Source organism: Adiantum capillus-veneris, chromosome 1 (genome assembly GCF_014529385.1).
Source record: "Adiantum capillus-veneris isolate H3 chromosome 1, ASM1452938v2, whole genome shotgun sequence".
Classification (NCBI taxonomy): Eukaryota; Viridiplantae; Streptophyta; class Polypodiopsida; order Polypodiales; family Pteridaceae; genus Adiantum; species Adiantum capillus-veneris.
The window spans coordinates 163,112,995-163,257,173 of NC_140931.1; the positions used below are offsets into that span (position 1 = coordinate 163,112,995).

Here is a 144,179-nt window from a genome sequence, read left to right on the forward strand (position 1 = left end):
TCAGTTATTTTGAAATATGTGAGTCGATCAACTGGTTCTTGATGTTGAGGATACAGCGCTGGAAAGAATCTTGGCAGCTCAGTTTCTCTTGCTGGAAGAGCATACAAGAGAACTAGAGAATCAGACACAAATTCCAGGAAATTGAGAACAACCTGGTTCTCCTACTACATCATCTTTCTAGTGATTCTCACTAGCTGGAACAGGGTTCGGAGAGCAGTTTCCTGTGCTCCTATTGACATTCGCGTTTGAGGTCCTCTACTAGTGGCTGTCTGGTCTTCAAGGATGGCTTTGACTCTCTGATCCAAAACACCTATGGCAGCTTGTATTTGTACCATAACTTCCTTGAGTTGTACCCTAACATCCTTCATGCAGCGGTAAGTTGGTTTGTTACCCAGCAGAAGTTCCAGTTCTAGAGCCAAGGACCGACAATCTGCAGTAGACTGCCTTTGCCAGTGCAGGTTTGCCACTTTCTCATCAGCATTGAGTATCCATTCCGGAACTCGTTCCAACAACTGGACTATACTCGGATGCGCAGGTAGTCTACAAGCTTCTTTATCATGGAAAGCAGTTGATTTCCAATGTTCTACCATTTGCCTGGCTCCCACATATAGTCTTTGAAATCTTTCCAAGTCAGTCTAGAGAGCATCATCTTCCAGATATTGTCTGGTGATGGAAGCATGTTGATGTCTCAGTTGCTTATTCAGAGTAATGAGCTGCAGTGAATGCTGATGATCACTGGTCCCTCATCCTGAACTTTCATTTTCCCTTTAGCCTCTCTGCTGTGATGGGACTGATCAGTTGGTTGATTCCCAGTGTTACTGGGCTGCTGCTCTTCAGTCTGCTGATTACCCGACTGGTGCTCTTTATCCTATCCTTCCTGTTGGCCCTCATTCTGATCTGGATGGTCTAGCTGACTGGCCTCCTTCATCTGGCCCTATCCCGCTAGTACCCGGTAGTGGAGGTGGAGATGGTGGTGGGGCATCATCGTCATCCTTCGTATGCCCAGTTTCTTGATCATCCTCCTCCTGATCAGCTTCATCTTCTTGATCTTCTTCATCCTCATCCGGGGAAGTCTGTTGCTCAATATAATCCATTATAGCCTGGTTCATCAGAGCATTATTGAACTCACCCACCTTGTCCTGCAAATCGCTCTGCATACTTTCCATCAAGGACTTTAAATTTTCTAAGTCAAAAACAACATTGCCTGAGGGGTTTAAAATTTCAGACAAGCTATTGTAGATGTATCTGTGAGTCAGCTAACGCTTCAAAGCTGTATGGTGCAATAGTAGCTTTCTAAATTCTGCCCGCTTCATCCTGAGCATTCTTTCAGCTCGCTCGGCAGCTCTCAATGCTTCATTCCTTTGACTTTTCATAATCATAATTTCAGACTCAACCTTAGCCAACTTTTTGTTCAACAACTCCTGAGTCCTTTCTGATTGAGCTTCCAGTACCCTGTGTTGTATGTTCTGCATTTCCTGGGCTTTCTGGAGTGTTTCAATCTGATGCTGTGCTTCTGCCAAGTCAGCTTTAAGCTTTTTGACTTCGTCTTCTGATCCAGCAGCCTCCACCAATTGTCCCATACAACTGACAATGGTATTCCAAGAAGACTGTATCAGTACTGAACATCTGTCTTTGACCGTGGTTGGATCAGAATCAACAGGTTCATATATTGCCACTGGAGCCACGTAGGGTAAAGTTGCATAATCAGCTTTGCTGAGCAAAAGATGCCCTCTTAATTTCTGAGTTTGCATTTGCTACAACTTATCCTGTTTTACCAGTTGTAGAGGATTTTTAGTAATGGCAAGGACTCCACCAGACAAGGTTGAGAACGCTGGACCTTTCCCTTTGTCCAGTTGACTCTTGTCTTTGTCCCCTGACTGGTATGGTATCTTTTTCACAGTGACTCGCTTGACATGATCTTTCCCAGATACAGTAGCAACTGTATTTTTGACAACTGGCTGATCAGGCACAATCTTCTGAGTAGATCGCTACTCAGTTTTACTCATCTCAGCTTTCTCAGTGCTTACTGCCTTAACCTGGCTTTCTATTTGCTTCAAAAATTCACTACTTTTTGTCAGTGTGATTCTTGGCTTCTTTGAATTGCCAGCTTCTTCTGCAGTGACTTTCCTTTTCAGGTCAGTGGAAATCGTTTGACTGTCTGTTTCCTCGTCGTCTAAGGACAGTTCAATTTTCTTTAGTTCAGAAATGGGCTGCTCACTCCAAGCCTGCTTTACCTGCTCATTAACATCTGCAGCAGTAGCCCAATACAGGAATTGCCAGACATACCATGCCTTGAAAACAGTTTGAGATTTCAGCTTGGCAGTCTGTTGGAGTACATTATGCGAAAGTATTTGACAAAGGTTGATATGGACTTGTGGATTCAGTATCTTGGCCAACAGCATAGCAAACAATTTTTCTGACACATATGTTGGGTCGTTCTTAAGGCTTACTGCTTCGGCTACAAACCTGTAAGCAGCTGAGGCTTCCAGTCCTGCTACTGGAACTCCTTGAGCACGTGCCTTGCGCTTCTTTCTAGCCGTTTCATCCTCCCTCAGAGCGATATTGATTTGCTGCGCAGTTGCCACAGACGGTTTGGGCTCATTAGGCATCCGAAATGCAAATGCAATGGCTTCTGGTGTTACTGATACCTTCCTGCTATTTACCATAGCACTGCTAGTTTCAACATCAAAGGAGTCAAGAACTTGCTTGATGATATCTAAATCAAAGGCAATCCTTGTAGCTTGCAACACAACTCGCAGATCCCAGAGTTGTAGCAGAGTCATTGCGTGATCTGTAAATACATATCGTTGGATTTTACTGTATGGAAGAACGGGAAGGCTTGCCTTTGCCTCAGCAACTATAGCCTGGGTCTCTTCAAGAGTTTCCTGCATCTTTTCTGAGCGTTTCCTTCTACCCATACACTGTGAGGTCGATGACGATGAAACAAGCGAAGGAGAAGATGAATTACTTGTGTCGAAGCCATTTGCTGGTGTCGCTGGTAAGATTGTCTGACAGTTAGCGGTCGAAGTTTGCGGCTGTAGTGAAGAAACCTCGGAGCTTGGCGATGGCGAATGGTTGACAGGAGGAAAGTGTCGCGCAGGAGATTTATGAGGAAAAATGCTAACTCTCCTGACTGTTATACGTGTTCGTGCCATAAAAGCTCCACCACTCACCGCTCCTAGACTTGTGTGCGCCGTTGCTGTCATGGAAAACATGCATTGGACAAGACTGCGACCCATCCTTGTAATAATTACCACTGGCATACCACTTGACCGTTGGCCACTTAAAAATTGGAAAGTGTGTCCATACTGGTTCTGAACTGATTCCCACTCTGGCTGGACCATACTGGTATTGGTTCTTAGGTCAGCCTGATCTGGTTCTTCTGGTACTGGTTCTGAAGTTGGAACTGGTTGCACATGGAAAAGACCAAAAAATTCTGATTCCAGTATCTCTTGATCAATAACCTCCAGTTCCTTAGTACCTTGTTCCAACCCAGTTTCTCTGGTCTCTGAATAATAAAGTTTGATCTTTGCTCCATTATATACTCCCAGCAACATCAGTCCAGATAAATCTTTCAATCTGACTGTGCCATTGGAGAAGACCTAATCGACCTCAAAAGGTCCTGCCCAGGCAATCTTCAAATTCGGCTTCTTTGGACCCAATCTAGACTGATAGAGAAGCACTAAGTCTCCTTTCTGGGATTCTCGAACTTTAATTCGGCGATCATGCCAGTGCTTCCTTCTTTGTTGAACAATCTCCTGTTCCAATATAGCTCTTTGCCTAAGTTCATCTAACTGCATCAGTTTATCCAGCCTTTTCTTAAGATTATGGTTGAAGTCTAATCCATACTTCACAGCCATTCTCAGACTGGGGATGACAAACTCCATAGGAACCACAACTTCAGTACCATACACCATTCTGAATGGTGTCATTCCAGTAGTTACCTTATAAGCTGTCCTATAAGCCCATAGAGCAGTCTGAAGCTTCAAATCCCATTGGTTTGGTTTCTTTTGCACCACCTTAGTGAGAATAGTCTTTATTGTCTTGTTGCTACTTTCAGCCTGTCCATTGCATCAAGGATAGTAAGGAGTAGATTTCCAATGCTTGGCTGAAAGCATATCCAATAGGATTTCCATAGTATCATTGATAAAATGTGTGCCTTGATCAGTCACAATCTCTACTGGACATCCATATCGGCAGATAATATTCTCAAACAGAAACCTTGCAGTTGACTTGGCTGTGTTGTCAGGAAGAGCCTTAGCTTCAACCCACTTGGTAACATAACAAGTAGCCATCACAATGTACTTGTTCTTCCTGGGAGTCACTTTCTTAAAAGGTCCCATAAAATCCAATCCCCATTTCATGAATACCCCTAATGGTTGTATTGGCATTAATGGAGTCATATCTGCAGCTTGGGAGCTTGACAAGAGATAAATTCAAGTCAAGTGGAAAAACAGATAACAATCTAATCTGCAGGAGTAATATCAACACCGAGATTTGTTAAGAGACAAATTTTACATAATCAGTAAACATGGACTCAAGTCAAGCCAAGACTTCAAGTACAACAAAGCAAGCCAGTAGCAGTAGCAACACATGCACAACTGTAATGGACCAATTTTACAGCTCTATGGCTATAATAGAGATAAGGTTTTGTATACAGATTCGGAAGGCCATAGATACTTGATGAGCAGTAAAAGCAACACAAGAGCCACGATCCTATTGATCAGAGTGAAGCCAGATTCAAAGAACTCCCAGATGTTCGTCGACTTCAATGGATCTAGGTATTGCAAGCTCAAAGACGAGGTGCAGATAGAAGTGCAAAAGATGGATCCAAGTGGTTATCTAGAAATCTACACAAGCCAACAAAACATACAGTTGGTGCATATGCAATTAGGATCATTGTACATGGACTACAGTGGTCAGATCTATAATCGAGAACCGAAATTGCAAGATCCAACATAACCAATAGGAGCCAGTCTAATTGGAGAACCAAGCCAAAGAAGATACAAAGGTCAAGATGGAGCAATGTACAACTTGATGCTTAGTGTTCTGAAAGAAGATGTAGACAACTTGGTCAGCATAGAAGCAGAAACTTCTCAACTAGAGCTTGACATGACAGAACCAAATGAAATACCACCAGTCATGGCATACTCCTAAGATTGTGGATGAAAAAGTGGACATTTTTCTGAAGATTGTCCAAGAAATCCAGCCAACAAGGACATATCAACTACAAGCAAGGCACACAACAAATTGGAAATGTAAATCTTAATGTGAGTGCATTTAACTTATCACTTTTAATGCAATCAGATGATTTTGCATTACCATTAGAAGCACCAGTAAAAGCACTGCAAGTTCAAAATCATCATAAAGATGCACAAGCACCTGAAAAGCTTAAAATTGATTCTTTGAACAACAAGTTCTTGCATGAATTTAGTAAAGGTGTCGAGATATCACCAAAGGTTGAAAAGACTGTTAATTTTGCAAATGATTTTGCATCCACTGACACAAGTACAAGTGTGTAATCATTCACAAGTGTAAGGGACACATCAAACAGAATGATGTTAGCTTTATATTGTATACATAATTCATATGCACACTATATAGACCAAAAAGGATCAACCAGTGTTTGAATGGTCCACATACCAGCTCATAGAGGTACGTCCAGTGATAGATCAGAAAGGATGGTTCATTTCAGAGGAAAGAATCTATTATAACCCATCCTCTCTAGAGCTGAAGGATATTACACGAGTGAACCTAGAAATCTGTTCAGAGCCAAACTCTCCTCCATCAAAAATTAAGCTTCGATGTTGTGACCAAACGAACATATACTTTGCCAAAACAGTCAGATATAGACGAGAGTCTAACATCTATGAGCCACAAAAGCTTATATCATAGGAGACCCATGGGATAGACAATATCAGGGCAAAGATAATGATGTCTATAGCTTAACTTGGGGAATAAGTCATGTTTCAAGGAGATACATAGGAAACTATGCAAAAGGTTTACATATGCCAAACATCAACAATGCTACCCAAAGTGTGCCTTCATAAAGGTGAGACTAAACCAGAGCCAAACAATTTTAAATTCTCATAATGAAGCAGGCTATAGTGATCACCCTAGGAAGGTGGGAGCTGGAAATTCATCAAGCTCAGCTCCAGAAAATGCTACACCAGTTAGAAGCCCAAGAGCTTCTAGCCAGCAGACCCCTTCAAAGCAAAAACCATTGAAAGATCATATGGTTGCGAAACGTTTCCCACTGACCCAGATCCCATCAAAATCTGCAAAAAAATTATTCTATGAAGATCATCAGGGACAAAAGTTTCAGTTGATCTCCACATGTCAAAGCCAAAAGCTGACAAAAACAATTGCGTGAGACCAAGCTCGCATATGCATGTGGAGATGAAAATGGCAATGATTCTCAGCAGGTTCATGACCTTGTACAAGCCCCTACGGATGCTAATCCTGAAGTCAACGACTATCTGAAGATGATGCAAAGCCTCAAGATGCCAGAACAGGTGTCAAAAAAGTCAAAATCAATAAAAGCTAAAGTCCAAAAGGCTACACAAAGGTCACCACCAAAATCTCCTCCGAAGAGACAGATTTTTCTAGAAAGTACAATGAATCTTCTAAGATCAAAAGTTACTCAAATGCAAGCACACAATGCTCAATAGTTGCAAGAAAAAGGTACAGTATTACAACAAAACGAGCCAACATTAACGAAAGTATGTCATAAAGACAAAGCCAATGTAGAAAAAGTTCAACCAAAGGACACTGCCACAACAAAAGCAGTCAATTCAGACACGAATCCTGAGATGATCAAGTGCAACATTGTTGGTGAACACGAAGAAAAACTCTCAAGCAAAGTAACGCTAGATTTTCAACTAGACAAGAACCTCATGTCTAGATTTTCAACTAGACAAGAACCTCATGTCTTTTCGCACTTGGAAAAGATGTGGGCAGCCACAATTGGAAGATGCTCCTGAATTTGTAATCATATCTAGAGACAAATGAGCAGAATGATGGGGAATCATCTCCACCACCATTGAAGTAAGTTCACAGATCATCATAGCTCAATTTCATGTGATCACGGTAAAGGACATGCCAGACGACATCATAATGGGAATGCCAATGGCCCAAAAGGTCCAAGAGATACAGAGTTCAATGAAGATGCAATCTTCAGAGACAACAAAGAATGAAGACCAAGACTGGTCACCCACGAATGACAGCACAAAGTCCTCAAGCACAGTTAGAATGGAGACTGGTATCAAAGCAGATCTTATCGAAGATGATTCATCTCCATTGAACAGAACTTTAGAAGAGCTTAAAGAAAATCGAGCAATAGCAAGTGCAGATCAAACAGAGCAAAGAGCAACCACGATAGCTATTGAGAAAAGAATGCCACCAAAGCCAGAAGTTAAGAGAAGACGGTTGTATACAACCAAGAAGCAACAGGAAGTCTAAAGATCAATCACTCATTGCCAGTCGGATCAGCCGATGCAAGTCATATTGAAAAACAAAGTCTCAAGTCACCTTCCATAGAGACACAATTAGATCAAGATGAGACCATGGCAAAATCTTGACAAAAATCTTCTATTAACCAACAACAAGGATAGCTGTAGTTCTCAACAGTACAAAAGGAGTAAGTGTCAAATATAATGCTCTACTGGATAACGAAGCAAAGTGCAATATGGTTTCAGACAACATCCAAAGCATTCTAGAGATTACTAAGACAAGCCAGGTAATAGAGAAATCATGGGTAACGCTACAAGTCAAAAAGAAATGGTTGCTACCCTTAGTATCCAACAACATGAAGAGCAAGTAAAATTTCAGGTAAAGCCTTCAAAGGAAATGCTTGCAGATGTCATCCTTGGACATCAGTGGTTAGATCAACACAAGGCCTATAAAGAAGATAAAATGCTAATACTCTCTTTTCCAAGAGGTAGCAAGAAACAATTACAGATGCCGTTAATGCTAGATTCAAAGTTGCAAAAGTCACAAAAATCAAAGACAAATCTTGTAGACAAAGGTAAAGCTAAAGTGGACCTCCCACGGATTAGCACAAAAGGTGTGACAGCATATGCCTCTACATCAAAGAACCCTCATGGATCAGCTTCTTCAAGCAAGAAAAGCTTTCAAAACTTCGAGTCACTTGCTGACCCCCAACTAAAAACTCTAAGGAGACACTGAGAAAAGCAAAGATATATCAACCAAAGTACTCAAGAAAGCAAAGGAAAGTCAAACAAGTGTTTGTTTTGAGCAGTTTAGTTAGAGTCAATGATCTAGTTTGGATTAAGGACAAGAAATCAACACATGAAGACAAACACATGGGATAGATAGCATCACAATGGAGCTTAAAAGAACAGGAGTACTATGGAGGTAACAGACAGATATGGGTACCAAAACCATAGGTTAGGGCATATGAAGTAACATCAAGTCCCTCCCAAGAAAGAAGGCCCGCAAGGTATCAACCTCGGCAATATCCTAGGATACCTAAGAAGCAGGTATACAACAAAACAACATCGAAAGATGATAAAGTCAACCACAACTCTCAAAAGGATACAGAACAAAGACATATCTCAAATATGTTCCTCTTGGACAAGGATTCTACAACGGATATACAAAGATTTTTCTACTAGTCAACCACAAGCCAACTTCAACTACACTACACCTGCATGAAGATCTCAAGATCTCAACAAGACTTATAGTTAAGCAAAGTCAACAAAGGAGTTACAAAGGTTCTCAAGAGATTTGGATTTCTAAGTCTTCCAATGCTCCGAGTCAAAAGCCAGACGCCCACAGCCAATAGAGACCTACAACAACATCAAAGACTCATATCAACAGGCCCAATTAGAGAATCAAACGGATAATGGAGTCTTCACAGTCAAAGAAGGACAATTCAACCAACACGAATGCAGATTCGAAAAAGATAAAACAGGTATGGCAAAAGAAACCTTCAATGCCAACTTGGTCCTTCACTAATCCTCTTTTTGAGGATTCAAGCTTACTTTTACCTGAAGAAATGTTTGTAGTAAGCACAAGAATGTAAAAAGTCAAGTTGCCAGGGTGCAAAAAACACTCTTTGGCATAGTCAGAGTCTAGGCTGTTGAGCCATAAAATGAGTAAAGCATTAGACCCAAAGCTTCAAGTCATATTAAACTTTGTGCTAAGAGTCGTAGTTATTAGGCTTACGCTCAAGCTGGAAGAGTTGAGCATATCTAAATTTCTTGTCGCTCATGCTGAATGAGATGAGCATAAGAGTCAAAGTCTATTAACCTACAATTGCTGGAGTGTCGTAGAGTCCAACACTCACGCACAATGCACAATAAGATGACATCACATATCCTCGTCAACAAAAACCATTCTTAAAGGGGTGCCAGCTTGGAAAGCCATGACATATGCTTTTATAGCTACACCATCGTTTTGAAGAACCCCTCAAAATCCTTCTTGCACAGCATATTGTTTTCCATGCATTTTTGTGTATGCATAAATAGGATGTCCCACTATTGGACATATGCATTAGACACTCTTTTTTGCTTCCACCTATGCACCTTGAGTGGACTACAACAGGCAAACCAATGTTCCATCATGCTACCCTCTCAATTTGTTGCCTTTTTAATTCCATATCTATTAGCAAATAATCCCTTCAGTACTTTATTAATATTTCCCATGCTAATAAGTACTCCAATAATGCGCGTATCCCAAAGGTACTTTTTGCCCACTGGGTTTTTTCCCTTTGGTCATCCAGGTATTAGACCCTAATTTAGAACCTCATCATTCTACTTCCCTTGTACATACTTTTCATCAATAAACATCAGCCTCATCGTTATGCTATTACAATGGACAAATGCAACATCATCACTCACAATCGACATATTTTGACCAATGAAGATGCTGTAGCAAATTGAACCTCATCAACAAATTCAACGACAAATGAAGACAATCAGCCCATCAACACACAATCAAAAACCTTCCACAACCTCCACGGACACTTTTCAACAGTGCTCGAGGACGAGCACTAAAATCGGAAGGGGGGAATGTTAACTGAGGCGACGTAAGTTAACAAGAGCAGCTAAAGATCAAAGTTATTAATGCACATCGAAGATGAATATGAAGAAGCAGTGAAGATTGGAGTTACACACTTATCACATTTTTCCAAAATGGCCATGTATTGTAATTTCCTGATTTATTTAGCCATTGTGATAATTGTAACGTGCTACAGGCTCAATAAGAGTTCCAAGATGTGAAGCATAGGTCGGTTAGTGTGCCTAGGTTGCACATACAATAAGTGTGGAGCCTTAAAGGTCTTGGGTGCCATTATACATTTTAGGCTTGGGCTAAGGTATAAAAGCCAACTTTGTAAAGATTTTATTAAGTTTTTGGATAATGAAATACACAACGTGAGCTAACGATGCTCACTTATCTCCTTCTCGCGCTTCCTACTCCCTCCCCGGTTGTCACATTGCAATCGTGTTTGTTGCATTGCAACCGCATGTAAGAGCTCTACGCATTGACGTAAACACATCATAGTATTTTGTAGCTTTTGGCGTCATCGACCCGCGGCCTAATTTCATCATAAGTAGGAATTTACACTTCAAAATAAAAAACTAAGCATAGGCAGGGTATTGGGGCAGCATTGCTAAGCATTTAGATGTATTGGTCGAAAACGACTAGGTCAAAAATCCACTACTGTTAATAATCGCGATCTTGGCACTTGACCTAAATTGGGGTTTGAGACCATAAGCATGTGTGCTTAGGTCTTATAAACTTGTCATAGAAGTTTTGTTACGTTTGGATGTCATTTGATGCTGTAACGGATGTGATTTGTTTGTCGATGAGCGATTGGCTTTTGGTGATTTCAGTCACTTGAGTGTAGCTTGAGTTAGATGCGAGTTGTTAGTTGTTTTCTGAGAGACTGACAACCTCTTGTTTCCTCTATGCACTAGTCGAGTCAACTTTGTCCCATGGATTGACAATTTAATAGTGGTTCTCGCTAAAACTGCAATAAGATAGGATAGTGAGGTTAGACACGCGTCCCATAGTAGGCCTTCCTACGTGCACAACCTTCAGAGCCTCGGTGCCGTAGAGAAGCCGGTCGAGTTTACCTTGGTCACATGCCTTAGTCGTGCGCACAGAAATCTATGCCTGTCTTCTTTTTGTTGCACATAGGACGTCGCTATTTGTGGATCTGTGGGGCAGAAGCAGTGCGTTGCATGCACATGCAACCCGCTTTTTTTCTTTCCCAAAAATAGCTCAAATACCAATGAAAGGGCAGTGGTAAAGAAGTGTGCTAGTCTCCACTAACTGTGCTATCTTATAGCCTCCCCCTAGCTTACACACTGTCCGGCCGTACTGATGGCCTTGCCTGTAGGATCCATGTCCTTACATCGAGACAGAGCATTAACCTCGCATTGGAGTGCATCGGTACACTCCAGAAGAAAACAATATGGGAAAGGGAAAAACCCTTCATTCATGCACCCTTTATGGGTCAAGTGAGTAAGGGGTTTCTCCCACCTAGCTTACTAAAAAATGGTCACATTAAACCATGATCACTATGATAGCAACATAAGCAATGATAAGTATCTAGGATCACTTCAAAATTGCCCTATGAGGTAATAACAAGGTATAATCTCAAGGTGGACCCCTCAAGTACATATAGTTACCAGCAAGATTTAGTATAAGCACAAACATTCATAGTAATCTGTGACAATTATATCCTTAATCGATAAGGAATCATTGTGAACAACATCAACCTCCTATATTTATCAGCTTTAATATAACATGAGCCAAAATCACCCATGGCGGGAGAATAACTATCCCAAGGCAATTACCCATAAGATAACACAACCATCAGCTACAACAATAGCTTAAGAATAAGTATTAGAGTAGCTAGATGCATCAATCACTATCTGATAAAGCTAATCAAGTGTGTATGTGCGTGTGTGTAGTTGGATGAAGCAACCCAAGTCCAATGCAGTAACCAAGTGTGTGTGTGTGTGTGTGTGAGTGAGAGAGAGAGAGAGAGAGAGAGAGAGAGATTTGCTACAACTCTATAAAATCATAAGAAGGAAAAAAAATTCTTGACTTAAAGTTCATTAGGTCATAAATATGCCCAAACTTGTAATGTATTACTGGCTACTTTTTGGCCTGCCCCAAAGAGGTAAGGCCTTAGTAATGGTTTCCCTTTTTGCTAATGAAAAATAAGAAGTTTATTTTTTTTAAACATAATGAAAATAAGAAGCTATTTTTTAAAAACATAATTTTTTATTGGTTGGAAGAGGTAAAAGATACTCATTGCAAAGACCGGAACAAATATATTTAGATGCACTGAATGATGGAAATGAGCCTCGTGAGTCATCTATATCTTATACATTATATAATAAGATGAACATTGAAAAGGGTAACTATCCAAGTGGCTGTCAGCATGTATACCTACCCCTTTCGTTTCTCTTCCTCTACCAATGGTGCATGTGTGCTTCAATTTTGCTTCCTTTGTGAAAGTGGCCTGCCAACTGTGCTTGCGTGAGCTACAAGGTGAGATCGATGCCAATGGCGGGGCTACCTTGAGCTATGGGAGACAAACAAGCTGGTGGTGAGCACTGCCTTGAATGCAGGATGCCAAGCTGTGCCTTGAACTGCAGGCAACCAACGAGGGTGTTGGACGGGGTGCTGCCTTGGACACAGACTGACGGATAAAAAGTGACGTTGCCTCGAATTGTGGGCAGCAAACAAGGGCATGATGAAGGATTGAGCATTCGAAGGAGGGATCGCTGTGAGGACGAGTAGGTTCAAGGTAAGAGGGCCAAGGGCGGACATTGTAGAAACAGGCAGAGCTGTGAAGATGGGTGGTTGAATGTTATGGGGAGGGAAGGGCCAAGGCTGTAGAGGGAAAGTTCAAGAGAGGGGACGTTCAATGGGAGATGTGTATGACCGTGATCATCGTACTATTGAATGTCCAGTTGCCTCTCTATAGGGTGTGATACAAGCACAGCACTCGATTCTTCTCTATAGCAATGAACGAGAGCCCACTTGGAATGTGGACATGGTTTCTACCCCTCGTATGTGGTTATAGGAGAGGAGAGTGCCCCGTCTTGCTTGCGACAAATTAGAGTGTTGTACACCCACAGAACAGTGATCCAAGGCGGTCAGCAAAAGAGTCAAGATGTGGATGGAAGCAATCAGACCTGTTGTGAGGTGCAGTATGGCCTTGCTATTTGTCATGAGCCTATTTTGCTTTACTGTATATAAGTGTCGATGCAGTCGGCTAGCCCAAGAAAAGTGGGCACTCGCAAAGCGGCCCTGCAACTCAAGGGCTCCGTGCAGGCACCCGCCGCAGACACACACACACACACACACACACATAGAGAGAGAGAGAGAGAGAGAGAGAGAGGACTTATTGCTCATGGCTACTGTCTCACTCCTCTACACCTACACTTGCTGTCGCAACATCAATGTCCTCAATTGCCCTGCTCTCCCACGTCTCCACCCCAGCCTTGCTGCTCTCTCCCCCAGATCCAAAACCCCGCTAAAGCTCCTGTCAACTCTTCGGCTTTAGAAAATGCATGTCGACTGCAACAATCACATGCCCCACCCACTTGGCTCTCCTGTCATTGGTGCCTGAGGTGCCCTCTCCACTACTGCTTCACTCTAGTGATTCCCCTCCCAAATTGTCCGAGCTGTTGGAGCAAGGCTACGCCACTCTTGCATATACACTGAGCTCCACATTTTTAGTCCTTTTTCAGTATTTCAACAGAAATTCTTGGCACTCTTTGATATCGCCTCTTGGAATGTGACAAGGGGAAGTAGATAGCTATAATGCGAGAGAGAGAGAGAGAGAGAGAGAGAGAGAGAGAGAGAGAGAGAGAGAGAGAGAGAGAGAGAGAGAGAGAGAGAGAGAGAGAGAGAGAGAGATTTCCACTAAAGAGAAGAAAAGTACCTCGACATCATAGCCTACAGAGAGGTAGAGTTCAGAGAATGCACCAAGCAAAATTCTCACAATATCCAATCTCTTGCAACCATATTCAATGATATTCCCAAGCTTGATTTTCAATGATCTTTGGAAGATTTCAATTAATCACAACCCAGTAGGTCATGCAGGGCATGGCAACCCTTTGTTCGGCATGGCTACAACGTGCTAGTGAACCAAGCCGCGGCGTCAAAGGTGCAACGAAGAGCTTGTTGCCAGCCCGCAGTCAAGGACCATCCAGAAGGGATGGGCACATGGAGCAGACAAAGAGTGAGAGATGTGAACACAAACCTGCACAGTGATGGCAAAGGGGGGGACGACATTATGGCATACGGCCTCTGTTTAGTTTTCCTTTTGAATTCAAAGATTCTGTGAAAATCTAAGGCACAAATGAATTGTTGTGAAACCATGACAATGGGTTTCTTTTGTCGATTTGGGTGCTAATGTTGAAATCAAAGAATTCGTGATGAGATTGCATATCAAGATTGCTGCAAAGACATGTAGCCAAGCTTGGTGATGCTCTAGTCAATTTAGCAACTTGGCAGTGCTCTACCAATTGAGTAGGCATGGTGATCCCTGCACGCTAAGGATTGTGTGCAGCTGTGAGTAGGCATGATGATCTCTCCTCGCCAAGAACCATGCTCGACAAGGTGCATGCTAAGGATTGTGTGCAGCTGTGAGTAGGCATGATGATCTCTCCTCGCCAAGAACCATGCTCGACAAGGTGCAAGAATCATCCTTAGTGACAAAAGAGGGCAACTCTACATCTCCTAGTGAGATTCTTTCATGTAATCTCTGCGTGCCTAGGTAGCCTAGCAATGTTCCTCTCTTCTGTTGTTATGCAATATCGTAGCAACTAACTCAATGAGACTCTCCAACCCCTACTGAGACTCTCTTGCATGCAATCTCTACCTACATAGAAGCTCTCCTCTCTTCTACTGTTTTGCAATACCCTAGTGACCACATGTGTGTGTAAAGTTCTCGAAGTCAACCTCACTACGAGAACTTTACACATGTGGTCGTTGTTGTGTGATCCAAGGTGAGTCTTTGCACGGGCCATGGCGAGCTTTCCTCTGCGCGTGCAATTGCCTAGTGGTTCCCTGTTGCCCTTAGTAATAACCTCACTTTATCAAAGGAATCTCGACAATGTGAAGCGAGCATTGCAGGCCACGTCCGTCCTATTGCAAACCGAGAAGCATGGCCTCAAAGTGCTCTGCCATGGCGGCAGCCACAAGACCTGAGGGGGCAAAGGCAATTTGCACGCGAATGGCTTCATAGTGCTTTGCCATGGTGGCAGCTGCAAGACCCAAGGGGACGAAGGCGGTTTGCGCAGGAATGGGCGCTTGCCACAACCACTCTTTTTGGAAAGGGAAAATGCGGGGAATTTGTTTAGATTCTAGCTAAACTTTTGAAGTGGAGCCATTACGTAGAATTAGGTAGAATAGTAGGTGGGCCAAACGTTTTTTAAGATGCTTTGTTAATGGGAATCACTAATAGATTTTCTTTGAAGATAACATTTGAAGGGAATTTAAAAAGAGAATACAAGCTCAAGCACGTGATCAAGCAATCTTCATTTACCCGTGGGCCTAGTGGCGAGTTGAGGGGTGATGTAGGAAGAAAGGGACAGGCGGCACGGAGAAGCACGAAGGCATGTCAAGTTGTGGTGCGCATGCGCTAGTTGAGGTAAGAGGATTCAAGGGGGGCTTTTTTTTACTTGAAGGGATTTCCATGCCAACAATGAGGTCAAGAGGTTGGGATGGTTAGTGCAAGCATCATGAGATTCTATAGTACTTCCTCAGTTCGATTTACAACCTTCATGGAAGGTTAGTAGGGGTATTTTTCTTTGTGGTCCACTCTAACAAGATTCAGGATTGAACCCCCAAAGAATCCATGTAATGGAAATCTGGACCAGAGCGAGTAGAGAAAGGTTGAAACATGAATCAAGTAACCTAGCAAGCTCCATACCCTCATAGTAGTATCCGAACAATCATAAGAAACATAGTGAAGTAAACCAGACCCATGAGTTTATTTTGTCAAAAACATTACTACATTAGATTTCAGATCTATGATCAATCTTTGAAGAGAACGCATTAGCAATTAGTAATAAGTGCACAACTATTTTTTTTTAGCAATTTTAGGTCCACTCAATGCTGCCTTCTCAAACTATCTCGGTATGAAAATCTAAACAACAGTAGTGAAAGCCAATAAAGAAGTATTTTCTGTAAAAATATATATAAAGCACATTAGAAATAACCTCCAATAGGTACACTAATCACAACTCCCCTTGTAAATAAACCTTGTTTAGAGAGGTTCAAATCTAGGATAGAAAACAAAGGATTGATTGTACAGAGAGAAAAAGAGACCACATCAAAAGTCTATATCAATAGTTTTATTCCAAATAACTCACAAATCCAAGAAAGAACAAACCATGCTCAAAATCAAGAAGTAAAGCAAAGGTTCGAAAATTCAGTATAGAAAAAAAACAACCAAAAATAGGCCAGAAAATGACCCTATAAGTAAAGCCAGAAGGAGCATGAAGGTGCACTGAGAATGGCCAATGTATTTATAATCATATGAAAGGTGAAAAAAAATAAATTTTATCAAAAGTTAATGGATGATAAGCCCAAAGAAGAGACCTAAATTGTCAAAGAATCTAATACTTACTTTTAGATTAAGCGAAATTTAACTATGAACGAAGAAGTTTTCCTTGAGAGAAAGATAGAGAGGAGACTATAGGTTGTGCCGGGGTGATTTTTTTACACAATCACATTAAAGATATCATAATCATGCACATGATTCAAAGAGAATACCCAATTAAGATTGAAAATTGAATGAGACTGATTTTCTTGGAGCTGGTCCCCCCTCCAAAAGAACTTGCACATGATTCAAAGAGAATACCCAGTTAAGATTGACAACTGAATGAGGATGGATTCTCTTGGAGCTAGTCCCCCCTCCAAAAGGACTTGTATTATAATCCTCTCAATAGAGAGCTCTGTTACAATACTTGTTTGTGCTCTTGCAGATATATTTTTTGAATTGATAAGATGGTGTTTTTAAGATTCCATGGTATAAAACTCTTTCCCAAACCCATCACCCCCTCCCCCCCCCCCACCGTGGGGAGAAAGGAACTGCAAAGAAAGAGGAAGGTGACGGTGAAAATAAGTATTTTTCAAGCAAGAGCATTGATACTTCATATATGCTTGGTCATGCAAGAGCATTGATACTTCATATATGCTTGGTCATGCGCAAGCTCTTATCATAGCTTAGTAATAGAATAATAGAGATGGAGAATAAGAAACTTTCATAGACTTGAATTTGCATCCATAGCCAAGAGCTTGATCATAGAGTCCGTCTCTAGAGCTCCCATGAGAGAGGGAGAGAGAGAGAGCTTGCTTTGCCAACTTGGGCACTTGAGAGAGTGTGTGAGAGGAGAAAGAGAGTCAAACTTCCAACGAGCCCTAGCGGCCTCTCACTGTCTCTTAGTGTCTTTGTATCATGTGATGTTCATTTGTGTCGTCGGGCGCCAGGGAATACTCATCGGACTCATATTCTTGGAACACGAGGTCGAGGGGAGGAGCCGAAATTCCTCCCTGCTTTATGTATAGTATAGACTATATAAAGAGGTTATGGAGCTCTCATGCTTCATTCATTCACCTTTCATTGTCCTTGCTTCTCTTTGAAGTTTCGATGCCATGACCAACCCCTTGTGTAGGCTACCACCTCATCACCTTAGCCTCCACCTCATGACCTCTATAGCTACATTATTTTATAGCTACCTCCACTAAGTCCTTCCCATCACTCATTTGTGGCTTCGAACCACCATCCCTCTAGCCCAGGTTACCACTATGCGGTCCTTTTGGGATACCAGTGGTAATGCATCGACGAGTTGTGATAGAGAGATAGCCATAGGTGAATCATTTGCTTGAGCAATAAGGTGGCTACACACACACATCCTGGCTATGTATCTCCACTATAGCCTTACATCTTTCCTAGCTACACTAAGTCGGTATTCACCGTGGGATGTAACCCCTATAAGGTTATGATGGTTGCAAGACCTTAGCTGGCAACGAATAACGTGGTTTAAATTTTCTTATTGGGCCTCACCTACCCTGCCTTGAGGCGCAACGGTGGCTCTGCTCTACTGTGTCGGACCACATCAGAGGCAGCTACACGTTTTGGATTCCCTAGGAGGAATAGCATGCTCTACTCAGTGCTTGGGATGTTAACGATTATGTGCACTACACGCCATGAGTGATGGTGGTCTACCTTCTTCTATTTAAAGAGGTGAGGCCGCATTCTGCCCCTCACTTAGCCTTGTGTGTGTTATACTTGCATACAGAGTTAGGACTCTGTGTGTTTGTTTACTCTCTGCTGTACCAAACATGGAGCTTGCAACTCAACCGATACAGGTTGGCCACTGATTACTGAGCTTGATATTATTGTTTTCTTTCCTTTTTGCTTGTCTTAGGATAATGTAAACAACAAGGGTATGGTATTGAGGCGGTCCGGGGCGGGCAACAAGAGAGGCGACCTCTAAACACCCCTCAAGGCTCCCGTGCTGCTCAATTGGGGTTGGGGCAACCACAAGCACAACACAACAACAAACCCACATCCAAACCCAAACAAGATAGGGGCACCACCTAGTTATGGTATGCGAACTAGGACGCAAAAGAGATTTTGGCACAACCAAGAAGATGCACCACACAACACACACAAGCAACCTCACACCAAGACACACATAAAATGGACCAGAGAGAGCTAGAGCAAAGGGAAGAGAGAGAGGAAAGGATCTTGCGTAATACCTTATTTGTGACTTGCAAATGGAGATGGTTCGTTATGATGCTATCGTAGAACTTGTACAAAACTCACTCAATGCTTAGTGATTGCTAATCATTGCCAAAACACACACACACTGTCTTAGGGTGTGGGAGACCTCTCACCACAATACCCTCTTACAATGGAAACAAAACTGGCAATGAAAAACACACTAAAACACTTTCTAAAATCAAGATCAACCGATAAAAACTCAAAATACACAAGTCACCTTGAATTCACCAAACCGTATTGCACAAATCGAAGGACGAAGATTTGAACGTCGAATTACGCCTTTGATGCACCAAACCTCAATTTATTGATGATGAAGGAGCATGTACAATAGTGGTTTTGAGATTTGTGGAACTCACGCTCTCTCACTTGCAATGTGTAGCTTGAAGGCTTCTCTCACACCAAGAGTGAAGCTCACAAGTGGTTGCTACACCTAAGTCTCTCCTCACGCATAGAGTGTTGGGGTGCTATGTGAGATGTTGGAGGTTGTTTTACAAGAAGGAGAGGGGCCTATTTATAGGTTGGAGACCCCTCATTAAGATTATTAGAAATCCTAATTTACAAGCTAACAAATTAGGATTATGATTTTTTTGAATATCAAAACATTGTGGGCCTTCTTTGTCTGCTTAAGTCATGGGTGTGGGCTCAAAAGAGAGCATTATTGATGGTAGATAAGGTGAAAGTAAGTAAGGAGAGAGAGAGAGAGAGAGTGAGAGAGTTACTTTGTACACGTCTTGAGGTGAGGTGTCTTTTATGGTTAGGTCAATGCTATTTTGTGTTAGTATGTTAGTGGTTAGTGTTAGTAATCACTAGAAGGTTAATGATATATTTACAATGGGTAGAATGGGGTGGATGGTTGGAGTAAGATGGTTGAATGAAGTGAGCAAATCCTTGTGATGGTGAAGCTTGAAGAAGTTTTGGACTTACTTGTGTAGGTTCTCAAAATGACTATCGATCTTCTTCTTCGTCTTCTCTTCTTTACGCCACCGCCGCCAAGGTTGATTATCGTGATGAAAATGGTAATTCCGTTGATGAGATCTCTTGATTTGCAGAGGTTAAGCATGGTATACATGCTGAATTTATGTATATATATAAGGGTTAAGATGGAATTGTACTTTGGAGATAATAGAGAGAGGCACAGAGATGGTGTATGTACATAGAGAGCTCATATGAGAGCTATAGGAGTAAGTGGGGAGGTTAATGGTGAAGAAGGTGAGAGAAACCATTGAAGGTGCAGGTTTGAATGAGGGATTGAGAGGAATGTGTGTGTGTGTGTGTGTGTGTGTGTGTGTGTGTAGAAGTGTGGAAAGAGGTGAGAGAAGACTATGGGCTACTTGTGAGAAAAGTGAGCAGACTGGGGTCCACTCAAAAAATCATAGCTCACCGATGGTAGCTCCAAAAATTATGAAAAATTTTGAGGTGATTATTCAAAGCGTGGGCTACATTTTCTCTTTTAATCACTACTCCAAATTCAGAGTGGAGATAGGTGCCAAAATTCTCACCAAAAAGCCTGTTTTTATGCCTGCAAAAGTCTTTTAGTGGCCCCCTCCTTTGTTGAATTTGTACAATGCATCCAAGAGTGAGCCCCTCCTTTGTCATATTATAATACAAAGCATCCAAGTTTCCCTTGACCCTTGCATGGAGGAGGATTATTGGTGAATAAAGAAATATATACATGGTGGGACTAGTGTATGGACTATTCATGGACTTTAGCTCAATGAGCACATGGTGTTAGAATAATGAGTAAAAATAATAATAAAAATATGGAGGAGTTATGGATATGGAAAGATATTGGAATCATATGATATGGTCCCTCCTTGAATTATTTTGGATGAAAGAGGAAAAGGTATGCAAGTAAATAATATAATAAAAGTAACCAATGAGTAGAAATCAATTTTTTGTTTTCACAAGGGTGAGGGTGAAAATGTGGGAGTGATTTGTATAAAGGAAAAATATGAGGTTAGAGTATGTACAATATTGGCAAAAAATATAATTATGGTGTAAGAGAATGAAAGAAGGTGCACATAGGTTTAATAAAACACACACCTAAGTAGAATATTTAAATAAAATACCAAAATAATTATAAAAAATCCCTATATTTAAGCCATATATACAATGAAATATTTACACACAAAGAGGCCATAATATACTTTTATTTTTTTTATTTTTTTTATTTTTTTGGCTCAACTAGCTCAGTGACTAGCTAGCTGAGGGTTTTTAAGAAGATATGGAAAAAGCCCCCTAACTCACACACGCCTATGTACAGTGAAATGGTAGGGATAGCCATAGCGTTTGGGTGAATTTGGTAGGGTGGAGTAACTTAGTATGGCAATTATGGAGAGCCGAAAAGCGGCTATCATTAGCCCTCCCCCAGGATGATGGTATATTCATGTACCATCATAGAGCATCTTTTCCAAAGAGAGTGCTTCAGAGTCTTTGACAAGATCTTCATTGTTTGGCCCCTTGGAATTTTGGTTTGTGTTACACTCATGCTTCATGGAACAATACTTACATGAGATAGTTGCCTTTTGCTCTAGTGGATCCTTTGGTAGAAGGCGACTCAAGTAGGGCTTCAAGCGATAGCCGTTTACCTTCCTGGAGTGCTCTTTACCATTCAAGTCCATAAGCTGATAGTAACTAGAATTGAAAGCCTTCTTGACTATGTATGGCCCTTGCCATCTAGTTTCAAACTTGGCATCAAAACGATTGTCAAGTCGATTGTCATACCTTAGCACAAGCTCTCCTTCCTTGATGCCTTTGTCCTTCAGTTTCTTGTCGTGCATTTCTTTCGCTTGTGTGGCTTTCCTCTTATAGCACTCGTATGCTGCTTCTCTTTTCCACTCAAGCTCTACTAACGTAAGAAGTCGATCCATCCATACCTCTTGATCATCTTGTGCTCCTTTGCCATGAAGTCGCATTGTTGGAATGTTGAGCTCGATAGGCTGCAAAGCCTCTTGACCATAGACCAAGTGAAATGGTGTGAACTCCGTGGCTTCCCTATATGTGGTTCGATATGCCTACAAGGCACCATCCAAGAAGTCATCCCATAATTTTGTCTTGTTTTGCACCATCTTTCTAATGATTCATGCAATGACACCATTAGCCTTCTCCACCAAACCATTTGACTGTGGGTAGTATGGTGTGCTATGACGATGTAGAATGTGAAGCTCTTCACAAACTTCTGTGAGCAAGCCCTTCCTAAACCCTGGACCATTATCAGAAACAATCTCCAAAGGTGTGCCAAATCTGCAACAAATGTGATTGTACACAAACTTGCTAACTGTCCTCTCATTCACTCTTGCCACACTTTGAGCTTCCACCCACCTAGTCATATAGTCTACAGCCACTAGAATGTAGAGTTTACCATTTTTTGTCCTAGGCAAAGGACCCATAGCATCAATGCCCCACTTTTCAAAGGGTCCATTTGCAAGCACTATTTGCCTCGGGCCATGCACCAACCTTCTATTTCCATTTATCTGACAATTGTGACAGCTTTTACACCAATGTTGAACATCCACATGCAAGCTTGGCCAAACATACCCCGCAAGCAAAATCTTCTTCACAGTTGATTCTTGGGCAAAATGACCACCACATGCCTCTTCATGCAAACCTTTTAGAATGGCTGGAATTTCCTCGATAGTTGGTACTCTTCTGCACACTTGATCCTTCCCTCTTTGATAGAGGGAGCCTTCTAGGAAGAGATAGAAACTTGCCTTCTTCATGAGTCTCCTCTTCTGAGCCTTCGTGAAGTCTTGTGGAAACTCACCCTCCAAAATGTAGCCAATAATGGGAGCCAATGACTCCAATCCCTGGTATCTCGGTTGCTTGACAGCTGCTGCCACCATGATGACCTGCACTTCTCTCTCAACACATGTAACTGCTTGTTGTGCAAGTAAATCGGCATCTTCATTTTGTTTCCTCGGAATATGATATAGTTGCACTTCTTCAAACTGATTAAACATCTTACGAATGGCATGAACTTTTGTCCTTAAGCTTTCATTCTTGCATGCCCAAATGCCTAAAATCTGTTTAACAATGAGAAGTGCATCTCCCTTTACCATGAGACGTTTTATCCCTTGGCCAATGCACATCTTCAAACCATGAAGTAGTGTGTCGTATTCTGCTTCATTGTTGCTAGTTGAACCTGGTAGATTGACCTTCTCTTTCATGACCACCTCTCCACTTGGGTTGAGCAACACTAGCCCTCCCCCTGCTTTCCCTGTGGCTCGTCGAAAAGCTCCATCAAAGAACAAGGTAAAAGCATTGGGAATACTTTTTGGTGGTGGCAATGGTAGGGTCTTTACTTGAGGCACCTTAATTTCCTTCTCATGTACCCTATAAGTGAGAATCCCTGCCAATTGTGCACGCACACTATCTTCTACCTTGAAAGAGTATTGGAACTCTTGCAACTCCATAATCCACTTTGAGATCCTAATACTAAGATTCATTTGAGATGACACCCAAGGGAACAAATTTTCTGCAGTGAGAATTACAAAAGGTTTTGGTAGCAGGTAGGATCTAAACTTTCTCACCGCAAACATGAGAGAAAGCATCGTGAGTTCTGCTTCTGTGTAGTCTCTCTCCAAAGCATTCATGACCCTACTAGCAAAGTAGATGGGTCGCATCCTTGTACTGTGGGGATCTTGTTGTAGCAACACAGCACCAATTGTTTCCCTTCCAACACTAGAGCTAACAAAGAATGTGTACTCCCAACAAGGAGGCATGAGTGTTGGTAGCTCTGACAAAATGACTTTAATGTTACAAAAATACTCTTCAAGCTCACCAGACCATGCAAATTCTACTTGTTGTGTCAACTTTTGCAAAGGATGAAGCAACTCCGAGGCTAAGTGAATGAAGCGTGACATATACTTCACCTTCTGAATGAAAGAGATGACCTCCTTAAGACTCTTCGGTGATGGGAGCTCAATAAGAGCCTTTGCTTTTGAAGGATCCACCTCAATGCCTTTATAGGAAACCTTGTGACCGAGCAAGATCACTTCATCCTCACCTATGTGGCACTTGTCGGGGTTGAGTTGACCTCCCATGTCGTAGAGCTTCTTTAAACCTTCTTCTACCCTTTGTAGATGCAATGATTTTGAGCTATAAATGCAGAAATCATCAATGAACACCTTAATTGACTTTCCAAAGAATTCTTGAAACACCATGTTCATGAAACGTTGGAATGTTGCAGGAGAATTTGTCAGACCAAATGGCATGACTCTAAAAGCATAACAACCCCAAGGAGTGATAAAGGTTGTTTTCAATTGATCTTCCAATGCGATACCTATTTGAAAGTAGCCTGAGTAGCCATCACACACAGTGTACTTCTCATGACCAGCTACCTCATTTAGTATCTCATCCTGAAATGGGAGGGAAAAGTGATCTCTTTTTGTTGCCTCATTGAGTGGACGGTAATCCACACACACCCTCCACTTTCCGTTTTTCTTAGGAGTGACAACAACGGGAGAGACCCACTCTGAATTCTCCACTGGATAAATGAAACCTGCTGCTAGAAGCTTTCTTACCTCCTTGAGTAAAGCCTGCTCCTTGATGACTCCTAGCCTTCGTAGCTTCTGAGCCTTAGGTGTGGCCTCTGGTTTCAACTCAATTTTGTGTTGAACAGCATCTACTCCACGCACATCGGTGTAGTCTTTAGCAAAAAGCCTAGGAAATTTCCTTAGCACACATTTGAACTCCTCTCTTTCATCCTTTGTAAGTGTTGTAGATAGCATACCTTCTAGCATTCTTTCATCTTCCACTTTTTGGTTCTCTTGGGAACCTACCTCCTCCAAACCTTGACAAGAGGTCTCTTGGTTGGTTCGCTTAAACCTTACCCCCATGACTTCGATGGAAGACTCCTCTCCAGTAATGCTGCCGCTACTTTCTTCTTCTGAAGTGTTATCGGTCCAACCTTCTTCCGTCTCACTTTGAGATGATTCTTCATGGAGCTCCTCTTGGCGTTGCTCCTTCATGTCAAAGACAACCTTCTTATGATTGTCGTTCCTGCAAATTAGCTTTCCACTCTCCCAATCCTGCAAAGCTCGCATTTTCATTAGCCATGGTCTTCCTAGGATAAATGTGTAACCATTTCCTTTGGTAGACATGACATAGAAATCCACTGCCTTCTTAATGCCAAAGGCCTCCACAAAAACATTTTTACAAATGCCTACGCACCTAGCCTTGCTATTGTTTGCCATCTTGACCTTAATTTCAGGTGTCTCATGGATGTGCATGCCTAGTTTTTGCATGAGTTCCTCTGTCATGATGCAAATTTGTGCACCCCCATCCACTAGACCTTTCCTAACCAATCTCCCTTTTATGTAACAATCTAGCACAGGTGTAATGTCCTCATTCATTTCAGCTTGTGCAATTTTTACAACAGGCACACTCTCTTTTACCTTTCTCCTAGTGCTAACTGCCCTTGTTAAATCCCTCCTAACTTGTGGACATAATGCAAGAAATTGAGGCCATGAGATATCATGACCCTTACCACTCATGTCTTCCAACAGGTTGTATGGAGCCATTCCATGTCCAAGAGGAAAGTCTTGGAGGTTGATACGACGTCGAGTCCTCTTAGCTTCCTTGGTCTCCTTTGCCTTCTTTTCTCGTCCATGGTCACTTTGTGATGTAACTCCTTCTTTCTCCTTACCTTTCCCTCGGCCACGCTTAATGCCATTTGCTTCCATGTCAACCTCTCTTGAATTTGTCACCTCTACCACATGCACGTTTGGGTCTGGCAAAGGTGGAACTCCTTCCCCTCCTTGTGGAGGTGGTCTTGCTCCATTTGGCCTTTATATAAGCCGTGGTTGCTGACTAGTTCCTTCACCTGCATTCATCACTGGGTAATTCAAGTTAGGTCTCCCTGGCTCCCCACGGGGCCAAGGACAATTATACATCCCATGTCCAGACTCACCGCAATTCCAACATTGCAAGACTCTCCTAGGTCGTGGGTCTCACTCTTCAGACTTCTTTGCTTGTCCCTTTGGACCTACAGCTTGTGCAAGGTGAATTGACAAGCTGCTTAAAGATTCATTTAACTTCTCAATCACTTCCGCCGTTACCTCAGGAAGCTCCTTACATGTTGATGCTTGTGACTTACCTTTGGGTCTAAGACCTTCTATTGGAACCTCCCCCCTTAAGCACTTGAGTTTCCTATATTTCTCAGCAGCCCTAGTTTCAGCTGCATCAAAGGTAGCAGGTGCACCCGCCTCAACTTTTACCTTAAGGTCAGGAAAGAGTCCGGCTATGAACCTCTCCTTCTTTAGGAACTCTGCACCATCACCAGGGCTAGCAACATTTCTCACCCATACAGCCCAAAGACGTAGAAACTCTTGCTTGTACAAGTAGTAGTCATCTAAGTCTTTTTGCTTATGAGAAACAATGTCTTGCCATAGCTTTTGAGTGTTTTGGGGATCAAAGAAGTATCTCTTGAAATGATTGACAACTTCCATGTAATTTTCTTTAACTTCCTCAGGCAAAGAGTCAAACCAAGTGCTAGCATCTTTCCTAAGGACTACCTCAAACATTTCTACACGTTCTTGATCAGTTACTATCCTCTTGATACGACAAGACATCTTGAAATTTGCCAAAAATAATTCTGCATCCTCTCCAGGCTCTCCAAAGAAAAGAGGATATCCAGACATTTGGCGTTGGTTCTCCATTGAATTGATTTCAAAGTGACGCGTTTTTGTTTTTTCTTTCTTTAAAAGATCTACACAATAATATTCTCTAAATTGCAATCTATTCTACAACAAAATAAAAATATTCACATCAAATGACCTATGATAATCAATGAGAGGTAGGATGACAGGGTTTGGTGACGCGAGAATTTCTCCTACTCTTTGGGCACCAAACATGAACACCATACGTTGTTGAAAATGGATTTTTCTACTAATTGCAATGTTTATTCTAATGTGTGGAGTGAAATGAAAGGGGAAAACCTCTATTCTTGGGCCATTATCCATTGTCTATGCATGACCTTATGCTTAAAACAAAACAAAAATATAGACGTCCAAACTAAGGTCGTACCTAATGAGAGGCAAAATAAAAGGATTTACTGATGCGTTTATCTCTACCAACCTAAAAGGACCTAAAATTCTACGAATTACACGTTGAAATTGCAACTTAGTACTAACAATTATGTGTACCTTTTGCCTTGCAATGGGAATGAAGGGATCATTCAAATTCTCGTGATTCATGCAAGCTACTTGATTATGCTAAAGGTTGAGCCTACACAAAACATACACAGGCCGTCCTCAGTGGGGGCACCAAAATTGAGGCGGTCCGGGGCGGGTAACCAGATAGGCGACCTCTAAACACCCCTCAAGGCTCCCGTGCTGCTCAATTGGGGTTGGGGCAACCACAAGCACAACACAACAACAAACCCACAGCCAAACCCAAACAAGATAGGGGCACCACCTAGTTATGGTATGCAAACTAGGACGCAAGAGAGATTTTGGCACAACCAAGAAGATGCACCACACAACACATACAAGCAACCTCACTCCAAGACACACATGAAATGGACCAGAGAGAGCTAGAGCAAAGGGAAGAGAGAGAGGAAAGGATCTTGCGTAATACCTTATTTGTGACTTGCAAATGGAGATGGTTCGTTATGATGCTATCGTAGAACTTGTACAAAACTCACTCAATGCTTAGTGATTGCTAATCATTGCCAAAACACACACACACAGTCTTAGGGTGTGGGAGACCTCTCACCACAATACGCTCTTACAATGGACACAAAACTGGCAATGAAAAACACACTAAAACACTTTCTAAAATCAAGATCAACCGATAAAAACTCAGAATACACAAGTCACCTTGAATTCACCAAACCGTATTGCACAAATGGAAGGACGAAGATTTGAACGTCGAATTACGCTTTTGATGCACCAAACCTCAATTTATTGATGATGAAGGAGCATGTACAATAGTGGTTTTGAGATTTGTGGAACTCACGCTCTCTCACTTGCAATGTGTAGCTTGAAGGCTTCTCTCACACCAAGAGTGAAGCTCACAAGTGGTTGCTACACCTAAGTCTCTCCTCACGCATAGAGTGTTGGGGTGCTATGTGAGATGTTGGAGGTTGTTTTACAAGAAGGAGAGGGGCCTATTTATATGTTGGAGACCCCTCATTAAGATTATTAGAAATCCTAATTTACAAGCTAACAAATTAGGATTATGATTTTTTTGAATATCAAAACATTGTGGGCCTTCTTTGTCTGCTTGAGTCATGGGTGTGGGCTCAAAAGAGAGCATTATTGATGGTAGATAAGGTGAAAGTAAGTAAGGAGAGAGAGAGAGAGAGAGTGAGAGAGTTACTTTGTACACGTCTTGAGGTGAGGTGTCTTTTATGGTTAGGTCAATGCTATTTTGTGTTAGTATGTTAGTGGTTAGTGTTAGTAATCACTAGAAGGTTAATGATATATTTACAATGGGTAGAATGGGGTGGATGGTTGGAGTAAGATGGTTGAATGAAGTGAGCAAATCCTTGTGATGGTGAAGCTTGAAGAAGTTTTGGACTTACTTGTGTAGGTTCTCAAAATGACTATCGATCTTCTTCTTCGTCTTCTCTTCTTTACGCCACCGTCGCCAAGGTTGATTATCGTGATGAAAATGGTAATTCCGTTGATGAGATCTCTTGATTTGCAGAGGTTAAGCATGGTACACATGCTGAATTTATGTATATATATAAGGGTTAAGATGGAATTGTACTTTGGAGATAATAGAGAGAGGCATAGAGATGGTGTATATTTTGAATGAGGGATTGAGAGGAATGTGTGTGTGTGTGTGTGTGTGTGTGTGTGTGTAGAAGTGTGGAAAGAGGTGAGAGAAGACTATGGGCTACTTGTGAGAAAAGTGAGCAGACTAGGGTCCACTCAAAAAATCATAGCTCACCGATGGTAGCTCCAAAAATCATGAAAAAATTTGAGGTGATTATTCAAAGCGTGGGCTACATTTTCTCTTTTGATCACTGCTCCAAATTCGGAGTGGAGATAGGTGCCAAAATTCTCACCAAAAAGCCTGTTTTTATGCCTGCAAAAGTCTTTTAGTGGCCCCCTCCTTTGTTGAATTTGTACAATGCATCCAAGAGTGAGCCCCTCCTATGTCATATTATAATACAAAGCATCCAAGTTTCCCTTGACCCTTGCATGGAGGAGGATTATTGGTGAATAAAGAAATATATACATGGTGGGACTAGTGTATGGACTATTCATGGACTTTAGCTCAATGAGCACATGGTGTTAGAATAATGAGTAATAATAATAATAAAAATATGGAGGAGTTATGGATATGGAAAGATATTGGAATCATATGATATGGTCCCTCCTTGAATTATTTTGGATGAAAGAGGAAAAGGTATGCAAGTAAATAATACAATAAAAGTAACCAATGAGTAGAAATCAATTTTTTGTTTTCACGAGGGTGAGGGTGAAAATGTGGGAGTTATTTGTATAAAGGAAAAATATGAGGTTAGAGTATGTACAATATTGGCAAAAAATATAATTATGGTGTAAGAGAATGAAAGAAGGTGTACATAGGTTTAATAAAACACACACCTAAGTAGAATATTTAAATAAAATTTTAAAATAATTATAAAAAATCCCTATATTTAGGCCATATATACAATGAAATATTTACACACAAAGAGGCCATAATATACTTTTATTTTTTTTATTTTTTTGGCTCAACTAGCTCAGTGACTAGCTAGCTGAGGGTTTTTAAGAAGATATGGGAAAAGCCCCCTAACTCACACACGCCTATGTACAGTGAAATGGTAGGGATAGCCATAGCATTTGGGTGAATTTGGTAGGGTGGAGTAACTTACTATGGCAATTATGGAGAGCCGAAAAACGGCTATCAGTATCTTGATCACTGTCGCTTAAGCATGGTAAGGCCCACTGTATGGGTTGACTATACTTGATAGTATGTGACAAATGGTTGAATGGTTTAAACACTTGTTGGCAAGCTATGGTCCTGCAACTGGGTTTCGGCTCTGAGTAGCTCTGCGTAATACAATTCAAATGTTTGATTAAAGGTGATCCTTAAATATTCGGGTGTGGCATAATGGTTGTTGCCGCTTGACTTGATAAAACTCTGATTTTTGGTTGCTCTCCGTAAACTGTTCATTGGTTTAAATTAAAACTATCGGGGTATGTTATAGTGATTGCTATCGCTTGGCTCGACAATACAATACTCTATTGATGGTCACCTGACGTACTGATGGTGCATACTGTTCAAAAAAAATCTTTTGGGATGCGGGGGTATACCCCGGGTGTTTACTAGTTTTGGACTTGTTACTGGTAGTAGTTACATGTCGTGCAAAATACTGGCTAATTGAATATCGGGGTTTGGCCCGGCTGCGTACTAATGTTGGATTTTATAAATATATAATTGTTGGGGTTTTTTTTTGGGGTATGCCACGGCTGCATACTGATGCTGGACTTGTTCATTACTGGTTGTTTTGATGAGATGATACAATACATTTTTTTGCATTCACATGGTCGGGTATAGTTGAAAAAAAACCCCATAAAGGCATCTATTCCTTTTACTTCATGGTTTGACATTGGGTCCGGCTGGATACCGCAAGGGTTCTCTGCCACTTGGTTTGCTAAGAGATGTATAATTAATGTAAGTGACATACAAACTTGGGAAGGATTGGATTCCATGAACCGTAATGGGCATAAATTGTATCTGTCCTAAATAAACAAAAAGAAGTTTGATATTCTTGAACTATTAATGGAATTCTTTTAGGCTTCTTTTATGGCTTCATCTGATGGAGATTCACTAATCTGGCAAAGAAAAAACAAGAAAACTAATAAAGATGTTGATAGGGGGATAAGACACTTGGATTAGAAGGGGTTATGGCCTTCTAATCAGAATAATATTTATGCTAAAATATAAACTTTGGGGTAATAAAACATTTTTAAATATATATGGAACACATAAATACTTTGGACTAAGCTTGTAAGTAAAAAAATTTATAATATGGACATGGATAACAACTGGTATAGTCCATTGATACCTTTAAAAACATCCAAGGCTAACGTATCTGGTGTCTTGTTTGGATGGATGCAGGTAAGGACTCTATCTTATCTTGGAAGTTTTTTTGGCTTAAAGCAGTTGTCTACACGTGAGTACACTTACACCTACTCCGAGGGAAGTACTTCTGATATCTGTATACTGGAATGAGGCTTCATTCTCATAAACATTGTACAAAGATAATTCTAAGACCGAGTTGTTTTTGTACTTATTTTGAATGTAAAAGTTCAATTATGTCTTATTATTTATGTTAAAACAGCTACACACACACACACACACACATAGCACTAAGTCTTTGTAAGAATCATGCATGTGCACTAATCACAGCCCCATCCCTCTCCTCCTTATGGTACTTCCTCCCATGGTCTTGGGCAGCATCATCAACGTCCACCTCTTAGAGAGGGTACTAGGTGCTAAGCAAAGAAAGAAATCTTTTTAGTTCCCACAAGCAAAAGAGACAAAAGCATGCACATGTAGAGGCAGTTGTCTTTCTGAACAAAAGCATTGAAACTTAATTCTAAAGGTCCTACAGACCGGCTCTACTAAATTTTTTTTCGTTAATATACAAGATTCTGACTTCTAAGTTGTGGCATCATTCTAATTTGCACTCCTCATGCATGGTAGTCACAGCTCGCTTGCTCGCCACCATCGTCCATGTTTCTCAGGAGTGGCTCACTGGCAATACTCCCTACCCCGTCGACATCCCCTATTGGTGATTACCCTAGATTGATGAGTGCATGACATGCCCTAATTGGTGGCTTTCCGCTTTCCTCTTCCCTTGCATGCCCGAGTCAATAGATCTCCACCTTAATCCATCTATCATGCTCTCAACTCAACACTCTCCTAGCTGACCATTTGCACTAACTCTGTCTGTGTGTGTGTGTGTGTGTGTGTGTGTGTGTGTGTGTGTGTGAGAGAGAGAGAGAGAGAGAGAGAGAGAGAGAGTTTTGCTATGCATGGATGAACTAAGAGGCCCTTATCTAAATACAATATTTGTATTTTTAATGGACCTCCCACCTTCCAATATAATCTCTCTCACGACCTTTTAAGATTTCGACCACCTTCACTTTACATCTTTAAACATCAAAATGAATAGAGGGCACCTAGTACTCGTGAAACAACATTATTTTTGAAGCAAAAGCCTACTTAAGAAACCTATAATAAGTAGGGGAAGGTTCTCATTGGGGGGGGGGGGGGGAGCCTTATGGGCATCTGTGGCAGCCTCAAGGGTATTTTTTGGGTTTGTGTTGTATTGGATATATGGTTGTTGGATGGTATGGCTTTTGACGTAACTGTGGTGCTCCATGGCACGGTTGGTGCATGGAGTTGTAATTTTTTTTTTTTAATGATAATCTAATCACTCACATCATGTGAGTTTGCCCCCTCCCAAAAAAAGAAACTTATAACAAGTTCAACCACCAACATCTTTTAGAGTATCAAAGAAATGAATACTCCCTGTGTGTGTGTGCGCGTGCACGTGCGTTGCGGAGTGGAGTCCCTCCTTCGAACACCCCCACCTAGCTGCCAATTGCAGAGGCACAATGAGTGAAGGGGGGAGGGGGGGGTAGTTCAATTATTATTTTTTATTTTTGTCTTATGCTTGAGACCTCATTATTATTAGGGGACTCACCATCATTTAGTATGTTGAAAGATACTCTATGAGAGCTACTAATGGACAAAAGGGTTTAAAATAGTTCCCCCCCCCCCGAACGGCCCCTTTCTACCCTCTCTCTAGCACTTACCCGATAAGATATTTCGAGTTCATTTTAAGTGGGAAATTAATTTAATATTTTGTAAAGCTTAGGATGGAAAACGTGGATGAAAGCAGAATTGCAATCTACATGAGCGATTTTTGAAACTCTTTCTCTCTCTCTCTCTCTCTCTCTCTCTCTCTCTATCTCTTTTCAAGTCTTCCACCTCTTACCAGTGCTGGGCATCTCTCTTTCTACTTTGGATTGGCAAGCAACATAATTGTTTCTCTCTCTTATACTTGATCACATTTATGACCATTGCCCTCCCTTAAATGTCCTTAGTTGAAGGTGCAAGTGGTTGCCGAAGAATGGGGATAAGTGGAGCGAGGTAGAGCAAGGGGAGGGATGATATGCTTTTGTGCACACAAATCGATGGTGAAGAGAATAGGGGTAGGAGGGTGAGGCTAAGAAAAAGTCCTATGCATCCCTACTGTACATGCCCAACTACATGAGACCTTTTTTCTTTTCTTTGGGGCCATTAGGAGCAGGGAGGAGGTGGTGGGGTGGGGAGGAGGTTTTGGTGTTGTGCGGGGTAGGTTGGAGATGAAGGGGTTTGGTGGGGGGATCTTCTTACTATTATATTTTCTTTTTGTGAAAACTACCAGATAATCATTGTATTTTGTTGAAATTTACAAAATACCCCTAAAATTATAAAAAGTCCCTTGTATCAAATTTGGGTGGATTGCTCCATTACAAATGTCTATCTTTACATGTCTTTGACCAAAAATTTTGACCAATAAACTCACAAATAGTGGCATTTTTGTCTACAAATAATGTTCTTTTTTCATATTCCACAACATCGTAGAAACTCCTAGTTATATTATCTTCTAATGATGGAGAACCTATATTCCTATAACGAGGTGATGTCATGAGTGATGTCTGGAAACCTTGGCAAAATTTTACCAATGAGGAGTATTTTGGGATTATTTGAAATTTGAGGGGTATTTAGAGAATTTCACAAATCTTAGGGGCATTTCGATAATTTTCCCTAAAAAAAAAGAGTAGCCATTTTACAATTAGTAGCATGTGCATATAATAGTTGCAAGATTTCAAACTTTATTCAGTACATTTGAATTTAAACGAGACGCTTTACGCCGCGAGGGAGCAGCTCGTAGAATACACAGCGCAAGCTTGAGAGTGTGTGTGAGAGAGAAGCGACAAAGTGTGTGTGTGAGAGAGATGATCCTCCGGTTTCTTACTTGCAGAAGAAGAGCGCCGTCTTCAACTCAGAGACCGTTTGCTCATAGCAGGCCCCATTTTGATTCGGGTAAGTCTTTGAGTTTATGATAAGTCTACTGGTTTCGTCTGATCTGATTTTTGGGCTGTCAAAATTTCAAAATCTTGACAGTCCGCTTGCATGTTGTAATTTCCCTCTGTCTTCTTTGTTGCTGTCCTTTTTGTGTATGTGTGGGTGGTGGAACTTTCAGTGTGTGTGTGGTAGAACTGGTAATAGATATAGGACATTGTTAATGTCTTCTTTGAGGGTGTACTGGAGCAGATGGATTTTATCTTTTATCTTCCGAGAACGCAGACAGGGAATGATGGTTATGGATCGTTATTGGCAAGTTTAGCAAACATGCCCATTTTATTCTTGTCAAGAAGAAGATAAAATATGATCAAATGGCACAATTGTTCATGTACAATGTGTTTAAGTACCATGGTATGCCACAATCAATTGTCAGTGATTGTGATCCTTGCATGACAAGTTTGTTTTGGAGAGGCTTGTTTGAAAACATGGGCACAATGCTCCACAAACTTATGGATAGTCAGAAGAGGCCAATTCTATTGTGTTTGACCTGCTCAAATGCTATGTGCCAGACAATAATGGTACCGTTGCTCGAGTATGCATATGTAACAGATTTGGGCACCCCAAGTCTAGAATCTGTCGTGACACGAGAGAGAGATTCATCAGCACGTTTCACGAGCGTTCATACAGTTTGTCAGTGCTTTTCACGGGTGTCCGTACTGTTGCCACGTCAACAGCTCTGCCGTACAATTTGCCATGTCATTTGTCTGTCGTGTGTGTGTTCGGGTAGCACTGCAACGTCATCAATTTGTGACATATCCCCTCTTGAAAGAATTGTAATCGCCCTCGATTACGCCTGCAAAACAGACAGAGGCCATAAACTATTCTAGCAGACACTGACTCTAAGTATTGACGCACTAGACACGACACATCTAGCACTTGTACAAAGATGATAGTCACATCACTGCACATGACATCCTAGGACATCACATGACAAATCAATCACATAAAAATTCATTCCAAATCTTAGACCATGACTGCCAGCAATGTATTTAGTGACCACATCTAGATCCATTCCGAATCTCACTGATGTCGGATTAACTAATCCCATATTGCGGTCATCTCTATAGAGATTTTCGACTCAAGCACTGTTGTGTGCGAGAAATCATTGTCGGGGATCCCATGTCGAAGTACTTCTCTCATAAAGTCATTTAGCAGAATACTATCAGCCCATCAATATCCCTGAAACCCAAAGGAAAATCAGTGACTTTATTCCATCGAGGTAATCTGTGACAAAGGAGTGGAGTAGCTCCCCTTTTGTGCAATCCCGCCTGCACCAGATTCAACCCGCTGATCTGTGGGAACTCTTGAAATGGCCACTGCTAGAACAAAAGCGTCGAGGTAAACTTCAAAATCTGAGGAGTATCTGCTAGGTCCTCCTCCTCCATTCATTCCACATTCAATGCCTGATGGTTCTTATCTAAGATCCACCGTTCACTTTACCTTTCTCTTTCTTGTCTTAGAAAGTCAATATCAGTTCCAGAACGAGTATCTTCTCGTTCTCTTTCAGTTCAGGTTCATTCGGGAGCTATCACCGCTCCAAAGCCATCATCATCATCTCATTCATAATCGTTTTATATGCTCACAAATAAAAGGTTTTTCCATAGTAATGGTTCTCCACATTCAAAACTCTTTCCTTCTTTGAAATATTCATCTTTCTGGTCTTCAGTCAGTCGAGTTCGTGTATCTGTTTGTCGTTGTTCGAAACGAGTACGGGCCACCTCGGCCTTCAAAGTATGAACTCATGGAGATGCACGTCAACAGCACGTTGACGAGTGCGCAAAGCAGATGCTTCAGTTTGCCAAGGATCCACAACCGACTGGAACCATCTTCGGATGATCAAGGGTGACACTTTGGATGATTATTGTGAAAGATTTTGGGATTTCATTCCGGCCTCTTCTTTCAAGAAGATCAATTTTAAGGAGCAAATTGAGAAGTTTTGTTGTGGACTTCCCAAAGAAATTCGAGACTATTGTCTTGAGAAGAAGTCAGAGTCAATTCAGCAATTGATGGAACATGCTAAGCGGTGATTCGCTATGCATTCGGGTAACTTGACTGACCCACCTGATGAACCTTCGACCAGTCAGAAATCCACTTGAATTTTCCGTACCGTTTCTCGCTTCGGAGATGGCAGATGAAGTCGTCTAATTCTTTTTGGAATCCATATGTAATCTGGGATTCTTTATGGCTTTGTGCCCTGTAAGACAGAGCGATGAAGACGGGAGCAGGCGCTCGATGCGCGATGAAGTAAGGGTGGGAGTGGCTGATACATCCGGGGTTGGGGCATGAAGATTCTTCAATAACAATTGCCCAAGTGCCTTGTTTGCCCTCTGATAGGACCGGTATGCTTTGAGAAAAGCACACGCTTGATGCTTTGATACCATTGTAACAGGTTTGGGCACTCCAAGTCTAGAATCTATTGCGACATGAGAGAGATTCTTCTAGATTTGGAGTGAATCTCTCTCTCGTGTCGCAATAGATTCTAGACTTGGAGTGAATCTATTGCGACATGAGAGAGAGATTCACAACTTTAAATCACAACTCAATTCGAGACGACATGGCCCGGTGTAGTTCCGCGCCTAGAGGTATTGGCCCCAAAACTTGGCGCTCCTTTTGGTATTTCTTTATTTTATTAAATCTTGAGCAAAGTCGCTTCCAAAAATTGCCCTTAGCTCCTTTGCCGAGAGAAAGAAAAAGAGCTCGAGAAAGGGGGGGGGGGAACAAACCTTTGTGTGTGTCGTCCCTCTTGTTCTTGCTTTCCATTAAAAAATCCACTCCCTTGCAGAAAACAGTTCCCAAAACCACCCAAGCCTTCACTTCCTCCTCTTTTTTTGTTTCCTCAACTTCTTTCTTTCTTTTCTTTCCCCTTCCTCTTCTTCTTCTTCTTTCTTTCTATTTCTTCCGTTCTCTTCTCCTCCCTTCTTTTCGGTTCCCTTTTTTTTGGCCAAAACTAACAGAATGTAAGTAAATTAAATTAAATCCCAAAAAGTATACTGACAAGCCGTGCTCAAAGACTCGTCGGGAGCCTCCGCTCTTAGACTCTGCGTCGAGATGCTCTGAGAAGTAAGGCCCTTAGGGCTCTTTTTATTCTTACAAGGGATGCCAAAAGCAGAGCCCAAAAGCAGTTAAACTCAAAAGCCCTTCGTTCTTAAAGCAATGAATCCCAAAAGAAATTTTGTTCCAAAAGCAACTTGGTCAAAAACTACCATAAAATGTTGTCAGCACAAAAAGCGGAATTCTGTACAGTTCTGCCATGTCAGCATGCTGTCAGCGCGTTTCACAGGCGTCCGTACTGTTGCCACGTCAGTAGCTTTGCCATACTATTTGGCCACGTCAGCAGCTCTGTCGTACAATCTGCCACGTCATTTGTCTGTCGCGTGTGTGTGTTCGGGTAGCGCTGCCACGTCATCAATTTGTGACAGCACACAACAATACAATTCATTTGTCAAGAGGCAAGACACCCTTTGAAATTGTTGAGGGTGGCAAAAAGGTTCCCCCATGTTGTACACAAAGGGTAAGATTTTTGAAGTAGATCGATTTGTAGAAAATATGGATGAAATGTATAAGAAAATTAAGCTTGCCTTGGAGAAGACTCTGGCAAAGCAAAAAAGGATTGCTGGTCGTGAACACTTGTTTTCAGCTGGTGATTGGGGTCTATTGCGATTTGAAAGGCAAGATCAATGAAGATGAAGGGCCATGAAAGGTTGTTTCCAAAGCTTAGTATGTGCTATTATGGGCCTTTTCAAGTAATTGACAAGATCAGCGATGTTGTCTACACACTGAAGTTGCGAGACACCTAGAAGATTCATAATGCGTTTCATGTGAGTCTTCTAAGACCTTTTGTGGGAGATGTGCCGGAAGATATGCTAGATGAAGATCAACCTAAAGTTGAAGAACTTGATGAGATCTTGGTACCTGATTAGAACATAAAGAAAGAAAAGTTAAGGGAAAAATTGCAAGACGTTATTTGGTGAAGTTCAAGAACTATCTACCTACAGATGCAAAGTGGATGGAAGAAAGTGAACAGATAGAATCACCAAATGTATTGCGGCTTTACCTTGAAGCCTTTGGTTTACAACCCACGTATTCCCCAACCTAGATCACTTCATAGAGCAATGGTCAAAGGTTATGACACGTGCTCAAAAGGGGGGTGACCCTGGAGCTAGCGCTTCTCATGTACACACGGATTTAATGCAATAGAAGTTTATATTGGTTGACAAATGTTAAAGATACAATGCTCACCTCTATGATAGACAAACAGGACAAAAGTGTGAAGATTTTATTAAGTCATTTGTACTCATGTTTGATAGTTTTTCTTGGAAATACATGCGATGATAAAAGGATGCTAATCACACTAAATCATCTCCTGCATGTATAGCAGGCATGCAATCCAGGGGACGTTTGTGATTTCAAGAGGGGGGTATATCACGAGACTGTGACATGTTAGGTTTCAGGCCAATGGCCCGTGGCCGGTTTGGCCGGGCGTCCGCCCATTGTCTATTCTTATGATTATAATGACAATAAGGAGTGTTAGCACATTGCTCACTCATGCTCCACCAAATACTGTCTGCTCCATTCCGTTCCCCTTCTCTCCATCCCTCTCTTGCGCTCCATAGCCATTTCCTACAAGTGGTATCAGAGCACAGGGCACCCGATCCTGTGCCCCTACTAATCCACGTGTGCAATGACCCCGAGCAAGGGGAGCTTGGCAAGCTCTGCAGGACCAAACATGGGAGCAGATTGAGCATCATTGCAGCAAGGAATTCGGCAGTAGTGAGTCGAGCAAAGGGAAAGCCTTGGAAGGCAACAAAGGGAAAGCCTTGAAAGGCAAGCGAGTCGAAATCAGCATGGGAGCTTGAGGCAATCAATCATTTGCAATCAAAGGAGCAAGCAATCGAAGAGCTTTGCAAGCAAAGCTTGAGCAATTCGGCAGATTGAGCAAGGAGCTGCAGAACTGAAGCCAACAAGGAGAAAGAAGGCACCGAACAATGCATAACCGAGAGGAGGGTGTGTAGAGCATCAACTTGACTAGTGCTGGCAACATTCAGAAAGCGAGCAACAAGGAGATTGGCAGTGGGGGCAAGCCATAGCAGACCACCGTGAAGGTCTTCTCGTTAGATAGGGAGTTGACTTCGACAGGTTTTTCGTCAGAAGTCAGGCTTTCAATAGAGCTGAGATTTAAACACAAAAAATAAATAAATTGCCTCACTACTTTTGTGTGCAAGGGGTTACTCTCACCATAAGCCCTCCGACAGCCCCGACTTCCGACCCGAGTGAGCGAGAGATTTTCTCAAAAGAGGAGCTGTGAGACTGAGAGATAGATCTTCTCACTGCTACATGAGCTTGTGAGAATGAGAGCGGAGCTGTAAGAGTGAGAGCGAGCGTGTGAGAGAGAGAGCGGAGCTGTAAGAGTGAGAGCGAGCGTGTGAGAGAGAGAGAGAGAGCGAATAGGGTTTTCAGACCTCGACATTGACAACTCGCTGCTTTTCACCGACATTGGCGAGTGCTCCCATCCAACGGCAGGAGGCGGCCTCGACATCGACGTTTTGCCGTTTCGACACCGGTTTTGACACCGTGTTTGTGTTTTGGCACCGACTCTCCTTACGAGAGGATTTCGACATCCGATCGGACGCTGGCCTTGGTGCTTGCGACGTGCGTGGGTGAGGTGCCTCTACCATATAGGAGTGACACCCGGCATCGGCATCGAGCGCACTGATCGAACTTTACAGCACGGTTTTCGGCTACGACTCTCTTGGTGGCTACTCAACTAGTGCATTTTCGTCTGGCGGCGAAAATCGGTACATTCCGACACCAACACGCAGGTTACAGGGGGATTTTGAGGCCGTTTACACAGATTCTCCAGGTTTCTAGACACATACAGACACAACGTTTTCACAGGCACTTTAGCTATCATTTTGATAGCGGTTTTCTCTGCGGACAGATGCGTTGATATATGCATGTTTGCTTTAGTACACCATAGTGCTATTGAGCTCTTTTGAGAGCAGATATCCCGCAAGGATGACTTTTCACTGCACGCAGTAGTTCCTGGCGCCTGTTTGAGCGTGGTCACTTATGTACGTTGAGTTGCAGACACTGCCCATTGTACTTCGTGTGGAGCCATTTTTTTGGCTATTTTTGCAGTGTTCCCGGGCGTTTCTGAGACTCGGACCGGAAGAGTTCTTTTTGAGACTGTGGCTAGTCGTTTTATGTCTGCTTTAGCCTTTTGGAGGGTCGATAGCGTGAGGTTTTCTTTGAGCTGGGGTATTCTCGAATGTTGAGATATCTTCGGTGATACAGGTAGCTGGAGTTCCCCTCTTATGGTACCCTCGCTATAGGATATGTATCTGGACGGTTTTTTATGCTTTTGGCGCCTAGTTGGCGGTCACACGGCAGAGACAATGTCAAATTTTTTTTGATGCCCAGTTAGTGCAACTGGCACGTTCTATGTGTTTTTGAGTTGAGTTTTGACTCCTCATACAAAGGAGACTTTGCCGGATTTTTCCTGCGAGTCGTGACTTTCATTGTTGGCACTTTTGAGCCTATTTTGGTCGAGGTTTTGCACCCGATACAAAGGTTACTCTACGCAAATTTCTGCAGCTTCTCACCATAGTTTGGCACCTTTCAAACCCTCTTGTCAGAGATGGCTTCTTCTTCAGAAAAGGAGGAATATTTCATCCTCAAGTTTGATGGTAGCAACTTCACCGTGTGGAAAGAGCGCATGAAGGATGCTTTGACTAACAAAGGTCTATCAGAACCGCTGAAAGAGCGTGCAGAGGGTGATGGCTACACGCAGGCTCAGTGTGAGCTTTTGGATGCAAAAGCCATGGCTACGATACGTCTACATCTAGCTGAGTCAATGTTCTTCACTATCATAGGGAAGACAACAACCAAAGCTCTATGGGATAGCTTATGTTCGGCATGGGAGAGCAAAAGTGCATCCAACAAGGTTTTTCTCATGAAAAAGCTTATGAAGCTCAACATGAAAGAAGGTAGGACAGTTTCTGGACACTTAAATGAGTCCAACTCCTTTTTCAGTCAGTTGACATCTCAGGGCTTTAGTGAGTTTGACGACGAACTCAGGTCGATTTTTCTGTTATGCTCTCTACCCAGTTCATGGGACATATTTTGCACAACCATTAGCAATTTTGCTCTGAATGGCAAGTTAGTGTTTGATGATGTCACAAGTGCGTTGCTCATTGAGGAGATTAGATGTCAATCTCTTGATGCGAGTGGGCATGGTGATGCGTATGTGGGTAGTGGTAATTGCGACAAGCAAAAGCAGCGTGGTCGTTCTCAGGATCGCAGACAAAGTCGTAGCAAGAGTCGCAGCAAAGACATGAGAAATGTTGAGTGTTACTACTGCCATAAAAAGGGACAGATTGCTGCACAATGCAGCGTGATAAGGGCAAAGAGAAAGCGAAGTCTGAAAGCGAAGTCTAACAAACCCAAAAGCAGCGTGAAAATTGAAGAGATTAATGTGGTTGAGTCTCCAGCCATTGAGACAATTTCTGACGTGCCAAATGATGTGTTGATTTTCACATCAGATTTGAGTTCTGATGCATTGTTAGCTTTTGACGAGTGTTATGCGCAAAATTGGATTGTGGACTCAGGTGATAGCTTTCACGTGACTCTTGTCAGACATGTATCCAAATTGACATAGAGTTTGATGTCAGTGGACAGCTGGATGATTTGGGTTACACTACCATATTTGCTCATTGTTCTTGGATTATCAAGAAAGGAAAACTAGTCATGCTTAAAGGCCAGAAATCTGGCTCATTGTACTCACTTTATATCTCTTCTGTGAAAGACAATTCTATTTGTAGCCGAGCTGCCATCTATAGAGTTGTGGCATAGCCGGCTAGGACATATGAGTCAAAAGGGAGTGAAAGTCTTACAGCGTTTTGGTTATATCCCTGTGTTAGATTTAACTTCTCTTATGTGAGCATTGTATCTATGACAAACAGACTAGGTTGACATCAGCATCTTTGGACAAGAAGTTAGGGAGTCCTCTAGATCTCGTTCATAGCGACTTGTGCGGACCTATGCTAGTCAAGTCTCTAGGGGGAGCGTTATACTTCCTGACATTCATAGACGACTCTACTAGAAAGGTGTGGGTTTATCTCTTGAAGCAAAAGAGCGACATCTTTAGTGTAAGAAGTTCTTAGCATTGGTCAAGAACCAATCGGGTAGAAAGCTTAAAGCTTTGCGCAGTGACAATGGAGGTGAGTACATCTCCTCCGAGTTCAAGGACGTTTGCAGTAAACGAGGCATTAGAAGACAATTTATCATTCATTACACACCCGGCCAAAACAGTGTGGCTGAGAGACTGAGTAGGACCATTCAGGAACGGGTTACTTCTATGTTGTCTACGGCCAACTTACCTCAAGAACTTTGGGGAGAAGCTGTTACGATTGTTGCTTACTTGATCAATCTATCACCTAGTACATCACTAACGTACAAGGTTCCGCAGGAGATGTGGACGGGCAAAGAAACTAATTATGACAGGTTATGTGTGTTTGGGTGTGAGGCATTCTCACATGTGCCAAAAGCACTTAGACAAAAGCTGGACCCCAAATTACACAAGTGCATCTTCATTGGATATGGTGCAGACAGAGAGATGGGATATCGTCTCTCGCACCCTGAATCTAAGAAGGTTACACGAAGCTCACAGGTGATATTCAACGAGTCTAAGATGCATAGAAAGCCAACGAAAGACATTGAGTATCGTAGAGTACGGTTTGAGGATGTTTCCTCACCACCGGTTACGCAGAATGTTGGACGTGCTAGTGATTCACCTTCCCCTAGTAAACACACACATGTTGCTTCAGAGAGGGCAGAATCCAGCAGTCAAACACTTTGGAGATCTACTCGTATATCTCATGAACCTGAGCGTTTTGAGCCGGGATTAGACTACTTGCTAGTCACTGACTGTTGTGAACCCACTTGCTACAAAGAGGCCATTCAAATGGACGATAGCGCTAAGTGGAAAGAGGCTATGCAATTTGAGTATAACTCGATTTTAGCCAACGAAACTTGAGACTTGATAGAGTTACTTGCGGGTAAACAAGCATTGCCATGCAAATGGATATACAAGAAGAAGTATATCACAGATAATCTCGAGCCTAAGTATAAGACAAGATTGGTTGCAAAAGGATTCAAACAAACAAAAGGTGTGGATTTCGATGAAATCTTTTCATCAGTGGTCAAGATGACTACATTGCATCTTGTGCTTGATCTAGTAGCCATCGAGGACTTGGAATTGGTCCAAATGGATGTCAAGCCAACGTTTCCTTCATGGGGATCTTGAAGAGGATGTTTACATGAAACAACCAGAAGGTTTTGCAATAAAGTCTGAGAAGACAACACGGGCAGAACTGGTGTGTAGACTCAAGAGAGATTTGTATGGATTAAAGCAAAGCTCAAGGCAATGGTACATCAAGTTCGATAAGTACATTCAATCCCAAGGTTACATACGGAGCCAAGAGGATCACTGCTTGTACACAAAGAGGTTGAACGATGGTTCCCTCATCATTTTGATTTTGTATGTGGATGATATGCTCGTAGCCGGGAAGTCAAAAGATGAGATTGCACTTCTCAAGGATGCCTTAAGCAAGCAGTTTGCTATGAAAGATTTGGGTGATGCACATCACTTTCTTGATATCCGTATCAAGAGAGATCGCAAACGTGGTACACTTGAACTTTCGTAGGAAGAGTACATTCACAAGGTCTTGCAACGTTTTAATATGCAAGGGGGGAAAGCATTGAGTACCTCTATGGCTGCATACAAAAAACTTCAAGCATGATTGTCACAAATCGGATGCTGAAAAGGCAGAGATGGCAAAGGTGCCGTATTCTTTGGCAGTTGGCAATCTCATGTTCTCCATGATTAGCACACGGCCAGACATTGCCTATGCAGTGGGAGTGGTCAGCAGGTTTATGGCAAATTCAGGCAGAAAGCATTGGGAAGTAGTGAAGCACATCTTGAGATAGATCAAGGGCTTAGTTAGCAAGTGCTTACGCTTTGGGAACAGTGATGCATCCATAGTTGGATATACTGATTCGGATTATGCGAGTTGTGTGGACACTAGGCGATCCACATCTGGCATCTGGCTACGTTTTCTTGTTCGTTGAAGCGGCAGTTTCTTGGAGATCATGTATTCAGACTTGCACTTCGTCTACTACCACTGAGGTAGAGTATGTTGTAGTTTCCAGTTCCAATAAGGAAGCTGTGTGGTTATCTCGTCTAGTGGGAGACCTTGGTATACACTAGACTTGAGTGTTACATTGCGACAGTCAAAGTGCGAGAGCGTTAGCAAAGGACCCCGTGTTTCACTCCAAGTCGAAACATATAGAGGTCAAGTATCATGTGGTACGGGATTTTGGCTAGCAAACGCATTGAGTTAGTCAAAGTTCACACGGATGAAAACCCAGCGGATGCTCTAACAAAGAGCTTAGCCTCAGAGCGGTTCGGTCGCCCACCCATTGTCTATTCTTATGGTTATAATGACAATAAGGAACGTGAGCACATTGCTCACTAATGCTCCACCAAATATTGTCTACTCCATCCCCTTCCCCTTCTCTCCATCCCTCTCTTGCACTTCATAGCCATTTTCTACATGACAAAACACTAACTTTATTTGTTGGTTTCTTTCCCTTGATTTTTATTTAATTTTTGGGACCCTCTTTTTGAAATCACAAAGGCTCAGACATTGCATGGCCAGTGTGAAACGGCCAATAGCCGAGAGGTTCACCGACAAGAGTCAAGGCTAGGTAGCCACGAGACGGGTGGCCAATCGGCATTGAAATTTGACTAGTAAAGGAGTGGCTAGGCTCAATATAAGTCAATTAGCCCCCTCGGTGAGACTTCATAAGTTGGTGGGTACTAGGAAATCAAACCAAATGGGCAAAGTGGACACTTGGCACAAGAGGTATATTAGTTGACAGAGCCATTGAGCTCGGGAGAGCTAGACGCCCACGTCTACGAGGGCGACCGCGCCATCGACGGAGGCTCCATCGGAGGATCATGACTATTCTAGCATGACATAGGAGACACCCAATACGACTATTTACAGAGGCGGACATTGATGAAGCTCTTTAACGACCGATGCAATACTTTCTTAGACAATGCCCGATGCCGGGCATCCTTGGGCTCTGATGATGGGGATGATTTTAGTCTTTCACTTTACTGCACTTCTTTTTAATTTTTGTACCTAGACATTGGATTAGATACACTAAGATTGTATCAGTTGTTTTGTCTCATAGGTCATTTTGGCCTTTTGAAGACGTTTAATATAACATTTCATTTCATTCTCTCTCTCTCTCTCTCTCTCTCGCAAACACAGAGAGAGCCTGCTGATGAGAGGAGAGGCTAGCCAGTCTCAGAGATAGATCACAGACTTCTTTAGAGCTGCCATTGGACACCCGGAGGAGTTACTACCACAGCAGAGCTCGTCGCCTTACACCAAAGGCATACTGATCGATCGAGCGACTGAGATGGGGAGATCCAGACGCCCACGACTGCGGAGGACTACACAGCATCGACAGAGGTTGCATTAGAGGATTCGGGTCACTTTGGCTCGACATGCACGACGCCCGGTCAGACTACTGACCATGGAGGAGATTGATGAGATCCGCCAACGACCGATGCTAGATCTCCTGTGATCTAGCTGTTTAGCTGCTTAGTCCACACCTAGCAGTAGTAGCAGTTTAGGATTCCATAGTATTTTATTTTGTCATTCTGTCATTTTGTCATCTTGTTACTCTGACTCTGTATCAGATCCACCACATTGTAACTTTCTGGTCTCATAGGTCACTTTGGCCTTTTGAAGACGTTAATATAACATTTCATTTCATTTCATCCCTCTCTCTCTGTGTGTGTGTGTGTGTGTGTCTCTCTCTCTCTCTCTCTCTCTCTATGTTCTATGAGATACGGGGGCGTTTCCACTGCTTATTCAGAGAGGGTTTTGGTCCTCTATCTAGGGTCATGAGTTATGAGGATCAGAGATGTCTTGGACTATATCTACTTGAGTTACACAGGTATAGAGACACTTTACTGGGGAGAGCTAGAGAGAGGCAGTCCCAGAGACATTACAGATTTCTTTTCACTAGATATGGGACAGCCAGAGGAGCAGCCACCACTGCAGAGCTCGTCCCACACTCATTCGACCACTACTGGCACTCTCATCGACCGAGCATTGGAGCTACAGAGATACAGACGACTGCGACTGAGGAGAGGAGCTACACAGCATCGACGGAGACTACAACAGAAGATTCGAGCCATACTCTCTCGACATCCAGAGTGCAGATGAGGATGGATCCTCACCATTTCTTCCATCTTTGTTTCACACACTGTTACATCCAGTTTACCGGGTACCTATTGTATCAGCTGCTACACCCACGTAGTTTTAGATTGTAGTAGTAGTAGTAGTATTTTGTTCCACTTCTAGTTCTTTTCTAGTTCTTTTGTACCCAGACATGGTATTAGATTCACTATTTTGTAACTGATTGGTCTCATAGGTCATTTTGGCCTTTTGAAGACGTTAATATAACATTTCATTTCATTTCTCTCTCTCTCTCTCTCTCTCTCTCTCTCACACACACACACACACACACACACACACACACAGACACAGAGGAGGGCAGAGCACATGGAACAAGGATTTATTGTAGCTTTGTGGATTTCCGCAAAGCCTTTGATATAGTCCCGAGAGCCAGGTTGATACAACGACTACATGACTTGGGAGTCCCATAGGAGCTTGTATGGGGTATCATGGCATTGTATGAAACAGTTCTGTTTGCTCACTAAAACTTGCTAGTTTAAGTTTTGTGACTTATAACTACTTGTAGGAGAAGTTCAAGGATCTATGCATGTACATAGAGCTATTGTACACGTGTTGCAAGATATAACTTCTTTGGTTGTCCCTGCGATCGAATTTAATTTTAATATTTTCTTTGCAAATCTAGTTTAACTTGTCAGTTTTAGGTAATTGGACACTAGCCCATGGCAGACCTTGTTCCCATGGCAGGCCTTGTTGCTTGCATTCATCATCATCAATGACAAACCTGTGTCTTTCTGATGTATCATCTGGAGGGAGTGAATTTTCTGAAGAAGAAGCAGATGCTTCTTGTTTCTATGAAGATCTAAATACACCTGATGCTAAGGAATGCTTTGAAGTTGAAAATCTTGGCAAGACAATGCAGTCTGGATGCAAAACAAAAACAATTGGGGATACTCCTCAAGGGATTTACAAGGTAAATACCTATTGAAAGTCATATATATGTGATATTAGCTAGATGTTATGCTAATGCTTCTTATGACTCTGTGTGTAGGCAATTCTCATTGGTGAGGCAGGCCATGCACCTTATCGGAAGATGTTAAAAAATGGTGCAGTGACACTTTTCTCATTAGGAACATCTGGAATGAGAAATAACAGGAAGCCTTACGAAAATGAAACGCCTGACCAATATACAAGACGTAGCTTTGTACAATGGCATCGCATTGCGATCTATCAATATCGACTTGGGGCTCTTGCCATGGAATATGTGAAGAAAGGGTGTGTTTTCATCTTGACCTGTCATAGAATTCAAATGCAGAATCCATTAGATTGCATCAAATGGAAAAGAGTGTGCTTTTTGTTCTTGGTTTGGTACAATCTTATGCTGAACACCATTAGGTCGTAGAAAACAATATAGCATTAAGAACTTTCTTCCATAGTACGATTGATCTGGGTAGTCGTTCTTGCTATGAATTGGCCCAAGGTTGTGACCAATGGTAAGTTCCTTTTTTGTCGTTTCATAGGCAAATAAGGTTTAATTTCTGCCCCTGCTACCTATTGCGAGGTTCTTAGTAAATTCCTGCATACAATAGATGAAGCATGTCTCATTACTTTGCCTACTGCTTGCAAGTTGGAGTTGATTAAAGAGCTGGACATGGCTCCAGATGGCTGACTATGGTTGTGGCTTAAGGATCAAGCTAGGTAGGTCTTTGACAATTAAATATGAAGGTGATTTTCGTTTGTTCACGGCCTAGACTCGACTAAGAAACCATCCATCCCAAGGTATCACTTCTAGCACCAACCGAGAAGATTTGTCAAAAATAAACATTTTTTGTCAAAAGTCTGTGGATCAAGTGTCTGAAGCGCTGTAGGATCTCTACTACAGCCACTTCGACCATAATGCGAACATGAAGAGAAAAGCTATGAGTGGGGTACCAGCTACTAAAATGACTAGGGGTATGCTACAATTCGGTCCTCTCTCTCTCTCTAGCGGAGTGACGTTCCCGGCTTGGGTGGTGCACGAAGGCAACTGCGTTGACCCTATCTTCACTCCTCTGAAAGTACATGCACTGTGGCCCCCATTTTAAATGGCACTTAGCTCATAGGAAGTAGTCTTTGTTTATACTTTTTGATTTTAATACCCCTATTAGAATGTGACATGATTTGTTACCAAAGTGTCATTTGTAGTAAGGAGTATTTCAAAAGAGAAGATTTTGAAAAAAGCTATGGGCATGGAATTGCGTAAAAAGAACACTAGCTTTTGAAAGAGGGTTGTTAAACAAGGATGCTTAAAGTGGATTTGACGTGGATTTACAGAGCACCTAGCTTATAGAGCTATGCACATGATCTTTAGTTTGTCCTTCCCAGCCAGTTTAAATGGTATCCGAATCCCAGTGGATTATTCTTTTTTGGTAATGTGATCTATATTTCTCTACCATGATTTTATGAGAGTGAATTTGTGAAAGCAGGAAGCAGGGCATTCCTCGTGGATGATAATGATAGAAGTAGGAGAAAATAAGGATAATAATAATAATAGAAGCAGGAGAAAAATAATGGCGAAAAGCAGGAGAAGGCGCTGAAAAGCAGCAGTTGTAGGCTTGCACGCAGCAAGCAGGAACACAGCAACGTTGGTGCATGGCTGGGAAATCTCACTGAGGAAAGCCGGGGGCTGAAGGATGCGACTCACCGTTGTTGTTTGAGGCCATAGGTTCACTGGTTTTGCGCTCATAGAGCAGCTTCAAATCCCCTGATTTATGATAGAAGCATCATCATGCTGGCTGATTTGAAAAGCTTTTGGATAAATTGCTTTATTTTTACAAGCTTTTAAAAGAGAAGCTTTTGAGGCTCTGCTTTTGGGCATCCCTTGTAACTTATAAATAAGTGGGCAGGGCCCTCACTCCTCAGAGCATCTGGACGCAACTGCATTACCATCCAAGCCAAGCTCCGGGTGACCTTGTTTAGTCTGGCTTTCCTTGTATCGGAGGACGTTTACGACGCAGATTGCTACATCTGGCCTTGCTGGAGTTTTTCACAACTTAGCCATGTGGCCACCTTGGGTTGCAGGTTCATGCCTGACAGGCTTCCGGCCATTCTCATGACGGTTCTTGGGCGTCACCATTTTCTTCAGACGGTTTGACTACAGACACCCCAGATCCTATTGGGCAGGACACTTGTAGGTCTATTGGCACTTCTTTTACGATAAGGAGTTGTTTTCACACTCAATTTGGGACCTTCATGCAATATCTTCACCCTATATCAGCGGAGTACAACGGTTTGCTACACTGCTCGTGTGACGACACTTACCATGGAGATTTTTTGGAGGTTGGGACACCCCAGACTACTGCAGACGTCGCATACAGATGTCCTTTGCCTCACATCTTCGGCTTCACGCGGTTTGTTTAGCATCAGGTGTTGAGAGGGGGTGTTAGATTTACACCACTCTGTTGCTTCACACAGGTCTAGGGCACTTCCTTGTACGGCTAGTGTCTGCGAGCTGGCCACACATAGCATAGGTTGTACGTTGTCCGGCCGTCCGCTTGAGTTGGGCGCCCACCTTGGGCACTCATATATATCGGGCCAGGGGGGTACCCACTTCTCAGTAAGTCATAGGCTCACACATCTGATGTATTGAGGGTCTCTTGTTTTGGTAGTCAATGAGGGGCTGGTCGCCCCCTCTTCCACACACCAACGTTTTTGTGTGTGTCTCTCTCTCTCTCACGCTTTCGCACACGCGCACTCACATGGTATCAACAGCTCCATGCTCTCCATGGGACCAACGCTTCACCATCAGCATGAGGTTCTCCTCCCAAGAAGAAGATCAGATCAGCCAGTGTTTTCTGCAAATCTGCCAGCGTTTTGCAAAGCCAAGCAATCGATGGAACTTTGAGAGTTTTCATCGCGGAGGACCTTCTCCACTTGCATTTTTTGCTCCTACACCTAGCGATCACTTTTTGGCTGCCGGCGCTACACTTATGGGACATTTCTGTCGCTGAAAAACCCTTTGCCCACCTGCGTTTTTGGACAGCCAGATCTGCGTTTTCAGGACAGCAAGGCAGCGTTTTTGCAACAGAGGGGGAGCACTCGCCATATCCATTTGGATCTTTTCTTTCTTCCCAGTTTTGCATTTGGTGCATTGCTGGCGAGAATCCTCTTCATCTGCTACAGATTTCAGCCAAACATGCCTGCTGTTTTTTCTATGTTTTCAGCCCTTTGACGGCTGTGCACACAAAGATAAACTGCTCCGGACCCTGCCGAGAGCGTACGAGCATGCTGAAAATTGCTGGACAGAAGCGTTTTCATCACCTCGCAGTTGCGTTTTTGGGTGGACAGCAACCTCTTGGCTTGTGTTTTTCACAGAGTATGAAGTTACCTCCTGCCAGGACACCATCCAATATCTTCGACATCGGCTTGATCATCTATGGGCGTACGATCCTTGGAGATCCGTTCATTCCAGCCTTTCTTCGGCAGTTGCGCACTCCAAAGGGGGTGGTGACTTGTGGTTTGCTATGGACACGCCTATGCACTTATCAGAGGAGTTCACACGAGATATGGCCATGTTCATGGCATATGGGATTCCGACATTCCCAGAGAGGACATCACCATCTTGGGTGGATAGACACTTACCACTTGACCTCGGCACGTCAGATCACTTGCTTACACAGGAGCATCTACATGGACTTAAGGAGAGGATCTTGGATCTCTTCTTGGACAGGTTCATTGCTTGGATCTACAGACTGGAGTGGGACTTCAGTGCTTTGGAGTCTCTTGGAGAGTTTACCCACGAGATGTGGAAGATCATGTATCCCTTGACTGCACCTGGAGACCCAAAACGCTGCTGATACCATGTGAGAGTGCGTGTGTGGAAGAGAGAGAGAGAGAGAGAGAGAGAGAGAGAGAGAGAGAGAGAGAGAGTGTAGACCACAAACGCTGGTGTAGGGAAGAGGAGGCAATCAACCCCCCATGATTACCAAAGCATAAGACCCGTACAATGATCAAATGATAATGAAATGTGTACCCCCTTGGCCCCATATATATGAGTGCCCAAGATGGGCGGCCGGACAATGCAATCTATATTCATATGCAAAGGGTGGCCAGTTCGGAGGCACACTAGCCTAACATGTTAACCCTAGATCTTAGTGAATCAGTAGAGTGGCGTAAGTCTTAACACCCACCTCCCGTTCCTCTCTCCCCGGTGGGGCCCTCGGCCTCATCTCCCAATCCATCCCACATCCTCCTCAGACGCAAGGGACTAGACACACATCTGTAGCGAGAAGATCCCTTGGTGGTCTTTTGCTATGAGTCACATGGCTCGTGAGCGACAACCCCATATGAGGCTGCCACTTCTTGTTCAGACCTCTCTTTTGCAGCAGTCCCTCGGGGGTTGACCAACTTTGACATTCGCAGACGATGGGACTTCTTCGATTACAGCTTCACACGCTTCCTAGGTGATTCTTCTCCCGACCAAGAGGATGCTTGCTTTCGAGTCCATGTCCTCTTTCTAGGAGCTTGAGGCACTGATGCTCTTGATACAGCGGTAGGTTTCTTCTTTCCGCAATGCGGTAGGATCCTACAGAGTGGACACTGCACACAGTTTTTGATTGGCTCCTGGTCCAGGCCACCGAGTTCTCACACCACACAAGGGACCTACGGGTGACAGATCTGGTAGAGACACTTTGGCCTCTAGCCAAGTTCAGTGTGATGTCGCCGGATGCAGCAGGTTGCAGGCTTCCATCAGGTGGATCTTTACAGAGATACGCAAAGTTTGTCTGAGCAGGAGACTCGAGGATCGATTTGCTGTGAGCCTACTTCGCTCTTGGGAGCAACTACAGAGTGGCTTGAAGCAGCACCAACCCATTTGCAAGGAGGAGCGCTTGAGACAGCCCCTTGTTTGGAACCCCATGGTTAGCACTCAAAGAGGCCACTTGGTTGGTAGTAGGCCTCATGTTTCTTGGGGTCCCATGGGAGAGGGTCTAACCCGCACTCTAGGCAACTGGCTTCAGTTTTTAGGTTTGTTAGAGGAGGTACAGAGCACCCAGCCAGCTACGGGGCATGAGAGGGGTACAGAGTATGTGCCAAGACATTACAGAGGCTCTACCAGCTGAGGGGCTCACCCCTTTAAAGACAGAAGCTCCTAGATGGATGGGGGCCGTCACGTGACTGGAGGTCCTCATCGCAGTGCGTGCTTGCTTGGAGTCTGTACCCCCCATGTTCTTCGAGATTTAGGGAGAGGGTCGACTTCACAGAGTCTCAGTAGAGGCTCTGCAGGTTGCATAGTGCTATTTTTAGAGGATACTAGTACTGGACATCTGTGGGAGGACCTTTGTCACAGATCGTGACCCAGCAGACCTTGAGACAGGCCATTGGAGGCTTTGGGCTTGGGAGAGCTGCCCTCTGGCACGAGTACAGTGGGACCTTGGAGAGTGGTTTTGGAGAGACCCCTTCTCTTCAGCCGACCACCTTGGGATCCCTTTCTTTCAGTATACTGTTCGATTGTGGCGACACATATTGGCAACACGGAGAGAGGCTCGTCTTGTTGCAGCATTGGTAGGAGGAGGGTCTCACAACTGAGTTCTTGCGAGGCTTTTGGGAGAGGTTGTGGGACTCTAGACAGCCGAGGCGAGTCACTTTGTTCTAGTGGCTAGTTGCACACAGAGCTAGAGCAGTGGGGAGTTGGCTGGTACACAGTGGCCTCTCGGCAGCCTGTGCAGCTTGCGACCATCCTTTGGAGAGTCAGCGTCACTGTCTGTGAGACTGCCCCATGGCACAACAGGTCTAGGTTCGGGTTCTTCGACTGATGCAAGCTCTTTCCAGAGTGCGACAGTACACTTCGGGTGCTACTTCTTGGTCCACCCTCACGGGCCCGGCACTACAGTTTGAACTATCATCCATCGGTAGGATGATAGTGATCCAGGGGAGTCAACCTACACTTCAGCCTGCTACAGGAGTGGTGTAGTGAGAGAGAGGTGTGTTGGGAGCTCGTAAGTGGCTTGACGCTCTGGTTCATTTGGCGGGCCCATTGCTTCCGCATCTTCGAGGCTCGCCTTGTGCCATTGGCGGAGACTATTTGTGACTTTTGGCTGGAGTTGATTTATACTGTCAGGGGTCAGTTTGAGAGACTTTAGGGCAGCTCCGACCGCATGCAGGAGGGTAGAGAGGCTTTCCTGCGACTCTTGTGCCCAGGGCCCTTCTTCACCATGGTCCAAGGTGCACCCAGATAGCACTACCGTCCACCTGTGTGGCTCTTTCCTCCTCCCATCTCCTGATTTAGGCCCCACTGTACATATTTGTTTTCTCACTGAGAGAGTCTCCCCTTGTTTTTGAGGTAGTCCTCTCTAGTAGAAGCGGTTGTAGCCCTATGGGTAGTTTTCGTAACTAATGGAAGGATCTTTTTCTCGCAAAAGAAAAAAGGTGGATAGTGGCACTCTGTCAAAACCTTATTTCTCAACGCTTGTGTAACACACGACAAATTTTTCTGCATCAAATAGCCTTCCTTGAGCAAATAGCCTGCAACCACTACCCCACTCTGTAGTTGGTCAAAGATGTCTGCAAAATCTGGACCTGTGGCATAATGATCTACCATATCCTGGAAGTTGTGGTTATGAACTATCGAAATAGCCAAAACCAAAGGCTTACAAGAGAGTGCATCCACCACCACATTCTTCTGTCTGTGAACATGCACAATTTGAAAGTGGAATTGTGACAAAATGTTTTCCCTCCGCATCTGCTTGTCCGAAAGCTGTTTCCGAGACAAGAAATAGTGTAAACTCTGATGATCGGTGAACACTGCAAAATCGGCTCCAAGTAGAAAGTGTCGCCACTAGGTAAGAGCATGGATAATCGCCAAAGGCTCCCTTTCATAAATCTGTGCAACTTGTTTTGGTCTGGAAAACATTCAACTGTCATAAGCTACAACATGATCCTCCTGCATTAAGATTGCTCCTAGACTGCGGCCACAGGCATCACAATATACCTCAAATGGCTTTTGCAAGTTTGGCAAAACCAACATTGGGTCAGTTGTCAACTTCTCCTTGAGAGTCTTGAAGGTTGCAATCTCTGATGGTCCCCATGCAAAATGAACCCCTTTCTATGTCAAAGCATACAGAGGAGAAGCAATCTCCGCAAACTCATGAACATTCTTCAAATCTGGCCAATCTTGAATAGTCTCAACCTTGGCCGGGTCCATTTTGACACCCTCCGCAGAGACAATGTGTCCCAAAAACTGGATCTCTGGTAAGAAAAACTCGCTCTTGTTCCCATTAACCACCGATTGATGTTGCCGCGATGCATGGAAGACTAGTAAGAGATGGTGTTTGTGTACTACCTCACTCTTGGAGAGAATGATGTCGTCGAAAAAGGTGTCCACAAATGACCTATACTCTCTAAAGAATCCTGTCCATCATGAACGTTGAAGGAGCATTTGTGAGACCGAAAGGCGTCACCAAATACTTGTACAATCCAAAGGACGTCCTGAATGCGGTCTTGTATACATCTCCAGGAGCGATCTTGATCCGATGATAGCCACTTTTCAGGTCGATTCCACTGAAACATGTAGAACCTTGTAGCATGTCCAGTATATCATCAATCTTGCGTATTGGAAAACTGTTCTTGATGGTGATTTTGTTCCCCTGTAGTCAATGCACATTCTCCAAGATCCATCTTTCTTTGAAACCAACAACACTGGCGAACAATAAGGTGATGTACTGGGCTGAATGAGACCCTTCACTAGAAGCTCTTTCACTAGGTTCATAATTTCCTCTTTCTTCTTCGGAATCCTCTGATGATCTTGCATCAGGTTCCCTTAGTTCGTTGGACCCTCAGATGCACTACCATCTGATTCTCGAACTGCTTCGGAATCCTATGATAATCTGTCATCTGGTTCCCCCGATTTATTCTCTTTATTGGAAGACTCTTGACCTGTTGAGGTGTGCATCCCAAATCCTTGCTTAGTATGTAACGCAAGTGTCTGAATAGAGTCAGACTTCTGTTCTAGACAATACTCTCAAATCTCTTTTAGCAAACCAAAGCAAAACCGCTCAATGTGGTCTCTCACAGTAATCTTCTTAAACGAAGGCACTGGCAAATAAGTATCCCAAAGCCTTTGGTAGTAGTCATCCAATGTATCTTTCTTAGTCATTCTCAAGTGATTCCAAGCCGTGATTACATCTCTTTCATATTTGTATGATATCCAGGTTGACGTCATAATTTTCTTGAATTTTACCCACGTTGCAGGTGTTTCTTTGCGTAACAACAGAGAAGACTACCATGTCTGTGCAATTCCTTTCAAGTAAGATGTCTGTGCAGTTTCTTTCAGTAAGATGCCGCCCTTCGCACCTTGGAGTGTTCCGTGAACCAACCTCCAAAGAAGGCGACGTCAAACTGCTGTGCAAACTCAAGGGCTTAATGGGTGTCCCGGTAGTTTGAAAACGTCTCAAACCTGACAGCTTGACCCCTTCCTTGAACTCCTTGGTCTTCTTGCTCATCTATTCACTGCCAGAAGAGGACGAGCTTTCCTCCTATGAACTCCTAGATGGCCTTCCATGCCTTCTAGACTTGCTCACAAATATGCTTTTTTTGCTTTTTCGCTGCTTCTTTTGCCTTTTCTCATCCTCACTAAACTAGAGGATGATGAACTATTGGAACTCTCTGAAGACGGGAAAAAAAACCCCTGGGTCATCCTCGAAACGAACACGCTTCTTGGATCTGCTTGCCACCTCAAAAGTCGGCTTCTAGCCTAAATAATCGGGGAAATCCTCTGATTTCCTCTTCTTCTGAGAGTGCTTGAAGCCTTTCATTATCAGGTTCATCTTCTTGTCAAGAGCTGTGTCCATCTCCTTCTGCGAGTACAACTTCCGCTTTTCTGCACTCGTCTAGTCCTTTCAGCTTTCTTCCTGACCTGAGACGACAATTAATGGCCTCACGCCATCTTGAGTGGATCTCATCACTCGGGTAATTCTTCAGATGTTTCGCAAATCTCAGGTATCAGGAGTCCTTCATCAATCTTTTCACACGTGTCAACCTACAATCGACATTTGTACTCCGCTCAAGCAAACTTCCCTGCCGAAAATTTGCCCAACTTTTCATTCTTTTCCTCAGTTCGCACGTCGGATTTCAACTTTTCTTTGCCATCCTGCTGAGAGCTGTTATCTCTGTCGAATTCTCCGCGAGAACCCATGTTTGCTCTTGGGTTCCTTATGGCTTATGCCCCTTGAGAGAGAGCGATGAAGACGGGAGTGCGCCTTATGCACGATGGACTAAGGGTGGGAGTGGCTGATAAGTCCGAGGCAGGCACGCGAAGATTCTTTGTAAAAAAAAATCCAAAATCTTGACAAGGACGCGAATATTCTGTCAAACAAAATCCAAAATCTTGACTGCTTTGTCAGATTCTCCTCGAGAACCTGTGTGATGCAGAAGGGATCAAATCCTCCGTACAAGAAGAATCTTTTCGAGCTCTGATACCAACGTTACAAGCTTGGACACTCAAAGCGAGAAATCAATTGCAACACACGAACAAAAACTTCAAAATCATTGAACTTTACTAGAGAAACACAGAGAGAGAGAGAGTCAATACGGCACGACGGAGTTCTGTGCCCAAAAGCACCGGTGCCATTTCGGTATTTCTATTATTGCTCATATCAAAGTACAACTCCCGAGGGTCCTTTGCTCTCAGACTCTGCGTCCAGATGCTCTGCAGAGTGAGGCCCCAAGGGCTCTTATAAACAATACAAGGGATGTGCAAAAGCAGAGCCCTGAAAGCTATCAGTTCAAAAGCACTAAACCCCAAAAGCATTTGCTCCCAAAAGCTAGCGCCGAAATCAGCCAGCGTGATTTGCAGAAATCCGTACAGCCTGCCACGTCATCAGTGCAAAAGGTGGACGTCCGTACAACTGCCATGTCATCAGCGTGAAACATGGCGTTCGTACAACTGCCACATCATTAGGGCGATTTACGAAAAAGTTAAAACCCCTCCAGAGTTCAAGCTTTGGGTTTTTAGGGTTTTAGGCCCCACGGCCGGTGCTCGTAAGTTCTTCAAGTTGGTCGGTTCAGTTTCTCTTGTCCGCTCGGCCATTTCTCTTTCAGTTGGTCATGCCACGTCATCACTTTGTGATACCCTCTACGATCTTGACACAAAAACCTGGAATGCTCTCACCACTGTCTGTCTCATGTTGGTCAGTCTTAAGGAGAGCTCTGTTGTATCCATAAGTCTTTGTACTCTTATACCTCCTTGTAATCCAGCACTCAGTGCATTAATATTGTACTTTGACTTAGTAATCTGAATAATCTCAGTTCCAATTGTCTTGTTGTCCAACATTTGATTCTATTCTTTCAGTTTAGTCTAGTTGCGTGTCTAGTTTTCCGTTTAGTCATCTGAAGTCTGATTTTGTTTATCCTATCTGATCCGATAACTGACACTAGACTCTAACATGGAATAGCTGTCAAGTGACCAGCTCAAAGCAAAGCAAGATCAAAAGAAAAATTCTAGCTTCAAGAACATATAATTGGGTAAGGGTCCTAGGAATAGGTGAATGGGCAAGAATAGGGAACGAGGGGTGAGAACTAGAGTAGAAAATGGAAGGGGAGATATCTATATCTTAGTCAGATGGTTAGTGGTTACTACCTACAAAGAGATTAATACTCTGGGAGTGAGTAACGATGTCCACAAAGATTTACGGTCATTACATTGTAGTGCAGATAAGAGGATCCATCAACACCAACATGATGACCTGTCAATACTAAAATAGTCTTATGACATAGAGAGTGTTGCTTTGATAGTCACACAATATAGAAGTCAAAATATCTCACTAAAAACGGAAATAGGTTCCCTATTTGTGTTTACGCAAGGGAACACGTTTCTTTGTGGGAACGTAGACAACAAAAAAGAGAACGTAGGGAATGGATTCAATGGGCATTCCCCAGTTTTTGGCCCATGTTCCCTACGTTCTGTGTACTAGGAATGCCGAGGTGCGTTTAGACTAGTTCAAACAGGGTAAATGCTTTGAATGTGGAGAGGTGGAGCATAAGGGATCCAAATGCCTTACCAAGGAGTCTAGGGATAAAGCAGAGACATCTAAATAAGCAGAGGTGCAAAGCAAAGCAAAAATAGGCAAGATTGCTGCTCAACATGATTGGTTGCAGTAGAAAGACAAGCCTTCAGAGCTATGTAGAGCTTGGGGAAAGAATGGGGACCAAGAGCCTTGATATTTTTTTGACAATGGGCCAAAGACAAACCTATTTCTGTAGAGACTAGATCCAAGTTGCGTGTAAAGCCTAAGGAGGTGGGGCCATGATGGGATGCTACAGTTTCAGCTCTAGGACTTGAGGTGGCGGTCACCCCTATGATATGCATGTTCAGAGATATGTTCAGCAAGATGAATTTTATATACTGCGGCCTGCCCCTAGAAGTTTGCATGGGATGCCTTGGCATCACAAGAATCATGTATGATTGACACCTGAGCCAGGAAGTTGCACCCGCAATATAAAGGCAGAGACCTTGTATTGGTGAAAAACTTGAGAGCGAGACTGTCTCGTTTGTCTACTGCAGTTTCAAAACACATTTTTACTTATTTGATTTATTTTGCTGAGGAGACTTCTAATCTCTTGTAGTTGGATAAGGAACGGTTAGGGTTTTTGCAAAAGTATTTTGAGGGTTGATCAAAGGAAGACCGTGATGGGTGCCTAGTACAAGAATTTGCATTACCCATGACTACATACTCACAACTCTTACAAGGAATGGGGAGCTGGTATGAGAATAGGGGAATGGAGGCCCAACTCTTTAGCAGAAGGAATTTGGAAAGCAATAGTCGAAGATTTTTACCCCGCACCCCCCAAGAAATGAATACATACCCCCTTTTTGTGCTATGGTGACATCTACTCTCTCTCTCTCTCTCTCTCTCTCTCTCTCTCTCTCTCTCTCTCTCTCTGTCTCTAGCTTTTTGATCATTTCTATTATAGCTCTTATGAATCATAAAAGCCTTCTAGAGCCATGTTAGTTTTTTGATCTTAAAGATTAAAAGGCACCTTAATGCTAGGATGCCCAATGTGGAATGTAATCAATGGATGTATTTGAGTGGGTGTACAAGTCAAGTTTGGCCCAAAAAAGAAATCTCTCTGTCTCCCTCTCTCGTCTACATTCCCGAGTGTCTCGCATATACACTTCCGTTTTTCATAGGTCTTCAAAAGGCTCTAAAGCTCTATGGGTAGGCTTTAAGGCTTTTTTTGTGTATGATAAACTTCATGTGAGTATGTAACGACTTGAGAGGTGTCTCTGGCAATCTGTGGTTGTTTTCTTGATACAGTTCACAAGTATACGTGGAAGGAAATTTAGAGACCAGAATATTCCTGGAACCAGAAAGCAACAGTATAAAGCGCATTCAAGAAATCGCAGTGAGACAAAATGGTAAGCATTTCATATTAGTAAATTGTTTTTGAATGTCTATGGTTACCCTGCCTTGGAGTATTGCTTTGATTTTTTAAGCTTTGAACGACCTTCTCATGTGTAAGAACGTACATTCTGAGAGGTTTTTTTGTTTTAATTTTGTTAGGAAGGGTTTGTGTGCTTGTCTGAGGGTAATTTAGGAATGCCAGTAGAACATTCTCCATGATCAATTGGCTTCAAAGTCTTAGGGATTGCTAAGGTATTAGTAAATGCATATTGTGTAGTTATTGTTATGTCAAATGTGGCTTGATGCTTGTTGCTATGTTTCTTGTGAATTGATGCTTGATGATTTTATTGCTTACGTCATTTGATAGCATAAGCTGCTAATGCTGAGTTAGACCATTTCAATTAATCTATGACTTTGTAAGTTACAAGCTATGGAAGCGCCACACATTTCCAATTTATCAATGCATAGTTCAAACAGAGTTGGTGACAATGGACATCCTTGTTTAACCCAATAGTGCTTGTAAAATATTCTGAAATTCCTCTCTTCATGCATGAGAGAGAGAGAGAGAGAGAGAGAGAGAGAGAGAGAGAGAGAGAGCTTTTTAACGTCATGTGAGGCCAAAGTCAGCCTATGAGACAAATCAAGTATACATGTGTGTATGTCCTCTGTCTATTGGAAAAGACAAAATAGTCCAGACTGGTACATAATAAATAAAAGAGAGAAGGACGCCTGTTGGGTGATGAGATCTATGGGGATGGGTGGAGCTCTAGTACTAGGGATATGTGCATCTATAATGCTGAGGGTAGTACAACATCAATCTAGCTAAATCCATCGTGTACTAATGGGGGTGTGTAAAATGTAGTACATGGAAGGGTCAGGAGCAAGGGCTGCCCTGATGAACGCCTCTGGGTGAGCCATTATCTTGGCTCGTCTCTCCTCAGTAGCTCGATGTGCCGGAGTCCGTATCTCCTCGATCTGTCTGCGGTATAGTCGGGGGGACTTGACCTCTGGTAGCCCGCGGGCGTTGTCTAGCCCCCGGCTTGCCTCAGCTTGCTGAAGGGTCACTCCCCTCGGTGGGTCTGGGAGTGGAAGGGTTATAGCTCTCTGAAAGAAATCTGTAAGTTGTGACTGTCTCCCCCCCCGGTCTCTGTAGGTGGTTGTAGAAGTGTGTCCCTGTGCCTCTGTATCTCTAGCAAGTAGTGACCCAATTGTCTCTCCCTCTGAATAGGAGCTCGTATCAGCCTTTGATATCCGCATAAGCTCTGCATCTGCAAACAAAATGCTCCTTACTCTCCACTTCCTCTCTACATACTCTACACACTCTCTCCTCCCTGGGAATGTCATGATCATGTCCCACCTCCATCTCTGGTTTGTGTGATGACACTTTGAGCTGGCCAATCACCACCCGTGAGCTGTCTGGCAAATAGATGTCCATATAGTGTGGTCATTGTATGAACCTGTCCTCCAATATGGTAAGAAAATGGGTGTGACATCTTCCGTCGGAGGGGAGATGTGATCCAAGTCTGTCTGATATAGAGCTGCCAGAGATCCTGTCGGAACACTATGTTTCTCTCACTACGTGAGAGATAAAGCTGAGGGGAGTCGGGGTCGTATTGGAAAGGTGGAAAACTCTCTAGGTCAAGGCCGTGTGCCCCGAACCATGCTCTAATCTGCGTGTACCATGCTCTGTCGTATCCAGCCTGTGATATGTGTATAGCTGACTCAAATGCCCACCGTGTGAGTCTGTCAGTCGGGAGCTGTCTCACTCTCTGGATGAAGCAGACCGTTTAGAAGAGTGTCTCCACTACCATGGTGGGGGGGGGGGGGGGGTCTGGTAATTTCTGCCTTGATGATGTCCTGTGTCACTGTGTGTTTGTATCGAAACAGGCGGGAAATCATATAGATCTATGGTCTCTCAATCCGTGCCCACTTGCTATGTGTCAATTCGGTTGCCCACACTGCTGCTGCTTACATCAAGGCTGGAGTGACTAATGTGTTGAATAGCCACCCCTTCGTGCGAGGCTCTTGAAAGTGTGTCTGATGGCATCTCTGCTCTAGCATGGCCAGTGTTGCATATCCTTTGGTGAGTCTGTCAGTCGCGGCCTGTGCCATCGAGAAGGGTCTGTGTCCGCTGGTGAAAGTGACTCCCAGGTAGATGTAGGAGGTGACCACCTCTACTGGTCCTCTTGCTGTTGTAAATATGGCTGCCGGATTGCTTTGGAGGTGTGGATGATTATGATCTTGGTTTTTCCAAGATTCACTGTGAGTCCCTTGTCTGTACAAAACTCGTGCAAAGCTCTCTGTAGGCCCTTTGGTGACTCTGAAATCAATACAATCAACATATACCATAATGTGGACTATGGTACCTGCTAGCTCCGCTTCTGTCCCTCCCACTCGTAGGATGTAGTTGGAGATCTCATCGATGTAGAGTCCGAAGATGTCACGTGCACATCTAACCCTATGTGTACGTGGACAAGCTACTTCATGACATGGGTTCAGCTAAGTTAGATTAGGAAGTGATTTGGCACTTTTGTGAGTCTGTTCGTAGGACTGTGCATGTCCAGACACTTAGAGTAGATGCATATCCTCTGGTTGCACACAGCATGATCATCAGCATTACCATCAAATTCCATCAAAAGCATTTTACAGTGCAGAAAACCTATTTCCCCTATTTTAGTTTGTTGGGAACTAGGTAGGACAATTTCAGTAGCCAAGTATATAAGCAAACCTAGCGCTAGTACTTTCTGGCAGAAGAGGCAGCAGGAACACAGCGATCAACAGGCACCTTCTCAGCAAGACTCCCCCCCGCAACAACCTTAGCGTTTTCAGCCATCTATAAGCCTAGCGTTTTTATATCAACTCAGCTCTGGCGTTTTTGCATGGCAGATCAGCCTCGGCGGTAGAAGGACCAGCAAAAGCTTGCGTTTTTGCAGCAGACCCCCATGCAGTCCTAGTGTTTTTGATTTGCAGATCAGCCTCGGCAATTTGCAGATCTACCGTGATGGAACCTCAAGATAGACCAGCGTTTTCAGTTTTCAGCAGTTAGATCCTGCAGTAGAAGTCCCGAACCTCGCAGATCTCACCTTCTCGCAGCAGATCCTCGCCGCACGATTGGATCCATCGAAGTTTGCAGTTTCAGCCTGGAAAACGCAGATTTCAGCATCTGCGTTTTCAGCGCGTCGTCGTCATCGCCGTCGTCATCGACATAGAGTCAAAATTTAGGAGATAAAGATTTGCAGGTTTCAGCCATTAGCATTTTCAGATTTCAGCTCGTCTCGTCGTCCTCCTCATTGTTGTCGACATTGTCGGCAACTCCAAGCATTGTAGAGATTTGTGCAATCAATAGTAGACCGCTCTTGCCATAGAGTGGGGCCTTCGGAGGAGGGTTTGACAACATTCTGGTGTCGTATTCTTCTCTCTCTATCTCTCAGTCTCAATACCTTCATTCACAATGTTCATCACTTTGTTTGTGTTCATTGCACTCTCTCACTAAAGGAACGAAAGGCTCTCGCTCTTGTAAGTAAAGGAAACCTTAAGCATAGTTCGGAGCACTCATCTTGAGCAAAGTTCAACATTCACTTTCGCTTCACCTTACATTGGTATCAAAGCTTTGGCAGTGTTCTGTATCATCAAGGAGAACCACAAGATTTTTTTGCTTGTTGCGGTCGCATGTAACCCAAGTCCTCTTGGGCGTGTCGATTCCTAATCGTGTTTTTGAAAAGTGATAGGAAATCCAAGAAAGAAAGGCTTGTCCAGCCTCCCGTTGTGCCTCTTTTCACTCATGGAGAGCGGACTGTGCACTTAGCGGCCGGCCAATCGACGTGAGGTGGAAAAAAGCAACCTTGGTGTGAGCGCAAGGCCGCCAAGGGGTGCACCCGAGGGAAGAGTAGAACTCGGGTGAAGAGAAGATTCTTCTCTAACACAAATGACAAGCTAAAGAAGAACCTCCAAAACCTCAAGACCCTCAAGAACCTCAAGAACCCAAGAACCAAAGACCCACAAGAACCCAAGTTCCTCGTGAACTTAAGAACCCACGACTCCAGTGGATGGTCATCACCCGAAGCGGAATGGATACTTCGCATGGAGTTGGTGAGCATGGGAGTGGCGAGGAAGAGTTTTCCCCACCAGGAGGTTTTTCCGACCCTCCCCCTTCCCCATCTACGCCAAGGATTGTACTAACTCCTATGGAGGCTTTTGACAAGATGATGATGGACAAGAAGTTAGACCGCGAAGAAAGAAGACTGGAAAGAAAAGCAGAAATGGATCACAAGCACAAAGAAAGAAGAGCCGAAATAGAGCGCGAGCACCAAGAAAGAAAAGCAGAATTGGTTCGTGAGCGCGAAGAAAGCCGGTTAGCCTTTGAGCGTGAGCGTCAGCAAGTGTGCTTGGCGGCCGAACAGAGAGCCCAACACATGCAAGAGTTGTTCCGACTCTTTTCTAATGTGCAGGCACAAATTGCAAAGGATCAGGAGAAGGAGACTCTCTCAGTCTCTTCTTTTCCATAGCATGATACACATGATTTGCATGATAATGATAAGCATGATGATTTGCATGATCAAGATGTGATTATTCACGAGCATGATGATTTGCATGATCAAGATGTGATTATTCACAAGCATGATGATTTGCAGGATAATGATGTGATTGTTCACAAGGATGATGGTTTAGTTGATGCTTTTTCTAGCGAAGTTAACCTCGTTGCAGATTCGATCAATCAAACGAAGAACCGATCTTGGCTCTCGAGTCGAGGTCCAAAGAACCCCCACAGGAAGTATTCTGTGTTCAAATGATTAGTCAACACGGATTGTTTTATTCGTGATGCTTTCCTGTATTTTAGTCACCGTCCTTATGTGATCCCTTTTCATAGGCATGACATATTGTACATTGAATAGGATTCACTTATGAATGAGCACGGATGTATGCAGATTACTCATGAAAAGAAGAAATGTTTGCATTCAAGGAATTCACATTCCATGTCTCTTCCTTGGCATGACACAGTATCCGAAAGAGCACAAGAAGGGTTGAGCATCAAGCATCAACATTTCCATTGTGATTTGCCACAGTTGATTGATTTAGATCGGAAAAACAAGTTTCGATCTCATTGTTTGCGTGTGTTTGATGAACGGTTTGGCACTCCGTCACTTTGTTCATCTGCATTGCATGCACCGTTTTTTCGAAGGAATAGTATTTTTCCAGTCACTTTACATGGAATGGGTATGTTCATGTTTTTGTGTTGGAAGTGGTTTCAGGAATTTTCATTTTCGGAGATTCTTGAAGAAGGTAGACGCAAGACTATGGACAGAGATGAAGCATTGAAGGAGCCACAAATGACTTTGTGTTGCTTTCGGCGCGGCCCAAAGAAGCAAGCGTTGCAGATCTTTATGAAGTTCAAGTATCGCACGACCCACACATCAGAGTGGGCCGGCGAAGAGTCCTTTCCAGGATTCCGGATGTTGTTGGCGATCTCCCTCGACGCCATATAGTTCGGTACCAATACCTCACTTTGAAAAGGAGGGGATGTCACGTGCACATCTAACCCTATGTGTATGTGGACAAGCTACTTCATGACATGGGTTCAGTTCAGTTAGATTAGGAAGTGATCTGGCCATTTTGTTAGTCTTTTCGTAGACCTTGCATGTCCAGACACTTAGAGTAGATGCATATCCTCTTGTTGCACATAGCATGATCATCGGCATTACCATCAGATTCCATCAGAAGCATTTTACAGTGCAGAGAACCTATTTTCCCTATTTTAGCCAATTTTCACTTTTTAAGTGACTTTTGTTGGGAACTAGGTAGGGCAATTTCAGTAGCCAAGTATATAAGCAAACCTAGCGCTAGCACTTTCTGGGAGAAGAGGCAGTAGGAACATAGCGTTCAACAGGCACCTTCTCAGCAAGACTCCCCCCCGCAACAACCCTAGCATTTTCAGCCATCTGTAAGCCCGGCGTTTTTACATCAACTTAGCCCTGGTGTTTTTGCATGGCAGATCAGCCCCGACGGTAGCAAGACTAGCAAAAGCCTAGTGTTTTTGCAGCAGACCCCCATTCAGCCCTAGATTTTTTTATTTGTAGATTAGCCTTGGCAATTTGCAGATCTACTTCGGCGAAACCTCAAGATAGACCAGCGTTTTCAGTTTTCAGCAGTTAGATCCTGCAGTAGAAGTCCCGAACCTCGCAGATCTCACCTTCCCGTAGCAGATCCTCGCTGCATGGTCAGATCCATCGAAGTTTGCAGTTTCAGCCCGGAAAACGCAGATATCAGCATCTGCGTTTTCAGTGCGTCATCGTTGCAACGTCGTCATCGACATAGAGTCAGAATTCAGCAGATAAAGATTTGCAGATTTCAGCCATTAGCATTTTCAGATTTCAGCCCGTCTCGTTGTCGTCCTCATCGTCGTTGACATCGTCGGCAAGTCAAAACATTGTAGAGATTTGTGCAATCAATAGTAGACCGCTCTCGCCTAGAGAGTGGGGTCTTCGGAGGATGGTTTGACAACATTCTGGTGTCGTATTCTTCTCTTTCTATCTCTCAGTCTCAGTACCTTCATTCACAGTGTTCATCACTTTGTTTGTGTCCATTGCACTCTCTCACTAAAGGAACAAAAGGCTCTCCCTTCCGTCAGTAAAAGGAACCTTGAGCACAGTTTGGAGCACTCATCTTGAGCAAAGTTCAACATTCACTTCCGCTGCACCTTACAGAAGAGGGTTGGGAAGAGGGGGCATCCTTGCTTTATACCAATGGTGCTAGCAATAGACTCTGACACATCGCATGGGGAGCGAACTCTCCTAGTTACTCTCTCATAGAGAGCATAGATGGCCCATATCATCTCCGAAGGTATCCGCAAACTCTAAAGTCGTCGAAAGAGCCTCTCCAGTGGGACGGTGTCAAACGCTTTGCGGAAATCCATAAACCAGCAGTAAAGCCTCTTCTTCCGCACCTTTGCTCCATCAATGAGGCAGCGCAAAACGAAGATGTGGTCGATAGTCAAGAAGGTCCGCTTGAATCCTGCCTGGCAAGGAGCCCGTAGGCCCTTAGCCTCCCCATAAGAACTAAGCTCAACCTCAATAACTGCCCCAGAAAGTTTGGCCATTGTATGGCAATCATGATAGTCCTGTAATTTCTTGGATTCAAGGTGTCTCCATACTTGTGGATCGGCACAATGGTGTGCCAGGTCCACTCCTCTGGGAAGCCCTCCCCTATAGCTGGGTTGAATGCACGTGTGATCAATGGGGCTATCGTGGCGGATGCATAAATGATGTGCTCACTCTGTAGACCTGTATGATCTGATGATCGCCGATGCTGTAGTCGGCGGATGGCCTTCTTGACCATCTCCGTTGTGAAGGAGGAGCTCGTGGGTGGAGGCCCGTGAGGTTGTGGAGTCAAAGGCGGGTTCGGCACCTCAGACAGTTTCTCTGAATAGTCATGCCATACCTGCGGATCCTCAATGGGGGTAGTCGGTCGTGGCTCCTGAAGATTGCGCCATGTTGTGGCACTGTCCATGCTCATGCACAGGTGGTATAGCTCTAGCTTAGACAGTTTCTCTACATAGTCATGCCATACTTGTGGATCCTCAATGGGGGTAGTCGGTCGTGGCTCCTGGTGAGTGTGCCATGCTGTGGCATTGTCCATGCTCATGAACAGGTGGTATAGCTCTAGCTCCTGTGCCTCCTCGAAAGCTCGCCGCTTTTGGCATGTGAGTGTCTTTATCTGGCGTCTGCCTCTCGATTAGTGTTCTTTCCAAGAGTCCGTTGTGCATGCAGCTGGTGGTAGAGATCTCTGCACTCATCATCGTACGAGCGGCTCTGTGGCATAGTCCCTAGGGGGGAGTGTGGTGTGTATGGGTGGTGTACGGGAAAGACCTGATGGCTGATGTTTGAAGAACAAATGTGATGTGGGAGGCAAGCATAGGTAGTGGTGTAGAGGGGAAGAGCAGAAGAAGTCCCTTTTCAACCTCTGCCGAGTATAAGGGGGCTAGCTCATGTGTGAAATGGATCGTGGTGTGTGGGGTGCCTTTCATGGGTGTGTGGGGTGTGGCGTCGCCTGCGAAGGAGAGTGCGAGATAGGTGTGGTTGGCTCCAATGTGTATGGGGGGGGATGGTGCAAGAGCTAAGTAGGTGGGTGGCTTCTCTGGATCCCATGATGTAATTTACGGTACTCCTCCCCCCGGTTGCAACTCCATGTGGTATGCATGTCAGTCCTCTTGAAGTAGGCCATTGTACCATCCCGTTATAAATAACGAGGCGGTGCTGAGAGCCTAATCTGAGCGGTGCGAGCTGTGTCTGCTGACTCTCTCATGGTGGCCTCCTCCTGTATGGTGAATAGTGCCATCGGGTCTTCTGTGTCGTATGTCTCACACTGATTCCTACATGTCTTGGCATTGAAGTCTCCCATAAGGAAGACTTCCCCTAGTGTAGAGTAGTCCATGATCTCATCTGACAGGCATGCGTACGGGGATGATCTCTCCTCTATCTCCCTTGCTGTCTCTGTGGTAGCAAATATGGAGCATAAGGTTGGCGAAGTAGCAGAGGGCAATGTAGATAGTCCTGGCCTGTGATAGCTGAAAGCGGATCCAAAGGTAATGGGCGTGTGGGTCTCGTGCAACAATTTGTATCTTGCTTCGGAGTCCGTGTCTGAAAGTATAGCCACCCCTCCCCATCCTCGTGTGGTGTGCTGGCGGATGCTCTCTCGATGTGAGGACTCCCACTGAAAGCCCTGGATCTTTGGTAGACTCCGCTGTGGACTCGCATGAGTCTCTGTCAGAAGAATGAGGTCCTGTCCGCTCATTACCTCCTCAAGCCTCTCTGGATGTGTCCATAGATCCCCGTTGCAGTTCCAAACCACGAGGTGGATCTCCTCATATGCCCCATAGGCCACGAGTCCCTATGCGATGGTCTTGCCATCAATGATGACCCGCCATCTTGGTATACCGCCTTCTTCCCTTCTTTACGAGCTTTCTTCACTCTAGGCATGCATGCTTGGCGGTGGTCCTGTTGCATTTTTATGAGGTCGTCGTCAAGGTAGATAGGGGGCCCCTCGAGCCCTCTCAAGATAACCCTTGAAGGATGTTCGAGACTCCTCGGAGGTGAATTGCAGGATGATGGCTCTTTTTGTGGATCTTTGCCGGCTCTCCATGCTTTGGAGAAGGGTAGCTCTTTGTCTTCTTTGTACCCAAGCTTCATGCATAAGGCTCTTTCATCACTCTCAGGTGTGGACCCCTCCTCTTCTTTGATGCCAGTCACTCGTACATTGAGGCGGCGGGATGGTCGCATCTTCTCTTCCTTAATGGTTGTGTGTATGATGAGCCCTTCATCTATTTGGGATTCCACTTTCGCCTCCTTTTTTATATTCTTCTTTACTACTTCCACCCATCCTTCCTTAGTAGCTTCCAATTTGTCATCGATGCTTGCCGTGAGAGCTTTGGTGATCTCCTCCTTGAGAGCTTCCTTGGCTTCCACTTTGATCTCTCCTTCGGTGCTGAGGGATGCGACAACAGCACGAAAGAGGTCGATTTTCTCCTTAAGCCCTTCCTTTTCTTTCTTCGATTCTTCTTTCTCCTTCTCTCTCTTCTCCTCCCACTTCTCCTTCTCCTTCTTCCATATTTCCTTCTCCTTGAGCAATCCTTTGACCTCTTTCTCAAGCTTGTATAGCCAGTTAGTGAAGACATCGACCGAGGGTGTTCGCGACATAGGAGTTCTCCGGCTTGGTCACCTCCAACCGCTGGTCGCCTCTTCCTTGGGGGGGGGGGGAGGTTTAGGGTGATGCAGCACGGAGTTAATGTTGATGTGGAGGGGGCTCAATGCGCGAGAGTATAGGCGTAGGCAGGCAGCGGGCGCACAGGTGGTTAACGCGCAGCAAGCATGCACAAGGCAGTAAATAGTGCGAGTGTGGCACAACAACAAGGCAACGCTAGCGCCAGCGAACGTGCTGCAGCAAGGCAGTGTACTGAGACGAACCCTAAATGGGCATCGCCAGGTAGCGTACGCGAGAGAGAGAGAGAGAGAGAGAGAGAGAGAGAGAGAGAGAGAGAGAGAGAGAGAGAGAGAGAGAGAGAGAGAGAGAGAGAGAGAGAGAGAGAGAGAGAGAGAGAGGAAATGAAATGAAATGTTATATTAACGTCTTCAAAAGGCCAAAGTGACCAAAGAGACCAGGAAGTTACAATGCGGTGTATCTGATACCAAGTCAGATTAACAAAATAAATCCAACTAGGGATAACAAGATATAAATATTGCGGATCCTAAACTAAGTGGATAGGTGTGAAAGGCGAAAGGCGTGAGATGTGTGAACTGAGCTATACAATGTGTAGAAAATTCGGGAGGGAAGTAGAGATCTATCTTCATAGAGATCCATCTTCATCTGCACTCCGGACGATGAAAAGGTATGGCTCGAATCCTTTGCTGTAGCCTCCTGCGAAACTGTGTAGCTCCTCTTCTCCATTGGGGTCGTCTAGATCTCCCTAGCTCCAATGCTCGGTCAATGAGAATGCCAGTAGTGCGGGTAGACCTCTCCACTGTTGGTTGCTCCTCTGTCTATTCTTTTGGGTGTACAATGTCTAGTGTAAAGAAATCTGTGATTTGTCTCTGGGGTTGTCTCTCTTCAGCTCTCCTTAGTAAAGTTTCTCTATGCTTGTGTAGCTCAAGTAGATATAGCCCAAGACATCTCCGATCCTCGTATCTCATGACCCTAGATAGAGGCCCAAAACCTTCTCTGAATAGACAATGAAAACGGCCTCGTATCTCATAGTACACTGTGCAGTGACATATGTAATGTACCTCTGTCTCTGGCTCTAGATGGCATAAGCGGCATATCCTGCTATCTGCTGGTGTCCCTCTGAATCTGCCAGTCTCAATCTCGAGCTGATGAGTGGACTTTCGTATCTGGCCAATGGCACATCGCACACCATGAGAAAGATGCCTGTCCATATAGCTAGGTCTAATCACAAACCCATCCCCCGTGAGGTGGAGAAAATGCTCTCTATAAAAAGCCATCTTTGTGCCCAACTCCTGTATCGGCTCTATCCATGTCCTCCTCGTGTCCAGCTGGATCAGATCCTGACGAATGAGTCTATTAATCTCTACCCGCGTCAAAGACCTCAAGGGTGCCTGTAGAGAGTATTGAAAAGGAGGCAACCTGTCCATGGTGAAACCATGTGTCTGAAACCATGATGCCATCTGTGCATACCAGCATGATGTATCTCCATTAAGAGCTAATTGTCTGGAGGACTCTAGAGCCACCCTGACATATCTGTCTCTGGTAGTATCCCACAGACTGTGTACAAAGGAGACTGATATAGTCAGCGCCTCAATCTCCATAGGGGGGGCAACTAATTCCGCTCGAATGATACCATGTGGTACGGAAGCCTTGGCTCTAATCAACCGAGAGATCATGGATACCAGGCCTGGTCTTCTCCATACGCCTCCAACCCTCCTGGCCTATAGAAGGTCCCCAAACCTGCACCCCATATAACATAGTAGAGGTATCAAAGAGCCATAACTTTGTCCTAGGTTCCTGGAACTGAACCTGCAAACACATCCTCTCCATTCCTCCCAGAGCCGCACCAGCTCTAGTTAGTCTAGTCTCTGCTGCTCTTCTCAAGGAAAATCTCGGCCCAGTAAAGACTACCCCCAGGTAAGTGTATGCATCTGTATACTCCACAATCTCCTGACCATATTTGAAAGTGGGTACTGATCTCCTGACCCATTGCGGTGTGGTGTTAAACACCATAACCTTGGTTTTACCTAGGTTTACACACAATCCACTATCCTCTGCAAAATTGCGTAGTGCATCCAATTGTCATTGCATACCTTCTGGTGAGTCAGATATCAGCACAATATCATCAGCATATAGCAACAATGGGATCCACATCCCTGCCAGCTGTGCACCTCTGTCACCCTCTCTATCGATGTAATCAGACACCTAATCAACATACATACCAAATAGAGTAGGAGACAATGGGCAGCCCTGTTTCACTCCAATGGTAGAGTGAACTAAATCAGATACCCCTTCCGGAGTGCGTACCCGTCCCATCACTGATCTGTACAAAGCCATAATCCCCCAAATCACCTCTATGGGCACCCCCATCTCCTCTAGTCTGCGCATCAATCGAGCTCTTGGTACCAGGTCAAATGCTTTACGAAAGTCCACAAAGCTACAATATATCTGTCTCCCATGTGCTCTGCCCTCCTCAATGATGGCCCTGAGTGTTAGAATATGATCAAGAGTGGAGAAACCCCTCATGAAGCCGGCTTGACCCTTTGCTCGTACCCCCTCGCCCTCCGCCCAATTACTCAAGTGTTGCTCCAGGATGGATGCATACAACCGTGCCAATGTGTGTCCAACCATGATAGTGCGGTAGTTCCCAGGCTCTGTAGGGTCACCAGCCTTGAAGATGGGCACAATATTAGACAATCTCCAAGTCTCAGGTAATCCCTCACACATGGCACGATTGAACAACACTACGAGAACCTCCATCAGCATATCCTGGCATGTATAAAGTGCTCCGATACTAGACCGTCATGATCATATACCTTCCCGGTCTTCATTCTGTCGATGGCCCTTTGTACCATCTCAGATGTAAAGAAAGTGCTCGTAGCTGGGCAAGGCTTGGTAGGGTCTGGAAGGGGTTCCTGTCCAGGAACCGTATATAATGATGTCGCATATTGGCCCCACACCTCAGGTGAAGTAATCACTGGGGGAGGGGAGTGCTCATGGAAGAGACGCCATGCCTCTCCTGAGTCCCTACTCAAGAACATCTGATACAAGTCTCGCTCCATTTGGGCTAGGTAAGCTCGCTTCTTCCGTCGCACAAGGCGTCGGAAAGCAATCCGAGACTGTCTGTAAGTGATGACTCCTAAAAGAAGATCCCTCTGAAGCTGGTCTCTCATCTCTCTGTACTCTTCATTATACCAACTATTTTGGGGCATGCTCCCAGAATGTCGTCTCTTGCCCGGCTGAGTGTGTGGGTATGCCACTGATGTAGCCCCATGCAATGTCTCAGTCAGTAGCGTGGTGCACTCCTCCACTGAGAGGCCTGTACCATTTGTGCCAGCTGTGCCTTCCAGTAGACGGTCCGAGATCTCCTCTGAATAAACGAAATCAGTCTCTGGAGTAAATGTATAGCGGGTGTGTGACCTGCCTCCTGATGTCTGGGTTGTACTATATTGAAATTTAACGGATAGTGTCAAGAGAGCATGATCTACTGCTATGCCCACTGGCCTGGCTCCCACTGTGAAATCCTGAATGCAGGGGATAAAGCTCGGTTGTGTCATAATATAATCCATTAGACTGGCCCCATGTCTATGTGGAAAGTATGTGAAACCGGCTGCTCCAGGAAATCGCTGTAAGCCATTAAGTATGGCTAATCCATGTGTAGTCGTCATTTCCATGAGGTATCTCCCATACTCCGTTTGCTCTCTGTCATCTGAGCACGTGTCAAGCCCCAACTAACCCACATCCAGCTCTCTAAGCATCTCATCTAAAGTGTCGTAGAAGACTGTCTGCGAGTTGCCCGTTCGGGCATTGAAGTCCCCTAGGAGAATGATATCACCATCCCTAGAAAACTCCCAAATGTCATCATCTAGGATAGAAAAGGCGCCTGCCCTCTGGATGCGGCATACATTGATATACTGGGAGGAAAGTAACATATGGCAATATATAGGAATCGACCTGTGTCAGGTCTCAATCTCACCCACATATATCTAGCATGATCATCTCTTCGGACAATATGCAGTAATGGTTGTAGTTCCTCTCTGAATAGCACTGCTACTCCTCCTGAATCTCTACTCCCGTGCTCAGATCTCGCATTTGTCCTGTGAGTTGTTTCCCATCTGTATCCCACCACATGTGGCATTACCTGTCCAGGGGCTTGACGAGTCTCTGAGAAGAACACAATATCCTCGTGTTTGAAACTCTCCTCAAATGCACCCACGTCCAACCTCATAAACCCATTACAGTTCCAGGTAGCCATCTTCAGTGTGGTCCAAGAGGTCTCGCACCGTCATGCAGTACGTTGCTCTAAAATCACCACTCGTCCATCTCTGTAGAAGGCTATCTTTCCCTTCTCCCTTGCCGCTATAATCTTTGGCATTACCTTTCTCATATGTGCGAGCTGTGAGAGAGTCAGGTCATCACCGAGGAAAATACCTGTCTTTTTGAGAGTAGGCCTCTTCCTCAAGAATTCCTTCTTCTCTTCCAACGAGGGGAAGCGTAGTATGAGAGCTCTCCCCTTTGAAGACTCTCCCGTGCCATCACTTTTCTTACCTACCCTCCATGCCTTTGTGTGCAAAGGCTTTTCCATCCCCATCATGGATGTAAGGCTTGTGACCTCTTTCTCCACATTACCTTGAGACCGGTCACTCTCACATGCAGTGCTCGCATTCGCCTTCTTTGTTCCTCTTCGAGAGTCATGTTGATAAGCGTCAGTGTATAAGGAGTTTCTTGACCTTTCCCTTTCTTGGCGACCTCAATCCATTTTTCAGCCTCGTCCGCCTTTTTCTGTGTCCTTGTTATCATCTCTGCCCATGAAGATGTCTTTGCCACACTCAGGTTCTCTTTCTCTGTGATCATCCTTACATGTTCCTTAATTTCCTTGATTTCATCTATTACCGAGGGTTGAAATTCGCCTTCCTCTAGTCCATTGCTTACTCTATCAACAAGTTTCTGTTTAAGGGCTGAGACTTCTTTTTTGAGTACCCGTATCTTGGCGTTTGGGTTCTCCTGTTTGAGGGCTGAGACTTCTTCTTTGAGTGTCTGTATTTCTGCGTTAAGGCTCTCTTTTTCCTTCTTCCACTGTGCACCCTCATTGAAGACCATCTGAAGGAGGTTGGCCTTCTCCTTCCACCATCCTTCCATCTCTGTTTTCCACTCCTTCATTTCCCTCTCCATCTGCGCCATCTGCTTATTCGTGAGCATGAAGGTTGCCTTTGCTCGCGGCTTGCAAACAGGTGAGACATTGGCGGCTTCCGTGTCCTGTGCAGGGTCTTCTTCAAGTGGATCCATTACGGTGAGGCCCAAAGAGAGAGAGAGAGAGAGAGAGAGAGAGAGAGAGAGAGAGAGAGAAAGAAAGAAAGCTTTATTAACGTCTTGGAAAGGCAGAACTCGACCTATGAGACAATATCATATACATGTGTTGATGCTCTAGGCATCGGAAAATAAAAAAAGGGTACAAACTGAAATGAGCCTATACTATGCAAGAGGGTGTTGAAACCGGCCCGTAGGGCGGTAGGCGTTGGCTTTCACCCGAAATTCTTTACTTTATACACACACACAGAGCACTTTGCAAAGAGAACCTGCGACGGGAGTTAACACTTCAACTCACACACGGCTCGGAAGCTAGAATGCTCCGAGCAGACGCCGACAACCTGTAGGCCCCAAAATTGGCGCCCCTTTCGGTATTTCTTTATTCTTTAGGAGGGTAAATTACAAGGTAAGGTCCGGGGAATCCTTCACATGTATCCACCTAGATACCATTTGATTTGGCCAAATTTCGGCAGCATAACAGCCCCAAAACTTGCACGAAACCCATTCCCCTGCTGGAACTCGCTTGCACTGATGTATACCCTCTGATTCCTATCCAAAAACAGTAAATTCAGCACGCTGTATTTACTGGTTTTTGCCCTGTTTTCAGCCCCAAACAGTCCCCTAACTGTCCTTTGCCAGTGGGGCACGATTCCCAATGATCCTGGCGTTCGTATGGCTGAAAAACAGTCAAATTACAGCGCATACACAGCGCTGATTTTGCACCTGTACGGTGAGGTTATGACCCTCACCAGTGCTTGCTTTGGAGCAGCAGTTAGCTACCCCTGTTCCTGCTCAAGGAGGCTCTTGCCTCAGCACAAAAGCATGAACCCACACAACTGTACATCAGTCAAATGAGTAGCCCTCTTGTGGGGCATCACATAACTGCACGTAGGGGAGAAAGAGAGCAGTATGTAGCGTGCGGGGCATCACTCCCGTCACCATACTGTACATAGAGGGCAAGGTAAGCATTCCATAGCTTCTGTACCTGTTGCAATCCGCCTGTGGCTGAAAATGGCGCCCCCTTTGATGATATGCAGCTCGTTTTTGCCTCCCAGAGTGGCAGAATCGCTCACAAGCTGACACGTCGCCCAGTTTCCGAGTTTGGGCTTTCCCTGCTAAAAATATCTCAACTGGTGCGTCAGTTGACTTCGCGGCAGAGTTGTAAAGTGTTCCCCTAGTCATACCGAAGGTAATGACGCGAACACATTTCGTGGCCCAAAATAGCAGTTCCCTAAATTTTAGGAGATGCTTCCGTTGGGCTCCCACTGGTCTTCTGACCATCTATCCTCATTGGGACCGCATCCAAAAATGCAATGTGGCCCAACTGTCGGATACTTTTTGTTGGAAGTCCCACCTTGACTTTACGCCTTAATTGAGTTCACTTCCTAGTATCCACCAACTTGCTAAGTGCGACGGGGGGACCTATATGATCTTGCTGTGAGCCTAGACATCCTCTTACCATACGAATTCCAGTGCCGACCACTTCCCGTCTGCGGGTGAATCTACCGTTCACATTGGCCATACAATGTCCGACCGTTTGCTACTTCAAGAAGAGGGTCTTAAACAAATAAAATAAACCCCATTGGAAAGAAACCAACAACCAAGGTTAGCAGTTGCCACATCTCTGTGACATGGTTAATAACTGCCACGTCCTCGTGACAGGTGTGGTAGGGTGGTGCATGTGGTGTACAATGTATAGTGTGGGTCCTCGTGTCGAGGTATGCTCACGCATCATCAGGCTCAACTAGGGGTTGCAAGGTGATACCACCATGAGATGATAGGGAGGGTATCTAAAAACAAGCAACATATGTAGGGTAGAGAATGTGGTACATCGGTGGTGGCCTGCTCAGGTATCTCTGGAATGTTGGATCTCCTGGTGCTGGTACATGACTCTGCTCTAGATACTGATGGTGTAAGGTTAGTATCCTCGAGATCTCCCTCTGGTGACACCCATGTGTCCTGTATCCTGGGAGCCTCGGTCTCCGACGTGCCCTCTGAGACTCTGCCTGCAGAAGGGTAAGCCCTCTACTCTGTGTAGGTAGTGTGGGGGGGTCTGGTCCTGCTCGTCGGAAAAACTGTGTGATGGTAGTCTGTGTCCTGCTATCCTGACTCTGGCGTGGCTGTAACAACTGCTCTCGAACCTCTAAAGCCGCAACCAGGAACTGGCCAAACCTCCTCTGCTCTCGGCCTATCATATGCTGCTGTAATGAGTCTCCAATGCCATATCTCTCTCTCAGCTCTGTATATGCTGGGCATCTCATGACAAAATGCTCCTCACTCTCCACCTCCGTCTGGCAAATCCGGCATGTACGCTCCTCTCGTGGTATGCCTCTGGCTCTGCCACTCTCAATCTCTAGCTGATGTGATGACACTCGTAGCTGGCCAATGTTGACCCGAAGTCGGTGTGGCATGTACTCTTGCATGTATGATGGAATCTCAATGAATCCCTGCTCTGAGAACCTCAGAAAATGCTCATAGTAATATAGCATTTTAGGAGGTAGGGTGTCTGTGGGCCTGCGCCATGTCCTCTGAATATATGTATGCCATATCTCCTGTCTGATGACCCTATTCCGCTCAGAGCGTGAGAGGGTATAGGTCGGGGCCTGTGTGTCATACTGGAGTGGTGGTAGTCTATCAATATCAAAACCGTGCTGAGCTAGCCAATCTCTTGTCTGGGCATACCATGAGCTAGTGTCCCCTGCCTGTGCCATCTCTCTAGATGCAATGAAGGCTCTATGAGAGATCCTATCTGGATCCATATCTTTGAATCTGCGAAGAAGGCAAACAGTCTGAAAGAGTGCCTCTACCAACATCGGTGGTGTAGCCAGCTTAGCTCTAATAATGTCGTGTGGAACTGATGGCTTGCTGCGAATCATCCTGGAGATCATAATAATCTGTGGCCTCTCTATCTGTGTCCATACTGAGTCTGCTAGTCCCGGTCCCCAAATGGCCGAGGCATACATGAGTGCAGGTGTGACCAGTGTGTCAAAGAGCCACCCCTTCGTCCGGGGCTCCTGGAAGTGGGCCTGGTGGCACTGTCTCTCCATCAGAGCTAGTGATGCGTATCCTCTGGTAAGTCTATCTCTGGCTGCCTGTGTCATGGAGAAGGTCCCTGATGCTGCGGTGAATGTAACCCCCAGATATACATATGAGCCTGTCACTTCTATATCCCCTCCAGCTACTGTAAATCTACTCTGTCGGCGAATCTGAGCCGATGTATGAAATATGAGAACCTTGGTCTTGCCAAGGTTCACAGTGAGTCCTCTCTGTGAGCAGAAATCATCCAGGGCCTGCAAATGTAGTTGTAGTCCCTCTGCCGTCTCTGACATCAGGACAATATCATCTGCATATAAGAGTATGTGTACAGTAGTCCCTGCAATATCCACACCCTCTCCACCCCTGTGCAAGATGAAGTCTACAATCTCGTCAATGTATAGACCAAAGAGTGTAGGTGATAGGGGGCAACCTTGTTTCACACCAATGGTGCTCACAAGGGTGTCAGATAATCCACCTGGGCATCTCAATCTGCCAGATACATGCTCATACAATGCATAGATCCCCCATGCCATCTCCTCTCCAATCCCAAGCGCAGCCAGACATCGGAAAAGTCTCTCTCTAGGTACTGTGTCAAATGCTTTGCGGAAGTCAACGAAGCAGCAATATAATCTCCTCTTCCTCACCCGTGTCTGGTCGATCAGACAACGAAGGGTGAAGATATGATCAATAGTAGAGAAAGCTCGGCGGAAGCCTGCCTGTCCTGGTGTCCTCATGCCCACTCCCTCTGCTAGAGAACTGAGCTCCTCCTCTAAAACCGTGCCATATAGTTTGGCCAGTATAGGACCAATCATGATAGTGCGATATGTGCTAGGATCCATGGCATCCCCAGATTTGTGGATAGGCACGATGGTGTGCGCTGTCCACGACTCTGGGAATCCCTCTGAAAGCGCGCGGTTGAAGAGGTGGGCAATGAGTGGTGCCAATGCATCACAGCCATATATAAGATGCTCTGCCTGTAGGCCTGCCTGATCTCTAGCCCTCCCATGCTGTAGGTGGGATATAGCTTTCTTCACCATGTGGGTGGTGAAGAAAGTAGATGATGTGGGTCGGGTAGCCGATGGCGTAGGTATGGGTGGCTGTCCTGGGATCTCGTATAAGCTCTCGGCATATCTGTGCCATGCCGCTGGGTCCTGAATAGGAGTGGATGGCCTGGGAGGTCTGATCCGACGCCATGCCTCAGCACTATTCTTGCTCATGAGTAAATGATAGATGTCCCAATATTGGTGCTCCTCCCACTCGAGTCTTTTACGACGGGTAAGTGTCTACATCTTGCGCTGAGCCTGGCGATGTGTAATCTCCCCTCTGATCTCCAGTATATGTAGGTGTCTGTGTAGATCTCGACATTCGTCGTCGTACCACCTGTTTTGTGGCATAGTGCCAGTGCGTGGAGGGTGTGTGTGTATGCGATGTGGGAAACTTTGAGTGGCTGACTCGTGTAAGATGGATGTAATGTGTGTGGTGAGTGTGTCCAGAGGGGCTGTGGGGTCTAAGTGTATAAGGTGCTCATGCAGGTGATGTATATAAACAAGAGTGAGCTCATGAGTGAAAGAAATGGTAGTGTAAGTGTGAGGGGGGGAGGCGGGGGGGTCAGCAAGCTGTGTAGCAAAAAGGGAGAATGTGAGATAAGTATGATCCGCCCCTATCGGTGTGCGTGCAACGCTGAAGGAGTGTATAAGCTTTGCTGTCTGGGTAGAGCCCAACAAATAGTCTACTGTGCTCTCTCCGCCACTGTGTGGGAAGCAAGTGAATCCCCCAGAATCTGGCCACCTCGCCATCCCGTTATAAATAACAAGATGGTGCCTGCTGCCAAGCTCAAGAAGGTGTCTGCCATATCCAGTGTTGTCCTGTCCCCCATCTGCAGACACTCTACTCACCCCCATGTCCTCTGCATCAAGTGCCCTCATGATCTCCGGCTGCTCCATATCATAGATCTCACACTGTCGGCTCTGTGTCCTCCCGTTGAAGTCCCCCATGAGGAGGACTTCCCCGAGTGATGTGTAGTGAGAAATGTCCTCCGACAGTCGAGAGTAGGGGTCCTGGATCTCTTCTTTGATGTCTGCTTTCCATTTATTTTTGATCTCTACTTCTATGTCTTCGAAGCTCGAGATTTCCCCCTCTTCCTTGGAGATCCGGAGGTGGTTGATGCTTTCTTGTATACGGTGTATCTCCGTGTTGGAGGTGTCACGGAGTTCTTCGAATGCTTTCTTCCAGGCCTCCTTTTCTTCTGTGAGGCCTCTGATGTTATCCTCCATCTGCTTCATCTTTTCCGTCATCCTCCTTACTTCGGCGTTCAGTGCCTTGTCCGCATCTTTCTTGGCCTGTGTGATAGCTCTGGCTATCATGTCCTCCACTTCTTTCCTGTCAAGAGGTGCCATGGTCGAGCTCGAGGAGGTGAGGCTGAGCGCACGGGAAGCCTAGTGTTTACAGCGATCCCCTTGAATGTTGAGAGAGAGAGTGAGTACCTGCGTGTTGCCCTGTTGCAAATTTCTGTGCAAGGCTGCAGCTGGGTGTGTTGTTGCTGCGGGTAGGCACGTCAGTCGCTGCAGGTGCTGAAGGTGCTATGCTGCCGCTGACCTTGCTACCCCACAGGCCCAGCGCGCTGCTCTCCACTGCAGGTCGTCACCTGCCCAGCGTGCAGCTCATCCCCAACAACAGCAGCACGTCGTCACCTCCACAGCACGCAACTCGTCACCTCAGCAGCAGTAGGTCGTCCCCTCCACAGGCCAGCTCGCGCTGAGAGAGGGAGAGAGAGAGACCCAAGGAAGCTTGAAGGAGAGACCCGTCACGGTGTCACCCAAGGGAGCTTGAAGGGGGGGGAGAGAGAGAGAGAGAAGAGAGAGAGAGAGAGAGAGAGAGAGAGAGAGAGAGACGAAATGTTATATTAACATCTTCAAAAGGCCAAAATGACCTTTGAGACCAAAAGGTTACAACCATGTGTGACTCTAGTACAGTGTCAAGGGAACATAAAGATAAAAAATAAATTCGGGTACCTAGGTCCTAGAGTGGGTATGTATGTAAGCCTAACCTACATTCTCATCATTATCAATGTCCTCATCAACTCAAAACATATGGGGAGGGGGTACAATCACATGAGGGCTAATAAGATGCACATTGGTGGAAGTAGACAATGGTGACCATCTCATGAGCTCTCTCATGGGTCTTTGCAGTATTGTTTTTTGGGGGGGGGGGGGGGGGGGGGGGGGGGGGGGGGGGGGGGGGGGGGGGGGGGGGGGGGGGGGGGGGGGGGGGGGGGGGGGGGGGGGGGGGGGTCTATGGTGTGAAGATCCTTGCATCCTCCGACGTCATGAGTGGCCAAGCTCGATGGCTCGATCAAGAATAATGCCCCGATGTGGGTGTGACTTGGTTACCTGCTGTGGGCCATCTCGAGTAGTCTCTCTGTAAAAGGTAGTGATCTGGCTCTGTATGGATCCTTTATGTGTAGGTCTTTTGCTCCTAAGGGTAGTCTCTCTGAGTCTACGATCTCCATCAATAGAGACCTAGGCACCTTTGATCATAGTAATTCATGATGCCAGATAAGGGGCCAAAGCCGTGTCTGAATAAGCAATGAAAACGCCCGCGGATCTCGTAGTATTCTGTGCATTGGCAGATATAGTGCTCTGTCTCTGGCTCTCTTTGGCAAACCTTGCATAATCTCTCCTTTGGGGGTATACCTCTGTATCGGCTAGTCTCTATCTCCAACCGGTGAGATAATGTGTGGAGCTAACCAATAACACATCTAATGCCATGAGATAGGTGGGTGTCCATATACTTGGGGATTGAGATAAACCCATCATCTGTCGTTCGGAAAAGATGGTCTTGATAAAGCCATCTTCGTCCCCAACTCATGTGACGAAGATAGCTAAGTCCTCCTAGTATCCAGCTGAATGAAATCATGTCTGATAATCTTGCTAATCTTTAAATGTATGGGGGTGAGGGAGGGTGCATCCAAGGAATACCAAAAAGGGGGTAGCTCAAACCAAGGTGATATTTGTGCAAGCCAACATGAAGTATCACCTTCACTGGCCAGTTGGTGCGATGACTCAAGCGCTAGTCGTGCATATTTGTTGCGTGGTAGCTCCCATGTGCTATGAATGAAAGACACTGATCTAGCAAGAGCCTCCACTACAATTGGTGGTGCGTTCATCTCAGCTCTGATAATCTCATGTGGCACTGAGGCTTTCACCCGGATCAGCTTGGAGATCATGGATACAAGTGGTCTCTCCATGGATCTCCATCCATCATATGTGCGCCCTGATCTACTATGATGATGCAAGCTATGCCCCCATACCTTCACTCCATAAAGCATGGTGGAATTGACCAATGTGTCAAGGAGCCACAACTTAGTGCGTTAACATATCCTTTCTAATCCTCCTAATGCTGCATATTCCCTTGTCAATCTTGCCTCTGCAGCACCCCTCATAGAGAAAGTAGGTCCACTAAATACAACACCAAGATATGTATAAGAGTTTACATAGTCTATTGTCTCTTGTTTATATGTAAAAATAGGTGCTGATCTCTTGACCCACTGCGTTGTAGAGAGAGAGTTGTAGAGAGAGAGAGAGAGAGAGAGAGAGAGAGAGGAGAGAGAGAGAGAGAGAGAGAGAGAGAGAGAGAGAGAGAGAGAGAGAGAGAGAGAGAGAGGGGGGAAGAAGAAGAAGAAGAAGAGAATTTTAATGTCGTAGGAAACTATCCCAAGAGACCTTAAAGATCTATCTGACGAGGAGAGTTGAACTCAAGACTTGTTATTCAAGAGAGAAATGGCATAACCAATCTACCACACTTGGGTGATTGAAAGGTTATACCATTTTCCTCTTTTTATTAGCACACCACCCCCCCCCCCCCCCCCCCCCCCCCCCCCCCCCCCCCCCCCCCACCACACACACACACACACACACACACACACACCCGAGAGAAGAGAATTTTAACGTCGTAGGAAACTATCCCATGAGACCTTAAAGATCTATCCAACGAGGAGAGCTGAACTCAAGACCTGTTATTCAAGAGGGAAATGGCATAACTAATCTACCACACTTGGGTGATAGAAAGCTTATACCATTTGAATCCATTTCCCTCTTTTTATTAGCACACATCCACACCCCCCCCCCCGAGAAGAAGAGAATTTTAACATTGTAGGAAACTATCCCAAGAGACCTTAAAGATCTATCCAACGAGGAGAGTTGAACTTAAGACCTGTTAATCAAGAGGGAAATGGCATAACCAATCTACCACACTTGGGTGTTAGAAAGGTTATACCATTTTCCTCTTTTTATTAGCGCGCACACACACACCCACACCCACACCCGAGAAGAAGAGAGTTTTAACGTCGTAGGAAACTATTCCAAGAGACCTTAAAGATCTATCCAACGAGGAGACTTGAACTCAAGACTTGTTATTCAAGAGGGAAATGGCATAACCAATCTACTACACTTCGGTGATAGAAAGGTTATACTGTTTTTCTCTTTTTATTAGCGCACGCGCGCGCGCGCACACACACACCCCAAAGAAGAAGAGAATTTTAACGTCGTAGGAAACTATCCCAAGAGACCTGAAAGATCTATCGAACGAGGAGAGTTGAACTGAAGACCTGTTATTCAAGAGGAAATGGCATAACCAATCTACCACACTTGGGTTATAGAAAGGTTATACCATTTTCCTCTTTTTATTAGTGTGCGCACACGCGCGCGCTTACACACACGCACGAGAAGAAGATAATTTTAATGTCGTAGGAAACTATCCCAAGAGAACTTGAAGATCTATCCGACGAGGGGAGCTGAACTCAAGACCTGTTATTCAAGAGGGAAATGGCATAACCAATCTACCACACTTGGGGATAGAAAGGTTATACCATTTTCCTCTTTTTGTTAGCACACATCCACACACACACACACACACACACACTTGAGAAGAAGAGAATTTTAACACCGTAGGAAACTATCCTCACACAGAGAGAGAGAGAGAGAGAGAGAGAGAGAGAGAGAGAGAGAGAGAGAGAGAGAGAGAGAGAGAGAGAGATGTGTTATTAAACGTCTTCAAAAGGCCAAAATAACTCATGAGACAAACTGATACAATCCTGGTGGATCTAATACAATGTCTGGGTACAAAATAAAATGTAGTAAAATAAAAGCTAAAATGAACATCAATGTCTGAGGATGTCTAGCACCGGCACTGTCCAGAGATGTAGTGCATCTGTCACTGAAGAATATCGTCAATGTCCGTGCTGGTAAACTGTCGTATTGGAAATTTCCCATGCCGTGCTAGAATAGTCGTGATCCTTTGATGGAGCCTCCCTCGATGTCGTGGTGGCCCTCGTAGACGTGGGGGTCTTGCTCTCCCAAGCTCAATGGCTCTGTCAATCAATATACCTCTGGTATAGGTGGACTTCATTGTCTGTTGTGAAGCTTGCTCATCTGACTGTTGAGTCTCTACTCTAAAGAAATCAGCGATTTCCCTCTGTGAATGTCTCCCACTGTCTAATCTCTTGAGAGGAGACTCTCCGTGTTTGCGCATGCCACAAACTGCTGACGTGTCAAGCAACTGAAGAACGGAGCCGACTTGTAGGTCCCGGCCAAAGGGCTTAAACCCTAAGAAGAACAAGCAACAACAGAAGAAGTCCTACCAACTTATGGGGGCCCCGTCGGATGGGGCCCATGTGATATAAAGACATTAAAATAAAGCAAGACCCACACACACATGTGCGTGGACTGATGACGTGGCAGTTGTACGAACAGCCTTGAAATTCCGCTGACAGTGCTGACGCGGTAGATTTGCACAAAACGCACCGATAGTGCTGACGTGCAGTTGTACGAAAACGCGCTGACAGATTTTGGCACTGATACTTTTTGGACCAGTTGCTTTTGAGTTTGAAGTTGTTCACTGTAACTGCTTTTCAAGCCAAGGGCCTTTAAATATGAGGTTAGGGCTCATTCTCTGGCATGCTTCCTGAAGAAGGAGTCTGGAGTACAGGCTTGTATTGTGTTGATGCAATATAAAGAAATACCGAAAGGGGCGCCAAGGTTTGGGGCCAATACTCTCTGGGGTGGAATTTCGCCACTCCGTGTCGCGTGTCGTCTCTCTCTTTCAGTTAAGTTGTTATTAAAGTGCTAAAAGTTTGTTCAGTCTGTTCTTTTCTATTGGCACATGGTGCCTGTCTTGTGACAGTGGTATCAGAGCATCATGCATGTGCTTTTCAGAAAGCATACCGGTCCTACAAAAGTGCAGATAGAGCAAACTAGAGACTGCTTGAATTTTATTTGAAGTAACTTCACACTTCACCCTTGTGGTTATTTACGGGGACCTGGATGGTTATTTGGAGGGGGAGTATTAAGAAGTCTGAGTTGTGGTTACTCTTAGCACCTCCAAACGACGCAGGCTGCGGTCTCGGGGGCGTTTGGTTGGAAAAGGCCTCTATATCTCATGGCCCGGACCTTTTTATGTTATTTGCGGGAGGATTGATATGAGAGTCGTTGAACAACTCATGGCCCGAACCTGGATGGTTATTTGCAGGGGGAGTCATGAGCGTTCATCGGTAGCTTTATGTTTCCGTCTTGTAAAATTCATATGTGAGCATTTGTGTTGCATTGTGATGTGCCAACCACAGATTATTCCTAATTGGATGAGATTGCCTTGGCATGTAATTTTAGTGCATCAAGACGCCCGTGGAAGATCAATGTGGTTTGGGTGTGATGGCTAATTTTACTACGCCAGAATATCAAGAGTTCTGATCTGGACGAAAGGAGAAGCCAACTCCTTGATCAAAAGAGCCGAAAGGAGAAGCAAACTCCTTAACAAAAAGAGCAAACTGATTGTCCCTCGGATGGTCCCTCGGAATGACCCTCAGAAATTTTTGAGGTAACTTGAGTTGTTTTGCAGATATGCTGTAATCGCGAACGATTACTTTCTAGAAGGGGGGATGTCACAAACTGTTGACGTGTCAAGCCACTGAAGAACGGAGCCGACTTGCAGGTCCCGGTCAAAGGGCCTAAATCCTAAGGAGAACAAGCAACAACAGAAGAAGAAGTCCTACCAACTTATGGGGACCCTGTTCGATGGGTCCCAAGTGACATAAAGACATTAAAGTAAAGCAGGACCCACACACACACACACATGGACTAATGACGTAGCAACTGTACGGACAGCCTTGAAATTCCATTGACAGTGCTGACGTGGCAGTTGTACGGATCTCCGCAAAACGCGTTGGCAGATTTTGGCGCTAGTACTGTTTGGACCAGTCGCATTTGAGTATGAAGCTTTTCACTGGAACTGCTTTTTAGGCCAAGGGCCTTTAAATATGAGGTTAGGGCTCATTCTCTGGCATGCTTCCTGGACTGTACTGTGTTGATGCAATAAAGAAATACCGAAAGGGGCGCCAAGGTTTAGGGCCAATACTCTCTAGGGTAGAATTCTGCCACTCAATGTAGCGTGTCGTCTCTCTCTTTCAGTTCAGTTGTTATTGAAATGCTAAAAGTCTGTTCAGTCTGTTCTTTTCTATTGGCACGTGGTGCCTGTCTAGTGACAGCGCAGCTCCAACAAAAATAACATGAGGCATCTCTGATCCTGATATCTCATGACTTTAGCAAGTGTTCCAAAGCCCTCTCTAAATAGACAGTGAAAACGGCCTCATAGCTCATAGTACATTGGACCATGACATATGTGATGTAACTCTGTCTTTGACTCTATATGACACAACTGGCAAATCTTTGGCCTCTACTGGTACTCTCCTAAATCTTCCAATCTCAATATCTAGTTGATGTGATGATGTGTGCATCTGACCAATAGCACATCGTATCCCATGGGATAAATAGTGTCCATATAGGCAGGTCTGATCATAAATCCATCCTCTGTGAGCTGGAGAAGATGCTCTATGTAGAAAGCCATCTTTGTGCCAAGCTCTTGTGTCGGCTCTGTCCATGTCCTCCTGATGTCCAGTTGAATCAAATCCCGTTTGATGAGGCGGGTAATCTCGGTCCGTGCGAGGGACAAGGAGGATACATCCAGCGAGTGGAAGGGGGGTAGTCTATCCATTCTAAAACCATGTAGCTGAAACCAGGATGTCACCTGTGCATACCAACAAGATGTGTCTCCTTGTGATGCAAGCCGTCGAGAAGACTCCAAAGCTAGGCGAGCATATCTATCTTTTGGGGAGATCCTATATACCGTGTATAAAAGATACAGATCTGGTAAGTGCCTCTATGACTAGGGGGGGCGCAACAAGCTTTGCACGAATAATCTCATGTGGTACAGAGGCCTTGTTGGCCTTAATCATCCCGGAAATCTTAGAGACTAGAGGCGTCTCCATATATCGCCATCCATCATTAGTGTGAGCTGAGCTATGATGGTCTACTAATGGTCCCCGTATTTGCACCCCATAAAGCAGAATTGAAGTAACCAATATGTCAAATAGCCAGAGCTTTGTTCTAGGTTCGTGAAACTGAATTTGTGAACATATTCTCTCCATCCTTCCCAAAGCTGCATATGCTCTTGTCAGTGTGGTCTCTTTTGCTCTCCCGAAGGAGAACAATGGACCACTAAAGACCACTCCCTGGTAAGTGTATGCGTCTATATACTCAACTATCTGCTGACCATATGTGAAGGTCAGTGCAAATGGCCTGGGCCATTGTGCTGTGGTGTTGAACACCATAACTTTGGTCTTTCCAAGGTTCATCGACAAGCCGCTATCACTAGCAAAAGTGTGCAATGCATACGAGTGTCGCTTCATCCCCTCGGGCAAATCTGAGACCAACACAAAATCATTGCATACAGTAGTAATGAAATCTATGTCCTTGCTAGGTGTGCTCCTCTATCGCCTCCTGTAACAATGTTAGTCTTTGTAACTAATTAATTAAAATAATTATCTAATTAGTTATGTGCATGTCAGAATAGAATTAGTAGTTCTAGGGCCTCAAGTGTGCCTAAATGGGGGTCAGAACACCTCAAGGAGACCCCAACAGAAAAATACCTTGAAGCCTTAGTGATTGGGAAATTGGGCCTTCGTGAGTGGTAGACAGTAGCCTCAGATTTTAGGCTCAAAAAATTACGTGTGTAAGTGCGAGCACAAGAATGAGATGGGGTCCTTAGAACAGTGATCCTAAGGCCTTCTTTATTTTTTAAAAGGTCTTAGGATAAGGAAATTAAATTAACTTTAATTATTTGTGCTCGGGAAAATGACCGGACAAGTGTGAACAGGTAATGCAGGAGCAGTGTCGATGCGGCATTGTGTCGGGAACCTTTAATGTTCTCATGCGTAGAATCAATGTTAACATTTGTGAGTTAGTTGCACATTTTTTTTTTAAATTTTAGTGTGCCACTTACCCATGGAAGCTCTCTCTCACCTCCCTCATCTCCTAGCGCCCCCTCTTCCTCCTTTTTATATAAGAGCAACACCCCTCCCTCTGGAAGGTTGGCAGTGCTTGTAACAAACTGCTGACGTGTCGACCTATTGAAGAACGGAGCTACCGGCCGAGGGGCCTAAACCCTAAGAAGAACAAGTAACCGAAGAAGTGTCACAAAGTGATGACGTGGTTGGCCGAGAGCACAAACCCTAACCCTAATTTTTGCCAGAAACCCTAACTGCTGAAACCCTAACCCTAACCCTTAGGGCATATTTCCGCGTTTTGCGCTGGCTAATGACGTGGCAAGCTGTACTGATTTCCGTGATTTACGCTGGCAGCTTTTGGCTTTGCTTTTGGACCAGAAGCTTTTGAGTTTTAAATGCTTTTTACTGTAACTGCTTTTTAGGCCAAGGGCCTTTAAATATGAGGCTAGGGCTCATTCTCTAGCATGCTTCCTCGAGAAGGTGCAGAGTCTAGAGTACTGGCTTGTACTTTGATGATGCAATATAAAGAAATACCGAAAGGGGCGTCAAGGTTTGGGGCCAATACGCTTTGGGGTAGAATTCCGCCACTCCGTGTCGCGTGCCGTCTCTCTCTTTCAGTTCAGTTGTTATTGAAGTGCTAAAAGTGTGTTCAGCGCTCCCGTCTTCACCGCTCATGTCTTACAGGGCATAAGCCATTAAGATCACTTGCAAAGAAGGATTCGATATTTGTTTCGAGTCATTGTTTTTCTCAAAAGTAGTGCCATGCGGATATTGATATCTACAGCTACTGTCACCAACGTGTGACTACTATCTATCCTTTTTGTTGATTTCTTTCTTATTATTTATTCATTTTCACTTTTTGGAAATACCCCTTGGGAAATCTAACTGCCCTGCATTGCATAGCTAGTGTGGAACTGTCCAGAGGGAGTCCAGGCCTGAGGGCAAGAGAGCACTAAGGTTGGACAACGACTATGGTTAGCCAAAGTGGGGTCATTGACTAGCCAAAGTGGAATCCTTTGCTACAGAGGCTACATTTTTGTTCTGGGTGTGGCTGCAGTGTACAAAGGGGGTCAGATGACCTAGAAAGATACAATGGCAGCATCTCCTAAAATTTAGGGAAATGCTATTTTGGGACCTGAAAATGTGTTTGCCTCATTACCTCCGGAATGACAAGGGAAACATTTTCTTACTCTGCCGTGAAGTCAATTGGGCAACCGGTTGGGAGATTTTTAGGCGGCAACCCCGAAACGGGAAAAGGCTGTAAATGTGCCAAGTGGCACATTTCTGTGCACTTTCCTTATGCATGAAGAAGTGGCGCTGAATTTGAAGGGAGGAGGAGCTCATTTGCAGATTTTGGTCACAGGTTAAGAGCTATGGAGTGCTTCCTTTCCCTCCTATGTACAGTGCGGTGCCAGGAGTGATGTCCTGCAGGCTACGCACTGCCCTCTCTCTCCCCTATGGCAGTATGTTATGCCCCTCTAGTGGGCTTTTCCATTGACCAATGTACAGTTGTGTGGGTTCATGCGCGATTGCCGAGGCAAGAGCCTCTTGCACAGGTACTGGATTAGCTAGCGGCTAATCCCCCGCAGGTACAGGTGAATTCGGAGGGGTTTCACGCTAGAAATCTCGTCCGATTCAAAGGGCAAGTAGCCCTACAGGTGCGGGAGCTCGAGGACTTGCTACGGATGCGACCGGCACGCGAAACGAAGCCCGAAACAGTAAATTACAGCCTGCTGTGTATTTTTGCAGGTTTAGGGTTTTGGCCCTAAACGGTCCCTAATACCCCCAGGAGGTTCGGGGACGCGAGGGGACCGCTGTATAGGTGATCTGGCGCATTTTCGGGGCTGAAAACAGAGAATTCAGCGTGCTGCACATTCTCGCTAGGTTTTGCAAAGTGTCTGTATGCGTCAGGAAAGTCATTCAATGCGTGGGAATAGTGACTGTGAAGGGTCCTAGTACAGTTATGCTGCCGAAATCAGGCCGGAACAGTTGAAATTCAGCCAAGCTTGTGCGGGGCAGCTTGTAGGGAACCACAACGTTTATTCCCTCTTTTAAACAATAAAGAAATACCGAAAGGGGTGCCCAAGTTAGGGGCCAATCTGGTGTCGGTCTACTCATACAGGTGCAATCTAGCAGCTTGTATCCCTCTCCCCTTTGTTGTGTCTTGAAAGTATAGGTAAAGTGGGCGATGAATTAAATGGGTGAAAGCAAATAAGGTTTAAGTCTAAAGTCTACCGCCCTTTTTGGATTGAACAGGCCGGTTTCATGGTTCCATCGCCGGGATTAAATCACTTTTTCCCATAGAAGTGAGCCTTGGTCAGTTTGGGTTTGAAGACACAGGGTATCATAGACCAGACATAAGGAATTGCAATTATGGCTGATACACCAAATGATGTGACTAAAGAGGTTTCCTCTTCACAGGGTCAACAGACACATGAAGTGGATGAGTCTTCAAGACCACCACAGAGAATGATGATATATTCAGGACCCAGTTTGCCACTGCTGTGGCTATGTTCACACAAGTAATGCAGAACCCGAGGTTTTTAGCCTTTCTGCAACCTCCTCTTCCGTCTCAGCAAGTTGGGTCACTAGATCATATTCAAAAGCCTTTTAAGGCTCGAGCATAGGTGATTCATACACCAGATCAATGGAAACACCTGTACACTTGACGGAGAACATGCAGTCTCCACAACCCGTGCCTAAGGTGCAAGAACAGGTGGCTGAGATGCCAGTCTTTCAAGCTGTACCTGTTCGGCCAGCCACTTTTCAACAGCCTATAGCTGGTTCTAATGGGCAGGGAAGCAACCTACAGGCTATTCAACAAGTCTTCCCACCACCTTCAGTAAACCCTGGCTATTTTGGAGGTGGATCGGTATTCCAGAGCATGGCTGGTCATGCACCTGGAAATCAGTTTTACACGCCAGGAACAGTGTTCGGGGGTGCTCAGACGATGATGCCTAACCCCATGTATGGTGTCACGGGCATGCTACCAGGGTTTCAAAACACTCAGGGCCAATTTAGGATGCCACAAGCAAATTTTGGTATGGCTGGAATTACAAATCAGCAGCCAAATATGGCATTTCCAGGTCAACTAAATTGCGGTCTGGGAACACAAATGAACCCTAACAGTGTTCCCATGTTTCAGTCACTTCCATATGACAACTTAACGCCGCTGGAGAGGCCAACTCCGTACAAAGAAGGTGGCAAAGGTGTGACATTCACGACCTTTACAGGGTTTGATGACAGGAAGAAGGCTCTCTCATTCCTCCAGCAGTTTGACAAGGCCTATGCCGGGGGAAACTTTATAGAGGCTTCACAGGTTTGCAAGGTAACTACTTTCTTGATAGGGAATGCGGGACAATGGTGGACAACTTTATTGCTGCAAGGGCAAGCTCCGTCCACATGGATTTACTTCAAGCAGATTTTTGTAGCAGCATGGTTATCTGATGACTTTGAAGGGGATGTCATGACAAAATGGCACCGGCTTAATGCTGCCACTTGCAAGAATCTCGATGACTACAATCGGAAGTTTTGGAAAGCTCTACTTCGAGTAACTTCCTATAGGTTTGTGCCATTGACAGAACAGATTGAAAAATAGTGTTGTGGCCTACCCAAAGGATTGAGAAAGTACTGCACGAAGACCAAAGTCACTACTTTGACGCAGCTCATCGAGGTAGCAAACACTGGCAATGGTTTGCTCAAGGGAGAAGATTGTGAACTCAATACTGGCGTCTAGGAAGGATCAGCCAAGAAAAATTCAGAGAAGAAGCACGTTCCCAATGAGGTTCCTAAAGGGACTCAGGAGCCAGCCAACGCAGGGAAAGGCAAAGCTATTGCTGTATCAGAAAAGGGACCTGCAAAGAAATGGAAAAGACGTTTTCCTCACAAGTCAGAAGAGCAAAAGAAGGTCCTGAGGACAGAAAACAAATGCTTTATATGTGAGCAGCCTGGCCACATTGCTTACAACTGTCCTACAAAGAAAAGGCCAGCTGATTCTGAAGACAAGGAGGACAGGAAAGGAAAGAAGCACATGGCTGGTCTAGTGCCAGATATGGTGGGCGACAAGCCAGATTCAGATGCAAGTGAGCTTTGCAGAGCATGGGGAAAGGTCAAGGATCAAACAGTGCTTATCTTCTTTGATCCAGGTGCCAAAGCCAACTTTATTTCCCCAGAATTGGCTTCAAAGTTGGGAATCAGACCTGAAGAGATGGGGTATACAGCAGAGGCAGGTTTGGCATGTCCTGGCCATACAGAGGCTGTGACGCCCATCTTTGGAAAGTTGCGTCTACATATCCAGTCCTATGTAGATGCTGAAGAATTTTACATCATGCCACTGGACGGATGTGATGTGTTGTTAGGTATTCCTTGGTTGTTTCGTGTACAGGGAATCATGGATGCCTACAACAAAAAGATCACTGTACAGAGCAGGGGAAAGACTCACATTCTGGATGTAAAGCTTAAAGGGGAGTCTATTCCTACTGTATCAGCTTCTGCTATTACTTCTGCAATGAAAAAGCATCTTTCTGCGTACTTGGTTTTTGCACGTGAAGTGTCAGATTGTGATGAATCAAATTTATCTGTGCTAGATAAAGAAAGGTCAATGTTTTTACAACAATATAGTGACTGCTTTTCCGATTCATTACCGTCTCAATTACCGCCAGAGAGACCCGAGGACCATGCGATAGATTTGGTGCCAGGCAGTAGCCCACCAAATAAGCCTCCGTACAGGGTTAGTGCGGCTCAGCAGAAAGAGATAATGGGCCAAGTACAGGAGCTGTTAGAAAAGGGGCTGATTCAGCCCAGTTCATCTCCATTCTGTTCTCCAGTGTTGTTGGTGCAGAAAAAGGATGGCTCATGGCGTATGTGCATCGACTACTGTGCACTGAACAAGAATACCATCAAGAATAGGTTCCCTATACCTAGAATTCATGATATTATGGACAAATTAGAAGGAGCAGCTATGTTTAGCAGGATAGATCTAAAGAGTGGGTACCATCAGATCCGCATTAGATCAGAGGATGTGCACAAGACTGCTTTTAGAACGACGTTTGGCCTTTACGAATTTTTAGTGATGCCCTTTGGTCTCACAAATGCTCTTGCTACGTTCAAGGATGATGGACAGAATTTTTCCGTCCACACCAGCAGTTTGTTGTACATTCTTTGATGACATGACAGTCTACTCAAAGAATGAAGAGGAGCATAGGCATCACTTGGCCATTGTGTTCAAAGAGCTACGCAGTCATAGGTTGCTCATCAATGCAAAGAAAGTGAGTTTTTTCTGGAAGAGATTCACTTTCTGGGACACATTGTTCTCAAAGGATGGTGTCAGAATGGATCCTGCAAAAGTTGAAGCGATCAAGTCATGGCCAATTTGAAGACGGTGCATGATGTCCGAAGCTTTTTGGGACTATGCTCCTATTACAGAAGGTTTATCCAAAATTTCGCTGAGATTGCTTCACCTTTACATGCTCTTCAAAAGAAGGCAGTCACCTTTAGATGGACACAAAAAGAGATTTCAGCTTTTAATCTCTTAAAGAAAAAGATGACTTCAGATCCAGTCATTGTGTTGCCAGATCTTAGGAAGTCATTTGTGGTCCAGTGTGACGCCTGTGGTAGTAGCATTGGTGCAATGCTAATGCAAGATGGCAGGGTAGTAGCCTATGAGAGCAGAATTTTGCAAGGGCCAGAGATGACCATGCAGGTCTATGAGAAAGAGTTACTGGCTGTGATTCATGCGCTCGTAAGTTGGAAACACTACCTGCTAGGTGCAAATTTCGTTGTCCAAACGGATCATCAGACCTTGCGATACTTCTTGACACAGACAAAGTTATCTGAGAAGCATATGCGATGGGCAAATATTTTGTCCATGTTCCATTTTCAGATTATGCATGTGGGAAGGCAAGAAGAACGTTGTGGCTAATGCCTTGTCAAGGAAGCCACAAATTTCAGCTGTGTCAATTCCTTATCATCATGAACTTGATGATATGAGGGAACAATATGCAAATGATGAAGATTTTGCAAGGGTCTTCGAGCAGCTAATGGATGGACAACGTCATGAACACTATCTTCTCAAAGATGGGTTCATGATGATGCATGGCAAAATGTGTGTCACAAAGCCATTGCGACGCAAAGTTATGGAAGAGAGTCATGTCCCACCGTATGCAGGGCATCGTGGTATTGATGCTACAGTTAAAGCGGTTGAGACATTCTTCTACTGGCCTACATTGAGAAGGGATGTGGATGCCTTTGTGCGAGAATGCCTAATATGCCAAAAGGTCAAGTTTGACAAGCAAAAGGCACCAGGGTTATTGCAACCACTACCTATTCGAGATAAACCATGGGAAAGTATTTCTATGGATTTTATCTTTGATCTTCCGAGAACACAAACAAGAAATGATGGTATTTGGACCATTATTTGCAGATTCAGCAAACAGGCTCATTTTATTCCTGTTAGGAAGAAGATAAAGCCAGATGAGATGGAACGCTTGTTTATGAGCAATATTTTCAAGTATCATGGCATGCCAGAGTCGATTGTTAGCGACCGTGATCTACGCATGACAACTTCGTTTTGGAGAGGCTTGTTTGAGAATATGGGCACAACGCTCAAATTCTCTTGGTCATTTCATCCTCAAACAGATGGGCAGTCAGAAGAGGCAAATTCTACTGTCCCAGATCTGTTGAAGTGCTATGTGTCAGAGCATAAAGGAAAGTGGGAGCAGTATTTGCCATTGGTGGAGTATGCATACAATAATACAGTGCATTCATCAACTGGCAAGGCACCCTTTGAGATAGTTGAAGGTGGCAAGAAAGTTCCTCCCATACTGCATACAAAGGACAAGATATTTGAAGCAGATAAGTATGTTCAGGACATGGATGAAATGTACAAGAAGGTCAAAGTGGCCTTAGAAAGGACTCAAGCAAAGCAAAAGAAAGCAGCTGATCGTCACCGTCGTGAAGTGGTATATTCACTTGGTGATTGGGTGCTTTTACGCTTTGAAAAGGCAAGGTTAAAGAATATGAAGGGCAAGGAAAGACTGTTTCCAAAGCTCAGCATGCGTTACTATGGGCCTTTTCAAGTGTGCGACGTAATCAGTGATGTTGCATATAGGCTGAAATTGCCTGACAGTTGGAAGATTCACAATGCGTTTCATGTGAGTCTTCCTCAGACCCTATGTGGGTGATGTGCTAGAAGATATGCCAGCTGAAGATCAGCCGGAAGTCGAGGAACTTGACGAGATCTTGGTCCCGGAATAGATTTTGGCACACAAAGAAAGGAAAGTGAAAGGCAAGGTTGCTAGGCGTTACTTGGTAAAGTTCAGAAACTATCCACCAATGGATGCTAAGTGGATGGAAGAAGGTGAACTTGCAGAGTCACCAACTGTGTTATCACTTTACCTGGAAGCCTTCGATTTGCAACCTACCTTGATCCCTTGAGTTTCAAAGCTACATGGATTGTCAGTGTGACAATGGCTTCTGAAATAAATGATGTACATGGTATTTAAAGTGAGCTCAAATCAAATACCTGTTACATGAATGTTAGAGCTGTACAGATTGTCAGTTTGGCAATTGCTCTTATGGAATGTCCAAAAGTTGGTTAGTGCTATAGAAGTGAGTATTTCTTGTCAATTTGTCAAGGATACAGTGATTGCTTCTATTGAAGAGTACATGTGTAACTGCATTCTTAAACTGTCGGTTTGGGTATGCTCGAAAGTGTTACGGGATCCAATGTGTACTATAAGACAGTGGCAAAATGTGTGCCTACCATTTTGTCACTGGAAAGTTAGTGACTGAAAGCAATGGCAGAGTGCGAAGCTACCACTATGTCATTGGGATAGGGTTCACACGCAGGCAATACATGTGTCGACGAGGTGTTGAATACACCAGGGTTGACAATGAGCATGTATGTGTCGTACATATGTCGACAGGTGTTGAATACATTAGTGTTGACTGTGAGTATGTACGACATAGATGCAAACGAGGACGTTTGAGATTTCAAGAGGGGGGTATGTGTCCAGCGTGTGACTACTATCTATCCTTTTTGTTGATTTCTTTCTTATTATCTATTTACTTTCACTTTTTGGAAACACCCCTCGGGAAATCTAACTGCCTTGCATTGCATAGCTAGTGTGGAACTGTCCAGAGGGAGTCCAGGCCTGAGGGCAAGAGAGCACTAAGGTTGGACAAGGACTATGGTTAGGCAAGTGGGGTCATTGACTAGCCAAAGTGGAATCCTTTGCTGCAGAGGTTACATTTCAGTTCTGGATGTGGCCGTAGTGTACAAAGAGGGTCGGATGACCTAGAAAGATACAATGGCAGCATCTCCTAAAATTTAGGGAACTGCTATTTTGGGACTTGAAAAGGTGTTGACGTCATTACCTCCAGAATGACAAGGGGAACATTTTCTTACTCTGCCGTGAAGTCAACTGGGCAACCGGTTGGGATATTTTTATACGGTAACCCCGAAACGGGAAAATGCTTGTAAATGTGCCAAGTGGCACCTTCTGGTGCACTTGCCTCATGCAACAAGAAGTGGCGCTGAATTTGAAGGAGAGAGAGCCTCATTTTCAGTTTTTGGTCACAGGTTAAGAGCTATGGAGTGCTTGCTTTCGCTCTTATGCACAGCGCGGTGCCAGGAGTGATGCCCTGCACGCTACGCACTGCCCTCTCTCTCCCCTTTGGCAGTATGTTATGCCCCTCTAGTGGGCTCTTCATTTGACCAATGTACAGTTGTGTGTGTTCATGCGCGATTGCCGAGGCAAGAGCCTCTTGCACAGGTACTGGATTAGCTAGCGGCTAATCCCTCCGCAGGTACAGGTGAATTCGGAGAGGTTTCACGCCAGAAATCTCGTCCGATTCAAAGGGCAAGTAGCCCTACAGGTGCGGGAGCTCGAGGACTTGCTAAGGATGCGACCGGCACGCAAAACGGAGCCCGAAATAGTGAATTACAGCCTGCTGTGTATTTTTGCAGGTTTAGGGTTTTGGCCCTAAACGGACCCTAATACCCCCAGGAGGTTCGGGGATGCAAGGGGACCGCTGTACAGGTGATCTGGCGCATTTTCAGGGCTGAAAACAGAGAATTCAGCGTGCTGCAGATTCTCGCCAGGTTTTGCAAAGTGCCCGTATGCGTTGGGAAAGTCAATCAATGCGTGGGAATACTGTCTGTGAAGGGTCCTAGTACAGTTATGCTGTCGAAATCAAGCCGGAACAGTTGAAATTCAGCCAAGTTGTGCGGGGCAGCTTGTAGGGAACCACATCGTTTAGTCCCTCTTTTGAACAATAAAGAAATACCGAAAGGGGCGCCTAAGTTAGGGGCCAATCTGGTGTCGGTCTACTCATACAGGTGCAATCTAGCAGCCTGTATCCCTCTCCCCTTTGTTGTGTCTTGAAAGTACAGGTAAAATAGACGACTAATAATGGGTGAAAGCTAAATCAAGGTTTGAAGTAAAGTCTACCGCCGTTTTTGGATTGAACAGGCCGGTTACAGGAGGATCTCATTTGCAGATTTTGGTCACAGGTTAACAGCTATGGAGTGCTTCCTTTCCCTCCTATGTACAGTGCAGTACCAGGAGTGATGCCCTGCAGGATTGAACATGCCGGTTTCATGGTTCCAATCGCCGGGATTAAATCACTTTTTCCCATAGAAGTGAGCCTTGGTCAGTTTGGGTTTGAAGACACAGGGTATCATAGACCAGACACATGGAATTGCAATTATGGCTGATAGACCAGATGATGTGACTAAAGAGGTTTCCTCTTCACAGGGTCAATAGAGACATGAAGTGGGTGAGTCTTCCTTCCGAGTGGAACTTCTGGCAGAGTGGGGTATATCCTGAAATGCTTGTCATGGAAAACCTAGGAGATTATATCTTGAAATTTCTCGATATCTCTCAGTAGATGTCTCTTCTCGAGTTGATAACCTTGGAGGTTCGGTGTGATTGCTATCTCTTGGGACTATCATTGCCGCCAAAGAAACACTGTCTATCCAAGAGCTGATGGACCATGCTGTGCTCGGCTACGACCTTATGGAATGAACCTAACCCTAATTTTGGTGCAGGTTTAAGGATGGAAAATCAGTCGACTTTTCGAGCTCGACTGATGTCGAGATTGTTTTTCTAAGTTTGAAATCTGTTTGAGAACTTGTTTGGTGATCCTGTTTGGAATTTGTTTGAAATAGATGCTATCTGTTTTAAACCTGTTTTGGTGCCGATTTAAATTGTTTGACTCTGGTTTGATACTGCTTTCAATGATTGGTGATTTTACTCCCGGGTGGAGAAGTGAGAAATACTATTTTGGTATTGTTTGAACCTCGGAACGATGCAGGCCGATGCCTGGGGAGCGTTTCGTTGTATGTTTGAAAACCTCCGAACGACGCAGGCCGATGGCTGGGGAGTGTTTGGTTGTATGCTTGTAAAATAATTGTTGTTGTGACTGCCGGCCCGGACCTGGATGGTTATGGGGGAGGAGTATTAAGAAGTCTGAGCAATGGTTACTCTCAGCACCTCCAAACGACGCAGGGTGTGGTCTGGGGGGCGTTTGGTTGTAAAAGGCCTCTATATCTCCCAGCCCGGACCTTTTTAGGTTATGCGGGAGGAGTGATGAGGGAGTCGTTGAATATCTCCCGGCCCGGACCTTGTTAGGTTATGCGGGAGGAGTGTTCATCGACGGCTTTATGTTTCTATGTCTTGTAACATGCATATGTGAGCATTTGTGTTGCATTGTGATGTGCCAACTACTGAATATTGCTAATTGGATGAGATTGCCAGGGTATGTAATTTTAGTGCATCAAGACACCCGTGGAAGATCAATACGGTCTGGGTGTGATGGCTAATTTTACTATGCCAGAATATCAAGAGTTCCGATCTGGACGAAAGGAGAAGCTAACTCCTTGATCAAAACAGCCGAAAGGAGAAGCTAACTCCTTGATCAAAAGAGCAGAAAGGAGAAGCTAACTCCTTAATAAAAAGAGCAAATTGATTGTCCCTCGGAAATTTTTGAGCTAACTTGAGTTGTTTTGCAGATATGCTGTAATCGAGGACGATTACTCTCTTTCAAGCAAGGTAGGATCCGTACGTACGTACGGATCCGTACGGTACCGTACAGTACCGCACGGTACCGTACGGATCCGTACTGTTTATTAAAAAAAAAAAAAAAGAATTTTCCCTTCGCGTTTTCGGATTTAATTTCACCTTTGTTTTGGGGGTTTGGCTGCCTGGTTATTGAGAGAGAGTGAGTTTGGGCGCCTGTTTATTGCAGACAGAGCTCTGCAAACTCACCTGCAGAGCAACCTTATGCGCGGTAAAGGTAAGTGCTCGTCCTCGCGAGTCTCTCCCGTCTCCCTCGCGCATACCTTGTGTGTTTCTCGCGATAGCATCAATGTTTTTGTTCACCAATCTGTAGGTACACCATGCCTCGCAAACCCAACCCAGTCTGGAGCACACACACCACTGTCATTGCGGTGGTAAATACAGGAGGGCAAGCAGGATCAGGAACACGTACTTGGGCCTGCAAATATTGTGGAAAACAGAAGACAATTACGGTGACGCGTGTGTTGAGGCACCTTACTGGCATCGGCACTACTGGCCAGTGCGGATGACTCGCCTTGGATTGTCTATTTATGACAGCCTTGGATAGTAGAACAGTGAGCTAATATTCTAGAAGTGATACTTATGAATTTATTATCAAGTACGGACCGTATTGTAGGTTTTTGACGTTTTCGAAAAAAACCTTACGAATTTTATGTACCTTACCACTCAATCCATTCGGTACTACGTACAGTACGTACCGAACACGTACTGTACCTTACGTACCTTTCCACCTTGCTTTCAAGAAGGGGAGATGTGACAAATTGCTGACGTGTCGACCTACTGAAGAACGGAGCTATCGGCCGAGGGGCCTAAACCCTAAGAAGAACAAGTAACAGAAGAAGTGTCACAAAGTGATGACGTGGTTGCCCGAGAGCAAAAACCCTAACCCTAATTTCTGCCAAAAACCCTAACTGCTGAAACCCTAATTGTGGAAACCCTAACCCTAAAACCTGAAAACCCTAATTCTACTGCCAAAAACCCTAAAACTGCAGAAACCCTAACCCTAACCCTAAGGGCAGATTTCTGCGTTTCGCGTTGGTTGATGACGTGGCAGGCTATACGGATTTCCGTGATTTACGCTAGCGGCTTTTGGCTTTGCTTTTGGACCAGAAGCTTTTGAGTTTTAAATGCTTTTTATTGTAACTTGTTTTTAGGCCAAGGGCCTTTAAATATGAGGCTAGGGCTCATTCTCTAGCATGCTTCCTGGAGAAGGTGCAGAGTTTGGAGTACCGGCTTGTACTTTGATGATGCCATATAAAGAAATACCGAAAGGGGCGCCAAGGTTTGGGGCCAATACTCTTTGGGGTGGAATTCCGTCACTACGTGTCGCGTGTCGTCTCTCTCTTTCAGTTTAGTTGTTATTGAAGTGCTAAAAGTGTGTTCAATCTGTTCTTTTCTATGGGCACGTGGTGCCCGCCCTGTGACAGTGCTCCTACCCCCCCCCCCCTCCTTTGTGATTGTGCTCTGTGCAATGGAGCTCTCCATCGGAGTCTGAGAGCAGCCCCTTGTGACATATGTGGTAGCTCTGAGCTTCCATTGTCTAGAACAAGGACTCTCACAGCCATAGCCACCTTCTTGAGAAGTTCCGTCCTAAGAAGTTGCAGCGGATGCTCTCTCCCTAGAGCGTAGTGGCTGTAAATTCTCTGTTTTCAGCCCCTAATCATCTCAACTAGGGTGATTTTCAGAAGAGCACTCATAGAATGAAAGTGTTCTCTGCTTATCCTACTCATACACAAAGTTTGGTTCAATTGCATCGCGAAAAAGGCCTCTGTTTCGGCATTGGAACGTGCACGGGTAAGGATTTCAGGTTATGTGCAGAAAAGTTCAACAAGCGTATGTGTGTGCGTTTTGCGTCTTCTCTCGTGTTCATTGCAGGAATGATTAAGTACCAAGGAGACCAATTAGCGGAAGATGGACTTTCTTCTTCTTTGAGAGCTTCCTAGAAGTTTTATTGAAGATAGAATCTCATATAAGAGAGCTTCCAAAAACTCACAAAAGAGCAGAAAATCCTCTTAGCAGTTAGGGAGTAGTTTTCGCTCTCTCTCAATCAGAAGCAAAAAAAGTACAAGTAAAGAATTGAGGACAGGCGTTTGCCCCGTTTCTGTGCTTGTAAAGATTCTCCCTTAGTAATAAAGATATTCTCTTTATTGGGGGGGGGGGGGGGGGGGGGGGGGGGACCAGCTCATCTCTTGGTCCCCAATGATGTGTCAAGCTTTTCTCTCACTTCTCAGTTCTCTTTAGTCTATGAATTTAATTTAAAAGCTAGTTTACGCTTCGTTGGTGGCTGACTTTGATCTTGTAAAAATGCAAGCCTCAAGATTGGATTGCCTTCAAGAAGGAATTCTATGCTCAATTCCTTCCTCCAGATTATGAGCAAGAATTAAAGAAAGAATGGGACCGACTTTCTCAGTTAGAGAACGAAATTGTTCGACAATATGAGGATAGGTTTTGGGACGTTCACTTGAAAGTTACTCCATTCAAGAAGATTTAAGATTCATAGAAGATGCGAAAGTCTGAAGCTGGTAAAAGGGTATGAAGCTTTATCCACGGAGCAATTTAGAAATACTTATGGAATCAGCTCGCATAAGCTGACGCTATACACGAGAATGGTACTACCACGAAGCTAGAACAAAGCACTTATCATGCTAAGCAGAAAGCTCTTAACAATCAGCCCACTTCTACTACTTCTTCTGAAAAGAAGAAACGAACCGCCTCATATGCAAAAGCAAAACCTAATCAGTCCAAGAGAGGGAAATATCTCTCTCTCGCAGAATTGAGAACCTATATGAGTAAAGGAAGATGCTTCAAGTGTGGAGAAATTGTACACATGAAGGGTGATTGCCCCACTAAGACCCCACAGCCCCCTTCTTCTAATGCAGTAAAAAATGTACATGGTAATACGACAAAGGATGGTAAAGAAAGATCTCGTCTAAAAGCATGGAGTAGCATTAACAACCAGCTGGCACTTATATTGTTTGATCCCGGAAGTACGGATAACTTCATCTCTACAAAGCTTGCCGAAGACCTTAATTTACATTAAGTTGTCAAAAAGTTTTGAAGATTGTTTTGCGGATGAACTTCCAAATGATCTTCCACCCTCTCGATGTGAGGATCATACAATTGATTTGATACGAGGGAGTTCTCCTCCAAATCAGCCCCCACTAGAGTCAGTTTAATGCAGCAGGAGGAGATACTTACGCAAGTTAATGAACTTTTGGAGAAGGGTTTAATAAGGCCTAGTACTTCTCCATATTGTTCACATATCTTGTTAATACAGAAAAAGGATGACACATTTCGTATGTGTATAGCTTATAGATCTTTAAACAAGATCACAATTAAGAATCGATTGCCAATACCTCGGATTGGTGACATTCTTGATAAGCTACAAGGAGCAAGTATATGTGCATAAGATTTCATTTAGAACAACCTTTGGGTTGCATGAATTCTTAGTGATGCACCAACAACTTTCAACAGAATGATGGATAGAGTTTTCATTCATATAGAAGATTTACAATAGTCTTCTTCGATAATGTCTTAATCTTCTCAGCGACAGAAGAAGAAAATCACAAACATCTCGCAACAATGTTTGAACAATTACGCAAACACAAGCTATTTATGAATGCTAAGAAAGTGAGTTCTTTTTAAAAGAAATTCACTATTTGGGCCATATAGTGTCTCACAATCAGGTGAAAATGGATCCTTGCAAGATTCAAACAATTGTAGAATGGCCTATGCCAACTATAGTACATGAAGTTCGAAGTTTTCTTGGCCTCTGTTCTTGTTATCGGAGTTCCATTCGAGCCTTTGCCGCCATAGCGGGTCGTTTTTGCTTGTTTTGTTTTGTTTTCTGTAACAAACTTGGGCACTCCAAGTCAAGATTCTACTGCAACACAACAGAGATTTTTTTCAAAACAGTTCACATTTCACAATTGATTCGACACGGCCTGACGGAGTTCCGTGCCTAGAGGTATTGGCCCCAAAGATGGGGTCCCCTTTTGGTATTTCTTTTTGTATTAAATCTGTGCTCAAAGTTCAAGGGAGTGGGAGGGTCTCACTCTCAGACTCTGCGTCCAGATGCTTTGCAAAGTGGGAGCCCTGCCCACACTTATAAAGGTTTACAAGGGATACTAAAAGCAGAGCCCCAGAAGCTTCCAAGTTTTTAAAAGCATTAAAGCTTTATTTTTATCAAAAGTTCTCTCACTCTCTTATGCTTTGCATAAAGCTTGCGTAGCCAAAAGTTGCCAGAAATTCAGTGTAAGCTTTTTGTACAGCCAACCATCTCTTTTTTGCACTGTGAAATGCGGGGGTCCGCACACTGCTGCCACGTGAGCTCTGCACATGCGTTTTGCGGGACTGCGTGCCAGAGAGAAAGTGTGTGTGTGTTTTCTAATGCCCAATTGGCCACGCCACGTCACAGGTTTGTGACATACCCCCCTCTTGAAAGCATTGTAATCGTCCTCGATTACACTTGCAAAACAGACATAAGCCATGAACTGTCCAAGCAGACACTGACTGTTAGTACTGACGCACTAGGAACACACAGCTAGCACATGTACCAATCGATAGTCATAGCACATGACATCACTTGACATCACATGACAAATCACATTGAAAAATTCATTCGGATCTCAAACCATGAGTAATCGGCAACATATTTAGCAATCGCATCTAGATTTACTCGGGACCTCATAGATGCCCGATTAACTAATCCTTATTGCAATCACGTCTATTGAGATCTTTCAGACCGAAATGCTACAGTCATTTCGTCTATTAGTTCCTGCACTTAGACAAGTCAAGAACAAAACAGTATCATATTATCGGGAATTCTAGTTCATAAAGTCATACAACAGAATACTGTGAGCTCACAGTATCCTTGAAACTCAAAAGAGACATCAATGACTTTAATATCAAAATCGGGGCAATTTGTTGACAAAGGAGTGGACGACTCCCCTCTTGTGCATACCCATTGCACCAAATTCCGCCCAGTTGGGTTCGGGGTTCAATTTTGGAATAGACTATGCTAAACCAAAAGCTTCAAGGTAAAGGTTCACAGTCTGAGGAGTATCTGCCAGGTCTTCCTGCTCCATCCACTTCGCATCCAATGCGGGATAGTTCTTGAATTTAACCAAGAATAGCCTTATCATTTCACCTTTTACCTTTCTTTCTTTATGTGCCAAAATCTGTTTTGGAACGAGTATCTCCTCGTTTTTCTCCACTTTGGGTTGCTCATCAAGCTCCCCATCATTGGGCACATCGCTTTTAAAATGCTTCAGGAGACTCACATGAAAAGCATTGTGAATCCTCTCATATCGTGCAACTTCAGTCGAAAGGAGACATCATTTATGTTTTCGTAAATTTGGAAAGGTCCGTAGTATCTCATGCTAAGCTTTGGAAAAAGCCGCTCCTTTCCCTGTTTCTTTCTCAGGCGTGCCTTCTCACGTAAGAGCACCCAATCATTCTCCTTTAATTTCAAATCGCGACGATGTCGATCTGTTGCCTTTTTGTGTCTTTCTTCAGATTTCTGCAAAGCCTCTCGGACCTTGGCAAAAGCCGTGTCTAAGTCCCGTGTATACTCGTCGGCTTCAAAAATCTTATCTTTCGTGCTTAGGAAGGGTAGAACCTTCGTAGCACCTTCAATAATCTCAAATGGCGCCTTCCCCGTCGAAGAGTGTATCGTGTTATTGTAGGCAAATGCCACCAAAGGTAAATACTTTTCCCATTGAGTCTTCTGATCCGAGATGTAAGACTTCAATAAATCTAGTACCACTGAATTAGCAATCTCTGATTGCCCGTAAGTGTGCGATGGAACGATGATGAGAACTGCAACCGCGTGCCAATGTTCTCCCAAATAGCCTTCCTAAACAAACTCGTGAATCTAGGTTCTCTGTCGGAGACGATCGTCTCAGGCATGCCATGTAATCTGAAGATGTGGGCCACAAATAGTCTCGCTGGGTGAAATGAGCTTGCTTGCTAAATCTGTCAATAACAATCCAAATACCATCTTGCCCATTGCAATACTTTCCCAGGGGCGGATGGGTATGGGTAAAGGCTGTAACAATCCCTGTGCTTTATGCCTGTCAAACTTGACCTTCTGGCATACCAAGCAACTGCGTACAAAATCGTCCACGTCCTTCTTGAGTTTTGGCCAAAAGAAGTATCTCTCCACACCTTTTCCATTAACGGCTGTGTAATGCACAACATGATTTTCTTCATCAAGTAGCCACCCCGAATGGAATATCCCGCTACTACCTTCCCATTCCGTATCCGAGTGAAAATATCTGCAAAATCTGTATCTGTGGCATACTGATCGACCATATCCTCGAAGCTCCTATGATGTATCGCGGAAATAGCCAAAACCAACGGCTTTCGAGACAAAGCATCTACCACCGAGTTCTTCTGTCCCTGCACATGGACAATCTGGAAGTGAAACTGTGACAAGATGTTCGCCCACCGCATCTGCTTTTCCAATAGCTGCTTCTGTGACAACAAGTAGCGTAAACTCTGATGATCTGTAAAGACCGTAAAATCCGCTCCGAGTAGGTAATGTCAGTGGGAGTAAGAGCATGGATAACCTCCAAAAGCTCTTTCTCATATATCTGTGCTGTCAATTCCGGCCTTGAGAACAATCGGCTCTCGTAGGCAATGACATGGCCTTCTTGCATTAAGACCACACCCAGACTACGACCACAAGCACCACAATATACTTCGAATGACTTCTGCAAATCTGGCAAAGTCAAAACTGGTCCTATAGTCAATTTCTCTTTCAATGTCTGAAAGGCAGTCACCTCTGTAGGTCCCCACGAGAAAGGGACTCCTTTCTGTATCAAGATATGCAAAGGGGATTTTGTTGAGAGCTCATAGTCAATGCACATTCTCCAAGATCCGTCTTTCTTCAATATCAACAACACCGGAGAGCAGTAAGGTGAAGTACTCGACTGGATAAGACCCTTTTCCAAGACGTCTTTCACTTGGTTCATAATCTCTTCATTCTGAGCTCGGCTTACTCGGTAAGGTGGCCGGTTCGGTGGTGTAATTCGAGGTATCAAATCAATGGTATGATCCTCAGGACGAGCTGGTGGCAACTTGCCTGGCAGGCCCTCAGAAAAGCAATTGGCATGAGTGTGGAGAAAATCTTGGCGTTCTTTTTCTAGATCAGAGATATTTGTCCTAGGATCATCATTCAACTCTTTCAAAAAGATCGAGTAAACAAACTGATTGGATTGCATTAATTTTGAAACGGCTGAAGCCGATACAATAGGGACAGACTCACCCTTAAGTTTTACATCAAGTACAATGTTTCGGCCCTTTTCTGTAGTCAAAGTTTCTTTTCTTGCCCGATAGTCGACCACGGTATTGTTCTTATGGTACCAGGGAATTCCTAGGAGGACATCACAACCTTCCAAGGGCATTATGTAGAAGTCCTCGTGCCCCGAATACCCCTGACAATGCAACCGAAGTTTGCCAATGACAGGTGTAATGGCTACGTCCCTGCCGGGTTCCGCTAGAACTGCCTCTGCTAGTGGTCCGATCCGATCGGGTGTAATCTCGAGCCGTGCCGCCAATTCAAGTGAAATGAAGTTGGCCTTGGCTCCTCCAGCAAAGAAAATCAGGGCTTCTTGATCTTTCACTTTGCCGCAAGCTCGTCAAAGTTCTGTACTCTCATCAATTGTGCTTGGGTCAGTACCCATGCTATCTGGAACCAATCCTGCTTTCATCTTGCCTTTCCGTCCACGTTCCTCAGTTGCTTTTGAACTCTCTGGCCTGTCTTCATCTTGTTCTTTCTGTGTCTTTTTAGGGCACTTCGTGGAGATGTGTCCTTGTTCCCCGCATCCAAAGCACTTCCCTTGATGAATCTTCTCGCATTCGTACTCCCGAGTCAACCAAGAAGAAATAAAAAGCCTTTTAAATTTCAGCCATTTAACTGGCGCTTTCTTATTCAATAGAAGAGTGGATCACCATGGTCGAGCATTTCCCTTGAAGTAAGAGGTAGCCCTCCAAATCTTGGAGTGCTTTGCGCAATGCCCTCCAGAGAAAGCTATGTCAAACTGCTATATGAAGGCCAAAGCCCTCGAAGCGTCTCGGAATCCAGAAAAAGTGTCAAATTTAATTGATTGTCTACCGTCTTTAAATTCTCGAACTTTCTTGCTTTTATCCACCAGAAAGTCATACTGCTTGGCTTTATAAAAATTCTTCTTCTTTGCATAAAATCTGTAATCATCGGAGTTCGAACTATCTGAAGACGAGTTCAACTGCCAGAAACTGAGCGAAACTTAGGCTTCTTTGCCTTTTTCTTGCCCTTTTCGAAGCTTTGCTTTTTGCTTCGCTTTTTCCCTTTCCTGTCTTCTTTACTTGAGTCAGAAGAGCTAGAAGAATTGTCAGAAGAAGAAGAAGAAGAAGAAGAAGAACTGGATACTCCAAATCTGACACGCTTCTTTTGTTTTCTTGCCAAGGCAAAAGCAGATTGACGACCCAAATAACCCGGGGAAGTCCGTTCCTTTCTTCTGCTTTTTGTGGTGCTTTTTGGCTTTGTTGGTTGCGTCAAAAAGCTGTGTAATCCGTATATCGACCACCTCTTCTAATTCTTGCTCTGTAAACATCCTCGGAGTAGGAGGTTTCTTGAGTGCCGGTTTGAGGGGTGGTTCTGTGGCCTTCCGCCACTGAGAGTGCACTTCGTCGAAGGATGTCTGCGTCAAAAATTTTGCAAATTTGGGATCCTTCCCAATGTTGATCATCATCTTTGTCGCATCGTCAACCAATTGTCGACGCTTTATCTCTTCAATCTCCGCCTGAGTAGGCCGAGGCGGGCCATACTCATCGTGAGAATTTTCTTCGTGATCTCTTCCCGCATCCCCAGATGCAAAGGAAGTTGATTGATCTCTGTTTGAATCCATAAGTGTCGCGAGAAAATTATCGGATTTCCCGGTAGAAGAGAAATCAGCCGTGCTCTGATACCATTGTAACAAACTCGGACACTCCAAGTCAAGATTCTACCGCAACACAGTAGAGATTCACTTCAAAACAGTTCACAGTTCACAATTGATTCGACACAGCCTGGCGGAGTTCCCGTGCCTAGAGGTATTGGCCCCAAAGATTGGCGCCCCTTTCAGTATTTCTCTTTGTATTAAATCTGTGCTCAAAGTACAAGGGAGTGGGAGGGTCTCACTCTCAGACTCTGCGTCCAAATACTCTACAGTGTGGGAGCCCTGCCCACACTTATAAAGGTTTACAAGGGATGCTAAAAGCAGAGCCCCAAAAGCTTTCAAGTTTTTAAAAGCATTAAAGCTTTATTTTTATTAAATGTTCTCTCTCTCTCTCTCTTATGCTTTGCGTAAAGCTTGCGTAGCGAAAAGCTGCCAGAAATTCAGATTAAGCTTTCCGTACAGCCAGCCAGCGCTTTTTGCGCCGTGAATTGCACCGTGAAATGCGGGGTCCGCACGCTGCTACCACGTCAGCTCTGCACATGCGTTTTGCGGGACTGCCTGCCAGGTGTGTATGTTTTTTGATTCCCAACTTGCCACGCCACGTCACCAGTTTGTGACATTTTCCCTTCTTTTGGTTTGCTTGGGTTGTTTGTTTGGGGTTTTGGTTTTGGTTCTTGCTTGTTCGCGGTTTTTTTGTTTGGGGTTGGCCAGCTGCGCTCATCTCAGCTCTCTCTACCAAGCTTCGTCAGCCGGTTTCCATCGGAATGTTGTGCCAAAGCCTCCTACAATGCTTTCGAGAAGTTCCCTCTCCAACTATGGTCTTTGTGAGCCACCTTAAGCAAGTGGACTGCTCGGTCTTCTGGATGATAGCTCCTTGTCAGCTCCAATGTAGTGCTTTGTTACCCACCTGGTGCCATCCTCCTGATGTATCTTGGTGATGTCAGTCGCCTCTTCTCTCTCATCTTTGCCACCAACTGCTCTCTCCCTTCTGTTCCTCCATTGCTTGTTGCTGTTAGATTTTACCAACTGGTGGGCATCTATCCGACACCGAGCTTCTACTAGCTGCTCACTGTCATCTTCACCGCTGGTGGCTTTGGTTCTCGATTTACAATTGCTGATTGGGCTTTTGGTCGATGTGCGTATCTTTCAGAGGCTACTGATGTCCTTTCTTCACTTAGCTTGCCAGGGCACTTTTTACTCTCTCTAGGAGAGGCCTTTTACCCTGGCCTTCAGCCTTTTCCGTTTGGCCATGTGCCTCGTTGTATCCAGTTTTTCATTATTCCGTTTGATGCCACGGGCCTGCTATGTAAATAGTGATGTACTTTCTCTCAGAATAGGCACCATTTGGGCATTCTGGGAGATTTTCAAGTAATAGAATCAGCCTCCTTGCCTTGTCCGCGCACGTGAGAGAAATGAAAATGAAATGAAATGTTATATTAACGTCTTCAAAAGGCCAAAACAACCTATGAGACCAAACTGTTACAAAATTGTAAATCTGATACCATATCTGGGTACAAAAAGACTAGAACAAAAATACTACTACTACTACTACTACTACTAGAATCCATCCTCATCTGCACTTTGCATGTCGAGAGTATGGCTCGAATTCTCTGATGTAGTCTCCGTCGATGCTGTGTAGCCACCCTCCTCAATCATGGCCGTCTGGATTTCCGTAGCTCCGGGCTGAGCTTTGCACACAGAGAGAGAAATGAAAATGAAATGAAATGTTATATTAACGTCTTCAAAAGGCCAAAGTGACCTATGAGACCAGAAAGTTACAATGTGGTGGATCTGATACAAAGTCAGAGTAACATGATGACAAAATGACAAAATTACAAAATAAAATACTATGGAATCCTAAACTGCTAGGTGTGAACTAAGCAACTAAATAGCTAGCTGGGATAGCTAGATCACAAGAGATCCAGCATCGGTCGCTGGCAGATCTGATCAAGCTCCTCCATGGTCAGTAGTCTGACCGGGCGTCGTGCATGTCGAGCCAAAGTGATCCGAATCCTCTGATGCAGCCTCCGCCGATGCTGTGTAGTCCTCCGCAGTCGTGGGCGTTTGGATCTCCCCAGCTCAGTCGCTCGGTCGATCAGTATGCCTCTAGTGTAAAGCAACGAGCTCTGCTGTGGTAGTAACTCCCCCGGGTGTCCCGTGGCAGCTCTATAGAAGTCTATGATCTGTCTCTGAGACTGGCTAGCCTCTCCTCTCATTAGGCTCTCTTTGTGTGTGTGCAGCTCGAGCAAAAACAAACCCAGGCATCTCTGATCCTCGTACCGCATGACTCTAGAGAAAGGTCCAAAGCCCTCTCTAAACAAGCAATGGAAGCGGCCTCGTATCTTGTAGTAGACGGGGCAGTAGCATGTGTAGTGCAACTCTGTCTCAGGCTCGATGTCACACAGGGGGCATGTCCTGGCCTCTGCTGGTACTCCGCTGTATCTCCCAGTCTCGATCCGCAGCTAGTGTGAAGATGTGCGTATCTGGCCAATAGCACATTGTATCCCATGAGACAAGTGGGTGTCCATGTATCTGGGCCTCGTCACAAAACCATCCTCCGTAAGCTGGAGGAGATGCTCTCTGTAGAAAGCCATCTTCGTGCCCAGCTCCTGTGCTGGCTGTATCCATGTGCTCTTGGTGTCTAGGTGAGTCAAGTCCTGGCGAATGAGCCTGGTGATCTCGGACTGTATAAGAGTCAGAGAAGGCGCATCCAGTGAGTACTAGAAGGGAGGCAATCTGTCTAAGATCTGGTGAGCGCCTTAACCACTAGTGGGGGGCAGCTAGCTCTGCTCGTACAATAGCACGTGGTACTGAAGCCTTGGCTGTAATGAACCGCGAGATCATAGAGACCAGAGGCTTCTGCATGTCCCCCCATCCATCACTGCGGCCTGTCCTCCCGTGATATGAGAGAGAGAGAGAGAGAGAGAGAGAGAGAGAGAGAGAGAGAGAGAGAGAGAGAGAGAGAGAGAGAAATGAAATGTTATATTAACGTCTTCAAAAGGCCATAATGACCTATGAGACCCGAAAGTTACAAAGTGGTGGATCTGATACAAAGTCAGAGTAACAAAATAACCTCACAACAGTACAAAACAAAGATATATACTATGGGGTCCTAAGTTGATCGATGTGAACCAAGCAAAAGACTAAGCAAAAAATGGACGGCTTGTTGGGATAGCTGAATCACAAGAGATCTAGCATCGGTCGTTGGCGAATCTCATCAACTTCCTCCATGGTTAGTAGTCTGACTGGGCGTCGTGCATGCCTAGCCAACGTGCTCCGAATTTTCTGTCGTAGCCTCCGTCGATGCTGTGTAGTTCTTCGCAGTCGCGGGCGCCTGGATGTCCCCAGTTCAATCGCTCGGTCAATCAGTGTGCCTCTGGTGTGAGACGAGGGGGAGCTCTGCTGTGGGAGTGGCTCTTGCGGCTGTCCCGTGTCTGCTCTGAAGAAGTTTGTGATCCGTCTTTGAGACTGTTTAGCCTCGCCATTCATCAGGCTATCTCTGTGTCTGCGCAGCTCGAGCAAGAACAAACCCAGAGAGAGAGAGAGAGAGAGAGAGAGAGAGAGAGAGAGAGAGAGAGAGAGAGAGAGAGAGAGAGAGAGAGAGAGAGAGAGAGAGAGCAAAGCATCTGTTTTATTGACATGCAGGGCGCATTGTTTTCCTGGATCAGAACAAACCTAAAGTCTGATTGCAGACTAATGTTGCACTTAAGATATGCTGATACTAGCACCAAGTGTGGAGAAGGAGTAATGGCCTAATGAGCATTACGCATGCTACGTATTGGCCTTAAAGCAGTGCGTAGCGCCTCCCAGCTGTGCAAATTTTGTCAGTCAGTAAAATTTTGTTGTTGGAAGGGTGGGCAGAGACTCGTGCACTTTATGGCAATGGCCAAAGTAGATATCGCCATAGCATGCTTTGGTTTACCTTAAAGCAGTGTGTAGCGGGTCCCAGCTGTACTATTTTTTCATAATCAGCAAAATTTTTGTCGTCAAAATGGTCACATAAGGCTTCCCAATCATGCAGGGCTGGGAAGAGATCCGTGCAATTTATGGCAATGGCCAAAGTAGACACTGCTGTAGCATGCTTTTTGTATGCTGCTATTTCAATCAAAGGATGTAAATCAGCAGCTGGTGGTGAGCTGTTTCATGTAGCCATGTGAGTACTCCTGACCCTTTCCTGGTCCATTGAGTATAAATTTGCTATATTCAATGTCCCCCTTTATTTTTTTGGAGGTGTCCTACCTTCTAAGCAATGTTGGTAACTCTAAAAATGGTAGGTTGGAGTGCACTGTATCTTTCTCATTCTCACTCACTTTGATGACATCAATGGATATTGGTCTCTTTTCAAAGACCGAAAACCCTGCGCGGGGGGGGGGGGAGGGGCAAAGATGCAACAATAGGGGCTTTTTCCTCGGTGGGGCCATCTGTTTGTTATAATCTCTCCTATCCATGAATTTGCTTCAAGGATGGAAGGGGTTCAACGCACATAGAAGGTTGTTGAGGGTAGTAAAGAGCATGTATCGGAGGTAAAGCTCAGGACCGCGACAGTAGAGGGAGGCATCAGATACATTGTTTGATGTTACATAAGCTTAGCTTTGTAAGTAAAAGACTTGGGTCTTTTTATTGCTAGTTGACTACATTGTCTATATGACATCTTGGCCAAAATTCAACAGAGCGCCTACTTTTCAAGTTTGTCTAGGTCATAAGAGAAGTGTTAATTATCAATAATTTTGTATGTTATAAAGGAGTTATCATATTTTCCCCGTCTCTAATGAATTGCAACACTTTGCGCTATAATCACACCCATCTCAGTTGTCACTAATGTATGTTTTGAGTGCATTTGTAAGTTGTGTATAAGGCATGCTTTGAATGAAGGTATGATTGTGATCTAGTGGGATCCTTCACTCCTCTCTTCATCTCTCCTTTGGCAATGCCATTCGTCCCTTGGACGTCTTGTCTGTTTGAGAATGAATGTAGTACCTACTTCCATATCCACATGTATAATTATGCAGAGAGAGAGAGAGAGAGTTTCCCTTACGGTGCAACACCCATTACTCTTTTATGCTTAGAAGTTCATTGATTATGTGAGTAGTACATAGAGAAGGAAAAGCTACTCTTCTATGCTCAGAAGTTCATTGGGTATTGCACCTTAAGATAATCTCTCTCTCTCTCTCTCTCTCTCTCTCTCTCTCTCTCTCGTGTTGACTGAATGGGCTATTGGATAGAAGAGAGAATAAAATGAGATCGAGAGTCCTCAAAAAGATAATTTCTATTGGAGGGCTGAGATATAAGGCCGCACTTTGGTAGTAAAAATGGAATCGATGCTATAGCAATTGCCTTCGGCAGTGCTAAAAACAGTCCATAAAAACTAAGTGCCTTGCAGGGCCTAAAACTAAAACTGATGGGCATAGTAGAAATTTCTTTTGATACAATTTTCCAAGCCCCCTTTCATCAACCATACATACGTATGCTTTGTGTAAAGTAACCAACATACATAGTTTTCCATATATAACAAAAATTTCAAGGTAAAAGCATATATAATGAGAGGCAATTTCGAGACTCTAGCATTTCAGATGACATGATGTTGTTTGAATCACTTGTTTTGATAGACAAAATAGCTCTTCACAAGAAAAATAGTTGTCAATTTTAGGCCTTGATACCTAATCATATGGTAATATGTGTCAACAAAGTGGCTTGCATGAGTCCTCCACATTTGAATATAGAGACAGAAGTTTGATGGATTGCATTCCATGACATTTATTTCTTATTTGCAGTAACAATCCTTGCTAATAGACACAATAAACTATGTATTCACAAGGAAACTAAGTCATCGCTACTAAACCCTTCAATAAGCTCACTTTCAATACCCCTTCCTTCAGAAAGCATATGTTGTTCGATCATCCTCTTCATGTCATTATTGCATGTTGTCGCCACTTGGGGGATCAGCTCCTTTGATGTTCGGCTTTCTATCACCTAAGTGTGTTAGATTGGTTATGCCATTTTTCTCTTGAATAATAGGTTTTGACTTCAACTCTCCTCGTTGACTAGATCTTTAAGATCTCTTCGGATAGTCTCGTACAACGTTAAAACTCTCTTCTTCTCAGGGGTGTGTGTGTGCAAATAAAAAGAGGAAAATGGTATAACCTTTCTATTACCCAAGTGTGGTAGATTGGTTATGCCATTTCCCTCTTGAATAACAGGTCTTGAGTTCAACTCTCCTCGTCCGCTAGATCTTTAAGGTCTCTTGGGATAGTTTTCTTACGACGTTAAAACTCTCTTCTTCTCGGTTGTGTATGTGCGCACTAATAAAAAAAGGAGAATGGTATAACCTTTCTATCACCCAAGTGTGGTAGATTGGTTGTCATTTTCCTCTTGAATAACAGGTTTTGAGTTCAACTCTATATCTTTAAGGTCTCTTGGGATAGTTTCTTACGACGTTAAATCTCTGTTCTTCTCGGGTGTGTGTGTGTGTGTGTCTGCTAATAAAAACAGAAAAATGATATAACCCTCTTGAATAATAGGTCTTGAGTTCAACTCTCCTTGTCGGCTAGATCTTTAAGGTCTATTGGGGTAGTTTTCTATGATGTTAAAACTCTCTTCTTCTCGTGTGTGTGCACGCGCGCGAGCGTGCTAACAAAAAGAGGAAAATGGTATAACCTTTCTATCACCCAAGTGTGGTAGATTGGTTATGCCATTTCCCTCTTGAATAAAAGGTCTTGAGTTCAACTCTCTTCGTTGGCTAGATCTTTAAGGTGTCTTGGGATAGTTTCCTACGACGTTAAAGCTCTCTCTTCTCGGATGTGTGTGTGCTAATAAAAAGAGGTAAATGGTATAACCTTTCTATCACTCAAGTGTGGTAGGTTGGTTATGTCATTTCCTTCTTGAATAACAGGTCTTGAGTTCAACTCTCCTCGTCGGCTAGATCTTTAAGGTCTCTTTGCATAGTTTCCTACGACGTTAAAACTCTCTTCTTCTTCTTCTCTCTTTCTCTCTATTTAGACAATTGTATCATATATCTAATGGTCGTGACTATGGTACAAATATGTCATTTTGTACATTTGCAAATGTGCTCTATCTCTCTCTCTCTCTCTCTCTCTTTTTGTAGGATCAAAATCCATAAGAAGGTGATGTGTTCGCTATGAGTTAGAAGATGTAATGGTGTTGTGAACTAAACTTTATGCGGTAGGGAATGGTGAATTGGTGAGCTTTCCCCATAATTCATGTGACCCCCTTGGTGACTTGGGGGACCATGCATTTCGAGGGAAAGGTCACCAAGTGACCATTCTCCACTGTCAATGTCGGGGGTGAGGGGGGCCAATGCCTATCATCCACCTGGAGCGACAAGCACATCATTTTGTTTGCTGAGTTGTCAAGAGTCGAGGACATTCCGTCTGCTGAGTTGGAATGAGGTGATTTGCTGTGGACCGTCACTGGTGTCTGACAGCGTGTAGTCGATTCCCAGTGCTGAGGTCGTGAGAACTCCATGCATTCCGTGAATAGACCTAGCAGGTTGGTATTGGAGGCACTCTAGACGTTCTGACTGTTGAGGTGTCGCCCATCGTCGCTGGGGAGCATCTGAGTATTATGCAGATTAATGTAGAGGGGATGGAGTTGAGGTCTGCAAACCCCTTCCCCCCACTTTGACGGTGTAGGGAATGGTCCCTTGCTGACCATTCCCAGGATTCCATGCGACTGCATGGCGACCGGCGGAGGTGGAGAGCAGTGCGGGAGCGTGGATTCTTGGTGAATGGTCAGCAAGGGACCATTCCTGGCCTTCAAGTGTCGAGGGGAGGTGGGCCACAAATTTTGGACTGCATGGCAGCTTCAAACGCAAGGTACACAGGCAGGCGCAGGGTACACAATGCTGAATGCATATCGAATGCTGATTTGGCAACATGCACTGGCCATGGCGATCACACAAGGCTGTCCGTAGTCAGTACCTTTCAGGCTGCTGACTATTAGTAGTCCAATAATTGGACGCTCTCAGAAACCTTTCCACATGCTAATGTGTCAAACATAGGGCGCTGCAGGGAGTAGATTCTCGTGTGTCATGGAGAGCAGATCGACGATGGGGATGTGCAGCCCGTCGACCCTCGACCTTGAAGGATTGAAAACACAACTACAAGACGCTTTTGGAGGGCAAAAAAGAAAACCATATCACGATCTCTGGTGGTCCTGAACTTGCAGATGCAAGGAGGCTATTTGGACTAGTCTCCTCACTATCTCACACGGGCATGGGCAAGAGGGGATCAATGGCCCATGCCCATTTCGGGGATCGGGTGCGATCTGAGCCATCTAGAGTAAATTCGGGAAAATAGGTAAATTTCATTGTAGCAAAACTTGTAAATTCGGACGTCCCCCCCCCCCCCCCCCCCCCAAATGCCTGTGTGAGATAGTGTTGAGGTTGGACTAGGCAAATGTACCTTACATCAAATCCATGGCTGTTCTACTTTGTTAGTTGGCTACATTGTGAAATCCGTGTTAGGAATTGAAGGGCTCGCTATAGATACAACTACTCAATGTTCTTTAAAGAAAATCATTACTTCAAAGATTCCACTAATTGAAAACCTTAGTCAATCATAATTAAGGAGAGACATGGACGCGTACGGATTGAGGGACTGAGACAAATACTAATATATACACATGAATAAAAAAAGAGGCCGATTGTAGTTATAACTTGTCTAATTTATATCTATACTTCTATACTATATATGAAGCAGCTTAAAATTTTCAAGGAAGGAGAGGGCCTCTACTTGTCACTCCATGGTTCACTTCAAAAAAATCTTACAAACATCTAATCTAAAATGCGAAAGTGAAGGATAAGCTTGTAAGAAATGACAGCTTGTGCATAATGTAAAAAATGACAAGCTTTTCAAATGTAAAAAGACTTTCTATTTTACATGACTGAATAAATGTTTCAGTTTGATTCCACATAACAAAAAATGGATAACTTTAGTGGAGGTTTTGTTACTTAGTGCGAATTTACTTTTTGAAGATATACAAAAAAGAAAGAATTTTAGTGAGTTTTTTTCTATTTAATAGAAATGTAATTTGTGATATCTTTTCAAGGGGCTTTTTTTAAAACCAAATTGATATTTTTGAGAAATTTTTGGAAGTGTGTATTTCTTTAAAGAGCTTGAGAAAAAGAAAAAAGCTTGGCTAACGTCGACTTGGGGCTTTTTCGCTTTGAAAACATGCATGCCATGTAAATGCTGGGGTCGTTATCCACGTTATTGACCATGAGAGAGAGAGAGAGAGAGAGAGAGAGAGAGAGAGAGAGAGAGAGACCATCACATTGCATATGTGTGCGTACATGTACACATGCATGAGGGAGAGAGAGAAAGAAAGATTTTACCGTTGAGCTCATGTATCCTTCAAATTTTCAAGATAGTATTTTTTGGCATTAGTGTATTTTCAAAAGGGTAGCTAAAGTTTTTTACCCTTAAAAATGGATTAAATGCCTGACAAAAATAAACCTTCACATTAGTACCCTAAATGGGTAGAGAGATTGCTTAGCTGATGGACCTTTTACCAATTCTTGGATATTTTGTTCTTTTTCTTTTTAAAACTTGTAGGCTATGCTTAAAAATCTATAAAATTTTTAAATTTTGACAGGCAAGGAAGCCAATCAAAAATCAAAGAGAGAGAGAGAGAGAGAGAGAGAGAGAGAGGGAGAGAGAGAAAGAGGATAATTTTTTAGTGCCCAACAAATGACGCAGGAGAAGAGAGAACAAAATGTTTAAGGGTGTAGAAACAATCTAAAGAGACATTAAAAGTTACAAAACAAGTCTTCAACAAAAGTGAATATCTATGGGGAAGAGAGAGAGAGAGAGAGAGAGAGAGAGAGAGAGAGAGAGAGAGAGAGAAGATGAAGAAATATGATTTTTTTAATGCCATTGGAACAATCCCAAAAAAAGTATTTGACAACATGGGTGAGAATAAAGTTATTTTTGTTTCATCCTCTCTCTCTCTCTCTCTCTCTCTCTCTCACACACACACACACACACACACACACACACACGTCATGATAAAAGGAGAATTTGAAATGTTGTAGGAACATGCAATTAGATCTCGAAGATCGCGAAGGGGGGAGAGAGAGAGAGAGAGAGAGAGAGAGAGAGAGAGAGAGAGAGAGAGACCAATCATAGCCATCTATACTTTTCTTTTCAAACAAATGAGAAAAAGGAGTTCGCTTCTCCTTTTTGGGATTGTCACTTCAACTAGAGGGTTTCTTTTGGGGCGAAGGAGGGGGGCACGACGAGGAGAGCATAGAAATTTTGAATGTCATAGTTACTGTATTGGAACAATAGTAAGATGCCTCAAGACCTATGTGAAAAATCTTTCCTTCAAGCATCTAGAATGCACATCTCCGTTTCATTAAGATGTACACCAAAAGTACTAATAATCTCTAAATTTTACAATTTAAAGCATTTTTTGACTATTTTTATCCACTTTACTTCCTATTAATACGGTTTGAGACCGGTTAAATCTCTAAAATCTACAATTTTAGAGTACTTTTTGACTATATTTACCCGCTTTACTTCCTATTAATGCAGTTTGAGACCCGTTAATTTTGACTCTCAATGGCTAAGCTTAGGCAAACCTTCTCCAAACACTGTTTGCAAGGGGTCATCCCATCGCATAGCTTAAATAACACACTCTCTCTCTCTCTCACACACACACACACACACACACACACACACACACACACACACACACACATACACAAATTCTTTAGCATCACCAAAATAAATAATTGAGTGACAAATACTATCAAAAGAGTTTTGTATGTGTGTGTGTGTGTGTGTGTGTGAGAGAGAGAGAGAGAGAGAGAGAGAGAGAGAGAGGAGGAGGAGGAGGAGGAGAAGGCAAGAGGCCTAAAAAATATAGTTAACGAGTCTCAATTTTTGAATGATTACACAATTGCATACTTTCTCAAGGAGGGAGAGAGGGTGGGATTTTTGATATTAGAAACAATCACATTGACCTCAAAGTTTGGGGGGAGAGAGAGAGAGTCATTGTTCTTAAACTTTAGATTGACCTATGGGACCAAATACTACAGGTAGCATGTTTGAAGGCCATGGATATAATGGTGGCAACTTACAAACTAAATCCATGAGGTTTTTGGGAGACAAAGAAATGTAGGCCATGATCCAAGCTAAAATGTAAGACAAGAAATTTCATGTGATCAAAAGTTGAGCACTCAAGTAGGGTATGTCTTGTCATTTTGAGGCTCTCCTACACTGCCTTAATGTCTAGTCTCACATTTGAGGCAACAAGAGCTAAGCGAAATGGTTGGTATGATATAGATTGTGCGTAAGGAAATAGGCTCAAGCATGTAAATGGTTGAATACAATCTGCTCTCTCAACAAGGAACATGCTTTTATAATTTGGGGAGAGAGGGAGATAGAGATCAAGGACATGCACGATTTCAAGTCACAACCTCAATTTTGTACCACCTCGTTCTCTTTAACATAATGACCAAAACTCTTGCAAAAATAAACAATTGAGTGACCTTATTTTGCTTTCATTTCTATCACATTTTAAGGTGCAAATGACATGAAAGTGTACATGAACAAATAGTGTGCACCTTATTGTACTAAGCTACTTATACATTACTGTATTAGGTGATAATGTAAAACATTACTATACTTGTGCACAAAACATAGATATGCAAGCAATACATCTAGAGAGCAACATAAATGGGAGGGTCAATTACACTCTTAATATTAAAAGAAATCCAACTCATCTCTTTGAAACTGGAAGATTTCTTGATACATTGGAAAGTATGAGCCCTAATCTTTTCATAACTCTACTCTTAGAAATGAAAAGTTTTATAACTACACATCGTAGCAATTATGGCCCTTCATCTTTAAAAGCTTGCTAGCTTACCCAATTTGTACTTCTCGACTTGGTAGCACTTTTGTCAACCCTGAGTAGTTATGATGCGCATTGCTACCATGTCTTGCTCATGATCATAAGAAAGATGCAAGGATAGAAGCAAGTAAAAGAGTGGAGCAGAGACATTGAATCCAATTGTGTTCCTATCATTGAAACCAATTTTAGAACCCACTCAATTTTTTTTTAAAAGTTTTATTATTACATTGACTTCTCTTAGCTTTCATCTCTTCACACCATGCTAACTTGTCTAATCTCTATAAACAAGCTTGGTAGCATTGCTAGATCGAGGTAGAACAAAAGGAGGAATCTCTCTCTCTCTCTCTCTCTCTCTATATATATATATATATATATATATATATATATATATATATATATATATATATATATATACACACACACACACACACACACACACACCAATACAATTAGAGCACTCCTAAGTTTGTTGAACAAGGGCTAGCACCTCATAAAAAACAATGTCTATGAAACGCTTCCAATCTTGGTATCAAAGAATGCTTTGCAACATCTATTAAGAGGTCGTGTCATGCATCACTTTTAGAAATACGATAGACTATATATGTAGGAAGAGAGTATTAATAGTGTTCCACTTGAAAGAGAAGATAACCCTATAAGAATAGATGCGATGTTATACATGTAAGAAGAGAGTATTGATAGTGTTCCACTTGGAAGAGAAAATAGCCCTATAAGAATATAGTCGATGTTTCCTTAGCCTCAGCAAAGCGCGGGTCACATACTAGTTTATTTAAAGAGCTTGAAAAAAGCCTAGACTATGGAGGCATCCACTCTTCTTTTCATTTTGAAGGCCCTAAAGAAATGCCCCTTTTCATCGTTGCCATGGGCTACGCAACAACCCTCAGGGTGACTACCTTTCATCTTGAAGGCTTTCCTCTTTTCATCTTACCATGGGCAGAGCCAACACAAATTTGAAGGCCTTAAAGAAACTTCCCTTTTCATCCTACCTATTAGGATTGGTTTCAAAGAAATACATTACCCCCAAGATACAGTATGATTTTCTCGAGCCGGACATACATCCTCTCACACAACATGAGAAGAGGCTGCTCCACCCACATCTGTGTCTCCTTCTATGTTTTGTTTCTAGTGCTTTTATCATCCATCTTGCATGCACGAGCTTCTAGAGAAGCTAAGCCTTGAGACCTTAGCTCCCATCATGAGAAATCGATTTCTACAATGTTTAAATTTTGAGAGCCTTGTATAAGGAGCTTCAAAGCCAGGAGCTTTTGAGGATTTCATATACCTTTGCAATGCAAGCATCAAGACATTGCTGATACTTAGCCACGGGCTGGGAAGGATGGGATCGACGATGGAGACTGGCTTAGGGTGATCTCGGCCATTGAGTGGTAAAAATTAATCTCGAGATGCCAAGATTAGTGCGGGAAAAACTAATCTCGAGACACGGTACTTAATCTCGAGACACCCCTCCCTTTCACACCCATAATTTGAACCCTCAGTAGGCGTCCCCAATTTTGCAAAAGGGGTTCATTAGGGAGAATCTGGTGCGATGCTCTTGAGGTCTTTGAGGAGAAAACAGGGAGGGAAGACACGTGTGGATGGAGAGAGAGAGAGAGAGAGAGAGAGAGAGAGAGAGAGAGAGAGAGAGAGAGAGAGAGAGAGAGAGAGAGAGAGAGAGAGAGAGAGAGAGAGAGAGAGAGAGAGAGGGAAATGATGGGTGTCAGTGGGAGTGCTAAGATACAAAGATTTTTTTGTTCGATATTGGATTGGGAGGAGCGAGGTATACAAGAGGCCAGAGGACTCGAGTGCAGGCGTCGAGACAAAGAGGGTGTGCAGCGCTTTGGTGTTGATCTATAGCTGGAGTCAGACCTTGCTAATGCAATGCTAAGAGCTTGGAGACGAGGGGCCCGATGTGCCGCATGGAGCTGAGGGAGTTTGCCAGCAACAGCTGAAGGGATGCGCAGTTAAAAAATGTAGGCTTGAGCCATTGGTGTGTATTGGGTGAAGGGACAATGAGAGAGAGAGATGGTCTGTCTGTGAGAGAGAGAGAGAGAGAGAGAGAGAGAGAGAGAGAGAGAGAGAGAGAGAGAGAGAGAGAGAGAGAGAGAGAGAGAGAGAGAGAGAGAGAGAGAGCGCAGATTTCGTTTGTCAAAACGGAACGTTTCTACAAAGTGTAGAAGATTCAGAGAGGGAGGGGGATGCTTGCAATGCCTCGTCCTTGCAACTCAACAGACTGAATGCCATAGTCCGCAGATTAATATCCTAAATATCCTCACTACCGATATTGTAAACGCAGCTACTGATGCTTTGCTTTGTGCAGCTGTACAAAATCATGTAGACACAGCTAATGTGATGAAAAAAATGTTTTTATTACTATGCCTGTACAGAATAATGTATTCGTATCCGAGACATGTTTTCTCTGACAAAAGCAATATGTGCCCTGCATTTCAAATCATCTAAAGCATAACTGATGAATGATTCTAAGCTTATCCACTGTTCTGCAAATTTTTGTTTCATCTCGCATCCGAACCTGCAGACAGCAGATGAGCACAGAGGCAAAACAACAAGAAAGTGCCGCGCGAACTGGAGACGACTAGGCAGACAAAAGCTGTTCTGAGTGGATCTCGCTGATGTGGACTGCATACGCGACGCTGATCTGGACTGCGTTTCGAATTCCTTAGCAGAATCTGCCTAGATTCGGGTTAATAAGGACACGTAGACCCAGTGGGGTGAGAGGCCAATGCTCTAACCATTACATTTGTGTGCGTATATTTTAAAATGTTAATCTTGACATAAACACTAATCGCGGGATGGCCACCGACACCCCGTAGTAGATAGACACGAGGAGCGCATAGCATCGCGAAGCTCTTCATTGCTCTGACGAGCTCGCGGAAGGGCAATCCATTGCGCACATGGAGTGTATCGAGTGTATCACTTGGAGATGTTGCTTATGTTCCTCCAAAGACTTGGAGTAGATGATGATATCATCAAAGAACACTCCAGTGAATTTGTGGTATGGTCTAAAAATTTTCTCCATCAAACGATTGAACGTAGCTGGTGCATTAGTCAAGCCAAAAGGCATGACTAGATATTCATAAAGACCAAACGTTGTGCGAAACGCGGTCTTTAAGATATCTTCATCCACTATCCTTATTTGATGATAGCCACTCTTAAGGTCAATCCTACTGAAGTAGGTCGAACCTTGTAGCTTATCAAACAGATCTTCTACCCGAGGTACGGGAAATCTGTTTTTGATAGTGATATGGTTTAGTGCTCGATAGTCCACACACATACGGTATGTACCATCTTTCTTTTGCACTAAAAGGACTGGAGAACAAAAGGGAGAGGAACTAGGCCTCACCATCCCTTTGTCTACCAGCTCTTGTACTTGCCTCATGATCTCCTCTTGTTGAGCTTGTGAGACTCGATAAGGAGGCTTGTTAGGTTGTGAGCTTCCAGGAAGGAGCTCAATACGATGGTCATCATCCCCTCGTTTTGGAGGTAAGTCCATAGGGATATCATCGATGAACACATCTTGGAATCGTTTTAGAAAATTAAACAAGTCTAACTCTTCTTGATTCCTACCATTTACATTTGAGAAACATTAGTATCTTTTAGAGACTCTTTGACAAAAATCATGTACGCAGAAACTGAGCTCTTCATTGACTTATCAAAAGCAAGAGGATTTACAAGTGGAATAGTGCGACCACGCTCACTATCATCTATATACATGTTCTTTCCCCTGTAGGTGAAGTAGATTCTCCTTTCAGGGAACTTCATGTTGGCAGCCATGCGATCAAACCATGGTGCCCCTAGGTTAACATCCTCATGTTGGAGAGGAGAGATAAAGAAGTCTTCCTTGTCGACATAGCTTTGGACATGAAGCCTCAACTTCCCAATCAAGGGAGTAACGGAGGCTTATTGTCCCTTGAAAGCTGCATCAGCAACTACTATATATCCCATCTCAAAAGCTTGAATGCCCAACTTGGTGGCCAACTCCATTGATATGAAGTTAAGAGTAGAGCCAAGGTCAAACAAGATGAAGGCATCATGCTCTCTTACCTTTCCCCAAGCATAGGAAAGTGATGATCCTTTGCAATGAGCATCCTCTTTTGGAGCTTCGATGGTGGAGAGCCCTAGGAGTCTTATTGCGAGTATTCTTCTTGGGGCAAGAACGATAGCCATGTCCTTGCTCCCCACACTTGAAACACTTATGGTCCTTGCGAAAAGCTTCAAGCTCTTCAGGAGAGAGTTTGTTTTTACCTTTGTAAACTCCCTTCTCCTTGGACCGATTGTTGTTGTTGTTGGAATTGACTTGGGAAGTATTTTGAACATTGGCTTTCCCCTTTGCATCATTTTTGTCTTTGTTTTCCATGGGCTTGACATTACGTCTAGCCCCTTGATGGAAATTGATGCGTGAAGCAACCATGGTGTAATGGATTACTTCGCTAATAGTACCATGCCATTGAGAGTTGATGTATTCGGCCATCTCTTCAGGTAATCCCGCACAAAATTGCTGCCTTTTCTCGGCAAAGTCTATCTTTTGAAAGACAGTAGCCTTGAGATGTAAATCCCAAAACTTGTCTACATATTTGTGGATAGACTCACGGGAGAGGAGCTTCAAGCTGCGCCATTCGGTAAGCACTTTGTCCTTTGGATCGCTTGCAAGGAATTGCTTCATGATGGAAACTCGTAGAGTTTTCCATGTCTTTGGTGAAGGAGTACGAGCAGAAGTACGACGCGAAAGAGAGTGCGAGAAGAAGAGCACGACGATATGGTGAACTCGCTCTACTGTAATGTGTAGAGCATAGTGAGTTCTTATTAGGTTTTTACAAAAGAATATGTGTACATACCTGGTGTCCCGCCCACTTACCTGGGCGACCACATTGGGCTTTATACCCCAACAACCTCCCACTTAAAGTCCAGTGTGGTACTTTAAGTGTGAGAGAAGCTACTATACAAGCTAATATACAAGAGATGTAGAGAAGTGATGTACTACCCTACACCTAACTGCTTGCAAAAATGCGCAAAGCTCTATGAGGGAAGTCCTTTTGTAAGTAGATCAGCAGGATTTTCTGTGGTGTGAACTTTGACAAGTTGAAGTTGCTTATCCTCGAGCATTTCTCTGATGAAATGATACTTCACATCCACATGCTTTGTCTTTGAGTGATAAACTGGATTGCAAGGCAATTGTATAGCACTTTGACTATCACAATATAACACAGGCATCTCTTCTTTGATTCCCAAATCTGTTACTAGTCGATTAAGCCAAATTGATTCTTTGCATGCCTCTGATGTTGCAACATATTCAGCCTCTGTAGTAGACTGAGTAACACAATCTTGTAATCTAGAACGCCATGATACTGCTCCACCAGCCAATGTAAAGACATACCCTGACGTAGACCTTCGGTTGTCTAAGTGACCTGCATAATCTGAGTCTGTAAAACCCTTTACACTTAGCTCCTGACTCCCATAGCATATACGCATACTCTTTGTAGCTTTCAGGTATCTCAATATTCCTTTCACTGCCTCCCAATGTTTCTTGCCTGGGTTTGACATGTATCGACTTACTACTCCCACTGCAAATGCAATGTCTGGGCGAGTAGCAATCATTGCATACATCAAACTACCCACTGCAGACGCATATGGAATGTTATCCATTTCAGCCTGTTCTTTCTCAGACACAGGACAATCTTATTTGCTAAGTTTCACATATGGTGGCAATGGAACACTCAATGCCTTTCCCTTCTCCATATTGAAACGTTGCAAAACCTTGTTAATATACTCTGTTTGAGATAACCAAATCAACTTCTTTGATCTGTCTCTCTCAATGCGCATACCAAGTATATGACTTGCCTCACCCATGTCTTTCATGTCAAACGATTTTTCCATCTTTGACTTCAAAGCTGAAATTTCTTCCAAGTGCTTGCCAGCAATCAACATGTCATCCACATACAAAATAAGGATCAGCCAACTGCCATCCTTAGCCTTCTTTGTATATAGACAATGATCGAACTCACTACGTTTGTAGCCTTGAGAAAGCATAAACTTGTGGAATTTATGGTACCATGCCCTCGGTGATTGTTTTAAGCCATAAAGACTCTTTAACAACTGGCATACCCAATCTTCCTTGCCTTTCTCAACAAACCCTTCTGGCTGCTGCATGTAAATTTCCACATCTAAATCACCATGCAAGAACGTTGTCTTGACATCCATTTGGTGCAACACCAAATCTAATATGGCAACCAATGCAAGAAAGCATCTCAATGTAGTCATCTTGACCACCGGAGAGAAGACTTCATCAAAGTCAATGCCTTGTTCTTGCTTAAAGCCCTTGGCAACAAGCCTTGCTTTATACTTTGGCTGACTATCATGAGCGGTGATCTTATACCTGTAAACCCATTTACAAGGTAGAGCCTTTTTGCCCTGTGGTAATTTAACTAGCTTCCATGTCTTGTTTTTATGCAGAGCTGTCATCTCTGAATGCATGGCCAATTGCCAATTCCCGGAGTCCTTCATTTGCACTGCTGCCTTGTAACATGAAGGCTCATTGCAATCAGTCAACATGACATAGTTCATAGATGGAACAAACCTATTAGGAGGTTGCGTGACACGTCCAGATCTACGCACAATAGGTGGCTCAGGCTTAGCCACAACCTGTGTTTCCACTCTATCCTGTCCTTGCTCCTCTTGAGCCCTGACATTTTGTCTTGCACGTGCAGGTCCATCTTCTTGGAAGACAACTCTTCTAATCTCCTCAACCCTCTCTGGTTTAGAATGATATTTGGATTCATTAAAGTGAACATCATTGCTGCGGACAACCTTTTTTGATTCGGGATCCCAAAGTCTATACCCCATCTCACCAGAATTACCATAGCCTAGAAAGATGCACTTTCTACTCTTTGGCTTTAGTTTGTTCCTAAATTCCTTTGGAACGTGAGTATATGCCTCACAGCCAAAGACTCTGAGATGCTTGTATGAGGGAATTTTGCCTGACCATACCATCTTTAGCACTGAATCCTTCTGCAAAACCTTGCTAGGAGATCTATTTACAAGATGAACAGCTGTTGATACAGCTTCAGCCCAAAACCCATTTGGCAGCTGTGCATTAGACAACATACTTCTGACCTTCTCTTGTATGGTCCTATTCATCCTCTCAGCAACACCATTTTGAGGAGGATTGTAAGGAGCAATAAGTTTACGTTTTATACCTTTTGACTCACAAAAGTCCTGAAAGGCCTTTGAAACATACTCTCCACCATTGTCAGTGCGTAAGCATTTAAGCTTCTTGCCACTCTGATTCTCCACAAGTGTCACAAACGTTTTGAAAACACTAAACGCTTCATCCTTGTGCTTGAGAAAGTAAACCCATACTTTCCTCGAGTAATCATCTATAAATGTCATAAAGTAAGAAGCTCCCCCTAGAGATAGGTTAGGCATAGGTCCACACAAATCACTATGAACAAGTGCCAACTGTGTATCTCTTCTACTGCTTCTATGCTTATGTGGCTGCTGTGTTTGCTTACCATACAGACAATGTTCAGAGATTTCAAAATCATTAAATGAAAAGCCAGGCAAATAACCAGAACGAGACAAGATTTCCATTCCCTTCTTGGACATATGTCCTAACCGGCTATGCCACAAAGAAACGTTCGGCTGCTCAGTTACATTGATTACATTTTTAGAGACATTTGATACATTAATCATGTAAAGTCCTCCAGACTTTACTCCATGTGCTACTGTCATAGAACCCTTGGATATCTTCCACATGTTCTGTCCAAAAGTGGTGACGTACCCAGCATCTTCAAGTAACCCTGTGCTGATCAAGCTCTTTGTAATTGCGGGAACATGTCTCACATTCGTTAGCGTGAAAGAAGAGCCATTCTGAAACTTCAATTGAACATCTCCAACACCTAAGATCTCACATGTCTGCCCATTGCCTAGCCGAACATGATCTTTAGTGGTCACATAAGAGGTAAACCACTCCTTGTTTGGAGACACATGAAGTGATGCCCCTGAGTCTATAATCCAGTCACTCAGTGCATTTCCATCAGATGCTGTAAGAAGAGCTGAGTCCATTGTATTCTTCAAAAAGTAGATGTCTCCTGACACTAGACTGTCATCCTTTGCAACAGTGTTTGTCACATTTATTTCTTGAATCTTCACTGAGGACTTGTTCTTCTCACTATGGTCTTCAGCTTTCTCTTTGCCTTTTTCTGCTTTCCATTCTCTGCAGTCTCTTTTCATGTGACCCTTCTTGCCACAATGGTAGCATTCTATGTCACTCTTGCCTTTAGCACTGCGGGACTTGCTACGAGATTGATTCCTCTTTCCACCTTTGTACTTTTCTTATGTCCTTCCCCCGACAACTAAGGCTGTTCCTTTGCCTTTGTCCATTGTCTTTCTATTGGTTTCTTCAGTAAGCAGACTTCCTTCTACACCTGCTATGTTCAAACCATCTGGAGGTGCAGAATTACTCAAAGCTGTGCGAAAAGTGTCCCAACTTTCCGGCAATGTGATCAACAGGAACATAGCTCTAACAGGTTCATCAAACTTGACACCTTGAGCTGACAACTGACTATAGATTGTGTTGAATTCATTCAGATGATTGGACATAGGTGTCCCTTCTTTCATCTTCAAGTCAACAAGCTTCTTAAGCCAGTATACCTGTGAAGCTGCACTCTGCTTCTCATAAAGATCACTCAGCTTTAACCATGCTTGATAAGCCGACATCTCGTCTGCTACATTGAAGTAAACGCTTTCTGCCAAAGTCAGCATAATGGTAGAAAGTGCCAATTCATCCATTTCGCTCCATTCATCTTCGTCCATATCTTCTGGTTTTATCCCCTTGAGCTTTATAGGTTTTATCTGCTTCTTTTGTACCAACACGTGCCAAATCTGCTTCTTCCACAATGGGAAATTGGTTCCATCCAGCTTCTTGATATTGTAAAGAGCACTGTCCTGTGATCCAGCCATAGCTACGCTTCACAGTAGATTACTTTCCTGGGAAAAATTCGGCAGAGTTTCCCCTGTAAACTGACCTCTGAACCAATATCAACCTGTCAAATGAACAAGGAAAGCTTTAGATTCTGCATAAATTTCGGCAGAGTCTCCTTTGTAAAATGGCTCTGGTGTACTCAAAAAACAGACCAAAAACAGCTCAAAAAAACACTGTCTCTCTGACACTGTAAGCTGCGGGTAAACGTGTCCTACACCTGTACTGTCTCTCACTGTCCTGTCACTGTCCTATAAGCATAGACTGGGACAATGCCTCAACGGCAGTAAAGCAAAGATGCAATCCCAACTGTCTAACTCACAGTCAATACATCCTAGCTGCCTATCTAAGGGTGCTCGAGGGATCGCTCCAAGACCTGTATCACCGAAAGGATCTCAACATTCGAGAATCCCCCAACTCAATAAAACCTCACTCAACCCTCAACAAAGGCTGCAGTAAATCTGACAGTACATAGACTTCCCACAAAGTCATACATCCACAAATTTCCCACTGTACGCTGTAACCGCTGCAGCGGTTTTTTGCTGCGTGACTCACAGCCAGCAAACCCTCAACAGACATACATCATCTCTGACAATACATCCCATGTGGAATTACCTGCAATGTCAGGATGAAATCTGGAATATCAAGCAGCAAACACAAGCTACTTGATGAAGCAGTGGATGTCGCCTACAGTCTGTGTGTAGATGCGCCCGTGTCGTATGTGACATGCCTCCAAGAACTGTGAGCCGTCCTTTGATGTGTAGATAGCCACAAATCAACACTCTGGGAGTGTCGATATCCTCAGCACCTGCAGTCGTAGGCTGAAAACCCCAAATTTGCAGAGTCGGATATGCACCCGTTGAGACCACGTAGTCGAAAATGGCCTGCGCAGAACTTTGTCGAAGCCTAACGGTGACCGAGATGACCTCAGAATGAAATTCTGAGAACACAGAGTCCTTCGAGCATCTCCCTCAGGATTTGGGGCCGTGTCTTCGCCTGTCGAATTTCACTCCAATCTGAGCTGGTGACTCTAGCCTCCTGCAGTGCTACCCCGAGCCTCGATCTGAGCTCTGATACCAGTTGAAGGAGGACGAGCGGAAGTGCGACGCGAGAGAGAGTGCGAGAAGAAGAGCACGACGATATGGTGAACTCGCTCTACTGTAATGTGTAGAGCATAGCGAGTTCTTATTAGGTTTTTACAAAACAATATGTGTACATACCTGGCGTCCCGCCTACTTACCTGGGCGACCACATTGGGCTTTATACCCCAAAATTTGGGGCTTCACCATTTCCACGAAGGCTAGCCCACCATTGACGAGCTGATTTTTGGAAGTGCATAGCTACATGGCGTAGCTTAGAGGACTCTGTGAAGCCCTCGTCTCCAAAGGCCGCATCAAATTGCTGGATGAAGGCCAACACTTTGTCGGTAGCACCGAAGGTGCCATCATAGGTGAGAAAAGAGATACTCTTTCCTCCCTCCTTGAACTTCTTTAGCTTTTGTGACCTTCGCCATGCAGGAAATGATTTGCGATGTCCTCCCCTCTTGTATTCTCTAGGAGAATGACCATAACTTTTGTCAGAAGAGGAGGAAGGTGAAGAAGAAGGAGAAGAGGGTGACCTATTCCTCGCCCTTTTCTTCCTTTGTTTCCTCTCTTTCCTTTCAGAGTGATGAGGAGAAGGACTATGTGTTGATCTTTTCCTCTTGGGAGGAGTGGGCTATCGTCTAGACCGCCGTCTTCGTGGAGCCACATCTTCAGAGGAACTTAAACTTTCATTGCTTTCTTGCTCTTTGGACTCCTCTTCTCGAATGGGAGAGAGTCTTCTTTTGGGGGTCTCTTCAAGAGGCCTCCTAAGCTCTCTCTCCTCTTGGAGAGGAAGGGAAATTACATAAGCATGAAGTTTTTGAGTAACTTCGGCTTGCAAAGCAGGGTTGCCCATAGCTTGCTGCAACCTAGTGACGAGAAAATTCACAAACATGGGAGCATCATCATTAGCACCTTCATGTGCAAAATCAAAGCTATCAATGTTCATTCTACTCTCTTGATTATTGTCATCCATGTTAACAAAATTTATGTATTTACTTAGTGTATGCTTTGGCAATTCAAAACCTTAGTTGCCACTCCTCTTAGCCTTTGAAAATCGGCTCTTAAGTATCTACACCCACAGCTCGAAGTGGTTAATTATAGAGAGTAGAGGAATAGGTCTAACATAGCAGAGTTGCCAAGGGCTAGCTCCTTTCCGACTTCTTATGGCTCAATAATGGGAAAGCCGTAGGCAAGTCTAAAAAGACTCCATTATTAAGTCCAAAGCTCCCGAGGTGTGCACCATCCCCCACATAGTGGGCTCAACAAAACCGATAATAGATCCTAGTTCCACTTACCCTAATATAATTAACAACATCAACCATTTATAGGCTACTTAAGGACCTCTCTTCTTAAGCAAGAAAAGAGAAACCAAATGCTCTGATACCAATGTAATGGAATTGGCCTATTTAACTTGAGAGTAGCGGAAATTAATGAAAGTACTTTTGAGAAATGACTTTGTGAGCATAGCGGGTAAACATAGTTGAAGATAGCAACATAATCATAGCAATTAGCTAACTTGGCATGAACAATACTTTTGCAAGAGAGAGAATTTAGAGAACATGACAACAGTTGAGGACCGGATTTATGTGGAGCCGGTCCCCCCTCCAATAGGCATTTGTATTATGATTTCTCCCATTAAAAGAGACTTGTTACAATACAATCTTTGTGTTCCTTGTGACCTAGGTGATGCAATGAAGATGGAAAGCTTCATGCATCACAAACATAACATAAACTTGAAGAAAGCTTTAACTATCCCAAGCCTCGGTCCCAAGACCTCAAACACCTTCGAAGGTGGAGAGAGCTAGCAGGGAATGATGGTAGGGAAGAGGAAGAAGAAACATTTCGTAGGAGAAAGAATTAGTTCCTCACTTATCATAACTCTTGTTGCTAGCATCCATAATAGCATAGTAATGAAGAAGAAGGAGATGGCAAGCTTAAGCATTGAAGCATGGCTCTTGGTTGGATTTGCACTCCATATCCAAGAGTGTTCGTGTAGGCTCTCAACCTCTACTTGCTTGGAGAAGGAGAGGGAGCTCTTGCACTTTGCGTAGCACACAATGAGAGTGTTTGTGAGTGTGTGTGGGTGAGTATACCCCCTAAGCAACCCCCTAGCTTGCTTGGGTCGACCCTCCCTTGTAGCTCATGCTTGAAGCTCATTGGACCCCTCCAGGCCTAGCCAATCACAAGCAAGAGGCATTACAAGCAGCAAGGGTAGCCTTGAGAAAAGTGTCCCCCTTTCCCCTTTGAGAGAGAGGGCTAGATAAATGCTAAATCAATTAATTAAATCTCCTAAATTCGGGATGCACCATGGATGACATCCTTCCAATTGTCAACTGGTCTCTTTTCTACAGAAGGTGAGGTACTTAAGTAGATTCATACATCTACTATCACAACTTGTTCTACCACTGCAACAACTCACTCAAAGATCAACTTTCACTTGGGACGAGGAAAGCGAACATCACTACAACAAGGTAAAGGAGGTCTTAGCCACTCTGCCAACTATCTCACCACCTAAGTGGGATGAAAAATTCTATGTCACCTCAAGTGTTGGTGATGACTCATTGGGGGCTGTGCTACTCCAAAAGGATACGACGACATCTTTCATGAGGCCAATCTACTTCTCTAGTCGAATGATGACAGTAGGAGAGAAAGGTTTCACCCATGTGGAACACTTAGTCCTAGCTCTTAGATTTGCAACTACAAAGTTTAGGTCTTATTTGCTGCCTAAGCAATTTGTGATTCTAACCACGGATGAAATATTTCCCTATGTTGTACAACACATGGATGTGTCTGCTAGAATTACTAAATGGCTAGTTCGTCTGCAAGAGTTTGACTACACGGTACAGGTAGAAAGCACGACAAGGGCAAGTTTGGGGGGACTCATGACCTACCAAGTCTTTGAAAGGAAGGAGAAGCGATCTAAGGAAGGAGAAGTCCGATTACCTCCAGTACCATTGATGGTAGAAGGAGCATACTCTCTCTACTTTGATGGAGCCTACAAGCGAGCGTCCGACAAAGCAGCTGCAGGCATAGTGGTCTTTGATGACAAAAGGACAAAGGTATTTTTGTTGGGCCAATTGTTAGATTCACATTCTAATAATGAAGCTGAGTATGCAGCACTAACCAAGGGTCTACAATGGTGCGTCTCGCAAGGTGTACAACGCCTTAATGTATTTGGGGATCCTCTACTTCTGGTAAGGCAAGTAAATGGAGCATGGACATGCAAGAATCCTAGTTTAAGGACTCACTTAAGTGGTGTAAAAACCTTGTTGGGTAAGTTTGAAGAAGTTCAAATACACAATATCCCAAGGGCTCAAAACCAAGAAGTAGATGCCCTAGCAAGTGAAAGACTACAGGAAGTGGTGGTTGGAGCAATAAAACTAAAGCTCCCTCTATTTCAAGGAAGTGATGCCTTGCCTGACATCATGAATTTTTTGGAAACAGGGGAATGCCCATCAGATTTAACAAAGGGACAGAAGCAATGGCTGACGCGGAATGCCACAAGGTATCGACTCATCAATGACGATTTGTACTGTAAGGGTAAGGACCAAATACTCAGGAAGGTCCCTCTCTCTCAGGAAATCACGGGAGTAATTACTAGCTGTCACGACGGGGTTTGTGGTGGTCACTTTGCCCTAGACATAACAAGTAGGAAAATCTTGCAGACAGGCTTCATATGGCCTAGCCTCAACCGTGATGTACACCACTGGTGCAAAACATGTAAGTTGTGTCAAAAGGCCGGCACTAGGTCACTTATGCCTGAACCACAGACACCTATTCTCTCATATGGCCCATTTGAAAAATGGGGTATCGATGCCATTGGGCCATTACCTAGGGCCAACTCAGGAAAATTCTACATTATCATGGGGGTCGACTACATGACTAGATGGGCAGAGGCTACAGCCACCACTAGAATCACAGCGGTAGAGGTAGCTAAATTTATCTACGAGCACATATGCTGTAGGTTTGGCACACCTTTAGAGATCATCTCTGATAGAAGGCCGGGTTTCAGAGCAGACTTGGTAGTAGAATTAATGCAGAAACTGGGCATTACAAGGAGGCACTCTTCACCATATTACCCTCAATGTAATGGCGTAGTTGAAAAGGTAAATGGAACGGTTTCTAAAATTATTACCAAGCAGGTAAACAATCATCCTAGAGACTGGGATAAGTATCTACTACCAGCTTTATGGGCCTACAAAACTTCATTTCGTACATCCTTGGGATTCACACTGTATCATCTAGTATTTGGTAAGGAAGCAATCTTGCCCATTGAAGTGTAACTACAAAGTCTCAGAGTAATGGCAAGCCAGCTTCAACAGCCCAACATGCATTTGAGAGATCACATCATCAACTTGGAAAGACTGCAGCTGGACAGAGAAGAAGCAATAAATTATTATGCAGCACAAGCAGAGCATAGACGGCTTTGCTTTAACGAGCATCTCCGGAAAAAAGAATTGAAGAAAGGAATGTTGGTGCTCTGCTACGACAATCGCTTCGACATGCGCAAGGATAAGAAACTCCTACTCCGATGGGAAGGTCCTTTCATCATCAGGAAAAAGTATGCCAATGGAAGCTACCAGCTTATGGTGGCTAATGGAAAAATTCATAAAACCAAGGTAAATGGTTGGCGACTTAAACCTTATTTTCTTCGATTTGACCAGCCTCCACCTATTGACATTCCAGATGAGGACACACCATCAGCCGCCACCTCTGACGATAATGATCAAACAGATGAGCTAAGACATGAATGCCTCTAGCCAAAAGGGGAGGGCTAATGATGGGGGCTTTTCACAAGCCAAGCTCCCATACCCCTCTTCTCTCGTCCCCACCCCATGAAACCCCCCTCTTAGGGAGGGAGTGATAAAAGACATTGGAAAAAAGTAGGAAAAAAATAAAGTATGATTATGTAAATATATGAGAAAGGTAAAATAGGCCACCTCATGCCTGCGGAGCAGCCCATCCCCACCTTGCCTCCTTTTTCTTCACTGTTGCCCGGCCGTGTGTCCATTTTCCTCTCCTCCACTCAAAAGGTCAACCCCCTCTCTCTTCCCCTTGTCCTTTCTCCTTTCTCTCTCCCCTCAAGCTACCCCACCTCTCACCAATAATGCATTCTAACTCACATGCAACTTACCCTATCTTCTAAAATAGTATACCCCACCCCCCCTTTCTCTCTCCTATCATATCCCATGACCCAAATACCCCCCCCTCTCTCTAAAGGGCGCCATGTCTCTTGTCTTGTAGCTAAATAACCTCCCCCACACTCACACACATTCAGTTTCACTAAAAAAGGTGCCCACAGACCTATCCCCACCCGGGGTTACCTGATTTTTCTTGTGTTCACACACATCTGCACACAGATTCACCTCTGGACACACTCCTCTCTCTCCCCTCTTGTAATTACTTTATTCTCCATGTCACCTCTCACTTTTTTTCATCAACCCATCTCTCTCTCTTAGTCTCTCTCTCATGAGACTACTGTTCTGGCACATATACACACAGCCAGACAAGTGGGGCCCATAGTCACATGGCCTATGTAGATAATGATTTCTTCATTTCTAAATTCTAGAATTTCTCCCCCCCCCTCCTCCCCTATATAAAGAGGGGTCACCATCACACAAAAACACACACCATCACCAAAGAGTACACTATGCACTGTGTGTGCCTAGTGCACACACACACACACACACACACACCCACACCATCACCATCACCGCAATCACCATGCTCGTCTTGAGCATGACCTCTACACCCTTGGGCTATGGAAGATGAAGGGAAACTAAATGAAGGATGATGGCCATAACCCTCGTGCGAGTCTTCGCCATCAACTCCCACCTATCCGCCGTGTGCTCTACCACGCTCTCCCTTCTCATTCCCCTACCCTATGCTCCCCATTTCATCGCCTTATTCTCTAAATAAAGCTTGAGGTTTTGTGAGTATGTTTTCTTGCAATGTTTAGCCCATGTGAGGTGTGCGGAATCGCCACCTAGTCTTGTGTTTGGAGTGAGCTTGTGTATGTGTGAAGGGTGTGCGGATTCGCCATCCTTTTGTGGTGCCTAAGTACTAAGCCGCTATACCCTCTCTCTCTCTCTCTCTCTCTCTCTCTCTCTCACTTGATCTCATTCCCTTTCCTCTTCATCATTACTCCCAAGCATCCATCTCTCTTGGATGAAAACTTTGTTATGGTGGTGTGTTGTTTGCGTCCTAGCCGCTGAAGCTAGGTGGTGCCCCCTGTTTGCTTTACCATGACACGCTCGAGGCGCGCCATTCGGTCCCCGGTGTTTTAGAGGCCGTCGGGGTTCGCTTTGCTCCCGTCAGTGGCTCTCCTTTGTAGGGCTTAAGTAGGCTTACATGAAAGGCATTGTGTATGAGCCAATGGTTGGGAAACATGAGTTGATAAGCCGTCTCATTGATGGGCTTCAAGATTTGGAAAGGACCATAGTATCTTTTTGCTAGTTTAGCATAATACTTTTGATGGCCCGTAGGATTTTTGCCCGTCGTTTGCCTTAATCGAGCCTTAGGAAACTTGAGTAAGACCCAATCATTTTCTTTGAACATTAAGGATCTTCTTTGCTTATCAGCAACAGCTTTTTGTCTTTGTTGAGAGATGGATATAGCCTCCCTAATCTTTTGAAAAGATTCTGGTAGGTCACGGCTATACTCATCGGCGGCGAAGATCTTCCCATGTACTTTGAGTAGCAAGGGACTTTTAGGTCTTCCCTCAATGATCTCAAAAGGTGCTTTTCCCGTAGAAGTATGTACAATATTATTGTAGGCATACTCTACAAGAGGTAAATACTTTTTCCATTGTGAGAGTTTATCTACTTCAGTAACATAAGTCTTGAGTAGATCGAGTATCGTGAGATTGGCTATCTCACTTTGGCCATCCGTTTGTGGGTAATAGGCCGAAGAGAAATTCAATCTTGTTCCTAGATTTTCAAAGAGACCTTTCCAGAAATTACTGGTCATTCTAGGATCTCTATCTGACACGATGGACGTGGGTAATCCATGGTGCTTGAAAATCTGAGATATGAAGAGAGTTGCCATTTGATGTGCCTTAATAGTCTTTTTGACAGGAATAAAATGTGCTTGCTTACTAAACCTGTCAACTATTGTCCATAGTCCTGTATTCCCATGGATAAACTTGGGTAATCCAAAGATGAAATCCATGGATATACTCTCCCATGGTGAATTTGGGATAGGCAATGGCTGGAGTAATCCAGGTTGCTTCCCTCGATCATACTTGGTCTTTTGGCATACTACACATTTTGAAACATACTCTTGTATGTCCACTTTCATGGTAGGCCAATAGAAGTACGTCTCTACTCCTCGGAGAGTAGGTTGAATACCTCTATGCCCCGCATATGGAGGAGCATGGGATTCATACATAACTTTCTCACGAAGGGAATGGGTAACACATAGCCTATTGCCGTGGAGAAGATAACCATCCTTCAAGGTGAATGGTTCCTCTTTCTTCCCCAAAGCAAGGGCTGACATTATGTCTCTAAAGTCAGGGTCAGTAGCATACTCATCTATCATAGAGGATAGATCATTGTGAGTAGCTATAGACACCGCATTAACTGTGGGTCGTCGTGAAAGTGCATCAGCCACTTGATTGTGCTTACCAGCTATGTGAGCAATATGGAAGTTAAATTGTGAAAGAAAATTTGCCCACCTCATTTGTTTGTCGGAAAGCTTGGTTTGAGTCATGAAATACTTGAGACTTTGGTGGTCGGTTCGTAGGATAAATGGAGTCCCCAATAGGTAGTGCTTCCATGTATCTACGGCATGTAGAATAGCTAAAAGCTCTTTCTCATAAATGCCCAAGACTCGTTCATCAATATTGAGCCTTCGGCTCTCATATGCTATGGCATGCCCTTCTTGAAGCAAAACTGCTCCAAGGCAATCACCACAAGCATCACATTGGACCTCAAATGGCTTTGAGAGATCCGGAAGCACTAGGACTGGTTGGGAAGTAAGCTTCTCTTTGAGCTTTTCAAAAGCATTTTGCTCCTTAGCAGTCCATACAAACTTAACGATCTTCTTAGTTAAGTCATGTAGTGGTCCTGCTACTTGAGAGAATTTTGCTATGAAGCGTCTATAGTATGCGCACATACCAACAAATCTTCTTAGCTCATGTAGATTTCTTGGGTTAGGCCATGCTTTTATTACCTCTAACTTTGATGGATCCATTTGGATACCATCTTTAGAGATAATATGACCTAGGTATTGAATCTCTTGAAGGAAGAATTCGCTTTTCTTTTGGTTAAGAAAAATCTTGTTCTCCCTCAATGCTTGAAAAATCACTTGGAGATGTTGCTTATGTTCCTCCAAAGACTTGGAGTAGATGATGATATCATCAAAGAACACTCCAGTGAATTTGTGGTATGGTCTAAAAATTTTCTCCATCAAACGATTGAATGTAGCTGGTGCATTAGTCAAGCCAAAAGGCATGACTAGATATTCATAAAGACCAAACGTTGTGCGAAACGCAGTCTTTAAGATATCTTCATCCACTATCCTTATTTGATGATAGCCACTCTTAAGGTCAATCCTACTGAAGTAGGTCGAACCTTGTAGATTATCAAAGAGATCTTCTACCCGAGGTACGAGAAATCTGTTTTTGATATTGATATGGTTTAGTGCTCGATAGTCCACACACATACGGTATGTACCATCTTTCTTTTGCACTAAAAGGACTGGAGAACAAAAGGGAGAGGAACTAGGCCTCACCATCCCTTGTCTACCAGCTCTTGTACTTGCCTCATGATCTCCTCTTGTTGAGCTTATGAGACTCGATAAGGAGGCTTGTTAGGTTGTGAGCTTCCAGGAAGGAGCTCAATACGATGGTCATCATCCCCTCGTTTTGGAGGTAAGTCCATAGGGATATCATCGATGAACACATCTTGGAATCCTTTTAGAAAATTAGACAAGTCTAACTCTTCTTGATTCCTACCATTTACATTTGATGAAACATTAGTATCTTTTAGAGACTCTTTGACAAAAATCATGTACGCAAAAACTGAGCTCTTCATTGACTTATCAAAAGCAAGAGGATTTACAAGTGGAATAGTGCGACCACGCTCACTAGCATCTATATACATGTTCTTTCCCCTGTAGGTGAAGTAGATTCTCCTTTCAGGGAACTTCATGTTGGCAGCCATGCGATCAAACCATGGTGCCCCTAGGATAACATCCTCATGTTGGAGAGGAGAGATGAAGAAGTCTTCCTTGTCGACATAGCTTTGGACATGAAGCCTCAACTTCCCAATCAAGGGAGTAACGGAGGCTTGTTGTCCCTTGAAAGCTGCATTAGCCACTATTATATCTCCCATCTCAAAAGCTTGAATGCCCAACTTGGTGGCCAACTCCATTGATATGAAGTTAAGAGTAGAGCCAAGGTCAAACAAGATGAAGGCATCATGCTCTCTTACCTTTCCCCAAGCATAGGAAAGTGATGATCCTTTGCAATGAGCATCCTCTTTTGGAGCTTCGATGGTGGGGAGCCCTAGGAGTCTTATTGCGAGTATTCTTCTTGAGCAAGAACGATAGCCATGTCCTTGCTCCCCACACTTGAAACACTTATGGTCCTTGCGAAAAGCTTCAAGCTCTTTAGGAGAGAGTTTGTTTTTACCTTTGTAAACTCCCTTCTCCTTGGACCGATTGTTGTTGTTGTTGGAATTGACTTGGGAAGTATTTTGAACATTGGCTTTCCCCTTTGCATCATTTTTGTCTTTGTTTTCCATGGGCTTGACATTACGTCTAGCCCCTTGATGGAAATTGATGCGTGAAGCAACCATGGTGTAATGGATTACTTCGCTAATAGTACCATGCCATTGAGAGTTGATGTATTCGGCCATCTCTTCAGGTAATCCCGCACAGAATTGCTGCCTTTTCTCGGCAAAGTCTATCTTTTGAAAGACAGTAGCCTTGAGATGTAAATCCCAAAACTTGTCTACATATTTGTGGATAGACTCATGGGAGAGGAGCTTCAAGCTGCGCCATTCGGTAAGCACTTTGTCCTTTGCATCGCTTGCAAGGAATTGCTTCATGATGGAAACTCGTAGAGTTTTCCATGTCTTTGGGGCTTCACCATTTCCACGAAGGCTAGCCCACCATTGACGAGCTGATTTTTGGAAGTGCATAGCTACATGGCATAGCTTAGAGGACTTTGTGAAGCCCTCGTTTCCAAAGGCCGCATCAAATTGCTGGATGAAGACCAACACTTTGTCGGTAGCACCGAAGGTGCCATCATAGGTGAGAAAAGAGATACTCTTTCCTCCCTCCTTGAACTTCTTTAGCTTTTGTGACCTTCGCCATGCAGGAAATGATTTGCGATGTCCTCCCCTCTTGTATTCTCTAGGAGAATACCATAACTTTCGGCAGAAGAGGAGGAAGGTGAAGAAGAAGGAGAAGAGGGTGACCTCTTCCTAGCCCTTTTATTCCTTTGTTTCCTCTCTTGCCTTTCAGAGTGATGAGGAGAAGGACTATGTGTTGATCTTTTCCTCTTGGGAGGAGTGGGTGATCGTTTAGACCGCCGTCTTCGTGGAGCCACATCTTCAGAGGAACTTAAACTTTCATTGCTTTCTTGCTCTTTGGATTCCTCCTCTTGAATGGGAGAGAGTCTTCCTTTGGGGGTCTCTTCAAGAGGCCTCCTAAGCTCTCTCTCCTCCTGGAGAGGAAGGGAAATTCCATAAGCATGAAATTTTTGATTAACTTCGGCTTGCAAAGCAGGGTTGCCCATGGCTTGTTGCAACCTAGTGACGAGATAATTCACAAACATGGGAGCATCATCATTAGAACCTTCATGTGCAAAATCAAAGCTATCAATGTTCATTCTACTCTCTTGATTATTGTCATCCATGTTAACAAAATTTATGTATTTACTTAGTGTATGCTTTGGCAATTCAAAACCTTAGTTGCCACTCCTCTTAGCCTTTGAAAATCGGCTCTTAAGTATCTACACCCACGGCTCGAAGTGGTTAATTATAGAGAGTAGAGGAGTAGGTCTAACATAGCAAAGTTGCCAAGGGCTAGCTCCTTTCGGACTTCTTCTGGCTCAATAATGGTAAAGCCATAGGCAAGTCTAAAAAGACTCCATTATTAAGTCCAAAGCTCCCGAGGTGTGCACCATCCCCCACGTAGTGGGCTCAACAAAACAGATAATAGATCCTAGTTCCACTTACCCTAATATAATTAACAATATCAACCATTTATAGGCTACTTAAGGACCTCTCTTCTTAAGCAAGAAAAGAGAAACCAAATGCTCTGATACCAATGTAATGGAATTGGCCTATTTAACTTGAGAGTAGCGGAAATTAATGAAAGTACTTTTGAGAAATGACTTTGTGAGCATAGCGGGTAAACATAGTTGAAGATAGCAACATAATCATAGCAATTAGTTAACTTGGCATGAACAATACTTTTGCAAGAGAGAGAATTTAGAGAACATGACAACATTTGAGGACCGGATTTATGTGGAGCCGGTCCCCCCTCCAATAGGCATTTGTATTATAATTTGTCCCATTAAGAGAGACTTGTTACAATACAATCTTTGTGTTCCTTGTGACCTAGGTGATGCAATGAAGATGGAAAGCTTCATGCATCACAAACATAACATAAACTTGAAGAAAGCTTTAACTATCCCAAGCCTCAGTCCCAAGACCTCAAACACCTTCGAAGGTGGAGAGAGCTAGCAGGGAATGAGGGTAGGGAAGAGGAAGAAGAAACATTTCGTAGGAGAAAGAATTAGTTCCTCACTTATCATAACTCTTGTTGCTAGCATACATAATAGCATTAGTAATTAAGAAGAAGGAGATGGCAAGCTTAAGCATTGAAGCATGGCTCTTGGTTGGATTTGCACTCCATATCCAAGAGTGTTGGTGTAGGCTCTCAACCTCTACTTGTTTGGAGATGGAGAGGGAGCTCTTGCACTTTGCATGGCACACAATGAGAGTGTTTGTGAGTGTGTGTGGGTGAGTATACCCCCTAAGCAACCCCCTAGCTTGCTTGGGTCGACCCCCCCTTGTAGCTCATGCTTGAAGCTCATTGGACCCCTCCAGGCCTAGCCAATCACAAGCAGGAGGCATTACAAGCAGCAAGGGTAGCCTTGAGACAAGTGTCCCCCTTTCCCCTTTGAGAGAGAGGGCTAGATAAATGCTAAATAAATTAATTAAATCTCTTAAATTATTATTGGACCCCTTGGGTGGCCAACCACTAGGCTTCAGGCACACCATGAGGGCAACATGAGGGGGAGCTTGACAAGTGTCCCTTTTGCTTTCTTTGTACCATGCATGCCTTGTGTGAGTGTGTGGGTGTTCTCTCTCATCCCCCCTCATGTAGGGCTCGCCCCCTCCTTGTAGGGATTGAATCTTTGAATTTTTGACACCTCAACCCCTCATGCATAGGCCCAGTTCCCACCACAAGCTTGGCTCATAAGCACTTTAAGCTTGGGGTGGGTTCTCACCTCAAGTGCAACCCTAGCATCTCAAGAATGTCAAGCTTCACTGAATTTGGTTTACATGTTTGTACATCTAACTTAGAAATTGTTTCGGATTCTCAAGTAAGTAGTCTATTTAGTAATGGCTTGAATCATATTCCTCCCTTGCCGCTTAATCCTCAAAGTGCCTTATCTGCACTACTTGAATGCCTGGCCGACTTGGCCTTAAAACTCCAACTGGAGGAGGAAGTTCACTTCCAACTTACATCAACTCTCAAAAGAAATTTTTGGAAAAAGATCAGTCTCTTGCCACAAGTATGGCTAAGCACGGATACTACGTGGCTTTCGCCAAAAATGAAGACCTCTATCTATGATATTAAAAAGAAATGGCTCATTATTGGCCTAGATAAAGCGTCAAACACTGCATCCGTTATATGTAAAAAATTGACCTTTGAGGCAGCCAGTTCAAGACTTAATAGTAATGACTTTAGTAAACTTGATAACTCTCCACTATATGTAGCTACAACATTGAACAAGGAATTATCAGGACTCGGCTATAGTCCTGAATCTCTAAAAATTCATGTACTCTTCCCAACATATAAAAATCATAAGCATAAATTTAGATGGATTTCTGACGCTTCAAATTGCCTGTTCTCTTGTGTTACAAATGATATCACCCACTGCTTAAATTTGGTCCTACTAGAAATAAGAAATATCTGTGTCATCAAACACAGGGATATAAAGAGATTCAAAAATATAGACTATTGTCCTTTTTGGGTCATAAAAAACGCGGCTGAGGTGCTTATCAACCTCCCAGAAAGCATTTTCTCTATCTTCACGGCAGACATAACTCAATGCTATGAAAATATCCCGTTAGATGGGCCTTTTGGACTTATTTATACCTTATCGTGTCTTATAAAGATTGCCTTTGCCCATAGAAAGGAACTTGGGTATACATGCATCTCGCAAAAAGCGAATAAAGGATGGGTAAAAAAATCGAACAAATTTGCACCATTCAGCTTTAAAGAAGAAGATCTTTATAGGTATATCCTTTGGCTACTAAATAACAGTTGTATCCAATTAGGAAATACCTGCTACAAACAAACTCTAGGAATCCCAATGGGGTTTGCATGCTCTCCGGTGATGTGTAATCTTTATCTCTGTTACTTCGAATATCAATGGCTCCGGAAAATTTTAAATAACCCCGTAAGTAACTCATTACTCACACATTTTGCACATTCATTCAGGTTTATGGATGACCTATGTAGCGTCAACAACCCCATATTTGAGATTACTCTTAAAGATATTTATCCACCTTGCTTAAGTATTGAACCTACATTCTGCGAGAGAGTACTATGGCAGGATAAATGGATAGTTTCTAGAACACACTTCTTGAATATTGAGTTTACTTTGACTCAACCTTTTTTGGGAAATTTTTATACAATTTTTTTTTGGAAAAGAGACAATCTTAAACTTGTGTCCTCTGAGTTTACGAAGAAAAAGAGAAATAGACCATACAAAAATTCTCTACACACTTGTCTTGGAATACTTTTTCTTATAAGGTATGCCTCTTCCTACTGTTTTAAAGCATATGAAGAGATTGAAGCTTTGATTGCCAAGTTCATTAAAAACGGGTTTACAAAAAAAGACCTTGTTGCTTGCATATGCAAATCCTTAGAAAAACACAACTGGACTTAGTTTGACTTACATAATATGATTAGTCTGCTTAGAACAGAATAAAACTAACATCAACATAGCTGGTTGCGAATTAATACAAACACTTCTTGAGGTGGTAGGCCCCTATTCTATGGGGTCTACTGCCTCATAGGATAAGGTGCA

At 44.0% G+C, this 144,179-nt stretch overlaps 2 protein-coding genes across 4 annotated transcripts; one reads left to right on the forward strand and one right to left on the reverse strand.

Moving 5' to 3' along the window:
• Positions 1 to 33,662: 33,662 nt before the first annotated feature.
• On the forward strand, positions 33,663 to 112,580 carry LOC147465924 (single-stranded DNA-binding protein, mitochondrial-like). 3 transcript variants are annotated; one of them, XM_086512914.1, is made up of 5 exons: positions 33,663 to 33,850; positions 46,866 to 47,140; positions 47,219 to 47,442; positions 59,457 to 59,557; positions 111,578 to 112,580. In XM_086512914.1, exons 1-5 carry the CDS (start codon positions 33,763 to 33,765, stop codon positions 111,616 to 111,618), a joined length of 729 nt encoding a protein of 242 aa, XP_086369040.1. In that variant the 5' UTR covers positions 33,663 to 33,762; the 3' UTR covers positions 111,619 to 112,580. The 3 variants fall into 3 exon arrangements, with proteins under 3 accessions (XP_086369040.1, XP_086369048.1, XP_086369055.1); XM_086512922.1 differs by having other exon boundaries at positions 46,872 to 47,140; XM_086512929.1 differs by having other exon boundaries at positions 33,695 to 33,850; positions 46,915 to 47,140.
• Positions 76,352 to 78,313, reverse strand: LOC147465925 (uncharacterized). Its single transcript, XM_086524876.1, has one exon. The coding sequence runs from the start codon at positions 78,128 to 78,130 to the stop codon at positions 76,352 to 76,354; it is 1,779 nt and encodes a 592-aa protein (XP_086381002.1). The 5' UTR covers positions 78,131 to 78,313.
• Positions 112,581 to 144,179: the final 31,599 nt, after the last annotated feature.

Excerpts from the sequence above, each read along its gene's own strand:
- LOC147465924 (XM_086512914.1), top strand. The coding sequence starts at position 33,763 with ATGATCCTCCGGTTTCTTACTTGCAGAAGAAGAGCGCCGTCTTCAACT. Across the intron at positions 33,851-46,865 it reads CAGGCCCCATTTTGATTCGG|TTTTAGGTAATTGGACACTA; the intron begins GTAAGTCTTTGA and ends TTAACTTGTCAG. Across the intron at positions 59,558-111,577 it reads AATCGCAGTGAGACAAAATG|GGCGCATTGTTTTCCTGGAT; the intron begins GTAAGCATTTCA and ends ATTGACATGCAG.
- LOC147465925 (XM_086524876.1), bottom strand. The coding sequence starts at position 78,130 with ATGGCATGGGGGATCTATGCATTGTATGAGCATGTATCTGGCAGATTG.